Source organism: Fistularia commersonii, chromosome 20 (assembly GCF_037954325.1).
Source record: "Fistularia commersonii isolate RoL2024-O1a breed Wild chromosome 20, RoL_Fcom_v1.0, whole genome shotgun sequence".
Classification (NCBI taxonomy): Eukaryota; Metazoa; Chordata; class Actinopteri; order Syngnathiformes; family Fistulariidae; genus Fistularia; species Fistularia commersonii.
In genome coordinates this window covers 9,873,485-9,992,303 of record NC_141303.1, presented here as the reverse complement: position 1 = coordinate 9,992,303, position 118,819 = coordinate 9,873,485, and the positions used below count along the sequence as shown (strand labels likewise).

Here is a 118,819-nt window from a genome sequence, read left to right as displayed (position 1 = left end):
TGATCTGGCCCTCACAGGAAACACCTGTCTCTTCTTCTGTGGATAAAGAAGGATGACCACCTGTTGGGGTTCGATGTGCCAGGTTAACACAGGGTGAACTCATTCATGAATCTCAATGCCTTCACCATGTCTGACAGATTTTGCTAAGAAGCTTTTATTTTTTCCAACTAATCAAATAAGGGCACAACTGGAAGCTGTCCCTTTAATGACTATCATTTCAAGGTTGAAATTCTCATCCTCCCCACATTTGTGTAGTATCAGTGATTACAGTTACAATACATACATAAAAGAATCACTGATGAACAGTTCTTACTTGAGGGACAAACATTGCAAGTATTGATATTATGTGAACATGTCCAACCAGAATCGCTGGTTTAATCGAACAAATAAAAGCTTCTATTCTGAATTAGAGCTCTGGTCAACAAATTGTGCCATCAGAATTGAAAAAGAAACTTGTGGCGAAGATATAATTGCATATACAAATTATAGATTTATATTTTAGATATTTTCTGGACTTAACAACTCTTTATTGTTTGTCATACTTTAGAAAGACATCATTTATAAACACAAAAAGCCTTAACAATGATTTGCGTTTCAGTATGAGTTGCTGAATATCATATCAGGCAGCAGCTGGTCTTTGGGTAAGAGACCACAAAGACTATGCAACCATGCACAATACAAGACAAACAAAAATAAATTACATTCGAAAGATGGGACAGTCTGACTTAGGATGTTCATAATGGATATGACATTGGGACTAAAGGTGTTTTTGTTAATTCTCTTTTGGTTAAAGGTGCGAGAGCCCGCACCTGGTAAAAGTCACTATATAATAACATTTTTTTTTGTATCTATTGGGACTGCCAATAAAGTCCAGATATTGAAAGTCTATCCACCGTGGGAGCGAAAGGTCTCTGGTAAGTTGTTCCCTTATTCAGTCCACAATGAAATATCTAATCATCTTTGATAGACAGCTGTTTGTCTTTTTTTGCCAGATTCTCCACTTGTTATATTCCATGTTTAAGTTACCTGTAAGGGCATAGGATTGGGAAGCTTTGTTTTCTCTCAAAGTTTGTTTCAGTACATGTAATAGTCTTTTGCCCCTCTCTGAGCAAGAAAGTGGCTTGTCTACAAACATCTGACTGCAATATGTGACTTGACTTTTTTCTTTGGGTGATGGATATTTCTTTCCAAAAAAAAGAATATCCATCTTTATGTCATTTTATATATCAGTGGTAATGTGTTACGTGTTGAATATACAGGATTGGTTGAAATTTCAGAGTGGGGTGCATAAAAATAAAAAATATTGATGGATACTGTGTTGAAACAGTTTACAGCACATCAATGGATGAAAGACTGAAGGCTTTATGTTAAAACTGATTGTCAAGATACAGGGCAACAAAATTGTGATTGTGGATGACACTAAACTATTAAATCCCCTTACATTTGGTTTAAAGTGTCCTCATGGTCTAATCTGTCTTGAGTAAACAAAAATGTACCATTCATACAGCAGACAAACATTTATCCTGCTGTTACCAACATTCTTTAAAAGTTCCAAGATATCACTATTAAAGTAATTTCTTAACAACTCAACAGTTCTATTAATCATTATTTATGTGATTAATGTAAACAGTTTTTTTTAGTTTTAAAGGAATTCTTCCTTGTTCTTTAATTCTTGCTTTTTATTTGTTTTATCTCACCCCCTACCCGAGCCATAACACAGCACCCCCCTTTGATAACCTGGGATTAAAATGGACTCCACAAACCTCATCATCAGCGTGAGGGATAGACATCTGAATATATCATGTTCTGCCTCTGTAAACCCTATTTGAACTCAGTCATTCAGCATAATAATAGTGATCCAAAGGGATGCCCAGGTGACAAAACAATACCAATGTAATAATAAGGATGCTTTTAAATAGTTAGATCACAGGGGACAGCTTCCTGCCTGTTTCTATCATTTAGCTGTCATTAGCTAGGACCAGGATAACAGTCTCTGTCCTGTCCTGTGTGATGTGGTCAGTTCAACCTGTCCCCCAAGAAGTCTCAGGCAACAGGATGTTATTGAGGGAAATTACAGCACAAACAGAGGACAGAAGTGATTGGTGCACAAATGATAGGAAATGTTTGATGTGTTTGTCATCATGTATGAAAAGTCTTGTTGACTGAGCCAGTTTCTGTTAGTATCTGTATGCTGTGACAAGTTTTATGATCATTTAAGGGTAATAATTTATCCTGCGTTGATCATTGACTGAAGAACAACCCTTAGGAATTTTTATTTGAGCATTGCAAACAACTGTCCATGTACCTGGTGGTGACTCAGATTTCTTTCAGTTTTGGAATGAGCGTGATGCCAGTCTATTCAGACAGGCAGTCTACAGGTCTGTCATCGAAAAAAGAAACATAAGAGCTACATTAAGACTAAGTCAATTACTCTAAGGGGAAAGGAAGTCTGTCATTGTGTGTGCTGATCATGTTGAAAAGGAGCAGACGAGCACTCCTGTTAACCAAAGCCATCATGGTGAAAGAACTGAGGATAAAAGCATATATTTGCAAAAAACACAACGTTCAGGTGTGTTGCATGCATCACTGAATATTTATGGGGAAAACAAAATCTGATGTCACTGTATGAAAATAGATCTTAATCTTTCTAATCTCTATCAGTGTACTGGAACTGTTTTTTTTCCTCTGTCAAACTTGTTAGGGCACTCAAACTTTGAACGGTTTGTACTAAAGACAACTCATCTCAGAAAGAAGAAAATAGAAACAGCGTTGGATTCCTCTTATTATCAGACAGAAATTACACATATGCCCCCTATAAATGTGTGCACATCCACCAAACATCTCTTTCACCCCCCTTTGTCCTTTTTGCTATTTGGGTTTGTAGGGGAAAAAAAATAGGAGGTCTGGGGAGCAGGGATAAAACTAAATGTAACGTTTGCGTGCAGACGGATATTACCCTTTTAAAGGCAAAACAAATATGTGTGTGTAAGGTGTGCCCTGTAATTTTACTGTTGACATGTGCACTTACAATGGGGTTCTGGGACCCTGGTAATGACTAGGGCAGGTAACACTGGAGACAGATGGAGGACAGTGCAGTTTGACTGGTCCTGAGAGAGAGTGTGTGTGTCTGTGTGTGATAGTGTAAAACGTGTCAAACACAGACTGAGATGTGCAGACAGACACAGTGGCACCTGATGATGTCACTGATGTTGTCACTGAGCGGCTGTAAAGATCCCCGTTTACAATGGACGCCATTCCAGAGCTGTCGTCTTTAACCACTGAATCACTTTGTACTGCACTCTTATTGTGTCCCTGTGGGTGGAGGGAATTACCGTACTGCACGGCATCCCTTTAAACTACTGTCCATGAGAAGTCTTATCTTGTGTGCCATGGTTTCTTGCAAAGTTAAATGTAGATGTGAGCTTGATACAGGAATGCTCTATTTGTCTGTGAAACATGAAACTACAGCCAGAGGACTTATAGAATAAAGACTGGAGGCAGTGTCAAAAGCTAGCCTCAATCTGTCCCTCAGCCTATCATCAATATTGAAGCTGAATTCCGTGATGAGATCATTTGAAAGTAGATACTGATATTGTTAAGTTTAAGACGGATGTCAGACCCAAACATCTGGTTGCACTTTACCAGTTCAAGTGGGCACATGACATTTACAAGTAAACAGGTATAATAAAAAAATCATTTAAATTATGTTTAAATCTATAGATCACTTTGATGAGCACAATATACTTTTTTTTTTATCCCATCAGGACCTATCTGCTCCCTCACAATAAGGCCTGTCAGTCTTGTGTGCCCAGGCCTAAAATGCTTTTTGACAATCTCTGGCTTAGTGTTTAACGCCACAAAAAGATTCTGGATATAACTGGATCTTGCATTTTTCCTTTCCTGTGAGGGAAAACAACTCACACACACACAGACACAGACACACACACACACACTCACACACACACACACACACACACACACACACACACACACACAATCACATATATATACATACTGAGGGGAGTTGCAATATCTTCACATGCAATTCTCAGAATAAACCCAAAACTGTGTTTCCCCACATGTTCTGTTCTTTTTGAATATTTTAAGAGCCAATAGTGCCAATGTCAATGTTACTTGTACGTGAAGGTGATCATTTTCTTGTCTGATGTATCTTCGGTCATGACTGAGAAACTGATACTGTCTGGCTCTAATCCTGTCATGGTGGTAGAACAGGTTTCACTTGATTTCTTTCCTTGATAAAGGTTTATCAACAGAAAATGATATGTTTGCTTCTTGGGTGTTAATAATTTAAACAACTATCAAGTTGGGAACCAGTCAGTATCAATTACTGCAGTACAAGGCATTGGTGACATGCCCATGCAGCATGACTACACAACTTGGGAAATGTGCCTGTATGAATACATGTGTGTTTACCTACTGGCCAACTCCACAAATATGAGAGCAATAAACAAGCTAAGGACTTCCAGAGGCTAAACAAGCCCATTGTTTCAGGTAGACAGACAGAAAAACACACTGACAAAGTCACATATTCTAATTATTCTAATATCACAAAATGATGATCATTACATTTCAAAGTGTATCATTTTGCTTCATGTGTGAGGCAAAATGCTTTCTCCACATTTTCCTGCCCACATGGAGTGGGCAGGAAACCTTGATTTCACCTTGATTCAATGATCTATTTTTGCACGGGTCCCTTTGGTGTCACCTTCCAACTCTATCTAGGCCCAGGGCAGGCTCATCAGATGTTAGTATTTGTCATATTTTAGTGTTTGTGTTAGTACATGTTGATGGATGTGTTTTTTAACATGTTTCACAACAGGACAAGCGAAGGTGTTATTTTGGATGCTGCTCAACAGAACTTTGCTATCTTGAGATTTCTTTCTTTGGCGATTCAGCCATTGAGAGTTCCTAGTCTCCAATCCCAGTAACTGACACATTATTCTGCAGGGTTCTCCTTACAGCAGGGGGGTCCTGCCCAAAGTGAACTGAGGCATCCCATTCAGATCACCCACTTATCTGTGATCATTTTATTTTAAGGTTATGACCTAATATTCTTCCCTGTTGGGTTGTTCCTGCTCCCCATTATGCTGTCATTTTTATTGGTTCCCAACTTGTAGCTGGATGCATGTTTGTTTTTGTTATCAATGCATGTTTTTTTCCTCAAAACAAAGTATTCAGAATCAAATTTATTTTTTCGGAAAACTGTCTCTGCTAGTGTTTTTTTGACATCTGCATGGTTTTCAGTAGTCAAACCCTTTTTAAATAATTTCATTTACGTGAAATTCCCCAAGCAGGCATTGTCTGATTTTGAACCAAAGACACTGAAATTAAACCTTGCAGTCTTGCCAAATGAGTAATCTTGTTACATGATGAATCACCGACAACACACACATACCTGTGTGTTGGTGAGAGTGTACAAAGACTTTTTGTGCATCCTTCCCCAAATGACACCTCACAGTGGGTCATCCTAAAAGTCTGCCTTAGTAATCAAGAGAAAGACAAAACAATGCGAGGAGTCTTTGGATACAAATAGGTGTGGCTACTGTGGTCTGAAACTTCCTTTGTGGAGCAGCGACCCACCTTTGTCACTCAACCATACCTGTGTTCAGCAGGGATTTTTTTTTCAAAGCTGCTACTACAAATCTAACTCACATTTGTTCATTTAAGAGGAAACTGTTTTGGGTTGCAGATATGATGAATGAAATCATTCTTTTTTTGACAGCCCCTTGAAAACACTATTTTATACCCATTGTCACTGTTGGGAATGGCTGATATATGGGGTTAATACAACTGTCAATTAATATGGGAAATAGAAACCCCTGATCTTAAGCTCCAAAAACCCTAAAAAGATATATTTTTGTTTGAATTTGAATATGATAAATTTCAGGGTCCACTTCTTAGTGGCCCCAAGCTTATAAGTATGTGAAAAGAAGATGGGATTTTTTGTTTTCTTGTGTGTGCTATTTGCAGGCAGTTTCTTTTATTTGTACACAAATGCAAAGTACTCATCAACACAAGCTACAGGCATATTATTTAAAGATATTGTATGTGACTACTGCCTGCATGACTTTTACTTGACAAAATTTCCAATTTGTGTGTATTGTTTGTTATTATCAGTCCCAGATCAGACACAGTTACACACAGAGAAATCAATACAACTCTGTTACAAAACACATTCTCAATATAAAAATCCATTGAAAATCTAAAGATTATCTGACTAGTAATCCAGACGTCTAATGTACAATGACTGACATGGCTGTCAGAATCATACCGGAATAAACACAGGAAATAATTCATGCTACAATGAAGACTTTGTACTGAAGAAACCCTCAATTCTGGAAAAAATGCATGGTGTAACCAAAGTGCCAATTTGGACAAAGGTCTCCTACCTCTCATTTCAGTTCATTTACAACATTTAAGTGAATTTTCCACCGTAACATTCAGTTGATGGATAAATTTGAGACATTTTTAATGCAACATGTTTTTTTCAATTCTGAATTTGTTTTTTGTTGTTATTTTTTACTTATTCAGTTTATATAGTTTATTTCATTTCAAGCTATTAATTTGCTTTATTTGAGAAGTGATATACAATTTTATTCTTATTGTTAGTTAAACTATATTTCTATGTAAAATAGTGAAATAAAAATTCATCAATATTTCAAGTAGAGTTGATTAAACAAATGTGGGACCTTTTTCAGAAATAATATCTGAGAAAAACAAAACAAAACAAAACTAAACAAAACAAGTACATCTTAATACAAGAATTGTCTCTCAAGGATAGTTTGTTTCTTTGGGCCCCAGCAACTTTAATCTGAAAACACAATTTTGCTCCATTAGTAGTCCCTGTACACCCAGGCATTTTTGCTCCCCTGCTTTGCAATCAGTGCCACCTTGGTCACGATCATTGTTGCACTCATTACCAAGGTACTGACATCAATGTTCTGGATTTACTGATTTCAGTGATGGTGTGTTTTTCTTTGTCTATGTGGGTGGTTTTGTGAGGATTTGAAAAGACATCTGCTGGGAGTGCAGTGGCATTCCTCTTACCCCTGAAAATATGATAATAGCCCTTGGCTTGTCAACAGGAGATGATCCATCGGTGGAAGAAAGATGGTCGGTGCGGTGGACTGGGTAGGTGGTGGATTTTCATTCATAGTCACACAGGTAGATGGATGAAAAGGTAGATGGACAACTATTGAGGAAAGACAAGTATGGTTACTACTTCTACTTTCTGCTTGGAATGGATTCATTTAACTGTTATTGGTTAAGGTATTCAGCAAAGCATATTTACCCTGAATTAAGACTTCATGAAATACACTGACTCATAACTAATTTTTCAACTACAACTTACACAGAGTGATGCAATTTTACCAAAATGATAACCTGAACAAAATTGATTGGGGAGGCTGACAAAACTGGCATGACAATAACAGCAGAGCACGGCTGGGAAAATATCAAGATGCCAGGAGTGACTGTAGGGGGCTGCAAAACCAGATAGGAGTGATAGAATGCAGAATATTTCTCCTTGACTCAGCCGTAAAACTTGAAGAAAAACAGAAGTGAGGTTGAGTCAAACATTTCAGCTGTAATGGGTTATAAAACGGGCTCGGTTTCCACCATTTCTGGCAAAGATCACTGTTCTCCTCAGGGTAGACAAAGAAGAAATGGTCGCCCTCAGTTCCAGTGCGAGAAATGACCCTAGGCAGGTACGGACTCAAGCATGGAAATTACAGGGCTAAAGCTCTTGAGACAATTTGCAAACGCCCAGAAGGCAACTCGAGCCTATGAACAAGGTAACAAATGAACAAGTGCCTTCCAGGTATTTTACTGTAAAAATGCAAAAAAACTGGCTGTGTATAAGTTCCTCTGTCTGGTGTTCTAGAGAAACAGTCTATGTATAGCCATGTAATTCACCAAACCATAGATTATTGTCAGTTCCATTTTTATTACTCATGTGCGCAAGTCGCCTCTGAATGATATGTTCCTTCTTGTGTTAACCATTCAGAAAGATCCAAATTTTAGCAGCTGGGCCATTGAAAGTTATTAATGAGCTGTGATGCCAAAGCCTGAGCAGATCAGCATTTCATTTCTTGAGAAGATTTCAGATGTCAGTTCCCCATGCTCCCTTCCACTGAGGTTACTGCTGGTGAAACATGTACCCAATTGTACCCAAGTGTGTCAAAAGTCAACTAGTGATCTTCAAGTATTGGTAAAATCTTGTTTCTGCTGGTTGCATGTCTCCTGAACAGTGGGTAAACGACTGGGGGCTGTGTGGTAATCCTGCTGGAGCCAGTTACTTCCCTCGGTTAATGTTTGGCTTGTATGACAGTATCTCTTTTACTGAAGGCTTGTCCCAACAGGGGATTTGATCTCTGCTCTCCAGTGGGAATGTCAGTGCTGTGACATTTTTACTGACAACTGCAGGGGGGGTCTTAAAAGAGAGATCTTAAATATCAGCAAATACCTGTACATCCAGTAGCCTTATAGTCCATCACAAGATAACCATGATTTGGATTGAAAACCTTCATGGATATGGCCTCTTAATTGGAATCATGAAGTTGAGGGAGATAACCCATCGCTGTATTTCTTCTTTTTTTGTAATTTTGTCAGTGTTTCAACAAAGGTGGAAAAAGGTAAAAGGTCTCACTTTTCTGCACTATCTATCTATCTATCTATTTATCTATCTATCTATCTATCTATCTATCTATCTATCTATCTATCTATCTATCTATCTATCTATCTATCTATCTATCTATCTATCTATCTATCTATCCCTCCTTGAGTGCAATATTAGCAAAAAACTCTTCGAGAGCCACATATGAACAGTTCACGCGATACAAATAAGTATAAGATGTAGTGAAGAAAAGGTTAAGATTGTGTGGTATTAGAGAGGAAGAGGGGGAGCAGGTAAAAGAGCTGAATAGTAGGTGATGAATGAAAAGGCTGAAGGCAAGGAGAAAGAGAGAAACAGTGACAGAGAAGTGGATTTTAAATTACATGGTGGTATATGTCAGCAGCTGTAATTAGTAGCTAAGTCAGGTGTGGTGAGTGGGACAGGATGCATGAAAAGATGGACAAAACACCACATAATCAAAGTCTATGAGCGAGGCTGCTCAGTACAAAGCAATGAGAAATGAAATAAGAAGTGCGAATGAGACTAGATAATGTACTCGGCTGAAGTGAAATAAGCCCAGAGACATGCATGAAAGGCAGTTGTTTGCAGTATGGCGTGTGTCAAGCACGTGTGTGATGAGTCCAAAAATACAGACAATCCTTGGTAACTTGCCAAGTGAAATGTTGCCTTTGGAAGAGCAAGAAGAGACTGGAGTCGAAAGTGGACTGAAGGAAAACTTACAATGCGATGAGAATTTGCACTTTCTCAATCTTATTTGATCTGGATCTCTTGAGCTTTACTATTACCAAATTGTATTTTTTTTTTAAATTATCTATTCGTAATAGTATTCTTTGATTGAGCGATTGCCTATGTCTTGCTTTGCACTTGTGTTTATATTTCCTGATGCGTGTAATTGCCCTTTTACATGATCACTATTTGTCATTGGTTCAGGACAGTTAACTTCTATGTAGACTATCCACTTTTTCTGCTATAGCAGAGCAATATCCCAATTGTGTAACTAAAAAAAGACTTGCTTATCTAATCATATCACACACATTGCAGGGTTCAAAAGGATAGGTGGACACAAGTATTTAAAAAGGGGATGCACATGATAAGACAACATACATTTGAGAAACAAACATGAATCATAATAAAGCCATTATGAAGTGATGATAATGAAATATGGAAGTAGTTGCAACATGAGGGTTTGTTAAGAAAATACCGAGATATCAAGATGATTAAGATGATATAAGTTTACCTCCCATTCTGATGATGGGCCAACATATATCTGGGGGGAAATTAGTGCCATTAAGTAAAAATAGTTCAACAAGGAGACTCAATGGTCATTTATATACAGTTCTTAGAGTTCTAAAAGTTAACACCAATACGTGTAGAATAATTATTTTAAATATACCCATCATTTTAAGAACTGTTGGAATTTTCATAATCCATGATGGTATTTTTTCCTTTTTTGACAATCCAACTGATAAAATGCAGGCATGAGTTCAGTCTACCATTTATTCCTTTTTATATCAAATTATTAAGTACCTTTGTTTTTATATCAAATTTGTTCTGAGTTTATCACCCCTACAAACATACTACCAGAAAAGTGAGTAGCCAGTCTACACAATGTACCAGCTATAATTAACAGAGCCAGCAATTCTCTGTGAACAAATGGGGAAGTAATCGATTTCCAAACTGACATTTTTGAAACCTTGTTTCATTTATGATTTGGAAACATATGCTGAACCTGACCCGCATGATGTCATTTATTGAGAAGGACTTCCTGAGAATCAACTCAAGCACTGACATGATTTCATCTCCTCTGACTTGTGTCTTTGACTTCTGAACACAACATAGGTATGCCTTCCTCCCACCCAGAGATGGATAAGGACACTGTCAGAAAATGAAGATGTATTTGTCTGATCCGGACATAGCTTTGTGACAGCCCCCTTGGAGAAAGCCTCAACCCCCAGGGCAGAAGAGTGACAACACACTCTCCAAGGAGGAGTCAGGGCATGGGGGAGGAGGGGAAGAGAGCATGAGAGGAAAAGGGAGTGTAGCCTTTTTTCATACACCTTCCCCACTCCCATGTAAGAGTCACACATGAGAGTTCAGTCGCATAGTTGGTTACACATAGGTACTCAGGATACTAAGGCTGGCTGAGAGACTGAGTGAGTGAGAGGAGACAGAGGACAAGCACTGGTTTCTATTGCACACTTGAACTTTGTATAAGGCACCGGCAGCCTGCCTTATGTGTGGCTTCTCTCAAGGCTTTCCAGTAAGTTTTTTTTTTTCTAAATTCTGTTTCAACCTTTTCACATTGTACTTTTTCATCCTAATACAAAATTAAGAGTGTTATGGTACCTGTATAGAGAGGAGTATTTTTGTAAATATATTACTTGGATCAACAGTTCTGTTTTCACTATGACATTGACCTGTGAAACGTCATTTCAAGAAGATATAACAAGTGGTTTCAAGACCTAACCCACAGCTGTGAGCGTTTGAATCTGGGGTAGATATTGGAAACATGTTTCTGCTGTGTCACTTGGTTTCATGTTTTCAGAATGAACTGTCACTCTTGTGATCATGTTAATATGTCATCAGTAATGACAGACTTCAAAGAGAAAAAGTAAAAAGTAAATTGAATGTTGCTCAATAATTCCTCTATATTTCTTGCGGACAAAGTTAAACAACAAGTTTTTGTTACAGTTTTAGTTGGGATTTGCCAGAATTTAACAGCCAACCAAAGTTCAAATCATTTTTATTTATATATTATCCCTCTACTACTTTACCAAGAGGCAAGCTTAGTTTCACCTCATCAGTCAGGATATTTCATCCGAGTTGACACTCTTATATCTGACAGCATTCTTTACCTAAGAGGAAAGGACAAAACAAAAGAAAGAGAAAGCCAGGTTAGAATTGTCTCATTCGGTTCAGAGGAAGTCTGGTCGATTCAACAGAATTGTTGGTTTCCTTGCGAAATTGGTGGTGCTCCAGTACTGACGTGCACAGGAACCTCCCTCGTAGCCCAGAGGTTGTGACTTGGATTTTCACAGGATGTGTGGGACAGTGGGGGAAATGGGGCAGCGAGCACAAGGGTTCCACTTTGAAGTTTGTTTGTCCGGTAGTAGCAGTTGATGGGAGGGTTAGATTCTTCACCAGTCCCCCTCTTTGCAAACTAAACCTTGCTGCTTTGTCCTGACAGATCACACAGTCTTGAATATAATTTGAGCGTCATTGAAAATTATACTCCTGCTGGTGTTTGTGGTAGCTTAGAAGGTCAAAGGAAATAGTTGTCTCTCCTGCGGAGCAAAACAGTTGACAATGACATTTCTCAACATTGTATCTCTCTATCTGTCCTGCAGGCCTCCACCTCTCAGTGCAGTACAGTCATGTTAACCTCAGAGGGGTCGCCACAAAGTGCAGGGGTGCTCACTGCAGCAATGGCACAGACATTGGATACAGATATGACGTCATGGAGCGAGTCCGACTTTGAGGAGAAGTGCACTTACATTGTGAATGACCAGCCTCTGGGAGAAATGTCAGAAAGCCATTGCAAGACACAAGCTGAGAGATCCTTACCAAGAAATTTGTCGCTGACGCGCCATCTGAACTCCGGAGAGGTACATAACAAAGCAAGACTCCGGTGTGTCACATGAGCAGAAAGTGATTTATTGATCATTGGAATAGTTGCAAACACCATTTTATATATCAAGGCAGGTAATGACAGAAAAAAAATAATCTAATCTTACTCAAACATGTTCTACAGCTAACTCCATGTGTCACTCCAAGATCCACGCATTCACTTATCCAACATTAGGAGGGAAATGTGTGATAAGATGTCATCTATTTCCAGTCTTTCCTCTCCATTATCTATAGTGAGTCAGATGGTCAGCGCACTGTCAGGGGTCTCTAGTGGCTACTTCAAATTCCCAATCCTTTGTCCTAACATTCACGCTGTTAAGGAAGCCTGAGGCACTGGAACCACACCTTATCAATCATCCATATCAAGTTAGGCCATCACAGTTTAATTTTCTGTCTAGTGGCAGAGGATTTGTGTTTAATTTAATAGAGAATGGTATTAAGATAATAGATAGTGAGGCACACATTCTTCAAATGCATAACAATGTTTATCCTAATGGACTATTCATGGAAAGGAAACATTTGGTATCCTGTTAACATACTCTAAGTCAGAGTAGAGTTTAGTCTAAAGAATGCTACTCAGACAAGATCAGAGGAAGTAGCCGAGGCATCCGAGGCAAAATACCTGTTCTACCACAATGACCTTCAAATGAGGTCTGTCTGATGCCTGGTTAACCACAATGCTGGGAATATTTACCTTCATCTGGGAAACAAGGGCACTCCAAATTCAGCCATCAGTTGAAGGTTTGCATTAAAATAGCCGGTTAATGTAGAGAAAAGCCTGTATTGCGATGGATGTAGTTTTTAGTTCAGCCACAAACACTAAACTTATACTTCTCAATGATGAAAGAGAATAAATTACCATTGCCTTAGGGAACTGAACACAGAGCTCAAGGTGCAGGTGAATTGTTTGGGGAAGCCCGTGACACCTTATCGCCCTCCTCCCGAGACAGAAGGGTGGGTGGTCACCTGTTGGCAGATGAACAATAGTGTCAGTAAAAATGATAATACATGAGAAAAACTTAAAAGTAAATCAGGTGACTGGCTTGAGAAGTATTAAACAAATGGGTTTCAGGGAAGACATTCACTAGCAACCAAAATCCAAATTTTCTCCTCAGGAGATTTGAAATGGCACAACAAGAACTACTCACTTGAATACTCTGCTCCCTTGTTTTGGAACAGACATTCTCATGTAATGATTTTCCACTGAATTGACCTGATCTTTTTAGATAGACACTTCAGATAAGGAGAATTGTATCCAAAGAAATGCTCATTCTTGTTACTTTTAAACTTAGAGCAAACACAGCTGCACGCCTATGGTGTTTAATATTCCCTGTCTTCCTGGTTGTACAGGTGCTTGGTGTTACCAGTAAGGAGCTGATTCCTAAAGGAACACGCTTTGGGCCTTTGGTGGGGGAAAGCTATACAAACGAAACATTGTTGAAAGATGCCAACAGAAAGTACTTTTGGAGGGTAAGTGAAATGCATTTTTGGCTTCTGCTTGTATGCACTTGAATGGGTGTTTACATGTGTGTTTGTCAAAACTGTTCACCATGGGGGTTGCTTTATGGCACAGGTCAGCAGTTGTGGTTTACTTCTGACATTCTCACCGCTCAGTACTTCAGTTTCTGGCAATGCAGATAAACTTGACTTCTAGAAATGTGCATGTACTGAATGTCCTGTGTAGATGTTTGACTGAGGTCACAGACAGCAGGTTTCTGTGACGCAGTGGTTCTCACTCTCTCCGCTACTTTCTGCCAGTAAATTCATCATATGCGCATCTTAGCTTGACTAAGCAAGGAAGTGGGTTTCAGCCTGAGAAATGATACACATCAGCACTACCAGGGCACCCTTCTTTACAAACGTGTACTTACAATGTCATCCTTGAAATTATGCCTCACCAGATTAAACTTGTAATGGCTTGAGGACAGATAATCTGTTATTTGTAAAATTTTGTCTCAACTAAGAGTAAAGAAGAGCAAAAGATTTAAGGTCCCATCAGGAAAGTAAAGGGATGGAGGAACACCTGCCAAAATTAATTAAATGATTATTTCCAAATCTCAGTAGGTACACAGCTGAGAATCCCAGAGCAGTATTGGATAATAGCAAATGGTATACTTTTAAGTACAAAAATCAGGTCATAATGTGAAATTCTTGTCAATTATGTTTTCTGTAATATTTGATGACATGCGCTACATTGACAAACAGCTCCAAGCTTGACTGACAGAATATACAGCATTTACCACAAAAGCTTCAAGTGACATTTCACATACAGAACATTTCATGATGCTGTTTAGTCATCAGTATTTGAATTTCTCATGTTTTTCTCTCACCCTGCAGGTTTTCTCAAAGGGGCATTTACACCACATCCTGGATGGTTTGAATGAAGAGCAGAGCAATTGGATGCGATATGTCAACCCAGCCTGTGGTGTGGAGGAGCAGAATCTTGTTGCATGCCAGAATGGGTTGTACATCTACTTTTACACCATCAAACCGCTACAGCCAGGCCAGGAGCTTTTGGTTTGGTACTGCAATGAATATGCCCAGCGCTGTAACTACCCACCACTGCTACAGCTGGCTATTGATTATACTGGTGAGTATGTGAAATATTCAAATAGGAAGCAAGGATTGATATAGCTGGACTGAGTCTTTGCTTATTCTAGAATAGTTATAAATCAAACAATTGTACATGTTCCATGAGTTGGTGTTTAGGGGTTACCCAGTCACACCCAAAGCTCTTTGTTGAAGCAGCCATGGACCATGAATAAGATGAGACTGATTTCATGACTCTTGGCAATGTTTAAGTTTCCCTTTTCTGTCTCTTCACTGACACACAGCTGTCAGCCCAATCACACACACACACACACACACACACACACACACACACACACACACACACACACACACACACACACACACACACACACACACACACACACACACACGCACACACACACACATAAACAGCGCTAAGTGGCTGCCAACTCCTCATGGTTCATCCGTGATGGGTTAAATGCATGGAAAATAATTTCCTGCAAGGGATTAATAAAGTAAATAAAAATAAATGAAAAATAAAAACACATACACACAAAGCATTTGGAACACATTCAAACACAAAGAGAACAAAAAAATAACTGGGAGACGGCATGCACACACCGCAATACTCATTTACACACATGCTCAAACAAAGAAGACTGTTGGGCTTGCCTTGTTTGTTGACACCGTTTTGGCACGACTCCCATTATTTATTTAGCTTTAAGGAGGAAGAAAAGTAGGAAGCGCTCGAGCAACTACTTGAACTTCCTGACAAGGCAACCTTCTGACAGATTGATATGAGTGGCGACTGTTTGTTTGAAGAGAAAGGGCTTTTAAGAAGAGGGGGAAGGGACACAGAGGAAGTGAGGTTTAGTATGCGGTTATGTTGGATGAAGTTAATTATGTCTAAGAGTAGGTTAAATGTGCATGCATACCTCAGTGTTGTGTCTGCATCTGTCAGCTAGTGTCTCTATTCTAAGGTAGGTCAGTAAAGAACAATGTTACTTAAGAACACCTAGGTCTTTTCACATAATTTCATTAATGTTTTTATGTACAATTGGGTAGGAATATGCATGACTTATAAGTCAGATTATATTAAGTTTCTTTCACTTTCCTTTCTTTCCTTTAACCTTTGACTATTTTTATCTGTGTATACTTTCAGTTTAACATTTTCAACCTTTGTAGGCCACTGAAAATATCTGCACTGTCCTGCCCTACCTGGGTAGTTACAGCATTTGCTTACTGGCTCGCTATTTAATGAAGATATTGCAGATACTGTCCCCACAAAGAAGTGAGCACAAGTCTATTCGTTATTATGATCACTTGCCTTATGTTTTGGTGAAGATTTCATTGTTGGGGCAGTTCTGAATGAGGCAAACTGATTTAAAAAAAATACAACCATTGCAACAGAGTGGATTGAACTTTTTCCCTTGAAACTTTACATTAAGGGTGATTTCACCATGGAGGTCTTGCTCGTACCAATGTAATGAATGTGTCACCCTGCTGCCTATAATCTACTGTGTATTGCTGATTTTAAATGTGTTTTTTTTCCATTATGTTGATCCAATAGAACACAGCCAAGCTGAAGAGAAGAAAACAGGGAAAAGAGGACACAGCGTCACTGAAATCCTCCAGGAGGAGGCCCCCAAAACCCTGAGTAGCTGCACAAGGCACATGGAAAGGCCATCATCTCACAACAATCTTTCTGTTTTTCCACTGTGCCCCCGTGTTGTCTACCCAATGCACCCCCTCTCTGAATCTGTCTATGACCATAAACAAGGATCAATGCCATCTCTATTCTCTGGTAGCCATCCAGCTGCCAATAAGCCAAATTTAGGTAGTCCTGTCCCCTCTAGTGTGCACTTGATCTTACAGCAGAGTCAACACCCTGCTATAGCCAAACTGTACCAGGAGCACTCTGTGCCTAACTGTGTTTATCCTGCTATGGAGCCAAACTCTTATTTTATGCCTCAATACTCACTTGGCCTTAATAGCGTTCTACCTCATCCATACCCACCCCATGGTGAAAGACTCAAATCTTATTTGTCTCTTGCATCTCATGTATTGCCTTTCAGTGGCCACATAAATTGTCTCTATCCTCTTAGCGGACAAAAAGACTCAACACATCCGTCAAATAGCAGACAAAACCTCATTTTTCCAACCAGTGGTGAGCACAAGCACAAGAGCCTCATATCCAAACGGACGAACTACCTCGACTCTCCTCCTAACAAAGAACGCCAAGAACAATCCATACGTTCTACATCCAGTGCCTCATCCATGGTTACCTCACTCTGCAGAGCCCAGCCCTCCCTTGTACGAGGAGGATGCTCTCCACCTGTGGGCAGAGCTGCCTCTGCAGACTGTTTACCTGCAAAACCCACCTCTACCACAGAGACAAATAATGAACATATGATGGAACTCAGGAAATCTAAGCAAGAAGAACAGGCCATCGGCTACAAGACCTTGTCTTACCCCCTTACCAGGCAGAATGGAAAGATCCGATATGAATGCAATGTCTGTGGAAAGGTCTTTGGGCAGCTGTCAAATCTCAAGGTTTGTTACTCTTAGTTATCACCAAGCATCATGTGACTATTTAGGGAATGTTAACATTTCTCTACCACCGTGGGTTCTTAAAATTGTTGCTGTAAAGTAATTTCTTCTGACACACTCTCCTCAGGTCCATCTGCGAGTGCACAGTGGGGAGCGTCCCTTCAGATGCCAGACTTGTAACAAGACCTTCACTCAGTTGGCCCATCTGCAAAAACACTTCTTGGTTCACACTGGAGAGAAGCCTCATGAATGCAAGGTATATAACTGCAGCAATTAAAGAAAATATCGACAGGAGTTTGTTCGGTTAGAGTGAAAACAAATAATTATCATGTTGGATATGGCAACAGTTAAGCTTTGAATAAAGACAAGGGATACAGTGGATCTGTCCAAAGGAATTGAATATGAGTAATAAAAATGATATTGATACCATTATTTTTCCACCTGGATGTATTAAATGCGGGTTAAATTATACTATCAATCGTCATAGAGGACTGAAAATAAAAATAGTTGCTGTTTCAATGCAGGTATGCCATAAGCGCTTCAGCAGCACAAGTAACTTGAAGACCCACCAGCGACTACACTCAGGTGAAAGACCTTACCAGTGCAAGCTCTGCCCGGCCCGGTTCACTCAATTCGTCCACCTGAAGCTCCACAAACGCCTTCATACTGGAGAACATTCTCATCGTTGTCCTTTTTGCCCCTGTGCCTACCTCCATCAGTGCAGTCTCCAGGTGCACCTCCAAGGATTCTGCCCTCGGTCTCCTTCGGCCTCTCACAAATGCTCCCCAGAGGACCTACAAAGAGTCAACTTGGATATAGAGAGGTTTGACGTCAGCGAAGCGGCAGAGCAACTTGAGTCCATCGCTGGAGAGTCCAGAATGGACACAGGAGATGTTATTGACCAAATACAGAAGATGGAAATTCATACCTCTGGCCAACAGGATGGCACCAGGGTGGGGTGTGAGCTGGGCATCTTTAAATTTGCAAAGGGGTCTGATTTTCAGCTGCATTATAGCCCTCTACTTCGGCATCCGACCGGAATAAAGCTGGAGTCAGGCTGCATGTCAGAGCCCAAAGACAGGCTTGCTAATCCAGCCATATAATCCTTACAGGTCAACTCAGCAGCTGTCTGTTACAGCCCCATTTGAAGTAAAGGCCTTATCTCAATCATGAATTGCCTTGTCTATATTGCAAAGACTCCTACATCTGAAGAATCAAGACTCAACAAACATGGCCTGGGACTAGTGACTCTAATGTATACACTTTGTTAATTTATTACATTGCCAATGTTAATCTAAATGCAATCTTCATGCAATTGTGACACCTACTGGTGTGTGTTTTGCATCTCTGAAAAAATGTCTATGGTATAACTAAATGTATGATTCGGTACGAATTGTTTTGCTTTGTTTCCTTTGGTGTGTGAGCGTATCAGTTTTTCGATATAGGCGTGTTACATGTTACCCTGGGATGACGATATAATTTCGGTGAAACAAATGCCAAAGTGCTAGAAAAAGTTTTTGTGCAGCACCGCATCTTTGCATGTTGGGTCAGTGATCCCATGCAATTATTTAGCCTCACTCGGAGAATGACAGGGGGGAAAGAATTAATTATTCTTCCTTGCACTAATGTTCCTCAAATTACATCGTAAAAAGAGTGTCAGTTGACCTATTGTTGCAAGTGGCGCTCCAATGATCTGAGAAGGTGTTAGATGCGGATCAGTGCCGATCGACACATCTTCCCCGCACCGCACATGAAACGAGGGATAAATCTCTCCGCGTAGTTCGGCTCCGAGTCGACGATCGAGAAGAGATCCAGGAGTGGGACGAACAGCCAGGCGGCGGAGAGGTGAGACGCCCCGGGTGGATGGATGGATGGATGGACGGTGCCGAGCTCCGTCACACGCACGGTAACCGATGCCCCTTTAAAGCAGCGCGGTGACGTCAGATATTTTGACAGGGGACAGGCAGCCGGGGGAAGAAAAGAGCGGATGTTCCGAGGGCGAAGGATGCCCGGGATAATGTCGCCGCTTTGTTCCCTCGCCCACCTAGCGATACCATGATAAACGCGTCTGGGGCGGTCGCCCGCAGGATGCCGTCGGCGGCCCGGCGGAGTGAATGCTGGATCGCGGGGTGCCAGGCAGTTCTGTTCGGCGTGTCAGCGCTGCTCATCGTGGCCGAACGGAGCGCCCGTAAGTGTGCTTACGATTCCCAGCGCGATGCTAATTTCGTCTCGATGAGACGCTGCAGGTAAATGTGGTTTTTGCATGGGATGTTGTCGTCGGTTGCGGGATGCTGAAGAAAGAATCGTGGTGTCAGGCTTACGATTCTTTGTGCCGGAGCTGATCCCGACGCAGCCGTTTCTCCGGTTCAGATGCACGCCTCTACACGCACAGTGTGCATGAATAAGGCCACCTTCGTGTGCAAAACTGGGGCCGCTTGTTCTCCAGGGGTCATTCTGTGGGGTCACACAATGACAAAATAAGGAACATCAACTCACCTCTGTTGCTAAAGTCTGTCCTTGATACCTTGAGGTAACGTTATAATGCGAGGCTAGATCTGATGTATACCCTCCCTACATACAACATATAAACTCAGGAAATTGGCTATTACTATCAAATTTATTGATGGGCGACTCTAGAAGTATATAAATATGTGCTTACCTGGAGACTTTTTAAAAGCACTTAAAAGCTCAGGTCTGATGGCTCTCTGACTAAGCAGATCACTGAGCCAAGGGCACCGGCACAGGAAACGGAGACGATGAGGACGGGGTGTGACTTTGTCTTCCTCACTTCTCATCCCCAAGTAACAAAAGACCCACCTTAAACCAAGATTCACGATCATTACAACGCAACACAATTTGACGTCCGTGACAGATCAGGATCAGTGTGGTCGCTATGTTACGAGCCTGTAACTAAAGGCAATGTGTTATTATCTGTATCATCTCAGTTGAGCAACCTGCCCACAAATTAAGGGATTATACACTTGAGTGAGGCCTAATTGTGTTTTGTGTTTTCAAGGACTACAGCTCGTCTGCACAAATCTGCTGTTTCACTTGCTCCAGTTCCTGTAGAAACTGATCATTTTTGGATAAAATGGACTGCACCCTACTTTTTCATTTTAATCAACATGAACATTCACACTGTATATTTGCACCACCTTACATTTTTGTGTATTTTGCTCTCTGTGTCCATGTGTTAGTGATCTACTGCATAGGCTTTTACCTTTGGAATGAGGAGATGCAGTGGGCAGGCCTCACACTGGGACTCTTCCTGCCAGCAACAGCAGTTCAATTGTTAAGTGTGAAATGGTACTATGATGATGGTGACGGGAGACGAAGTTACCTCTCTGTAATACACATACTGCACTTGGGTATTTTCAAAAGGTAAGGCATTATTCACTCCAGATTTAAAGCAGAAAAATGTTACTGAATGCAACCAACATGAAGCCATGACCCAGTAAGAACAAAACAGCCAACCTAATTAGTTAAACCACTCTTTTGATGCACATGCTGGCTCGGGAGGATATACTCACTCGTCATAAAATCACTCATCAGGAGAATACACTGGGGAAAGAGTAGTGGAAAGTGAGAGCAGAAGTCAGCATTTCTGTGGAGCAGTATGGTTTTCATGCCTAGAAAGAGTACTACAGATGCAGCATTTGCTTTAAGAATGCTGGTAGAGTACAGAGAAGTACAGAGAAGGTCAGAGAGAAGTGCATTGTGCCTTTGCCGACCTAGAAAACGCACACAACAGGGTGCCGAGAGGAACTATGGTCTTGTATGAGTCTGAAGTGGTAGAGAAGTATGTTAGACTGGTGCAGGACATATATGCACAATGTGAGACAGTAGTGGTGTGTGCTTTATATGTGACAGAGTTGTTCAAGATGGAGTGTGCATGTTCTCCCCGTGTCTGCGTAGGTTTCCTGCGGGTACTCTGGTTTCCCCTACCACTAAAAACATGTACAATAGGTCAGGATGAATGAGAGTGTGTTTGTGAGCGCAACTGTGGGACAACGGATGCAAATTAGCCCATGGCTACATCCGGAGTGGTGTGTTTACATGCATGTCTCATGTGTGTTCATAAACATGCACTGTCCCAACCAAATAAATAAATAAAAAAAGGGGGGACCAAATCGGGAATCAGCTCTGAGCCCCTTCTTTGCGGATGACATTGTGATCTGTAGTGAAAGCAGGGAACAGGTGGAGGAAAATCTAGAGAGGTGGAGGTGTGTTCTGGAGAGGAGAAGAATGAAGGTCACAGCAGGACAGAATATATGTGTGTGTATGAGAGGGTACCAAATGGAACAATGAGGGAACAGGGAGTAGAGATGAAGAAAGTGGAGGATTTTAAGTACTTAATGTCAACAGTCCAGGGCAATGGAGAGTGTGGAAAGGAGGGGAAAAACATGTAAGGTAGGTTGGAGAAATTTTGAGAGGTGATGTGTGTTAAAAGAATATCAGTCAGAATGAAAGGAAAGGTGTACAAGACTATTGTGACACCAGTGATGCTGAATGGGTCGGAGACAGAGGCATTGGAGAGAAGATACTGTAGGAAGCAGAGCTGGAGCTACCAAGGTTGAAGATGTTAATGTTCTCTCTGGGAGTGATGGGGATGGACAGGATCAGCAAAGGTGTTTATCAGAGGAACAGCACATGTTAGATATTTTGGAGAAGGTCAGAGAATCCAGACTGAGACGGTTTGGTCATGTACAGAGGAGGGAAAGTGAATATATTGGTAGAAGCATGCTGGGGTTGGAACTGCCAGGAAGGAGGTCTGTCGCAAGAACTCCATCAAAGAAAGAGAACATGAATTAAATAGTTTATGTGAGAGGAGAGGATACAGAGAATAGGATTAGATGGATCAGGTTTATTCGCTTATGCGACCCTTGAAGGGAAAAGTCGAAAGTAAAAGAAAAAAAGGCGGATATACACACAATAACGTCCGTGGTGTGTGTCCATGTCTCCTCCCTCTATTAGGTTATGGGACTGCATGCGGTCAGTGTTGCGCATGCAAGGTTCGGGGACCGAGCTAGGAGCTGCAGTCATGCAGCAGGCAGATGTTGCTGCCCTTTGGCTCCTGGAAGCCCTTGTCCTCACGTTGCCTCAGAGCCTGCTACAGGCATATGTGGTGTTTTCCACTGATGTGGGCATCATGTCTCCAGGTATAACTTCTGTTTTTTTTTCATCCATTTACTGATCTGCTGACAGTTCTATAGTATACTCATTGTCCCTGTAATAATAAGTTGTACATCTGATAGATGTAATCCTGTAATTTTTGCTTTGCTTCATCTGCTCTACCTACAGTTGCCTATTGCTGTGGTCTATGTGTGCTGTCTATTTCCTGGTCCCTGGTTCTGTACAGCCGAGCCTGCTGTCTCATTCGGCCAGGTCACCTGGCCATGCCTCCGGCAGCGCTGTTGTGCCAGCTGGTGTGGAGGGTAGGCATGTTGGCTGCCAGGGTCACCTGTCTCATGTTTTTCGCACGGGTCTTTAACTGGTGGGTCTGCGGAGTGGCAGGTAAGCAAATAGCTTGTGTGTTGCTCAGTAGACAAAATAGTTGCTCGGATTCAAACCTACTGTTAGACCATTAGCAAGTCACAAAGTACATGTGAATGCTCCTTTGTGCTGCTTCACAAATGTAATTTTAAATGAAGCAGTAATTCACGTAGACATAGTCTTCCTCAGGGAAATGACAGGGGATGCCTATCTTGACCTGAATCAGACTGCCCTGGGCCTAAGAAAGATCCTTGAAAGATAGATTAAAAATCAAGCTTATACAACTAAAAGTACAATAAAGGAGCGAAAAAGTTACAATGTATTGTTGCAATATATCAAATCTATATAGTTACATGCTCTTTGCAGTGTATCATATTTGTTTGGTATTTACTATTTTAGAAAGGAGTCTTTATAAGTCCATGTGTTAATCCTTAATTCTTTGTCAAGCACTGTTAAAATTGTCACCATTACCGTAATTGTCTTATGTCATTATTCAGTGAAATGGTTTTTTTTAGAGGCCAATTAATCAGGTGTATACATCAGCCAACTCTTATTTTTCTCAGTGCATCAACTGAGATTAAACTGAGGTGTACTTAATGTTATTTGGTCTGATTATTGCATACTATCAAGTCTGACATAATTTTCAGTTCACTTTACCCCTTATAATTATCTATTGATTATTTTTGGCCTTGGGGGCATTAAAAGCTGGGGAAAATAATGTTTCATCATGTTGAATCCCCTACATCTGAGACTACTTTAAAAAGAGATATTGTTTAATATCCCCATTGTCGCAATCAGATACAGATAATTTTGAGCGAGATGCAGCATGTCCTCCATCTCACTTTCCACTTGTCTACTGCATGAAGTTGTCCAATTATATGTAGATCCTGCATTTGTACATCCTGGTCTATTTTTACATCAACCTCTAGGTTTTCACTGGCTCACAGCTTCCCTCTGGCTGGTATCACAGCAACCAGATATCTGCACTGGTCCTTGGTGTTGGCGTGCCTTTAATGGCATCATGGGGCTCGTCCATGTCTTCCTCTTTCTTAACATCAAAGATGGACCCTCACGATTCCGCATGGCCAGTTTTTACGCTGTAAGGAATGATTTACATTGTCATTGATACTTGTGTCCTCATACAGTAAAGTAGAGCTGTCTACCAGTGACTGCTGATATCATCTTTTCTCTCGTCCTCTTCAGTTCATGTTTATAGAAAATGCCACTTTGCTGCTGGCAGCCTCTGACTTCCTTAGTGAAGCATCATGGGACAACATGACCCTTCCAACTACTGTACTATGTAGTTTTCTCCTCGGTGAGTCTTTCTGCCTTTTTCCCTTCTTTATTTTGAAACAGATGTCTCTTGGAATGTTTCTTGTTCAAGTCGGCTAGCCTTTAGATTACGTAATATGAGTAAAAACAATCGATTCTGTTGAACAAATTGCAAAAGAGCAAATAACTAACAACATAGTAACCAACATATCAATGATGATCTATCTCTGTGTGTCAATGGTGAAATTAGGTTTTACAAATATTCATTCAAAAACGATGAATAACAGAATTACATGTTATCTATTTATATATTGCCTTGTCTGAAGCGTTTGCCAAGGTGTACCATCAATACATGTTAAATAATTCTTTTTCTCAGTATCTCTGATTGTATTGTACTGTATGCGCTGTGATTATACGTAGTAGGTTAACCGAAGATTCTAAATTGTCCATATGTGTGATTGAGGAAGGGATTGGTTGTTTCTCCGTGTGGCCCTGGAGACTAACTTGGGACTGGCCGAGGCTGAACCCAGCCTCTTTCCCAATGCCAGTTTTGATTGACTGCAGCCTAGTGTGCAGAATAGGCAATGTAGACAATGAATGGATGGCTCCAAATTTAGTGATCCTTCACACATAACAATAACTACTGAAAAACTAAACAAGCCTCTGGAGATTCATTGCAGAAAACAAGCAACTCTAGACTTAAATCAAAAATAAATTCTTATGAAATTGGGCGAGATACACCCTGTGGCAGTCAATCACATAAAGGGCCACATATAGAGACATACAACCATTCACTCCCTCATTCACACATCAGGGCAATTAAGGGTCCCCAATTGATCTGCTGCATGTTTTTGGACTGTGGGTGGAAACCAGAGAGCCCAGATGAAACTCATGCAGAAACAGGGAGGAAAGGCTTTCAGTTGGATTGAACCAACTGAAGGCTGTGAGGCGAAAGCGCTAACCACTGAGCAATTATCTAAGACACTTTTTTATTCAAGTCATTAAATAGCGTAGGAACTGCATTTGATAAATGTACTAAAACAGTTTCCCTCCTGTCCCATTCTTACCAGGTGCTACTTCTGTGGTCCTCTACTATCGGTTCCTGCATCCCAAGTCGACAGAGATCTCCCAAGGTCTGAACCGCAACCACATGGGCAGCACTTGTATTGAACGTGGAGAGTCATCCTTTTCCCTTGGAGACAAAAGTGTCCCTGTTCCTGCCCTTCAAAACCATGGGAGCTTCTCTCTTTCGGGTGTGGCTGGTTCTCTGCTGGAGCACCCAGGCACTTGCAGAGCCAGGCCCAATTCCTCCTGTACTTGCTATCACCACCACTGGTTTCTCATCCGACTGGCCCTGAAAACAGGTGACCTGGGGAAGATCAACAGAGTGTATGGGTCAGGTGGGGCAGCAGTGATACTGGACATGGAGGAATACAACCAAGAGTTTAAGAGTAATGAAGGCATCACTATCACAGCGGGTGGCAACTCCGAGTGTGTCTCCACCACTGAGTCCCAGAGCAAAGGCCTGGCACCCTTGTCGGATTGTAAAGATGAGTTCCAGAGTGTAAGCGAGCCCACTTCTTTTGAACAAGCAGAAGAGGGTGACAGCTCAGACATGGAAAGTCCTCTGGAGTCTCCTGCATCTGATTTCAAGCGCAGCTCACCAGAGGGCAAGTCTGTGTTTGGAGACAGCCCAGAACCATACTTTTGCCCCACAGAGTCAAGTTCAACCCTATACTTCAGTGCTGATCCTCAGTCTCCCAGCAGTGCCAGTAACCCTCGTTTGGACCGGGACATTGGGGGTCTGGAACAAGGTGTGCGTCTCAATTCCATTCCTAGTGATCCAGCTCTTCACAGGGACGTCCGTGGGTTAATGGGTCGGGTCGGGCCACGCTGCACTTCTACGCCCAAACTGGACTCGGGAGGGCTGGACTCTCCCACCAGTGTCCCGCACCTCACAGGTCCCAGGAGGCAGCTCATTATGTCCCAAAGAGATGAGGATGATAATTTCTAGCTTTCTCATGACAAAATCAGGGAAAGAATATCAACAAACCATCAAACATTAAATGAGCACACCAGCTTTGTTTGGAAGACTTCCTTTTAAGCTGCTCTATCATTTTAGATGAAAAGGCTGGCAGACAATTTGCCTGTATATGTCTGTATATTTAGAAAACTGTCGGGCATACAGTAGTGCAGATGCAATTTGCGGATAAAGTTGAGCTAATCTGTCGCTAGTGCTAATCATATGTTGATTTCCATAAGCAATATGTTGCACAAAAATTGAGCAAAAAAGGGGAGGACACTCTGATTGTCTTTTCATCAAGGAGATATTGCTCTGTGTATGACGCTCAGACACACATTCTACCTGATTATTCTACCTTTGTTATGTCAATGGAAATCATCTCAAACTGCTGGAATCTTGCTGTGTGACAACACAAGTATCTGCCAGATCATAAGTACATATAAAAGAAGTAGTCAAGAGATTTAGCGATAGACATCATCAAATATAATGCAGCTACTTTATGGTCTTACACAACTTCTGGTCTTTCTATTAGAAACCGAAGCTTATGCTATTAATACGAAATGCCAGAAGTACTAAGAATATATATGTGTCCCTCTAGTTATAAACAGAGGAGCAGTGTCTGATCAAAAGCTTTACTATCTCAAGCGTGATCGACTTCTTAAGAGCACAAGGATCTTCCGAAACATATATCAATTACTGATCTATTTTTTTTTCTCTTTAATATTAAAATTCCATTTAGAAAAGAAACAACCGATGCCCCTGAGAATATTTGTATAGTCATGTGAACTAAAAGTACTGGGGGGGGTGAGGCGTAGTGTGTCAAATCTAGCTAAACAGTTTGATGTTTTTAACTTCATTTACTTGTTTACCATTTGGTTTCCAAAATATATTTTATTACTTTATATGATGCTGGAAAAAGAACAATGTCTCAGGCACTGACTTTATAAAGGTTTCAAATATACCTTGTGAAACAAATCAAATGATGACGGTGACATACCTGTTGTGACATTTTGTGTTCTTGATGGTTACTTTTATGGGCAATTCAATTTTTGGTTACTGCTGTTCAGATAATAAGATGAAATCCAGGAACAAAGCTGTGACACAACGCAGAGATTTCTCTTGCACCTCTGAGACTGCCCTATATGACATTCTAACTGTGAAGTGAAAGGCCACTGGTGGCTCAAAATAAGCAATAAATAACCTTAATGCCGGATGATTTGGGGTTACATTTCATGTTTTTTGTAATTTTTTGAACAATATTACAGCGTTTCAACATTTGTACCATTACTAGCTGTGTACTTGAAACTTTGTTAACAGGTAGATCTCATTGTATCGCTCTTACTACGTGGTCTCCACTCACGTATTTATGGAACTCTCGCCCTTTAAGACGACGCGCATGCGCAAATCAAGCTGAAAGTTAACTGAGCTTCGTAGTCAGAAAAATTCAGATTTATGAAATAGCAGGGAAAACACCATTGAACTGACATGGCATTTCGCCGAAGAAACAAGAGTTACCCATTCTTCAGCCAGGAATTTTTGATACAAAACCATGCGGACATCGTCTTCAGTTTGGTGATTTTCATTTTGATTGGCTTGATGTTTGAGGTGAGATGAACTCAGATTCTCTTTTCCTCCCTCGTCTCAGCTGTTGGCAAGCTTGCTGCACCAGTGTAATTAACGTCCTGGGCGAAATTAAATCTACTACAATCGACTTTAGTTCGATTTGCAAGGAAAACCACACATTCTAGATATCACTCTGAACTCTTTTCGCGCTCATTGTGATCGCATCCTATAGTTGTGACGTTAGAAGTTTGGCGAACAATGAATGTAGGTCCCTACGCTGTCAAAGTAGCAAATAAGTTTTGAAAACTGACGGTAATGTGAAGACGAGATAGGAAATCATCGGGTTAGAGTTTCCAGTTCCTGAAAACCTAAGTTACAAAGTAGGGCATTTACTTGATCGGGAAATTCTTTTACCACTGTAAACATACATACAACATTACTAACATGCATGCCACTCAGTTTTACCACAGTCTCGTATTTTAATAGCCGACGTCTTATTCCAACTTCCAGCTGTTCACGGTAACATTTTGATAACAAGATTCGTGGTATTTAACAAAGGAAGACAAATCAAGGGGGAAACAATGCGATGCAGTATTCAAATTAAGAGCGTCGTAGAGGAAATGACCGGACATGTGGAGGGCTAACGTCTTACTTTGAAAATTTGAAGCGGAAGTAGCAGTGCTTGATGCTGCCAGCTTGACTTTGGTAGTTAACTGCCACGTCTCATTCCGAGCCGCTTTGACTTGCTGCCGTGGGCTCGGTGCTGCAAGACTTCCTTGACCTGTGGGGATGCATTTCTGACGAAGAGACAATATTCTAATATTAAAGTAATCTTTTGTTCAGACATTCTAGTAGGATCTCCTACCTGGTACGACACACACTCATAGCCCGCCTCGAGAGTTACACCAGAGAGTTGTGGCACCACAACTCCCAGTTTCGAGAGATGCAATACCACAGCTGTCTAAATTACAATAAATATATAAATAAGAACAAGAAGGGGATTTCCACCACAATTCCAGTTTTGAAAAACTCAGCGTTTGGGGTCTTATCACACGATCGACTGTCTAACCTGCTGTCAAGAAATGACTGGTTACTTTGTTGCACTCTGGTGATTAAAAATTTTAACCAGGGTCTCCAGGAAAATAGCAAGCTCAGTCTGGTTTTTCTCTGAAATTATCCAGATAATTTCAAATGATCGTCACAGCTGTCTGCCTTTTCTTGTACACTTTGGAACTGGAAGGCATTGATTTTGAGGTAATCGTATGTCCAACACAGTCCACAGGGCAATTTCATGCAGACTGTAAGTGTTGTCAAAAGAGGGAAGCCTCAGAGACCAGTGCCAACCTGTCCCTTTGTGCTCAAGACACATCATACATATGAGAAAAATGTATATACTTTTACACCTTTCTGGATCATAGCTCAGTTTACATTAATCTGTCACTCAACGCTGAAGTTTTGATATCTGGATATCTCTATAAGGCCTGTCAAGTAAGACACTATGAAACACTAGGTGCTATATTGTCTAAATCTTCATGCCACAGTTTTGTTGGCTCATCTTCTTCTTGTTCTAAACTATAGAGTACAAGCTCATGAGTATAAACCAGTTTATTCTACTACTACTATACTCTTGTAAAGAAAAGCTAGCGAAAATATCTCTGTTTGATGTAAAAAAGTACAATTTATACTTGAGTGATCAGCCGTGATGTGACATTCTGGCAAAAAAAAAAATGACTGAAAGTGTTTTGATTTACATTTAATCTCCTCATTTTTCAGGCAACAGCCAAAACAGCCATATTGTTCATTCAGCCTCAGTACAATGTCACCACACTATTACCAGGTATGCTGTATTGAGTGGAACTAATTTTGATGATTTAGGGCTCATGCGCATTTTATACTTTCATTTGTTTTTCCTGTTTCTATGTCAACATTGCATTCATATTCAAAAAAGAAAAGAACAAAATCTCAACAGCGTGTTAAACACTCACTTAACACCAAAATTGTTTTTCACTTATCCCATGTTTGCTTAGAGGGAGAGGTGACACTGTACCATTATGGATGGAAGGACTGCGCCACTATTCTTTTCTATTTCTTCATCACTATCATCCTCCATGCAGTAGTACAGGAGTATCTCCTGGATGTAAGTAGCACAGCCCTGTGGAAAAATCTATGAGTGACCAACAGGAGGGGTCAGAGGTGGTTACTTAAGAAATATAATTTGTCTTAGACATCCCCTCATTAGAAGAGTACGATAACATACATACAAAGAAAGACACTTTAAAGTACTGGCGAATAGGACCTGAAATTCATTTCAAAACAAGATTTTTTAAGGTTTTTGCTTTTCGCTTTACACAGCAGGAATTCAGTTCATGTGAGTCTGCAACATAATCTTGCCCCAGTATTATTTGGGCCTTTTATTACAATCAAATACCCCATTGAGCTGATGTTTTTCACAGGCCCAACCTGTATTGAATAAAATGCTTCGTGCAGTCACCGCACCCAGGGGTTTAGATAGGAGAGTGGATCCGTTGATTTTTTTTCTGCTTCAAATTTATTATTATTATTTCCAAAATATGGTCAGTCCTCATATGAACATTAGAGCATTTTATAGTTGCCGGAATGTTTGATGGCTTTTGATGGAGCTTGGCAAGTAGATAACAGAAGGGTATCTATCTGCTTTTACTATAGGAATGGCATATTTGTATTTAGGTAACATTCTAAAACCATCCAATGAAATCTCAAGATGCTGCATTGCAGGAAGACCGTACCTGTACTTTTAGACACTAATAGACATGTTTAAATGCGTTGTGATATCCTATTTATAGCAGAGTAAGTACAGACCACAATTTTGTTTTGTCTGCTATCCTGTTTATCTACCACTGGTCTTAATGAAGTGGAAATGCAATCGAAAATACATTTACGACTACACTACATGCTTTAGAGTTACACAAAGAAAACAAAACAGCTGTATGTTGTTGACTAAATTAGAGAAGATTTACAAGCCATTGTTTGAGGATATGAGTCGTGCTTCATTATGAAGAAATTAGGCCAGTAAAAAGCATAGCAGCTCTATTTTCAAACTTCACCACTGCTGCCATTGTGTCTTGAACCAAATATATCTTCAGAGAAGTGTTATCAACATCACTAAGGAACAGTTTCATCTGTCTTTTCTTGGCATAGCTATTTTTGTTACTGTTACATGTACTTGCGCAAGGCAGTGACACAGTGAACACTCAATGCATCACAACTGTATAATGCATATGATGTGCTTTGTTATTCACGCTGCAGAAAGTGAACCGGCGTCTCCATCTCTCCAAAAGCAAGAACACCAAGTTTAATGAGTCTGGTCAACTATGTGTGTTCCATTTGGTGTCAAGTGTGTGGAGTTTATACATCATCATAACAGTGAGTCACATTTTTACATCATTTTACTCAAGGTGCCTGGTCTATTTCTTAGTGGTATTCAAAAACTGATGTTGAAGGACTTGTAAGTTCCCAGACCTTGATGTTTCGTTTTTTTTAACCCAGGAAGGATATCTCCTGCATCCCAGTAGCCTTTGGGAAAACTATCCCCATGTCCACCTCAGGTATGAATGATGTACATCGAACATTGTAATTGATAAGTTTACTCTTAAAATGAATACAGGCACTATTGGGAAGATGATACAGTGTCATTTATGTACATTTAACAATCTACATATAGATGCATGTTATGCAACTATCCAGCAGGACTCCAGACAATAATTATGTATGTTCACTCTCAATTTATTTTTAGTTAAAAGAAAGGGAAAGATGATGATCCATTGTTTTCCTAAATCAATGTCCTATATGTGAATGTTCTTACAGAGAACACAAATATTCTCAAACAAGAAGTGTGAAAGAGTGCATTTCGACATTTGATTTAAATGGGGACAAAATAGTGGAGGTCAATTCAGCACGCAATACTATCTGTTTGAGGACTAACTTAAGGCTGCATGGATCACTAAATTTAGTGGCAATGAAATGAAAATATTTTTAATGTGTTTTGATTTGTATGGTTTAATTAATTATGCCTCAATATGTTACCATTATGCAATGGCTATAGTGCATACTAATCTGATGTGCACATCCCCACCTGTTGAATTGTCCTATTAGTGATAAGGCTTTGCCTGTCATTACAGGTAGTAAAGTAACCAACACTAGCCACAACATTGGTAACTGTTAACAGGTGCAAATTTGTAATTGGTTATAAATGTGAAAATAGTACATGGAGAGATGGTTTCCATTTTTCTGAATACTACACCTTGCATGCATTTTTTTGGTGGGTGGCACATTTCAAAGACTGTACCTTTGCTCTATTTGCCATACTCTTTGTAAGACACATGCTTGTTTTCTGAGCTTTTGAATGGTGTTTGGGTTCAATGAGCCATACCCACGCAGGAGCCAAGAATTTTCCAAGTTGTTTGCTTGCTTTTTGTTTGTTTTAATGTGTGTTTGTGTGTGTGTGAGAGAGGGCCCAGCAGTTTTCCCTGCTTTTTGGTATGTTCCAATTCCAAACTAAAATGTTTAAATTCTCTTAAATATGACATCGCGTATTTTAGCATTAGAATGATACCGCATAATACAGCATATAATAAGTAAGCGGAGAATGTAACCATTTTCTACTTTGTTTTTTAAACATCCTTGTCTTTTTGCGTCCCAGGTTTCAGGTAAAGTTTTTCTACATCACCCAGCTGGCCTACTGGCTCCATGCTTTGCCGGAGCTTTACTTCCAGAAAGTACGCAAGGTCAGTAATGAGGCCATGGGAAATGGAGGACTTTTAAAGTATCACTAGATAATCCCTACGTAGAAGCAGAATTGGGTGTGTGGGCTGACCAGTGGATGCTTTGCATACTGCACATGACAGTGAGAAAGTACAAAATGTTCATGCCTTGTTTTTTTGTTTGTATTTTAAGTGAAATACATTTTTATGCAACGGTATTTTTCTTTTTCAGGAGGAGATTTCTCGTCAGCTCCAGTATATCAGTCTGTATCTGCTCCATATTTCTGCAGCTTATTTGCTAAAGTGAGGATCCATAATTTTCAAAAAATCAGCAAATTCAAAGACCGTTTTTGGATTTTTTTCATATTGAAGTAAATTAAGCAGTATTTACTGTTTATCACACAAACTCTTCTTTTCTGTGCAGCTTGAATCGTGTGGGTTTGGTGCTTCTCTTCCTCCAGTATGTGTCAGAACTGGGCTTCCATATTGCTAGACTCTTCTACTTCACTGATGAGAGTCACCAGAAAATGCAAGTAAACATGTGTGATCAGGATTTTTTAAAATTGTTTTTTCGCTTTTCCCACACCTACTCATGACTGTAACAGCCTGAGCCATATTCTCTAGTTTGTCCATCTGTCTCTATCCATCCTTTTTAGTTCTTGTGAAATGATAGCTGGAATGCCTTAAGGGAATATCTTCAAAATTGGTAGAGACATCCCTTTGGACAGGAGAATCAACTGGTTATATGTTGGTGGTGGAAGGTTAAGGCTTCTATGATATAAATCCATTCCATCTTAATTAATGTTAGTTCTCAGGACTGCCCGACTGGTAAAACTGGTAAAGTGTCCTCCTGAATCCAAGAATGGACTGATTAGAATTCAGTGGGGAAAGGTCATATCACATTTTGGTGCAGCATGAATAATTCATGTTACATTAGTCGTGGAAATCATCAAACAGATATCTAATAGGGTAAAAAGAGAAAGTGTTGTATCCAAATGGCTAACGGTCAAGACTTCTGTGGCACGCCTGCAAAAAACACCTTTTTGCAGCTACTAAATTCCACTAAAATCTTCTTGTCAGAAAGGGATTTAACCAGCTAATTGATATAGGCAAATACACTCATCCTGGCTCCTTTTCCCTTTGCTTGTTTTTCACGTGATAATCTTCATATTTCTTTAAAAGCAACATTTTCACTGTATGTCGTTCCTCAGGTTTGACCTATGGGCGGTCAGCTTTGTATTTACACGGATGTCTACACTGACCCTCATGTTCCTTGCTGTTGGGTTTGGTTTAGCTCGTGCAGAGAGCCAGGGATTAGACTTGGAGATGGGCAACTTCAACACCTTACTGATAAGGTGAGACAAAAATAATATATATATATATATATATATATAGTACATAATACAATGTCACAAAATGTCACATGTTTAAAATATATGATTTCTGGATACATTTTAACTGGTGTATACGTTCCCTTTTCCAAATTCCACTAATCCTCCTGCCTTTGGCAATTATAGGATGACTGTTCTACTGCTGGTATGTCTGACCCAGTCTTGGCTACTCTGGAAGTTTATCCGTTTCCAGCTGAGGCGCTGGAGAGAGTTCAGACATGAACAGGCTGTTCGCAAGAAGGCTGCTGCAAAACAACCCCTAAGGCCAATGAAGAGAGACTCGCGTTAGTAGAAAATTCCACTCACTTGTTCCATGATATACTGACATCATCTCCTAATTATCCTGCATTTACCATGTCAGTTTGCCAAAGCCAAAGTTCTAATCATACATTTGCTTCTTAAAAGTTGTTTTCTCACATGACGTTCGATTTTCAACATGTCCTGACCCCTCACTTGTCACTCTTCCATAGTTGGGCACTTCGAAAATGGAGTTCTTAAGGCTGAGAATGGAGCATCTCCACGGACCAAAAAACTCAAATCTCCATAACAGACTGACTGACCTGAACAGTAGGCCTTGGCAACGGCGAAGGTTCCTCTTCAGCACAACATGGGAACTGGTGGCCACTGGCTACCAAGCCTCTGTTGGAATATGTCCTAAGATGTTCCAGGGTCTCTGTCGCTACTGACATAGGCTTGAATGCTGGAAAATGAAATCCAAGGAAATCCCTCGAGCCCAACAGACATTTAATCTTCTCATCATATCAGTATTTTTTTATACATTTACACAACCTGCTACTCCACTCTAAGGAGCACCATCATATGCAGAATCATTAAGATGTAAAGTGAACACAATATGTAGCACACATGTTTCTGTGTGTCAACTTTGAATGTGTTGATGCATATCTTCATACAGAAGTACTGTACTGATTGTAGTGTTGTTCGATGTTGCATATGTTTTCGCTCTTTTCTTTGAGCCATCTTTGCTTGTTTTCTTGTCTGGTCCATGAAAGCAGAAAAAATGTTACTGAAAATAAAAGAATGCTAAGAGTTTTTATGATGGCCCTAACAGAAGCCTGTCACCATGTCAGGGAAGAGATTTTGGCCAACAGCAAGCTCCTCTCTGATTCATGTCCTGCATTTGTCACTGGTAACCTCAAGATATGCATCAGCTCTGTTTGTTGCAGATTACAGCATGCCATCCCATGCTTTTTCCTTTGTTTTGGTAATTACTTTATTAAATAATTGAATTTTCAGATATAAGGTGTTGTTTGATCTATTAAGACTGAGGGAATACTGGCAATGACTACTTTGACACTATTTTCGTTTGATACAATAGAAGCACTTTTTTAACCAAAAAAACAAAATCTGTAAATATTGAAAATAAGTATCATATTGTACAGTCTATTGCACAATTGATTTTAGAATTACTTGAAGGTTTTGGATATATGCTTTTTTCTGTCTTCACAGGGGAGATTGTCTGTTATATGTACATTGATCATTAGGCTACAAGATTGATTAAAAAAAATAATAGAATAAAAATCTGCCACCATGCAGCTGTCAAATGACAAAAGTACACAAACTGTATTTTATCCACACAGAAGCAGAGGCATAAATATAAATATACAAATGGAACCATTTCTGGACAAATATTGTGAAACTGCTTGAGTTGACAAGGCAGGCTAGATGGTTTATGAATATGCATGAATGCACCAAATATAAATTTAATATAAAATGTCCCAACTATTCAATTAAAATCAGTTTGGAAAAAAAAAAAAAAACTTAAATCCTGGCACACAACTCCATTCATCTTTAAAAGGTCCAGTTGTTATGGTCCTGCTCAAAGCACGTTTTTCAGGGTGTGAATGGTCGCGAATCATGTCATCATAAGGTTGGCTCGATTAGGTTTCTATCACCTGACAAAGAGAAAATGAATGGATTGTCATTCAGTGTAGTTTTCAAAAATTGATTTTCTGTGGATAGATGATTGCAGTTCTAATAAACTTTTGTTAGTTGATAAAGTTGCTTTCACCAATTTCGTCAATGGGCTGGTTTTCATCTAGTCCAACTCCCATCGCCTTGCGCAGAGAATCCAGAGTCTCAAAGGGGATCTGGCTTGAGATGGACTCCAGGTATTTGAGCACATAGTAGTCAGCATTGGTCAACACAAAGCGATGGCTGAAAACTTAAAATAGATAAACAAAAAGGATACGCTGAAATGAGCATCCAGGTTTGATGATCCACTGACCGCCCGATGGGAGACCAATAATGTAATTAGCTTAAATACTTATGTACGGCATCATCATATAGTGAGCTGCACTTTAGTTGTTTCTCATGAAGAAGATATACAACAGGCTCAAACTGCAACTACTTAACGCTAAATCCATAAATATGAGTCACGGCAATTCAGACAAGTAAACCCCTTACCCTCCACAGTGGATCCAATAGAAAAGTCTGCTGGTGAGTAGAAATCTGGATTCTCCACCTTAGAGCCGGGCTTAGGAACACGTGTCTTAATCAAAAATTTCCCACCAATGATACCAGAATTGCGGGTGGACTTCTCATAAATACTGATGGTGTCATTTGCCAAGTAATAGGACAGAATGAAACGTCGACCTTCATCTGCAGTATTCCGGGAGTCCTGGGAAGTTGATTGGATAAGTTGCATGTTAGTAACTATTTGTCGCTGAGATGGTCATTCAGTGTACTTGCAGCTGACAGGGCCCATCTAAAACATCCGAGAATACTGGAAATGTTTCATGGGGTTCCCGCCTGGTTTTCATCAATCCCATATTCTAGCTGCAGCCCACAGGTAACCATTGTTGCAACACAATTCTCAAGATAAGACTAGATCTCACCAGCCTGGCACTGTAGCGCAACACTTTGTGATTATTTTCCAGCATCTTTATGACATTCTTTTTCGGGGGTTCAGGAATCAGAGACAAACAATTCTGCAAAGAATCTTCCAGTGACCCAAACCCATTATATGGGGGAATCTCCTGAAAATACATGCATGTGATTGACACGTTGTCTAGTGGCCATGAAATTAAGTGTTTCATCTTTTTAAAGGAAAATAAGATCCACAAAAATCATATTTGAGTTCTCATTTTCACAAGTTTTCTCGAAAGGCACTCACCTTCTTCCTGTCTTTAAGTCGGTCTTTCTTCTTTGGCACATTGATGGGATTTGTGTTCATGTCAGGATGGTTCTTCTGGTAATAATTTTTTGTGAACCCATCACAGTCGTACAGTAGGAAGCGACGTCCCAAGAGCTTTATCACCTCACCAACCTGGAAGTCTTTAGGGGAAAAGAATTCTTGCACTTCCTCTGATGAAAGTTCCAGTACACAGCTGGGGAAGGTCTCTGGAATGATGAAAGAAAACTACCATTATACATGTGCAGATTTTTTTATTGCCGTGTATTTGGATCTCTGATTTATGTTAATGTTATAATGCTGTTTTATCATCACGGCGGGATCTATAAAGAAGTCTCCAGCGAGAGTTTGAATGGAATGGAATGTAAAGGTAATCAATCAGAGAATCATTGATTAACTTTACTTTCTTCCAGATGCAGGGGGAAAAAAAAAATCTGATAACCTCCATCTAAAAAAGTATTTTGATCGATATGTAAATAACTGTTTTTTTTGCAGAAAGGTCCTTATGAAGGTGGTGAAAAACAACTAAAAGGCACTATTTAAGATGATCATATAAAACACACTCGAAACAATTACAGTGCTTGGTCTCACCAGTTTCCGGCTTGATTTTTTTTGGTAGTCTTTGTCTTCGCATGAGAACTGGAACAACATCCCTCCCGCTGTTGGGCTCATGGATCTCTCTTATCTCCACTGTGTCATCCACCAGGTAATACTGGATGGAAACCCGCCTGGTGTCCCCATACAAAGAGTCTGTATCATCCCACAAGGCAAAAAAACGTAGGACCTGTCCAAAGGATTGAAAGCAGTCTCAAACCAAAACTAGTAGACACAAATAATCAACAGCAACAATTCTTATAGAAATTTAATCATACTTTTCATCACAATTCACACAATCATTTCAGTTGTTCAGAACAAAGCCGACTGCAGTTTAATGACCATGAAGAAAGATAGTGCTTCATCCATTGTTCGTTTATCATGGTAAAAAAGTTCTGAGAAGAAATGCCGGTGAAGATGTTTTGTGCAGTTAAAACTGCCTGTTATGCCTTATTCTGAGAGTTGAGAAGATTCCACATCTTGGTTAAGTCACATTTAGCTGCAGAATATTAACGCTTGTGTTGTCTTGCGGGTCAAAAGTGACCCATTACCATGTTTAGTTGTAGAAAAAACACCTTAACCTATTTTTTTCCAACTTGAAATTTTATGAATTTTCCTAAAGAGACCCCATAATTAGAAAAAGTGATACTTCTTTTTTCTTTATGTTTCCATGTGGGCTGTACACCACCAGGGTACAAAGATTGTCTTATGGGTCATTTTTGACCCGTAGGACTAGGGGAGTAAACACAATATTAAGATCGCACGAGGGTTAATAAAGGTTTAGAGCTCAGCTACTAAATGAGTATTCAATTAAGAGTCAGTTGTACTTGAAAGATACAGATTGGGAGTAAGAATTTTGTGAATGCTTTTTGAAACATTTTTTTATTATTTGCATTGGAAAGAATGACATTTGTTTTTGCAGTGAAGACAGAATAGAGTAAAAATGATTTTCCGTAAGTGCCCAGGTATAAAATCTAGAATAAAGGGAAAACCTGTATTGGTCAATTTAATTGGACAGTAAAATTACGTCTCTGCTTCTGTGTGCGGTCCTTGAAATAGAAGTACGTAAAGAGCATCCAGTGAAGATAGACTGCTTCTCCCTCACCTTGCCATCCATGTTGAGAAACTGATGCATACGGTCAAATTCAGAGGGTGTCGTGTAGCACGGCTGTGGATTTTCCCGTCGTTTGCTATAAGGATCCACAGGCACTGGCTCAGGCTCTTTCAGAACAATTCCCCCGCTTTCCATAAATCTCTAAATGCGTGAAATACCAGATAGACAGTAGTTTCACACAATGGGCATGGTTGGTAACACACATACAGTAAATGACTAATTCTGTTGTCAAGCAAAGACAGAGACATAAAGCGGGGCTTTTACCTTAGTAAAAGCATCACAGTGTGTAATGTGGTACTTGACCCCATACACCTCCAGGTCCATCCCAAGGTTGAGGTCTTTCCAGTGGTAAAACTCTCCACGCTCATTCTTGGGCAGGCGCTGACGTTTTATTCGCTTCCCCTGTAGTATCCCAGAATTTTCCACCATGGGTTCATAGACTAACATGCTGTCATCCTCAAGGTAGTAGTAAATGACCACGGGGCGCACGCGGTACTCCTCGAGCGGAGAGAACAAGATATGCTCTTCAAAGTACGCATAGAAGCGTAACATCTATAACCAGTGTGGAAAAACAAGGGAAAAAAGAGAATTAATAATACAGAAATATCGCCAAATTAATTCAGTCTCTTTTGACGGAGTACCTTCTTGTCAAGAGCCACATGTGCAGGGATGAAGTTTTCATATGGACTGTCATCAAATGAGCTATAAGCCAAGTCTGCTGCCTCAAAGGAGAAATCGGTGATCTGCTGCTGGTTCAGCTGCTCACTGAAGAGCGTGTCCTCGTCGATGCTGAGCGGTTGGTGTTGGGGCATAGCGTAGCCATTCCTGTAGTCCAAAGTCTGAGGTCTATGAAAGGATGTTTTCTGCACATAAAATCAATCAGGAGAAAGAAACCAGCCATTTAATCACCATAAACATTCATTCATTAATTGCAGTATGAGAATGTTATGTATAAGAGCAATGACCATGTGAACCTGCATGACAAATCATCGCAGCACCTTCACAATACCTCTCTTCAAGTTAGTGATGGATTTATTAAATCGCTACTTGCAGAGATTTGATACTTCAATAACAATGTAAATCAGTTTAAAATGAAAGTGAGTTGATGCAATACTTGGTCACTGCTTTGACAGTAAAGGATATTCAGCAATTCATCTTACTTCACATTCCTAAAACATTCAAGCCAAACTTACCATACACACTTTGTGAAAATGTCTTGAAAATGAATTTTCATTTGCTGGGTATTTTCTTACTGAAGTGTCTGTTGTGCGGATCATTCATCCTTACCGTTACATCCTGGAAGGAGAATCCTGGTAAAAATGGCAACCCATGGCTGTTCCGCCTCTGAGACATTTTAAATTTCTAAACAGATATGCACAATAATCGTTTATTTGGCTCGAGGAGTTAGTATGTCAGCAATCCGTTCAATTTCATTTATAAAGGGGGAATGTGATCTCACACCTGACTTGTAACGACATTACAGGAGACCTTCAGATATTTCAGCTTCCCCTTTCACAGTGTCTCTTGCAGTTTTCCTTGTGACCTCGTGGTTCCTGTGTGCCTCTCCTTGTGACATCGCTGCCTCCGCTCCCCTCTTACTCTTATAGAGTGACATCATGGACAGTGCACAATAGACAAAACAGGTTGCTCATGAGATATCTATTTAAAATGCTTCCTTTGCTCCATTTCAAACCATATTCAGGCCTCAAAGGTTAATCATGAGAACCGATTGTGGAGTAGCAATGATATCACATTAAATTTCAGGTACATTTACTGTTTTTACAGACATTTTTTCCATTGAGGAAAATAATTGGCAATGTGTCAGTTATTGACAGTTGAAGATAATGCACAGCAATAATGACAGTGATGAAACCGAAATTCTACATTTTCCAAATCTCAGCTGAACATTTTCACTCATGACATTTGAACTTTGGCTAAAATGTAAATACATTGGATATTGATTCCCCAAAGGCAGTGAAATGTTATAGTTTGGAAGCAAAAAAGAATGGAACCTGAGACTGAACAAAACTTAATTGACATAAAACTTGAAAAGTTAAAAAAAAAAAAAAAAATGGAGGTTGCTGTGATGTCATCTGCGCCGTATTTTCTATGATGTCACAAAAGGGAGGCTGTGATTGGGCGTCTTCTTCCTCTGTGTGGTTGCCATTTAGTGTCATTTGTGCCACCTTAGAGCTCTATCTTCTATCAGAGCACACTGCTTTCAAAGTCCTCTCAGTATACATTTTCATCCCCAAGCACTTCAAAATTCCTCAATATACTTAACGCTTTTTTTCCACATGCCCTTGTCTGTTCAGCTGTCTCATCATGTCTATCAGCTACGTATTTCCATGAAAGGGATGGTCACACAGACCTATCCGACAACTGGCCAGAGGTAACATTAAAGTTGTCCTGCCCAGTCATCATTTAGGTTTGTAATACACTGAAAAAACTTTCTATTGCGACAGAAGAACTTTGTTGCTCAAAAATAAAACCTTCAACTCCAAACACCCTTTTTTTTCCTCTTAAGAACAGTTTCTATTTGCATTATCAAAAGAACAGCTGTAGATTTCCTGTTGTTTACAATTATGTTTGTCAGATGTTTGTGTGCATGCGTGTTTTTCAGAGTAAAAATGAATATTGACAATTAGATCTTTTGGGAAAAAGTGTTTGCATGTAAACTAATTAAAAACAACAAATTGTCATCTGGAACTATTGGCTGAACAGCATTTCAACATTATCACAAAGTGGTTACCTAGCAATAGCAAACTGGGAAATTGTTGAATTCATGCTCTGCCAGAAGCTTGAAATATTGTAGGAGGAGTTTGTAGACATTGCATTACAGTGTTCTCATTTTGGTTGGTGTGTGTACGCTTTGGTTAAGTGTAGACTAAGGGGAAAGCACTAAAACATTTTTTTCAATGCATTTATTTTCAGTCAGTACAGGAGATGCACTTTTCAAACAGAAAACAAAATTTGTAGTAGTAGTAATAGTAGAATCTACTTTGAAAATTGAATCATCAAACCATAAAATTGCATTTTGGATATTCACTATATTATTCAGTGTTTCGATAAGCCTGAGGGAGAAAGCTTTGATCAGAACTAAATACTTAAGTAACCGAACCCGACCCCCAAACACGCACCTGTAAATGTAATTTCTAATTGTATACTATGTGTTCAATCCACACATCGGCATTAACATTTTTATGCATGAGATACTTATCTAAATGACCAGATGTGTTCTAAATCAGATCGAGAGTACATTGGGCGAATACGAAGTAAAATGTCAAGCTATTCCTTTCTAATTGGTTCTTTAAATTCTAAGATACCCGGCAATCCAATTGTCAAGCGGTCCAAGATTTCATCAATATGGAGGGATATATATTCTTCAGGCATATCGTGATATCGTGAATATGCTTCTGCCCCTTAACTATCACCTGTCAAACACATGAAAAAAAGAACAAATTGACATTGATTTGATTTATTCAGTTACTTTGAAACAGTTACAAGGGCTTTTCTACCGATTATAGAGGCAGGTTTTGCTAACCCATTTCGTCAGTGGGATGGTTTTCCTCTTGTCCTTGTTCCTTGTCTTGTCCCATCGCCTTGCGCAAAGAAACTAGTGTCTCAGAAGGGATCTGGCTTGAGATGGACTCCAGGTATTTCAGCACATAGTAGTCAGCATTGGTCAACACAAAGCGATGGCCAAAAACTAAAAAACAATGGAAGACAAATAATCATGCCAGTGGTTTCAATATTTGTGTATAACGCTGCATCAGGAGCTGAATTTTTGTATTCTTTTATGAAGAAGTTATACAACAGGTAAAATGTCTTAAAGCCTAATAATGAAACAGAATGAGTATAAGCAATTCGGACAAGTAAACCCCTCACCCTCCACAGTGGATCCAATAGAAAAGTCTGCAGGTGAATAGAAATCTGGATTTTCCACAGGAGAGCCAGGTTTAGGGATACGTGTCTTAATCAGAAATTTCCCACCAATGATACCAGAATTTCGAGTGGGCTTTTCAAAAATACTGATAGTGTCATTTGCCAGATAATAGGACATAATGAAACGTCGGCCTGCATCTGCAGTATTCTGGGAGTCCTGGGAAGTTGGATAAGTTGCATGTAAGTAACTTTGTGGCTGAAATGCTTCTTCAGAAAGTCATTACGAACAGTAATTTTTTTGAAAAAAGCTCACAAATGCTTTCATGGGGCTAAAAATATAGCTGTAGCTCTGCATTCAGCAACCACTATTCAAACACATGGTTCCGCCAAACTGAGACCACAAAACACACACATAAATATCTCACAAGCCTGGCACTGTAGCGCAACACTTTGTGGTCGTTTTCCAGCATCTTTATCACGTTCTTTTTCGGGGGCTCAGGAATCAGAGACAAACAATTCTGGAGAGAATCTTCCAGTGACCCAAAGCCGTTATATGGAGGAATCTCCTGAAAATACAGTCAATAAGGATGATGGGCATCAATAATATAACATTATAGAATATAATGAACACACTCACCTTCTTCTTTTCTTTAGGCCTCTCTGTCTTCTTTGGTACTTCAATAGGATTTGTGTTCTTGTCAGGATGATGCGTCTGGTAGTAATTTTTTGTGAATCCATCACAGTCATACAGCAGGAAGCGACGTCCCAGGAGCTTTATCACGTCACCAACCTGGAAGTCTTTGGGTGAGTAAAATTCTTGCACCTCTTCTGATGAAAGCTCCAGCACACAACTAGGGAAGGTTTCTGCAATAAGTAAGAAAACCACTGCTGTAAGGTATTTCATAACTAGAGTTGCACAAAGGGATTAGATTTTTCCCAAGACCATCAAGATGACATGATGATAAGTTTTTGATAAAACACAGGGGATGTACCCCCCCCCCTGCAAAAAAAAGAAATATAAAACAAAATACAAAAATATATAATACATAATAAAGAAATCACAGGAAACAACAGGTTATTCTTCACTGGCATATCCCCTCTAACATAGACCATATTTGTGTCAACATAACCAGCTTAAAGGAGAACATACAAAAAAAAAAAAACCACAGTAAATGACCTCAAATGCAAAGCAATTAGAAGCAAGGGGGACATCTACAAAGCACTGGTACAGATTTTCACTAAATGTATGTCAGTACAGTCACATATTGTTGGATCTCACCACACTCAGGCTTAAATTTCTTAGGAATCTTCCTTCTACGCATCAGCACAGGAGCCACGTCCCACCCGCTGTTTGGCTCCTGGACCTCTGTGATCTCCACTGTGTCATCCACTAAATAATAATGGATAGAAACCCGGCGGGTTGCCCCAAACAGAGGGTCACAATCATCCCAAACGGCAAAGAAACGTAGAACCTAAACAAGAAAGGGTTGAAAGCAGCCCAATATCAAAAATCAGTCTTATTCTGCGCAAACTGTATTACTATTTATTATTTATTAACACATTGTTTTTCATTTATAACCTTGTTTAAAAGTATTCAGAACCTCATAAGTTTAAGTTTAATAAACATGAAGGAATAAGAAGGCTTCTGTTGGTGGTATTCTTTCAATAAAACGGCACTAAGTGTTTGATAAAAACAAACTGTAATATCACAGAAGTTGCAAAGTGTTGGAAGTCATTGGGGAACTCCCCATACACAGTTAAAAGGTGAGAATCTGTGATGCTATTAAGTGAAATAATCACTGTGATGTCAGTGAACTAGCAAGACAGTTGTGTACTAAAAAAAACGTGGCTTGACTAGACTATTTAGCACACAGTCATGGTCCTGTGTAAGCCTGCCCGGATTACTGTATGCTAAAGTTAGCCAGTGAGTTCAGAATGGATGGCATTTCCCTCACCTTGCCGTCCATACTGAGAAACTGATGCATGCTGTCAAATTCAGAGGGTGTCGTGTGGGAAGGCAGGGTGCTTTCTCTTTGTTTACTATAAGGATCCACAGGTACTGGCTCAGGTGCATTTAGAACAATGCCTCTACTTTCCATATATTCCTATAAAATTCAAATGGCAGGGAAACAACAGTTTTCTGAATCACACGTACATGTTATATTTTGTCAGACAACAAAATAGACACATGTTGCAAATTGGAGTTTGTTTTACCTTAGTAAAAGCATCACAGTGAGTGATGTGATACTTGACCCCATACACCTCGAGGTCCATTCCAAGGTTTAAGTCTTTCCAGTGGTAAAACTCTCCACGCTCATTCTTGGGCAGACGCTGGCGTTTTATTCGTTTCCCTTGCAGAATCCCAGAATTTTCCACCATGGGTTCATAGACTAACATGCTATCATCCTCAAGGTAGTAGTAAATGATTACAGGGCGCACGCGGTACTCCTCCTCTAGGTAATACTGAACACGCTCCTCAAAGTATGCATGAAAGCGTAACGTCTTTCAACCAAGACCGTGGAAAAAAACAGCATAAAGGGAATTAATCAGACAACAGAAATATTGACGAATAAGTTTAGTCTTTTTTGACACAGTACCTTCTTGTCAAGAGCCACATGTGTCGGGATGAAATTCTCATTTTGGCTGTCTTTTACAGAGCTAAAAGCCAAGTCTGCGGCCTCAAAGGAAATCTGGGTGATCCGCCGCTGGTTTGGCTGCTCAGTGAGGACAGGGTCCTCTTCAATGCCACAAGATGGGCATTGCGGCATAGCATAGCCATTCCTGTAGTCCAAAGTCTGAGGTCTATGGAAGGATGTTTTCTGCATATGGAAAAAAAAGGAGGAAAAAAAAAACAGTCATATAATTACCATATAAAGCACACATTTAGAAATGATTAGTATTTGTTACATTGGACAGTTACAATGTACAAAAAGACCATGAGCATTAAAATGAACAAGCCTACCTAAAGGAAAGCAAATATATTGAACTTTTATCAAAACAATTGCTTTTGCTGAATAAATAAAAAGCCTTTCCCCCTGGATGCAGACGAATTATTGGTTTTAAACCGCTTAAAGGGTGATGAAATTGAGAACAAGACCCACCCCCTATGCTTTTTTTTTTTTACAGCATAACGGATATTTGGCGAATGACTGCCTGCACATCAGTGCAGGGACTGATTTGAGAAAGTGCCACTCTTGAGCGGAGCGTTAGAAAAACGACACACAATTTAAGAAGCTGTCGGGAAATTTGTTTGCTATTTGTTCGCGGTTCATGTCATTGAAGAAGATTTAGCTTTCTTACCGTTACATCCGAAAAATGATATCCCGGCAAAAAAGGCAGGCCTTGCTTTCCCTTCCGCGACATGCTGACTTCTTACACAGAAGTGTAAGAAATGTTGTTAGTGAGCGTGTCAGCGCGCACAGCTGTATGACGGCAGCAGCTAAGTTTGATTGTATCCATGGAAACGGCTCGACGTTGAAAGCTGCTCTGGAAATAAGTGTAAGTGAAAGGACAACGCAACGTGTTCACGCTTTCCTTGAAGAAACAAGAAAACAAACAAAAAGAAAAAAAACCTTAAAAAAAAGATATTGACATGTGAAATGCGCGACTGGTTTAATTCAATGTCTGCAAAAAAAAACCCCAAAAAAACAAAAAACAATGTCTGCGAAGCGAACATGGGGAAGTACACCACCAAGGGGCGCAATACACCAACAAAAGCAACAAAACTGCACGTATTCCGTTGAAACATGTCCGTTCTCAGGTCATGGTGACCGTCTTGCGCTATTGTGCACTTTAAAAAATATAAATATAAAAATATAGACAAGAGAAAGTACCTTCTCAGGACAGGATACAACATATCTGTGTGACAGGGAATTCAAAACAGTGATTGATGTTTAAAATAAATAAGTGAACGAGTAATTTTTGAACACAATTTATTTCAAACACAGGATTCATATTTGGTCTCACCTTACCAGCTAATGGCACATGTTTATTCCCAATGAACTGTATTTATAAAAATGATATAGATTTGAGAGGCTGCATATTATGTTAATGACCCTAATATGACCTGTATACTCTAAATTAACCAGGAAAAGTTCATTTGTCTTTTAATAAAAACTATAATAATATCTACACTCAAATCCAGGTCAACACACTGGATCAGTTATAGCTTATATTATTAAATCAGCAACATGACGTGAGAGATACAACTTGTATGTCCACTGTAACCCTTTCCTGGAGTGATGGTTCCTTCTTCTGACTGCCAGGAAGTGACTACAACACACATCTGTTTATCACTCATTACTTGAAAAGAAAGGCTAGTTGACACAGGACCTGAAGCTCCCAGTTTTCAATGAAAACAAAACTGCTGACAACCCCATAAAATCCTATTAAATGATACAGAATTTTGTGTGATCTGTTACATCTGGTACAACAGGAAGTGCAAGATTTGACTGTCACATTCAGATTTTACACATAATCCACTTAAGAAAAGCAGAAGGGAGAACACACATGAATAGACGAGACCGTGACACTGTAATCAGTCCATCATTTGACCAGTTAGTCACTGTACACAACTGCATATTTTACATCAGCTTGAAAAGGCACTGTACTGTGAATAATAGCTGTATCAAAAATAATGTTAAATCACTACACCTCTTAGAGGCTCTTTTTAAAGAAATGTCTAATTCTTCTCTTTAAATGCTGACATAGCTATTTAAAAGGGTTTCCTCCCTTCTTAGGAAGTAATATATCAACCTAACACAGAAACACTAGGATTGCATCCCTGAGGCACCAGACAACCTTTGCCAAGTATAAAAATATCTCATAATCAAACCATACATGAGAACGAAAATAAACAACATCAATAAACTATTAAATATTATAAAATAAATTTCATATGGGTTGAGATGAATTACCCCAAATTCAACGTTTGGTTTTATAAAGTTCAAAAGGCAACACGGTTTTTCTCTGTGGAAAGATTGTCCGACACACTCCAGAACACTTCACTCTCCTCATGCTGCCGTTCTGGAGTGTACAATAGGATAATGGAGAATTGCAAGCGTAAAGATCCAGGTGTAACAGCTGCCAGGTTCTCTGTATAAAACAAAGCCATCTGAGACTTTCGCCCTTTAGTCACTGAGTGGTCTTTGCAGTGTGTCTGCACCACAAAAAGCCCTCTGATGGCACTGGCAAGGCAGAGTACTCCTCAACTCTTGCTTCAGGCAGTGAGAGCTATCAAACAGGTGAGCTTATCATGCAAAGCGGAGCTTATTCTTTTTCTGAAAGATTCCTTTACAATAGCCAAAGGAAAAGTCACTGTAGCGATGATGTGAGGTTTTTCTTCTCACATCCGTTGGACCCGCCACTTTTCTCATCTGTGGGAGTCCAAATCAAAGTGTTCCACTGTCGCATGATCACAACACTAGACACTAGTCTCTTGCCTTCTCTGGCACAGGTGTGTCTTAAATTATGTTCAAGTAAGTTCTCCATCAAAAGGCTGTAGCATTCCTCAGTAATATCGATTGAGGCTCCGTGTCCCGGGGATGTCAGGCTGTCCGTTCATCCAGATCTCCCGGATGATTCTCTCCCTCTCCTCAAGCCTCTGGGCTCTTTCCAGCTCTTCCGCTGAAGTGAACACATTCATATTAAGCGTACGTTCGAAGCGCCGGTGCCGCCGCGCTGACAGGTCCGAATTGGTGTCCCAATCTGAGTCTGAGTCGCTGGAATCGGAGGACGAGTCAGTGGGCCGTGTTCGTTTCTTGGCGGGAGGCCGATGGCGAGGCTGACAGTCGGTGCGGCAGGAGATTTGGACCACCAAGGCAAAGAGTGTGAGGAAGAGGCCCAAACACACACCACAGACAAAGAAGAGTGCTGCCCTCTCTGGGTGGTCTTTTGAGGGAGGTGGGAACAAGAACATGAGGGGGGAAAATGCTTAATTTTATTGATTTCTTCCAGAAAGACATAAATCATTTACTAGGCTGTCTGAGGTTTGGGCACTGAAAACCCTGATTGGAAAATGATTTCTATTAACAAGCTTGTTGTCAGACAATGGGTAACCCCCTGTCATGAAAATTGGCAATAGGTCTTCACCTCATATGTCTCTTCTGTCTGCCCTTTGCTTTGTCGTAATAAGACTTTTACGAACCTTCCTCTTACTGTTAAAAAACATATAGAAGATATCGAGGATGACAAAAAAAGTAAAAGTAAAGCAATATTTGATGGCATGAGTCTTCACCCTCCTTAAGTGACTAAAGAGGCAAGTCATTTCGGCATGCAGTCACTGGCTTGAACCTTAAACCTCACTGCATTTTCAAAATTTTACTTGGCAGCAGGAATGAGGAATCCAATGAATGCCCATGTACAATAAATGCAGCATTCTCACATTTTCAATGAAATGTCGATTGTTTCCTGTTATTATACTGATCCTTCTGACCCGAATTGATATAGCTGAATTACTCAACCACTTGAGTTATCTAAAATGCAATATCACCATTATAATGTATATAATCATTTAGGACTTATCTCTTGATGATACCTGTGGGAAAATGAATCTATAAAAGCGTTTTTTGTTACCTGATATGTAGTTGTAGGCTGCCAGTACATTGCTGATCAGGGCCATGTTGGAGCTGGATGAGGAGTTGATGATGGGATTCATGTCCAAGGGCCGTGGTGAACTTCCTCCTCTTTCAGAAGACTTCTCCTCGTTGGGGTTTGTCTCTCTGACCCGCTTCCTATCTGCAAACAAAGACAGAGCGGGGATGATTCTGAAAAGTTTTACAATACATACAACATCAATCCACACAGAATGAAATCCATGGACACTCTGTACATGTAGTCACAGGCATTTCCCGTGCCAGCCAGTAAGCTGTCCATCCTGGTTGGGTCATTTACGGTAAAACTCATACGTTGTTTCTGAGTTATTGTGACTAAAACAGTTAGCGCACTGAGTCATAAATAGAGTCTCAGTGGTTTCCAGATTTTTGGACAAAACATGCATACTGAATAAGGGTGCATGACACATAAAGACACACGCATGGTGAGCGAGTGTGTGATTTACAGGATAACAGTATATCCGCTTCTGTTCGAGTCATTCTGACTCAGGCCGTTAAGGAACAGGGAACCACATGGGAAAAGTTTTGAGTTTGGCTGGTTTAAACAGCAAAAAAAAAATACGGACAAAAATCTTTTTTTTTTTTAGATAGGAGCAAGTGTTTCTTCCTCTGGACTTTTATCACAGCATTGTTGCCTCCATTGTTTGCATGCTGCATTGTTCTGTTGATGAAAGATTATCCTGTGCATGCAAAGAATTACTGAATTATTTGTTCTATTCATAAGCAGAACTCGCTTTTTGGAGGCAATCCATCTTTGTAAACTTGAGGTCATTGTTAATGTGGGTTTTTGTAACAACTGTTGCTTTAGCTTCATCGATCTTTAAAGATTCACATACAGCAAAATGTAATCTAAGAGAAAAATTAACAGGACCGATAAGTACAATGACTTTAGGTGACGTATGTTTGATTCAGTCACAGTTTGTAAGTATGACTTGGTGAGCTGTCACACCCGCAGTCAGCGTTAATTGCAGAGTTTCCAAGGTGTCTCAGACTCTCTTTATCTGATAAATACAGTTTAGGCTAGACTTGCTCACTGAGGAAGTAACTGAACCATCTGAATCCTCTGCTGTTCTGGATTCATCAACTCCCCACTAATTAAATGATTAAAATCCATCACAGCCAGCCACAAAACAGTCAGACAAATAATCAAGAGAGAATCAATATGAGCAGTAGTGACATTGGCTTAAAATAGTTAGATTATATTCATGCAAACTATTGAGACCAAGTAGCACCGAGTAGTGCTGCAAGTATACAAAAAAGCAAAGAACACATGAATATCATACAGAAAATACATCATGGGGAAAAAAAAACCTTGACTCAAGCAGCTAAATCAACTACACATAATAAAAAGTTTTCCCTTAAAGTCTCTAAAAAGGTTTTCCTTTAAAGTCTTGTCTAGATCCCAAATGTCTCATTCACACAAATAAAGCTGATTTTAAGGCCAAAAGAAACATTTCAATTTCACATATTGCTGGCATCTCGCCATCCCTTTAGTGAATGGCCAGAATATTTTACTAAACTGTATCACAATGGAATTGTACTGAATTTCACCAAGGAGCTGAAAAATATGCATTTAATAAAGACTATAGCGTGTTATTTTTATAGCTGGTATTCAGTTGGAAAAGGTACAAATAATGTGAAAGCCAAAATGTTTGTATATAAGGGGAAAAAAATACAATTTTTTCTGGTGTTCAGGTTGGCAGAAAATATATTGTCACTTTTGTGCCCAAGGTATGAAATGAATCCTGAAGGTGATAAGCTGGGAATAAAGACCATGTGGGATGAAACTTCCTGGTCTTGATGCCAGGCCTGTTTCACAAGACAGAGTTACTCCTGCATGATCATGTGTTTTTATATTTCTGCCAAAGCATTTGTAAAATATCAAAGTCCATCGTGTATTAGTAAGGCCTGTGATTATCCCTCCAATCCTCTAACTACACACATTACATACTAAAGATTGACCATCTCTGTTATGTTGAAAATGAAAAAAAAATATGGGGGAAATGTAAAAGTAAGACATGGCTTAGTTAACCGCTATGTCGCTTCCTCGTATTTTTCATCCCCTATCACTTTCACAGAGATGGAAACAGGTCTTTCCAGATGAGCTTTAAGTGGAGTGTTTGAGACCAGTGCTAGGAAGTGAATCCATTTATGTGTCATGGACTGTCAACGCTGCAACACACATCTTCTCTTCTCTCTTTCTCGTAACTCCTCATTTGTTCATCTATTCTCCTACTCAGCATAATACCGGAAGTGGGGCAGAGCAATTAGTGTGCTGAATACAAGCTATCTTTCTTCATGAATAGAACTTTGTTAAAGTTTTCTTCTTCGTCTCCTTGTTTTTATTCTTTCTTTTCACAACGCTTGTTCTGTCTTCTCCCCCCACTGTCTCTCTTTGGGAGTTTTACTGACTGATTTAGATTGTGGTCACAAATTAGTGCAATTCATGATTTTTGGAAAGCAGTGTAGTTTAGGTTTAATGCTATATACTGTATTTTGCAAGCCACTGACTCATATAGAATACATATGGAGGTGATTGAAGCAATGTGACTTTGAATGATACATGCATATGACCAGAATTATTGTGTCTCTGTGAATGACAAGACTCTGAGCTATCTAGTCTTTACTATGCTTCATGGGAGACTGTAGGTGCGTTTGTGTTTTGTATGAGATCAGGCATATTTAAAGGAATCTGCATGAGGTTTCACTCACCTGAACCAGTGTCGGGGCGTTTGACAGATGTCCCTGCAGGAGGGCTGTCTCCCACTATGTTGGGGTCATGGGCGCTGGGTGGTGGGGAATACACTGGGGGTTTGGCTCCCTGCTCCTGGAGTAACTTCTTTGGGACTTCAAAGTGAAGGTGGAGCAAAGAAAGGGAAAAGAGAAGAGGAGAGAAAAAGATGAGAGGGAATTAATCAGTTGTTCTACTTTATGGTTCATTCGGCAATGTTTTGCATTGGTGACTAATCACAACCATTTGGCAATTATTTGTTGAAATCACCTTCAAATAATAGAACAATCTGTCATTCATATATTGAAAATATACACATGAATATATTTTATGATCGGTGTAAATTACACGAAAAGATAATCAAAAATCTGACCGAAAGAAATTGATTTTAAAAGACAAGGTCATGGCGGCTCCCTTTCATGCCCTTAAACTCTCCGTTCCTCAGGTCATGCCCCTCCCAGCTTCATCCCCAAATTTCACAGTGTCCTGTGAGTCAGGGGAGGCTGTTCTCTCCCCCCAACGCAAACCAACAGTGCAGAGGGCTATACATTCCTGCCCTCTCTCATGTGGTTTTGGAGGCCAGGCCAAACTCAGGTCACTGTATTTGGCCTTCCTTTCAGATCAGTGGCGATCCACAGCTCAACAAATTACTTTCTGTTTGTCTGCCATTCTTGCAATTAAAATTGACCATAGACTCATAAATAGACATTGAGGAAATATCATCTAGCTAGTTGGCTCACAACCGGGTCACTATAATATGCCAAGTGATTTGAGGTTGGAATTACCATAAGCGGTAAACTATGTGCCGCTGCTATGATATGAGTGATATGACACAGTCTTGTGGAAGTCAATCGTTCATCCAGACACATTGGCCGAAGTCAGGGATGGATTCATTTGAATCAGATTTTTGTATCTGCTTTCCAAACAGCAGTCCCATCTAATAAAACTTGTTGTGTATTTGACAAGTATATATCGCAATAGTAAGGCCAAATGCAAAACATGTTTGATATAACTGTGAGTGAAATATTTCAGTTGTTCACACAACAGAGCAATCGGCGTTGCATCAATTTAGTGAGTGCACAGAAATAGTAAATAAACTGGTCTTTGTAACACCCTGCTCACCCAGGGTTTAACTTATAGCATTGAGAGTATTCATATGTTCTCAGGATATTTGCCAGCTGGATAAATGTGAAAACTGAAATTTCAATACCTGTTTTTAATTCCCTTGTCTGATGTGGCAAACCAAACCAATCTGTTATTTAAATCAGTTAAAAACCAGAGAATTTGAAACCCAATTTTATCCAGGACTGCCTGGCACAAACTAAATAAACACAGCCCCCTGTATGAGGAGGTGAAAAAGGCAAAGACATTGAGAAACAGTTTGCGTGGCAGTTCCCCCTGTCCTTCCTCATCAGGCTGACACACTAATCATGGGCCTTAAAACTCCCCCACGTCCACGCTACCACTGTCACTATGCCACACCCTGATTATAGCCTTGTGATTTGCCCTAATTGCCTACACATGTGGCCAGGGTCACAGCTGAGAGACACCATGATGTGACACACACGCATACATTGATCATGCCTATATATATGAATATATGAATGCACGGGGCATGCACATGCACACATTTGCAGCTGTTCTTTTTAGGACATTGCTTGTCATCTATTTGTTATGTTCATCCTAATATGAACATCAAACCAGCTCATGCTGAACCATAACCCTAAACTAATGCACACACACACACGCATGTGCAGTCACACACACACTTTCAAGCGTCCCTACAGATTTGCATTCTCACCGTAGATCCATGTGCACGGAGTTTACAACCAAACACATTAATTAAGATGTTATCACTCTTTTGTGCAAAAACACACTTTTATTATGTGCCGAATTTTTCTCCAGATTCCATTCAACATCAGACCATTCATCCTCACAGTCAGTTTTTTTTGTTTGACTGGATGCTCAGTTTGATGGCAAAAGTCAGTACATCATAGTAAATTGACTGCTGCCTGTCTAAAAATAATTGTCAAAAATTTAAAACTTCTTGAAATAAACGGCCGCAAACCGCACTTAAGGAGCCAAGCAGTAAAACTGGTGGAACACAGTGAGAGTAGAGCATGGGAGAGAAACATTCATAAATCACATGCTATAGCCTGCGTTATAATGACAAGGTCACAACAAAAAACATTCTTCACAAATATAACTCAAATACAAGGGATCTGTGCCAGCCTTGTACCTTTTGGCCCTGGAGAACAAAGCTACAAGGTGGGAAAGGCTGCCTGCAACAATGGCTTGTGTTTACATTGGACCAGCTCTGTTTTCACTTGGTTTGCAAGCCAGTTTGTGTGTGTGAGTGTGTGTGTGTGTATTTGTCTGTGTCTGTGGCTCATGTGCTGACCAATGCAGAACACAGTTGGGACAAAGCCCTGTAAGCCAGAGGGGATATAATGAAATATTAAACCACACTAAATCTGAGATGAGATCAGACCTAGGCCAGTAATTTGAACATACTTCAGCCTCTACAAGTAGGAGGGGTGTATTATGGTATTGTTTTAGTGTACTCTTTTATTGCATACTCTTTAATGCTTGGTCTGCTGCAGTTCCCTGAAATTATGGCACTTAAAAGGCAACTCAAACTATACTAGGCTCTTTCTGTGAAGCATAGTCTAAGCTATCTTAATGTGGTGACTCTCAACTAAATTATACCGTATGTTGGCTTCATGGACAGGAGCAAAACTTGACCCAGATCTGTTTACATTTTACTGCATATTCTGGGGGGTGTGTATGCAGCAATAGTCTGCACAAAACATTACCAAATGATTCATTTAGACCTGCATAAATATATATTAAGCCTGCCTTTTACTATAATGGTACGCATCTTTTGAACCTTTGATCGTTTTCAGTAAATGATGTACATGACTTTAGATCATTGGATGCCAAAACATTAACTTTTCCTAAAAAAAGACAGAGGCTTGGAACAGTGCATTCAAACAATGTGCTATTGGTGCTTGTGAGTAAGACACATGTGGTTTCAATCAGCGCACAACCGGTATCTACTTAATCAAACACTGAAGTGCTGCCTTAGGACCACAATTCACACACACACACACACACACACACACACACACACACACACACACACACACACACACACACACACACACACACACACACACACACACACACACACACACACACACATCTCCAAAATAAATTTTGGAGATAATTTATTTACCTGATATTTGTTTTTCGTGTATGTTCTCTTGCTTCCCAACTAGGGACAGGTACATATGTACAATGAGCAGCCCATTCAGACACACACCACAACCCCATCACCATTTTTCAGTTAGTTGGCTGCATTCCTGCAGAAAAACATTCAAGGTGAATAGGGCAGGAGCGGTAGGTGTCAAGACTTCATTGTTCCTCTCCTGCAATTGTCCTTATCTTTTGGACTCCCATCATAACACTCATAAGAACATCCAGCTGAAAGCAGCTGACTGAAAGAAATTGTTTTCATGCAATTGGAAAATCTTACATGATAGATTTGCAATGCATTTTCAATTTACTTACAATACAGTGCATTGTTCGGAGAGTGGCATGTATAAAAGTCTATTGATGTGAAACTTTCTGAGGTCTCGATTTCACCGTTAAAAAAACAGGTAATTAATAAGCTACAGTTACTTCTTCCTTTGATTTAATAGCAAATGTGACGTCAATAGCTATAACAAAGAAAATGAACATACACGAAAAAGCTATGCCAACCAGAAAGTGTGATTTGAATTATTGTGGAACTATGTCACATTTAAACCAAGTAATAAGGTAAAGCAGTTGAGTAGCTTAGCAATTTAAAGTTGCAAAAAAGTTAAAGTGAATTTCAATTTGCTCACATTTTTAGGAAGCAATTGAACTTAGATGAGAATGTTGAACAACACTAGAAAGTTAGAATGGACACAATGAATGGATGTCAAGCAATGTCCTAATAAGGCCAGCTAAGTGTGTATGTGTGTGTGAGTGTGTGAATGTGTGCGTATGAGTGAAAGAGAGAGAGAGAGGGAGAGAGAAGAGGGGGAGATGGAGAGAGAGAGAGAGAGACCATTTGGACCTTCGCCAATTCTGAGATATTAACATCACTGCAAAACTCAATAGCTCCATCAGTCAGTAGTTAATACATATTTGAATGAGTGACAGCATGCATGTTAGAGGTATAGTCAATACATTCATGCACAGGTTTATGGTAATGTTGTCTTCATCAAGGAAAATCTGGTTCAAACTGAGGGACTTCACATTTAACCTACTTCTATAACATAGTGCCCACAGAAGTTTATTGGGTTTTGTGTATTGGGTTTGTGTATTGGGCTTGTATTGGGTTTTGTGTATTTGTTTGCGGGAACTTATATGTGTCAGTGGTTATATTCAAGATATGGAATTGTTGCCTACATTTAATGCAATATTTAACATATCAACATATGTCTCTCTTAAAAAAGTCCATATTTGAGGCAATGGTAAAAACATTTTCTTTATAGATTTAAGAACTCTTCAGGGGGACATTTGAGGAGAAACTCAAGCTCCAAAAGGTAAAATCAACAGGCTGATAAATGAGATGTGGTTGCTTGCTGAATAAGAGCTATTGAAGTGTCCCTCAGTAAAAGCCTCAAACTACAGACAGAGCTCTGTTGGGATATAGTCCAAGGCCACTGGTGGAATAATGGCTATATTAGAAAGTTGACAACAATATTTGTTTGGAGCTACTTTTAATGAGCATGTCTCAGTCATTTTGATAAATCTATGGGAGGAAATTTGAAATCCTCCATATCTTGAAAGGTTTTGTGTTCTGGCTCATACTGTTGGTTAATCAATAGCACTAAAGAGTGTGCATTGTATAGGACAAAACAACTTCGGTGAAAAGAAGAGAATATGAAGTTTTTCACTGTGCTCATGTTGTATTATGAAATATAGTGCATGTGTACTATGGTGGACAACATCCATGCAACCCAGCTATTGCTACATAGTGATACACTCTAAAAGCATCCAAAGTTGGGGTAGTGAGGGTTTTGGGAATATTCCATGATGGAAAGAGTGGAACAGCTCACCCCCCCAACCCCACCCCCTCCTCTAACTGAGCCCCCTGCCCTAATTTCAGCAGTATAGCATAGAATTCTTCCCCCATTTAATTTAATGAATAACACACATCACTCTATTGTTAGACACACAAATGAAGATGGAGAGCACACATTCAGATGCCACAGCATAGGCTTTGATCTCAATCACTCTTATTTCACCATCACTTATACTCAAAGATCCTTGGTGTTTTGACTATTTAAACACTCCTAAAAATACCATGGGCCCACATGGGCTCACAGTTGGAATCATTAACACTGATGCTGAGACAGAAATAGGCGCACTGTTGACTATATGGTGTCATAACAATCATTGAGAAATCACTCTGTTGTATTGCTCCCCTTCAGATCACCATCCAGTAAAATTCTCTAGAGATTCAAGTTCAGTTGCCATGAAAGGATTTTACAAGGAAAACTGTCTTTAGTTGCCAAACATGGACAAAGTCCACTGAATTAGGAGGAGCAGACTGCCCATGAAACATTGCACTTTGTATTTCATTGTCTTGTGCATAATGTCCTGTTGTCCTGTCGCTGTTTACCTCCTGTCTGTACAAGGTGTAACTGTAAACCGGAGTAAATTTTCCTTTCCTCTCTGTATGTGCAAACATACTTAGCCGTTAAAGCTTATTCTGATTCTGTGCAATGCAATAAACCAAGAAGCCGCACTAAGTGGGTCAACGACAACTAAAAACGTGAAGTAAAAACAATATATTTTGACTATATATTATCAAGGGAGGTAAACCACTTACATGAGTTCTGCAGCAGGAGACTACTGAAACTGCCATTTACATGCTTGGAAGTGAAGGGAAAACTTTAAGTAGTCATGACACCAAAAGCCATGTGACAGTAAGTAGGAGTTACTTTTTTTACTATCACTGAACCAACATCATCAAAACCAATATCATATCAGACTGTACTTTTGAGCTACTTAACATTATTATCATTTTCATACCAAACACAGTTTAATCCTGCTAAAAACACACATAAGGCTCCTTTCATATGGGTTTGGCATTCTCCAAGTTCAATATGTCCAAAACCAAAATATTGCTGTAGCATTTGAGCAAAGACTGAACTGCACTTTGACACGACTTGCATTGCAGATACTGCACATATTCATAGTTTAACCATGATATGGTGTATTTGATCTTGAATTTCCCCAACTGGGATCAATTAAGCATTATCTAATGGTATTAAAGTAATAGCATGTAAAAAAAAAGCTGGGCATCTTACTTCTTCATCTGGCAGCACGAGAGATGAGAATTTTGGTTTGTTGGCTTAGGTGTTGTTATTCAACTGCTGTCTGTGGGTTTTGCATGTTTAGTCACTGGAATGACTACTGATTATACCATTTGCCAGAGAAGACCAAAGAAAAACCGGAAACTGAAATTGTGAAAATTTCTGAATTTTAGGAGAAGTGCATGTGATGCTATCCATATAATAGTTGAACAACAGGAAAAATCATTAGCTTCCACAAACAAATAAGTTAAGTGGAAATTATTCAGGAATCCTAAATTACTTATACCCTGTAGCGCATACTGGTACCAAAAAAAAATAAAATAAAAAGAAAGAAATGTTATCCCAAATACAAAAAATTAATTAAGAGCAACTTTGGTTACATATTTAGCTCAAGTGAAATTTTTCTTACTGGTGCAGTTTATCACTATACGATACCACCGACAGTTAACACATCTTCTTAGTGGATTTTTATCAAAATTCAGTGGAATCTAATGTTGTATTAAAGAAGATAACTTTGCTAAAACCTTTGTCCCTCCATACAGACAGGCATGACCTTTCATTCTGAAAGGCTGGTTGTCTGATGCAGCAACTTCAACAATGCCTCTCGAACGCTGTAATGTTTGTATTTCCACGTGTTTATTGGCTAGATGTGGGAGAGACTGGCCCAGTGTTAGAGTCAGCACAGCCTCATCATTATCTAATGTTCCACTGGGTCAACAAGGATGTGGCCAGAGCTGAATCATCAAACCATGCCGCCCGCCTAAACTCACTCCTTCATATCACAGTTATGAGGTAATGGGATGCAGTTATGTTTGGGTGAGAGTGCTGCTGAGGTCATCAAATGACAGTATCTTGTGAAAACAGTCAAGACACTGACGGTCATCTGTTGTTGCTGACTATGGAAGAGAGAGAGAGGGAGGAGATAGTGGTAGTCGATACAAGGGGCACAAGCCTGTTGTAACATGTATCTGAGATGATTTTGACAATTGTGCTATCTTCAGTAGAAGGCAACTGTTCTATGTATGCTATATGTTAGATAATATCAACACATAGCAACATTATAGTTGACTGTGAGCTGAGGGATGAATGACAGTGTGATGAAAGATGAAGTATGATTACCATCAACTGAAAGCAGCACTGATTTGTTTTGTTTTCTCTAATCAAGTTTCCCATCATACAAATTTGTCTTTACCTGATCTTGTTGCGCCTTGTTGATTGAACTCAATGGCATATGTGGTTGGACAAGAAAAGACAAATTACATGCATGGACATATGCTACAAAAGACAGGATAGCAATAACACTGTCCCATTTCCATTACAGAGGCTTTCAAAATGTCCTCAAGAGAACAGGACACATGAGAAGATGTATCTCCAGGAATGAGCACTTTGCCAATGTCACAAGGGCAATGCTAAATCGGTTTTTAACAAGAATAGTAACTGTGGAAACCAGAAAGAGACATGTGCAACACATGCGGTTGAAATCAAATTAAACGTCACTTGATCATTCGCAAACATATAGATGATGTGAAGACTCAATTTTAAAGTCAACTGCAGACTACATAAGAAAAAAAAAATCAACCAAAAGCTTGGAAGTATTGTTTGTTAATTATTTCCTCCTTTATTTAATTTCCACTAAGATATCCCTTGCCCTTATTTTCTGGATGTTAAAATCTACACATGGGTTTAATCAAAATAAACTTGGGCTTGCAGGGAACTTTTTGGACCTTGGGCAACATTCTATGTGTATTTACCATGAGAGTTTGGTTTATTTTAGAAGCCACCAGAAATGATAGGACTGAATTGTAAGCTATTGTTCTACAGAGGACATTCCCATAACAAAATAACACACCAGCAGACATTTCTCATTCAATGCCCTGTGATTTGTTGCAGGCCTTTACACACCATTGCTCCCCTTTATTATCTTGGTAAACCCATACCACCTGCTTGATATAACCCTTGTCTGTCATACATGCATCTGTGCCCTGTCATTGTGAGGTAATTAGAGCCCCAAGTGAAAGTGAACCACAGGGAGCATCTTTCAGACAATAAGTAATACTTGGCTGTTCCATAAACACAGAGCCGATGACTTAAGCATGACCATATTCAAACTGTAGTGTCCATGTCTTTGGGGTCAGGGTGTTAAAGTGTTTACAAGGCAGAAGGCATCAATTTTTCATCCATGTGTTGACATGGGCATGTGAGGAGTCATATTAGTGGTCAGACCTGAGCAGAGATAAAGATGGTCAAGTCTGAGTCTGCCAGCATCAGCCTCTCATCACTCTTATCATCACAAAGACACCTACCGCAAACACAATCCTGCTATCAAGATAATACATTCTACCTGTTGCTTAGTCTGCATTGCTTCATCTCGAAATTAATATGTGAGTGAGTATTGTTTATTTATGTGTTTATTTATTTTTAAATTATTTTATGATGCGCCCAAAACTATCTTGTGGTGTCATTCAAGTGGGTCATCATGTTGTGATGTCCATCTAAGCGACATGCCTATGATATTACTTTTTTCTTTAGCATATTTGTGCATATGGTCTATCAACTGGTAATTGATGAGGTACCTGAAGCTGTTCATACTTCTTTTGTATGGAATTTTAGATGGAAGCTTATTGAGAGAATTGTGTAAAAAGGTTACAAAGAAAATAATGACTGTGGTGCTCGTAACTTGGCTGGAAGTGCTGTAATATAGTGTTTTAGTTTTCTAAAATTAGTAACATATATAAAACTTTGTTGAAATTTACTTGTGTTGTCATTTGAATAACAGGGAAATACTAAAATAAATGAAATAACCATTTCTCCTGATGAACAAAAAATAATCAGTATTCATTAAGATATTACTTGAAAACACTGAAATTGTACAAAAAAAAGTATTAGAAATACCAAAATCTCAAATTCATGTAATACTGTATTTTAGAAGAGTATGTCTGCAAGAAAACTCATGACATTTCTCTACAAAGAACGCAATAGACTGCTTGATGGTTGACATTGAAATTAACATTAACAAGTTTAGCAATTAAATAACCTTGTGTAATACATTATTGTTTTAAATAATGACCAAATTGTAATGAAAAAGCTTTTCTTTGTAGTATTATTGATCAGCTATGATGAACTACATATGAAATATGCAGTATGTCTATATCTAAGATAAGGAAATTTGAAGTAGTTAAAAAAAGTTCATCACATCTCTTTCTGGGAGAATCTGTTCACTGGCTAGTGGACTTGCCTGGCTGTCAACTCTGTCTGAGAAAAAGATCTATGGAGCATATCTTGAGCTGCTGTTCTACGGCCTTGGGAGAGGGTCCGTACCGGTTGACCAAGTCCTGCGAACAGTAGCAGATACCATCTGTACTGGCATCAGCTCCAGTAAGTCTCCACCTCTTTTGTTCGTACTGGAGTGAAGGCTCAACCTCGTCCAAAGGCCCAGGGAGGACTGCTTTCAACAGCAAAAGACAGTTTCTGGTCGACTCAGGAAGACAGGTAAAGTTCCCAGACACAATTACATCAACCATGCTCAGGCCTGACATGGTTTTGATGTCTGAGGCAACCCATTAAGTGGTGTTGCTGGAACAGACTGTCTCCTGGGAAGACAGGATGGAAAAGGTACAAGAGAGAAAGAGGGCCAAATACGGAAGAAGTGTTGGACTGTGTGATGGAGTGTTGGACGCAGAGGTGGAAGGTCCGCTGTGAGCCTGTTGAAGTAATCTGCACGGGCTTTACATGGCATTTATTATACCGGGTTCTGGGACTCTTCTGAATCTGAGGGCAGCAGACACTACGAGCCACCAAGAAGCTGCCGAAAAAGCTTCCAGGTGGGTCTGGATTAAGAGGGGTGACGAGTGGCGCAATTAGCTACTTGGACACAGGCTGGCGCCTGATCATACCCAGCCGGGTCAGATGGAGAGGGTGTCTGATGATAAGACCCGAAACATCCAATGACGCCAGGTCCTTCACTGACGATGTGTCCAGGTTGCACTCCGAGGCGTACAATACACCTTTTCTTTGAAATCCTACAACCTTGAAAAAGTAACAAATAATGCTCTACACTGGGTCATGACAGACAATTGCCATCTCAGTTTCTAGTATTGCTGGACTATTTTCATTCCATCTACCTTGTAAATCTCTCTGGTATTAAACGGCTGTCAGAACCTCAGCTGTAGCTTACAGAATTCACAAATGTAATGTGATCTGCAGTGGCTGTGTCTTTCTACATCGAGGGGTGTATGCGGGGTTGACAAAAGACAGACTCCTACGAGTATATGCACACTACGCTTGGGTCAGCACTTGACACAAACACACAACACAGAACACCTTATTTCCAGCTCATGAATTTTGGCCCAAAAAGGGGAAGACAGGATGTATTGATTGGCAAGGTGGAAACAGGAGAGGCAAAAATGAAGGTTTACAAATGATAGCTGGAAAAAATGAGGGATACCAACATACACATCTGGTAAGCTGACAGAAAATGAGGTTTCAGTAAATTCTAAAGGAAAGTTTTTATATTCAAGGCTTTTAAAATATAATAAATCTGCTCAGTCATGACAAGCTGTTCTTGCTGGCTCTTGCTCTCCTTCCTCACTGTGTTTTTTTTTTTTTATTCCTGAAGAAAGTATTGAATCAACATTCAATATATTCTGTAATATACCTTTAGTGCATTTGCGTTTTTATAAGCTCTTGTATGTGCGCTGCTCCTTTTAAGTTCTCAGACTGTGTTGTTGCCATAATACCACAAATACCAGATCCTCAATAACCGCTTCAAGCATCAACAAATATTTTGGGCATAAGAGTTATCCCACAATCTGCCTGGTTTGGCTGTGGCAACAAGCAGACTGACAAAGACCTGAATCCACAGTGGCCTCACTAAACAATCAGAGCTTGGAGGTCTAGCCTCGCTGCAGTTGATGAATGTCATTACACACAGTGATTAAAAATAAACACATGGGCAACTTGTCCAGCTTCTGAGAGTGGGTCTAAGGATGGAAAGTCCTCATCTGATGGTTAAGCAGGTGAGTGAAACCAGGAGGTTTATGAAAAAATGTACTAGAGACAGAGCAGTGGCGAATTTGAGTGACAGCCACACAAACTGTGTTCAGCGTAATGCATTAAGCAAGTTCAAGGCATGCTGAAGCCATCATTGAAATGAAAAAAAAAACAAAAAAAAAAAAAACGTAAATTTCACTTTCCTTTTTAATTGTTGAGTGTAAAAGAATGATTACAAAGGCAACTCACATTCTATTACTGGTGGAGGAAGGCCAAGATCTGAAAAGAGAAAAGGGCTCCTCAAGGCACAATGACACTTCTGACTGCAATTGAGTTAACAACTGCAACCCTGAGAATATAAACATGTAGTGTGGCATTTAATGAGTTTTTAAGCCTATGCTGAGTGAAATTTACGACATAAACGAACAACAAAGAAACAAAACAGGTGATTACACACAGACCAGAATCTGTGAATGAAAAAAGCTTTTCCATTCCCTCCTCATTGAGGATATTGAACATGTGCTCATCAATTCACTTTGCTCACTGGAAACATCTGAGAGGAGAAATACCTTCTTTTGTATTTTCACTTGCTGATGCATTTGTGAACATTTGCAAGTTTTTGCACATGGTTGTCATATGTGTGTATTACGGAAGCCATGATTACTGCAAGAAAATAATGCATTATCACGTCACATCAGCCACTGAGTACACTCAATATGAATCAATGATACACAAGTCAGAGGTTCCCACACACTTGTGATTATGTCCACCATATCACACTGAAATCACATGAGAGCACATGGGCCCGTTTGTACCAACATAAATGACCAAATGAATTAGTAAAGTAGCTATTCATAAACCCACATCACACACACATATATACACACACACACAGACACACTCACTCACACAGCCAAACTGGGCACCGGTGTCAAATTGCAGGCAGGAAACACATGGCCTGCAGGAAAAAAGAGGCAAAAAAGAAAAATGCCAAAGAAGGCAAAAGAGTGTGCCTCCCTCCCCCTTTCTTGCTCCATCATCTCTTCACCTCTGGTAAAGAGGAAGAGGAACACTGAGACTGTGGTGGTGTTTGGAGGATGGATCAGGGGCTCTGGCTCAAGATCAGAGTGATGGAAGGTCTCTAGGACGTTTTGAAATCACAGCCCTGCATGACTCTTCTGTGCTGGGAAAGGCTGGGATTCAGATCCTTTAAGCCTGTTTCAGACGCTACATCCGAAAGGCTGAAAAATAATTTCAGCATTTGGAGGAACTGCACTGCAATCAAATGCTGCTTTTAATATTAACTCTGCCACAAATGCAAGTGGCCAGTTATACATGGGGGGGAAAATGTGGCCTAGATTATAATTTAAATGTATTTATCTGCACACAAGATCTATCTGCCTGTGTGTGAGGACTTATTAATCCCATGCATGAGTGGGTGAGTGAGTGTAAATGTCAGTGTGATTAGGGATTGAATGGACTTCAACTGACCAGGTTCATAGTCTAAGAGCTCTGTGATTACAATCTTTGAGCAGAGGATTCTTTTCACAGCAGATTCAGCATGTTTCATAGCAGAGCCTGTGAGGGTATTGATTGTGCTTATCATGCAACTGGAGCAAACTGTTTGTGGCAGAAGAAGGGTTATTTACACAAAAGATCCCAAAGAAGATGCTGAAAATGTCTAACTGGAAACAGGATGAGATTTGCGAAATTCTTTGGACAAAGGCCAAGACTAAGAACTGTCAAACTGATTCAGGCATCAACACAGGCCTTGGTAACTCATGACTCAACTGCACTCTGGCAATGGAAGTATAGCTTAACCTGAATCAAAGAAAAGGTAAGTGGACACAAAAGGCACTAAAGAGACAATGCAACTACCAGATGAGTTATCAGAATAAACAGAATGGAACCAACTTCTAAACATAATGCTACTTTGGCTTGTGCAAATCTATCTGGGGCTCTTGTCACTCTGAGAAGACATTTCTGCCAGGTCCTGGCTGCTTCATGTTGAACCCAGAGGCCCCCTTCCTCTCTCACAAAAAGTAAACTGAGTGTTTCCAGGATTTGTGATCACACCAGAGAAAGACAATAACCTTATGCTACACCTGTGAAAGGGAAACGCTACTGAAAATGATATCCACCAAAGTCATGTTGTCAGGCTAAGGATACTGCAGTTTGGATAATGACATACAGATCCCGGTGATTCTATTACATTATGTTATGGTAACACAGTTTTCTGATATGCTTGCTCGTATCAACATGCAAACTATCAAAGAACTGTAAAAAAATAAGAAGACTGATCAATTCAAGTTGGACATCTGCAGAATTCACTTATTGTCAGATAATGCAAATCAAAAATCAAGCTGGTTTCTAAGCCAGGTCTCTGTCACATATATTTATTCATTCTTTTTAATATTAATGAGATCATTTACTTTTGGTGAGGTTTGCTGCTCAGATATCCTTCACCGCTCAGAGTTGGACACCATAACACTGAAAATACCACAGGAAGTCACCTTCCTCTCACACATCCACTGCCTGATGACTGATAACCTATGACCCTGAAATCACCAATCACAGATCAATATTTACTTGAGTTAGGTCACTCTCCTCAGAGGGCACGCTGAGAGGTGAACTGTTGCTGGTTGTTTGAGCTTGCGATCCATCAAGTGTGTGTTTCAGCTCTGGTCAGTTGTTTGGAGAATCTCTGAATTTTATCACAACGATGCTCTCACACTGTTTGACCTCATTTTATGTAAAGACAGTGTCTCTCAGGTTACTGCTCTTTGAAACACAGCAGTTACTCTTCGTTCTGATAATCAACCAGGGGAAGAAATCTTGATGGACCGAGTCAGTCAAACATTTACTACATATAGAAGTTGTAGTCTGAAATAGCATTGCAGCAAACTGGATTGTAGGTTTCTAGTGCATGTATTTGCAGGGACAAATTTGAATCTTAGCTATCTACTTTACTTTTTTTGTTTGAAATACAAAAATGTATTGTGTGAAAATGTTCCATCAGACATAGATAATTGAGGAACACACACATATCTCATCAACCAGCAGGTAACTGCAAACCCATCTGTAGCCCATCATTTAATGCTTCATTCAAAACCCTGCACAATAAAATCTATAGACATGATTAGGCGTGTCAGCTAATTTCTAAAACCTGAGTAACAGCACCAATAAAAAAGATACTGAAGAAATAAAACTAAAAACACATGTTTATAGTATATTTAAATGTACTATATATGGGCTTTAATTAAAATGAATCGTCATTAACTTTATAGCTTGTAATCCCACTGCTTCACAAGTCAACCTTCATAGGACACAGGAGTTTTGGGCTTTTTGAAAATCTCAAGACTTCTAAGAGTCAATAAAGCACAAGCTCTCCATGTCTCTGCTAACCATCTCTGTAAGTGTCAGTTTTAGAGGTTTCCTTCTCTGTGAGACAATAAAATGTAATCTTTTTGAGTTAAATGCTATTGCACAAAAGCATATGTTAAACATTCCAAATGTTTGACATAGAAATGTTGGACATTCCAACAATTTAGAATACATGGTTCAAATAGCCCTAACTCTCTATAGAGATAAATGGTCTCTTAATTCCATCTTTTAGCAAAATCACTTAAATTAAGTATCTCACCCCAGTTCACCCCAGGCAGCATGATTTTTTGGGTTCATGGACATCTTGCTTCTCAGAGCAAATTGGGTTTAATGGGGGCGAAGCAGGGTAAGCAGGTGGAGGAGGGAGAGCCCAACAAGGAGATGACTGTATAAACACACCACATGCTTCTTCATTCAGTTCCTATGAAGAGAGTGCTGGAAGAAATACTTTCATCCACTGATAGTATTTTTGACCCCAAATTCAAAGCTTGCAGCACATAACATTTATGCATGCAAGGCAACACATCATGACTTACAGTAAGTCTACGCAAGCATTTTATAGTAGTGCCATTGCCAACATACTTTTCTTTAACCTATGAAGTGAGAACAGTTTTTGGTTGATGTTATCCAACATGACATGTAGACAAACATGGCCAGACAAGTAAGTTAGCTGACTTCAGAACATACATGGAAGGGTTTAATTCACATAACAACTATGCACCTGAACACTGCCATTTTTCTTATTTCCTCATGGGAAACACACACCAAAGGGGCTTGTTCTGTGACCAGGCAACCAAGGAGAGGAAATTAACTTTCCCAAGTATTAATAGTACTTGAAAGTCATTCAATAATTCCTCTTGAATGCCTTTCAAAGTGCAGAGAAAAAATGTTTCATCGACCTACTTAAATAAAAACTCCTTTCTCTGCATGTCACACTTGGGAACTGGAATCATCATTTAACTCACTGTGCAATAATATGATACTTTTGGTACATATAGTAGATGACAAAGTAGTTTTATAGCAATAGATATTTTACAAGACAAAAAAAACATTTCTAAATTATCCAATCACAAAACTTGAAAATGAGAATTGAATTTTAGTTTTAAAAAAATGGCAATGTAAATGATCTCTTTATTACCTTGTGGCTTCAAAGCACTTAACACTGGATTACATTCACCCATTCTAACATACTCATGCATTGATGGTGGCAGAGCTGTCATGCAAGGTGCCAATCACACCACGGGTGGCAACTAGGGGAGCATTTTGGCATGCAGACGGGAGGAGTCAAGAATAGAATCACCAACCTTCCAGCTGGAAGGATGCCTGCCCTACCAACTGAGCCACAACAACCAGCTTATGTGTAAAACACACACAAGCAATTGCCATACACATGTTAAAGAAAGGAATCTATTGAAAAAAAAGATATTTGGAATAGGTCAATCCACATCATATTTGCAGTATTATGACGTATCTCTGCTTCAGGATTTTCTTCCAACCTAGTGGAGGATTTAAATTTCTGAATAACACAATTGCACATTTCAGTTTAGACACCAATAGGGTTCCAAGGCGGTTAGAATGCCACAAAACCAAACTTGAAGTTCCTAACTCATTGTGACTTCAACTATGCAATCTAACTCGACGACCAAGAAAGCCACTCAGCTTTGAAAATTGTTTTGAAACAGGCCTCAATGTAAGTGAAATGCTCAGCTAGGACTAGGGGGTCCCTGGCAGCAAAGACTTGGAAGAAGATTATATATGACTAATTTAGGCTGGCTGAGGCCACACTACATACACACAAAAGAATAACAGGGTAGTGTTCAGGGCACTTGCTATGAGGATGTATAGCTTTTATTGAGATAATGGTGGCAACCTGAGAGGCAGGAGAATCCCATAGCCCCCCTTGAAACGCTGCTTGTTAGTGCAAATGAACACCAGCAAGGTTTTTGGGGGAATCCACATCTGCTGCGTTGTCTATTCAGAAATCATGTATTTGCCAATGCAGTCCAAAATGAGATCTGGTTTGATTATTATTATTATGTATACTTAGAGAAAGTCTGATTCTGGAAAGAGCAGAATAAAGAAAGGAAGGAAGGAATGGGGGAATACCCCTATAGGAGAGTTGGCGCCATTACAAATCAATGCAGGGTTTTAAAACACACAGAGCAGAGAACATGAGAAGAGAAGGATAAAAATCAAATCATGGAAGGGAGGCTCATCTGTTCTGCGAGAGAACCAGGCCAAGACTTAATGCAGTGCCAGGTTCCATTCGGAATAGACAAAGTAAATAGGACTTGATGAAAAACGGCGAAAAGAGGCAAATGGTTGATGGAAAGAGTGCTCCGAGCAGGAGGAAGATTAACCTAGAATAAGCTATAAAGTTATGCAAAGGAATTGTAAGGAGGGGAAAGAGAAAGAATGGGTATGGGTCTGTGCATCTTGTGGTCTGAGCAGTCAGCCTTATCTAATGGCTGTACACAGATTTATACAGATTACTGCAGCATTGTCAAACAAGACTCCACCGTGTTTGAGAAAGGGCTGCAGTTGAGGAAAAAAGAAAAACAGATTAAGAGAGGAAGAGATAAGAAAAGGCCAACAAAAGAAAGACAAGACCATTAATAGTTCTGTCACAATTTCTCTTAAAAAAATCTCCAACCATCAAGAAAGATTATCTGAGATAATGAACACCAGCCAGTGAACATCCATCTCATGGAAATGTATGTTGAAGCTGGCGCGATTTACTCGAGTTGCTGTTCCTGTGCTCTAAGCCTCTGGCCTACCGGCTCTTCTCGTAACCCAAACCACAGACTAATTCATAAATTACAAACAAAGAGTCCCTTGTGGTTTGGGAGGGACTAGGAATGGTGTTATAGAGGAACAGCTACGTGTCAATTGGGGGAAACCTGGCCGAGAGGGAGAGAAAGGTGTGGATGCACGGACACAAAAACAACCTCACAAGCTTACATTTGCACAAAAAAATAGAATATTGACCAACTAGATAACCATATGCAAATGTTCTGCCCTTACACAAGAGTAAGAAAAACCCATACAACATTGGGGAGCTGTCCAAACACTTTAGTCGCTTAATAAATGAGCATACCAGCACCATTGAGGATGGAGATCTCTCACTGGGCCTCTTAGTCCTGTTTACCAAGGGTCTTCAGACAACAGTTACACCCACAGTTGTCTGGCGCTCAAGCCAAGTTTATTGGGGAAATATTTAAAAAAGTGAGTTGTCAGAGAGGTAAATGCTCCAAAAATAACAGCCAAAACTAAAGTTAGCCAAGGTGTCCAATTGCTTTTTTTTCCGGTCCAATTTTATGTTGTATAACAGTATTATATCAGTTTGATATTTTACTAATAAGCAATCTGTGATTGAAACCAGTTGTACTTATTTGATGAATTCTGTACACAGATGTTACTAACACAGAATAAAAAAACTATGTTTTTGCCTGATCATTTTAACATGATTATTCCTCAACCTATTTTGGTACAGTTAGAGTCAATGGCTTCTGGTGATAGTTGACGGGATTCTGAGGAGAATCTCTGCTGCTGTGGTGTTACCTGAAGTTGAAAATAAAATAGATCAAATGTATTTGGCACATGGTGAATGGAACTCTACAAGTATAGAAAGCTATGCATATTAGAGACATTTGAGCTGACAAAGCTTTCTGAGACTACGATCAGAATGTTTAACCAGATTCTATTTTCCAAGGCTCACAAAGTAGTTATTTATATGAAACTGGGGGCTTTCAATGTATTTTTGTGCAGGTACACAGTTATTACTGTCATTCTGAGTGGTCTCATGCTGGTGTTATCTATTTTCTAATCCAGAAAATGATTTAGGCAAAAAAAACAAAAAAACAATTCTCTATTAGTTCCTTTTAATTCTACTGATAGTTAGAGTAATGGTGATGAACTGTGGTCAAACATATCCAGACAATAACCAAATGGACTGGACCCAAATAACTGAGATATGAGTGATTTATCTTGTCTGATAAGTTTTTTTATGAACCGAGACCAAAAATTTAAAGGGGCAGAAAGTGTAAATGATTGTGGATGATATCAATGTGTTCAGTATCCTCTGACCACCAGAATGTTGGAGAAATGTGACACAACATGCGTCAGCAATGTGTGACGGGCTCACTGAACCTGCTGCTCTTACTGTATTGTGTGCCTGGACGATAATTACAGTGGTGTCCACAGTGAATACCGGCAGCTCATTAGGACTTGAGGCGAGACAAGGCCATTCAGACACTCAGGGGAGTACAGACCTCTGTTATGGCTCTGTAAGACCCTGTATAGAACATTCACATCACATCTGAAAAGATCAAATCATCCTATCAGTCCATGTTGATATTTATAATACAAGATTAACTAAAATTAGTGGCAAAGATACAAACCAGAACATTATTAGAAAATAAGCATTTTGAAATATAATGGCTATGTGCTGTGCTTATGAAGTGACATCCCAACAAACAATAATAAGAAAAAGTAACACATGTGAACACACAATAAAATGAGTTTGAGTGATAGTAACTGGGTATGTGTAAGTGTGTGTGTGTGTGTGTGTGTGTGTGTGTGTGTGTGTGTGTGTGTGTGTGTGTGCAAGTCAGTATTATGCAGTTGCTCCTGTGATACCGCCAATTCCCTGTCACTTTTAATCCAGCGAAGCAACATGGCAAGTCTCACTATCAGCTTGTGAGCCGTTGCGTCATCGTGTTTTTAAGGAATCCCAAGAAATACATACGCACTTGGTGTGCACAATCATTCTGACATCAGGGATCCAGCAATGCTCTCACATCCTCAACATCAATACAGCACAAACATAGCAGGAGGTAAAATAAGATGAGGGATTTAAAGACCACTATATATAAACATACATACACATGCAAAATTGAATAGATGAATGATCTCCACGTGTCCAACAATAAAAAACTCTGATTTCAGCAAAAAGACAACCAAGAGATGACAAGTATCTACACACATCCTACAATATAAGCAAAATCAGCAAGAAAGCAACAGTTTGATATAAGCATGTTCAGATTGAGGACCAGGGGACACTTACAGACACATAACTCAATGAAGAGTCCTCCAGGTTCCGGGCAGTAACTTTCTCTCACAGTGTACGTGGGTGTCTTTCTTGTCAAACACTCCTACTCTCCGTCCCGCCAGGAGATCCGGGACTAGTTAAAAAACAAGCACTCACGTGAATACTCCACCATGGGTCAGACCAGAATGAGAGAGTAGGGCCAAAAAAGGAAAAGATAGAAGGAGGGAGGGTGAGAGGGTGGGAGGGAGGAAACAAATGAATAGCCCCTTTAAGAAGGTATGGTCCTTTACGGTGACTCCCTCTTGTAGTACGAGCAGAGTTTCCTTTGCTTTTCTTCTTCTCATCTGGAGAGAATAACTGGCAAAGAAAAGTGGCCCTCATGCATCTTTTCTTTTAATTTTGCCATTCCTTCCTTTTCTCAGAGAGAGAAAGTTAAAACCAGCTTTAGACAACAGGAATGTGACAGCGGGAGCGAGCGAGAGAGGGATAGAATGAGGTGGTGAGGGAGGGAGTGAAAGCATGTGTGTGTGTGTCTGTGTTTGAGTGTGTGAGAGAGTGTTAGGGAGAGAGAAAGGGTGCAGGAGGGGGTAAGAGAGAGAACGAGGGAGAGAGAGAGAAAGAGAGAGAGAGTGTGAGGCAGCAGGCATAAACAAACTGTCCAATGTCTACCTACAGAGCCCGCTACAAGTAAGCAGTCAGAGAGGTGTACAGACAAGGGAGGAAGAAAGAAGGGTTGCAATGAAAGAGTAAGGAAGGAGAAGAGTGAGTGAGTGAGTGAGTGAGTGAGTGAGAGAGAGAGAGAGAGCTGCTCCAGGAAATGACCTGACAATTTCTCACAGCTGAGCCTCAGAATCTGGTGAATAATAATAAAAACATGGAGCTTCAGAGTGTAGAGTATAGTGAATGTATATGGGTTTGACTAGTACAACTATTAAAGAGAAAGTTTGATTTTTCTATATTTTTTTCTGAAATTGACCCTCTAATTTTGTTTGATATATGTGGGTCAATTCTTTGTACATGGCCACTAAATAGAAACAATTCAACATAATTATCAGTTGACAGGATCATCACCGATACTTACTGATATGATAAAGATTTCAAAATACAGCCAAACTTTGTAAAATAGGAGCAAAACAGATTTGATGCTATGCTGAATTGAGGCATAATTTCTACACTTTTAATTTGTGCTATTTAGGTCAATTTATGAATTTACAGTGCTTCTTCAGAAATTTTAACCTGATGGCAGGCACATATGCACTGGAACTATTTCAACAGCTGAAGGGAGAACTTAAATGGCCAATTGCCTTCAGTTAAAGTGAAGATCTTTATCAATTGATTCTTTTCATCATTTATGGTTCTAAGAGGTGCATTTAATTTTACATTCCAGCAAAAAACACCACCTATAATTTAGTGTGGAAACTACATTTATAAAAATAAACTATACACATAAAAAAACTAAAATATACATTACTGTTAAACTTGGAAGCACAGCCAACCCTCTGCTCCTCTTTACGGACACATTCAAAGTATCATGGCAAAATTATAATTCCATTTAAAGGAGCCCTGGGAATTTCTTCCCCTGAGCCCCACCCCTAAACAGCCCCTCGACACACACACACACACACACACACACACACACACACACACACACACACACACACACACACACACACACACACACACACACACACACACACACACACACACACACACACACACACACACACACACACAACTATGCTGTCTGCTTTCCTCTTTCTCTCCCTCTGTCTTCATCCAAAACAGGAGGGAAACTGAAACCAGCCACAAGCTGAAAAGCATTACCCCCCCCCACTCCCCCAACATTTAACACACTCAACATACAAATAAAAACATGAACGATGGATCACAGAGAGCATAGCTTTGTTTCAGTGTCAATGTGCAGGGACACAAAAGCTGTACAATACACAGTTAACAACTCTGCAATCAAAGCTGGCAGTGAGGTCTCATCCTGAGCTTTGCTTATTTTGCAGTTTCCAGCCCAACAATGATGCAGTTGCTCATTTGGGAAAACAGGCCAAGCACAAACCACAGAACAGGGGGGAGATGTTTGTGTGTTTGTTCATTCAGCTTGTGCGCTCACTGTGTTGTATAATCTTTCAGTACTCGTTTTCTTGTGCGCATACATGTTATGTAAGGAGTTATGTATGTAGATTTGCATGTGTATATTTGTTCAGAAAGTTGTGAATGCATAATGTTGATGCTTCTTTTATTCTACAATAAACAAGCAGGCCAACAGCCGGGCCAAAGCCAAATGCAGAATATTCATCCATTCTTGAAACAATCTCCAATGTTTGGGGTTGGAACAGGGACATATGTGGCTTTAACCAGAGGCAAAGATGGAGACAACCACAAAATAATATTCAGGGAGGACCCCCTTCTCCACTGTCACACAGATGACTGTTAACAAGCTGCATTTTCATGCACATAGTGCTGAATAATATATGAGTGCTATCGTATGAGTCATAGTTTTAAATGTGAAATATAATTTTAATGTGTACATCCAGATCACTTTTCTTTCTTAAACTAATATCGAAATCAAAAGAAATACAAGTATAGGACTTTTAAAACCAAAATAGAGTTTATTGAGTAGTTGATGGGATGTTTTTTTTTTAAGAACAGCTGTCTGAGTCAGAGCTTTCGTGTTAATGCATTTAACTTCATTTAATCACTGATAGCACGATCAAAGCGTTTACTGCTCACTGTATTATCTCCGCATACCTCACTGGTTGGAACTGAGTTAATCATACCCAATGATAATGTCTCTTACAGTCATGCTTCTCTTGTAATCTTTTATTATCTGTGTGCTCTGTTGCCACATACCCATTATGTTTACGAAACAGCCAGTAGACAGAAGAATCATGGTGTCCAGCACTTACATAGTCTAATGCCTATTCTTTCCTTTTCACTTGGCACTAAGTACTATGATAAAAGTCAAAATGAATAGTTCTGACTTCAAACGCTGCATCACTGGCTCATGGAATAATGAAAATGACTGCCTACTACGGACACTCTTAACCCAAATTAGTCATGGATACTGTGGTGTGAGACAATGCTTTCTGTCCCAGTAGGACTTTTTTTGCACAATTATGCAAAATGACTAGGGGTTCAGAGCTAAAAAAAACACAAATGGTCACAATCACCATTTTTTGCTGATAAAACATTGCTTACAAGTACAAACATTTAGTGCATTATCAGCACAAATCACTGATAAAGTCTAGATAAACATTCTCATCATAACTTATTTTGTTTGATTCTTGCTTTTGTCACTTTTGCCACAAGATAGCTACAAACTCGGTTGTCTCAAAAAACCCTTGGTATCAAGATGAAGATATTGTCCCTACACGTAACCTGAAGTAACATTGTGTGTTATAAATCATATACAATTTTGTTTCATCAGAACTATTACTGCATTGAGGGAGAAAAAGTTCCAATGGCACTGAAGATCTACGCTGGTAGAGAATCACATAAAATCCCTAGCGTGTAGTCTTCATCATAAAGGAATTGAAAACAAAAATGTAAAAGCTCTTAAGAGGCAAAAGTAAATAATTATTGCTTCAGACATTTAAACAATTTCCAGTCAAGAACTCGTAAGTTACAGGCAAAATCATGGTTGATAAATGTACAATGACCTTAAAGTGTGATGTTATCAGTTCACTGTAGCTAATATGAAGATGTTTTTGAAAGGAGGTCCTGAAAATTTCGAATTCACAAAGGCCTAAAACAAGGCTGTAAAAACATTTGTTCACTTTTTTCTCGACTCCTTTGCATGCAGCAATTGCTGGAATGCATTACAGGATGTATAAGAAACCCACTGCTTGGGAGACCATGCTTTTCTTTACATGTTCATAACATTGCTGCAGTGATATCAGACTGAACAGGGGTTTTCTTGACAAATTTTTAAATTCCAAAACTTTCTAAGTGTTGTCTGCCTTCTCTAATTATGGTATATTCCAGTTATTTAATTTACACGATCTGTCGCCAATGTGATAACATAGGCACACATTTGTGTAATTTTTATCAAATGAAAATATTTCCAGGATCACTAACTTTTCAACACAAATCTCAACCAGAGCTCCAGGAAACAAATTTTGTGTCATACATCAGCTAACATGCCAAACCAGACTTAGAACAAACAAATAGAACAAGTCAATAAAAAAAAAAAAAAAAAAAAAAAAAAAAATCACACCTATGATGCTTCATTCACATAAAATATTGTCCATTTCGATTTTGAAATGCATAGTGCTAAAACTTTTCATGAAACCAATGTCATGGTCACCATAGCTACATGCTGCTGGCTGCATGATGTGGACAAGCAATTACACTTCGCAGGTGCACTATGTTAACATATGCATCTAAGCTGGGGTCTATTTTTCAGTGCCTCCGTTTATTAAATCTACTGATTATTCAGGTATGGAAACTGTCACAGGTTGCCTTGTTATAGTTTGTAAGTTGGTATTAATAGTAAAGTGTTGTGCGCTTTTGCAGATGCTGTGAAAACCATTTTCTCTTGTATTCCACTACATATTCTGTAAAAATTCAAGATCCCATTACTTTCCACACCAATCCTACATTCTTGCAAGCAGTTTTACCATCATAAAACCCCCAAAACTGTTTGAAGCAGATCAGTCACGCTTGAAGGAACTGTGAAAATAGAAGCGTACCTCTCATGTAGACTGAGATACTAAGCTGTGACTTCAGTTCTACCCTCTAGTCTTTCTGTGCCTAGAGAGTGGGCAATGATGAATGTAATAAAGAAAGAAACAAAATAATGTAGATGAGGGAAAACAACACAGAGGGCAAAGGTGACAGCATAGAGGTAAGCATGAATCCACAGGGACAATGGTATTTGAATAAAAGTGTGAGTGAGAGGGATTGCAGGAACTCGATAGAAAGAAAACAAAAAACAGAATATAACACCTCTACTCCTCTCCCAAACACTTGGCTTAAACTTCATGTCAAGGTAATAAAACTTCTTACAGTCTTCCAGAGACCTTGTGGTAACAGTAGGGGGGGGGATTAAACTAGATTTTAAACATATGACTGAATGTGTTTACACGAGAGCACCTATTGTAACTATTTGCACGCGTATGTGTGTGTGAGTGTGTGTGTGTGTGTGTGTGTGTGTGTGTGTGTGTGTGTGTGTGTGTGTGTGTGTGTGTGTGTGTGTATAGAGTGCATCCTGTCACTTGTCCTTTGAAAGACCCAGCAGATACTAGTTGATGTGAGTCACTGAGACAGTGCGCAGGGCACACATCAGCTGACATGCTGGCAAAGCACAATCCCACAAATCACCCCTGGCATCATCAAATCACCATGGCAACACTGTTTATGCATACACATACTTCAGTAATTAATTTTCTGACCTTTACAGGAATTTCGATGAGACTATATGGTGTAAAATAAAGTTTTTGAGCCAACGGGGAAGGGATGTGTGAGTTAGGGGGTGTTGTACAGACAAGGGGTCCTGACAGAGTTGATGTCATACCCTCACATTCAGTGCCTTTTATGGGTATTCATGGAGCCACAACAACCAAAAATAAAGCAACACACCGATATAACAAAAGCAGAAGACACACACACACACACACGCACACAGGTCAGCTGAGGCCCACACTGTGTGCTTTCTCACAGCAGTATTCCTAAGACTGCCAGCTGCGGCTGTTATTCCAGGGTTTCTGCAGAGTCAGGTTTGTATAGCAAGGCTGGGGCCACTTCATTCCTTTCTGCTTGTCTCCTCACTCACTACAATTACACAGCAAGGATCACGTTTGGGTCAAAGAAACACCTTTTCCAGGTTATTGATTTCTATTCAAGTATGCCAGCAGGGCTAAGCATGTACAATGAGACAAGATTAGCTTGAAGTATTGTTTTAAGGGTTTAAAGTTTGTATTTTCATGATCGAAATCTCAATGTTGACAATCAAATCAAAGACGATCAACACCCTTCTCTTATTTGACTCTAACGTACTTGCAACCACAGGAGTCTCACATAATGTTGACAGCGTGCAAATGTATCCATGACTTTTGGATGTGATTTGTCCAGAGAATAATTAAAAAATAAAAGAGCACTGAATAAAAAGTCGAACAGAACCAAAAGCATGAAGCACTGACATTCATTAAAATAAAGTCCTGACTTCTTCTCAGAAAAATATGGAAATGACTTTAAATGGGGAATTCATCAACACAAGGTCATTTGGCTAGGACTTTGACCACGGTATTTTTCTTTTAGTGATTTTGGAATCAGTGAGGTTTATAAACTAGTCCATATAAATGTTAAAGTAGAGTTTTATTCATAAAAAGTCTGTAACTTTGTCCATTTTTCATTTGTGGTAAATGGATTATTATATTTTAAAAAGTATTTGACTACTTTGGTGATCCACCCTTTGTTTCTTGGATGTATATCCTTTAGCTTGCCGCCTGAGGATGTGCTTTAGGGGAGAATAATGGCGCCCAGTAGCAGCTGCTGCTGGATCTCAACGCCACACTTCTGCACTAATATAAACACCTTCCCTGTCGGCTGCTCTGCTGACATGACATGAATGTTTGTGTGTCTGGCGGTGTTGGGGAGCTGAGGGATGTGTGTGGTGTGCACTGGACATATTTTTTTGCCATGGCCCTCCAAGTGACCCTCCAATTTGCATACCGGCCCAACAGGTCCACCTCAGACACCATAGCCGCCACCCTCCACTACTCCCTGTTGTGAGGACAAAAACCTGTCCCTCAACGTGGACAAGGCCAAGGACATGATAGTGGACTGAGGAAGGAGAGGAGACCTCATCAGCCATTGTTCCTCCAAGGTCTTGACGTCGAGAGGGTGAGCAGCTTCAAATATCTGGGTGTTCACATAAGTGAGGACCTCACTTGGTCCCTCAACACCACGCGGATGGTCAGGAGGGCTCAACAGTGGCTGTACTTCCTGAAGAGGCTGAGGAGGTTTGGCATGTCACCTAAGATCCTCAGCAACTTCTAAAGCTGCATTGTTAGAGTATCCTGACCATCTGCATCACCATGTGGTGCGGCAGCACCACTGCTCTGGACGGCAGATGCCTGCAGTGAGTGGTAAAGACTGCAGAGAGGATCACCAGAACCCAACTGCTTTCTCTGCAGAGCATCTACCACCCCACAGTCCACGGGGGAGCTGCCTCCATCGCCAAGGACCACACCCACCCTCAACATCGACTGTTCACCCTCATACCCTCTGTCTGGACAGGACAGGTACAGGAGTGTGAAATGCAGAACAACATGACTGAAGAACTTGTTCTACCCGGCTACCATCAGGATCCTAAACAGCTGATAATCATTCTTCATTCTGCACTTTAAATGCAGCACTGCACATGGAACTACTGCCACTTAAACTATACTCACTGTTGCACTTGCACTTTGCGAGTTGCACACCAAGCTGCACTCAATGCCAACACCGTTCATATTTATAATAATGTTTACAATACCTATTTGTTTTAAATACAAATTCAAATGCAGGGTGGACAGCAAAGTAAGAATTTCATTGCACAGGGAAACACATTTCCACACTGTGCATATGAAAATATACACTTTGAATCTTAAATCTTGAATTGTCAGATAGATTCCAAGTTGTTACGGATAACCGAACTGGGTGTGATCAACAAACAGCATTTTTAATTGAGACATCACAGCACTGACAGGATCCTGGAATATTTGTCAGGTCTCTTCAGGTTTAAACATTTTAAATATCTCTTCCTAAGAAATCCTCCTCTCCCAATCTCAATCAACGCATTTCTCAAGATAGGAACCCTCCTGTTGGGGGCAGTGTGGTGCAGGGTGTTAGAGTGGTTTTCTGTGAAACCCAATTCCCAGTTCCTCCTAGCCTGGTGAAGTGTTGTTGCACAAGGCACTGCTCTTTAGCTGCCTTCTGCTCATGGTGCATCCATGATGGGTTAAATGCAGTGGTCAAATTCAGCTGATGTTGTACTCTATGTATAAATGTATGTGACAATAAAGGCATTTCTTCCTCTAAAGTATAATTTGTATGATCAAAAGGGGGTAGAATAACTAAAATTTATCACGGGATCGTGGGGGCATGATTTGTTGATCGAAAATGTATTTCCGAAGATAGCAGGGCGAGAATCACTTCCATCCTCAAGCCATAGCTTAACTGTACTGCTGGATATTTCAAATCTCAAACAGGATATTAATGCACTCATTTTATTTTTACTAGCATTCTTTAAGGATCTTATTCCTATTTTGAGGTTTCAAACCTGACTGCAAATGCTTTAGTTGTGTGTTCCCCTGTCTTCCCAAGCTCCAATCCCAAATAACCAGCTAAGTGCTGCAATTAATCCATTTCCTCCACAACATTTTGACCTGTTCATTAGCTTTCTGCAGGCTTTGTCCCCAACACAGTCTGCCGCTCAGAAGAGACTGTGTGGCTGCAGGGCTTGCACCAGGTGATCCGTTATACTGCAGCTCTACGAGGGGAAGTCACAGAGGAAAGTTTAGAAGAGAGGCCTCATCTTGTTATAAAGTCTAAGGATTTGATGTGTCTCAGGGTAAGGACAGAACTGCACTCTGAGGAGGGAGGCCCTCATTTTGGGACTGAAACAGGAAGGAGGGGAGGAAGTGGGTAGATATTTTCTGCTGGGCATGATGTGATCAGCGGGGTTAAATTATAGGTTCAAATTTTAGCTTAAAGTTATCACTAGGCTTTACTGAATAGTGGAACCCACATATAGACAGGACTTCCTCCGCCTGTGTCTTTTCAACTGACTCTGAAGAGTAAGAATCTTGACAAGGCTTTCATCGAAACAAAAAAGATGATAAAAAATGAATAATGATGTATTGCAAATTGTTTGATTTAATTTTATAAATATAATTTTGAATGCCTTTCGTCTGAAACTGAATTTACGACTAATACTATTTATGAAGTAATTGTTACCAGTTAACTCCCGATGATATATCATCACATGTCTCATAAAGAAAGAATAAAGGAAATTAAACCTTGCATGGATTATTTTCATATGCAACAGTTTGTAAAACATTTATTTTTTCCTTCCTTGTTGTTTTAAGAAATACTAGTAACATATTTTTACAGCAGGCAGACCATTTATTATTTGATTGAGAAATCCATTACCATGTTGCAATTTATCTTAATCTAAACTTTATTCACTGGGGTTGCACTGCATTTTATGACACGGATACCAATATATGATACCAAATATGAATTACATGTAGTACCTATGACACTCTCATACAGTATATTATGTAAAACCATACTATTGACTGATAATCCATGAACCTATCTCATTTAACATTAACCTTACTTCTTCCACTTTTTTTGAACTGAAATTATAATAACACTGAAACTCACACAGACACTTAAAATATTCCCATGTGAATGTCCCGGCTGAAATTAACTGCGATGCACAGCTGGTTCCACTTATTTCCATTTGTATGTCTCTTTGGGAGAAACGCTAGGATGCATGTGCATCTTTAAAAGGTAAAGCAAAACAATTTTAAAAAGAAAGACCTTTATTGTCACATTTAGAGCACAACATCAGTGAAAATTTGACCACTGCATTTAAGCCATCACGTATGAACTATGAGCACAAGGGAGCTACTAAACAGTGCCAAGGGAGCAGGTAGGAGTTCAGTGTCTTGCTCAACAACACTTCAACAGGCTAGGAGGAGCCAGGAATTGAACTAGGAATGTTTGGTTCCAAGGATGACCACTCTTACGCTCTGCGCCACACCTTCCAGAAAAGCCCAAAAATCTTAGGAATTCTTTTGAGAAAGACCTCAGATTAGGCTTGTTTAACAATCTCAAGCTGCATTGAAGGGTCAATATTTTACAGATTGAAGAATGAAATAACCTAAAGGAAGAGGGCAGTGACACACATGGCAAATGTTTCCTTTTGAAAAGAATTTAAATGTACAATATCTGCTGATGCAGTCAGTCTCTTGAAGTATTTTCCAACAGACAAACAAACAAACCATAGGGGTGTCCTCCAGGGGGAATGGATGTAAATGAAGCCTGACAGAGGTGGCTGTGTGGAGTGTGTGTGATCTGTATGGGGACTGATGGCAGGTTCCAGGCCATTTGCTGCTCTGTTATTGCTAAGGAGCAAGTCCACCCCAGGGGCTGTGTGAGAAATAGGCTGGAGTTAAGAGGGCTGACAGCTTTATAAATCAAACACCAGCTGAAGCTGATAGCAGTTCTGAGCTATAAGTGCATGTGTTTCCCCCCATGTACTTGTGTGTGTGTGTGTGTGTGTGCGCGCGCGCGCGCACAATTAATCACAAATACAGGTATACACATTTTCCTCACTTAAAATATTTCTTGGTAGATTGCAGACAAATGTAAAATAGTATTTGCTCATAATGGAATCACACACACGCACGCACACGCACATGCACACGCACACGCACACTGTAACTCTCGTTGCATGAACATACTTTGTCTGAAATCATTCTTGAATTAGATTTTTTTGTATTATTAATAGAACCACACACATATGCACTGGAACACACCAAGTCATGCACAGACAGACATCCTCCATTCTTCTAACATATGCAGGGTCAATTCCAAGCTCACCCGCCAACAAAAAAGCATACTCCAAAATGACCACTTTGCTGGCACCTGGAGCAAACAGTGACTTCATGTTTATAGCAGCTACAATTTATTTACCTAAGGATTCAACTCTTGCCACAGCCCAGAAAACCCATCTTCTTGCACCTCACAGCATGCCTTCCTTATCTGTTCAGCAGCTAAACCATCCCATATCCTTCCTGGCTCTACCTTGACTGTCTGCCATTTCCTTATGAATACTCACACTTTTGCCGCTCCACCTTATCACTGACAGATAAGGCAGGTCAGACAGAGATTCATTCCAAAGGCCTTCATAAAATAGGTGAACAGTGTGTGTATTCTTGTCTTCACTGGCTGATCTCAATGAGATGATGAAGATTCAAGAGACAAAACTCTTTAATATGAGATTTAGAAACATTGTATCTGAATGTGACTACGCAGAAAGCTTGACACACTATTAGAAAGGCCAATTGATCGATTCTTGGTGTCTGCGTGTTTTGATGAAGTACAACCATGACCTGTCGGGGTAAGTCTAAGGATGTAAGGGAGCAGAAAACACCTTTCTCCATCATCAGTACAGGCATAAAGTAAAGTCAATTAATCTTTCATCTTCACTAAATTCGGGGCACATTGCTGTAAGAGCTTTGATAGTGTACAGAAAAACAGCTGTTGAATGAAAAATTAACAAGGTGTCATATGAAACAAATACAGCCTTTCTAAAAAGTGTAGATAAGAAAAGTGTTTTTATTTTTTTCAAGGGGGCAATATTTTCATTTTAATTTTAAAGGAAAAATCACAGATGGAATCTGCTCCCTGGAGGAAATATTATACAGTATGCTATCAAAAAATATCAGAAATACTTTCACTGTTTAGTCCTATTTAAAAGATCAACATAACATTGAGAAAGTCTAAGACCATGTTCGCTGAACCTAAAGTGATTTTCCTCTACCTCATCAGTTGGTAAACAATACCTCCTAGTGGCAAGAATATGTAGCCAATCACAGCCAAACAGTAATGGTGCGCCCGACTCACCACAGGTATAGATGACATTGAGGTACTTCCTGGTGCCTGAGTAACAGGGATCCCCAAAGTCCCTGGTGGAAGCTCGAACCAGGCAAGTCTTCTTTCCCTGACAGCGAGCTGTCAGGACCTGTAGAGCTGTGGATGATTGGCAGTCTGAGGGAAAGAGAGTGGGTGATAAAACAAAGCAGTAAATTATAACGTGCACAAGTAATTCTCTTTATCAAATATATGAAAAACAATCATTTCTGGAAAAAAAACAACATTTTTCTTGTCAGTGCAGAGTCTGTAACCCATCAGTGCAAAACTGATGAAATACATAACTGTGGAAGTGCTCATGTAACTGCTCATTTGAAATATAACAATGCAACAAAGTAGGTCTTTCAATTTCAGGAAGCAAACCTCCAAACCGGTCTTTACAGTTGACATTATACAATATTTCTTTAGACACAGTGGCTCTGTGGATGGGAACATGGGAATTTATGACCCCCCTCTAAAAAAGGGAAGAAAAGAAATCCTGGCCTAGTAATCCATGATAATCCAAAACTTCATCATTTACAGTTTCATGAGGAAACAATTTCTTTACGAAGCAACTGTGGATGATTTCTGCAAAGAGAAACTGCTGTTGAGTTTTCCAATTAAATTCCATGCTCTGACAGCAACAAGACAGATATTGTCGTCATATCGTATTCAAGAAAATCCAGATCCCTTTTACGCAGATCAAACTTCAGGAACTCATACAGGAACAAGAGAACTGCAGGAATTGCAGGAGAGCCATTTTATCTTACTCACTTGGTTATTTCAACCTTGGGGCACCAATCCCCTTTTCTCCCACCTTTAACAGTGGAACATTGCATTAACATTGGAAAACTCCACCTTTGTATATTTCTCTTTGTACCCTGATAACACCACCTATCAGCAAAGTCTGTTCTTACCCCAGCTTTTCTGCACTCGCCTCCACTACTGCTGACAAGAGCTTCACTGATTCTATTCAGTGACTCTGCAATTTTCCAAACATCTAGTCTTTGTGTCTTAATGACTGCAGAATAGCAGCACAAAAATTTTATGAGTCTCAGTTTCAGCATCGTCAATTAAATATTTCACAAGTCAGTTGGTTGCCAATTTTAAATGGACGAATTGATGCTATGACCCAAGTAACAAAACACAATGGCCATACAAACTTGATAAAAATCAGTGTGTGTGTTCATTTTGATAATAGTCAAGGTACATTCTACAAACACTTCTTCCCATAATGCTTTTTCAGTGATGGACCTAAAAAGGTCATTAACTAGTGCCCCCCTTTGTTTGGAGGATACCTGAGCTCTCATGTGCATTTGTTTGTGTGGATACCAAATACGGTAATGAATGGTGATGTCATACATCCTCACGAAACACGTACTTGTCCTTCCAGACACTTGGAACTGTTCTTTCCCTGAACAGGTAGACATTTTATTCCCCATTTTTGACACATTTACACTGAAGACAAATTACATGTTCTGAAAGTCTTATGTAAGTCCCAAGACTTTACAATGAGTTCAGGCCATCATTCCCAAGTCTATTCAGGTAAGTCTTAAGCAGATCACAAGTTTAAAAGCATAGGTTTTGAATCCTAAACGATTCCTTGTGTATGTGTATGCTTTTTATAACTTATATTTGCGGCTTGGAGAAAGAAACAAATCTTTCAAGTTATGAGACAAAAGTCTAAGTAAAGTTACAAGTGACTGGAGGGAGATTGTAGTAGACTTCCAGGTCTGCATTGTGAGCAGTCTAGTTGGTGACTTACGAGTCCATGAATAAATGTTAAAAGAAAAGGATTGATGTTTGGCAAAATTATAAATAGAGGACTTTCTTCTCTATTGTTAAGTAATAAAGAATAATAGCATGAAAGTGGGAATACACTGAGTAGTTGAATCCTGAATAAGTACACTTTCTCCCTCAAAATTCTTAGAAACACTGCAGACTGAGGTGTGAGGCTGAATGCATGATCCTCTCACTGTCTTGTGGGAATGTGAATGGGCCTGGGTTCCACATGGATGCCTCTGAGGCTCCCACCATCCACTTAACCCCTAAAAACAACACAAGGGAGTAAGACTTTGAAAATGGACACTGGACTCTCACACGGTCTGCCCTGGTGGGCCCCAGAGAGAAAGGATCACAAAAAAGGTAGGAACCAGGCAGGTTTTACACGTCAACAGTTCACGACAAATTATGGTAAAGGTCAGGGGGTAAATGTCTCAGTCAGGAAGTGAGAGGGCAATCTAGTGGTCATGCAGAGTGGGAATTCTTTGGACAACAAAAATAAATAAAATAAATTCCTCCTTTACTTGATGTCGACAGCTACATTTTCCCGACTGTTGGTCATGATGTTTGAAAATAATCTTACAACAAAAACATATCAGACATGTCGCAGAGTCCGTGTATTGAGCTTCCTAACAATGTGGAACTGGATCAACGTCAAATTGGACAATTTGGACACGGTTCAAAGGGGCAGCTGTACACCCCTGCTGCTGGAGCTTATGGACCTGAATTCCCAACTCGGATGTCGTGAGGTGAAAGCCTCTGGAAAACGGTGTGTTACTGGTAAGATGGTTCCCACACAACACGTGTATTCCCTGAGAGTGATCAGGGATATTTTCAATGAGCTTTATTAGTAAATTTAATACAATCTTCAACTCAAGAACTCAGAGTTCTTGTCTTTTTTCTGAGGAATCTTAGAAAGTTATTAATGATTATGACGAGCCTTTCGGAATAGAAGTACGGCAGTGTTTCAAGACCATTGGTCTCAGAGGAAGAATCTCCACAGTTCTTGGTAGATAATATTATATCGCTCAGCCAATTCTGATGACCAGCATCAGTCCTTTCCTGATAGTGTACATTAATATTAGCATTACTAGCAACAGATATGAAAGCTTTATAGATATAACTTGGGCAACATTTTTTGGGATTGTGTGAAAAGTGTGTGAGTGTGCATGAGTGTGTGAAATATTTTTTTGTCCTTTTTTGTCCAAGTAGATGACATCTTATGACTTAAACCAAGATAGTTGAGTTTTTTTAAAGACAATGATTACTCAATATTACATTTTCCAATATTTTTTCTATGATATTCTCTATGTTAACAACAAATTTCAGCACCGATACAGATACTGCTGCATAGTGACCTCCTGGTCAGTCTAACGTGCTTGAATTTGTTCTCCCGGTCTCATTTCCTTCCCAGAGGACCCGTTTGAGTCCATGTGTAGAGCTACAAACGTTCCTCTGACTGAACGGCTCCTATTAGCTGCAGCTTTGATTCCCTGGCAAAGTCATTAGTCAAACAGGAGGCCCACAGATGAGTGGGTGAAGCAAGAATGGGCTGGAGGTGGGTGGGTGGATGGGTGGGGGGTAAGGAGACTGGAGACTTACAGACAGACACACATGGAGACACACATTTATTCATTATCCACTGGCCGTCCATGCCTTCATGCTCACACCCAGTATACACAAAGAGACACACAAACTACGCGTCTCTAAAATTTAAAAGACCATTCTCTTGGTCTTACCACCTCTGGGTCTCATCAGCAGGTTTAATACAGGGAGACAAACACAGAACAGCCTTCATTCTCACAGACAGATACATAGAAGAGAAAGGGCACTGAGAACCCCTGTTACCTCTAACCTTTACCCTCAACATGCCTGCATCCAGGTTTGGAACAGAGATAACCAAATTGAGGAAAAGGGAGGCGTTTCCTCGACTATTACATACTCACTTGTTCCTACTCATGACTGATCACTGGTAAAGACGGAGGAAATTCAAACAGCTGCTGATAAGATGAATATGGAATCCAAAACCTTATGTGATTTAAAATAATTACAGTAAGTGACTTTGTTTCCCCGGTCTACGTACATGAATGTACATTCCTGATACATGACGTCAGACGTTAAAGCCCATATTTAATTTTTCACTTCAATCTAATGTGGAAAAATTCTCAAGGGCATAATAAATATGACTGTATAATACTGTGGACATGGCTAAGTCAGGTGTTGGAATAATATATGGGAAGGTCCTGTCTTGCATGAAAACACACCTCTGAGCGGCACAGACTCACAAACACCAACACAACAGTCAGAAAGCTCTTTCAGCAGCGTTCCATAACAAGCTGCCAGTATTTCCACCCACACGCACCGTTCCTGGAATTTCCAAGACAATGGCAGGACAAACTTTTCAAAGTACTTACCTTCACTTCTGCTCTGACTCATCTGCATTATAATATGATACCGGGCTTCAGCCAGCCATGAGTCTTTGTGTTGCACAAAAAGCCATGCAAACGTTACATGAGGACGCTGAGAGTGTTTTTCAGTAATGCTGTTATTGAGTTGGAAATCTACCGACAGACACGCACACACGCACGCATGCACGCACACACCCACGCATACACGCATGCATGCATGCATGCATGCACGGATGCACCCACACACACACACACGCACGCACACACACACACACTTTTGAATGAGGCAACTATTTGAATTATCTTGATGTGGTTGAGGTTGGTTTAAAAGTTCAAATACTCAGAACAGTGAATAACAGACTGTTAACCTAGGTACTCCTTTTACAAAAGTACAATACTATTTCCCAACTTACTCACGTAAATGACCAGGAAATTGTAAAACAAAATGTATCAAATGGCAATATAAAGTCATCATAAGGAGCGATGTGATACAGGTTGAGTGGATGTAGTGTATGACATGCAAATAAAGTGTTCTTTCAATAATAAATGGCTAGATAACAAAGGTAGTTTGTAAACAAGGTGTATATTACTGTTAAGGAAACGCGAGCTGGCACTTAATGTAACTGCTAATAATCTGCTTTACTCACCCAATTTCTTTAGAGGAGACCATTAACTGTGTGCTGCTCGCACTAATCCATGGGTGCAGTGTTTATTCTATTTTGAGGATTTAACATACCAAACACAGCAGCTACACAACTGCATGTGTGCATCCTCACAGACAATTCTCACCAGGTGCGTTTGTGAACTTGGAGTAGATTATTCCTAGAGTCAGGGGCATGGGTTACAAAAAGTATCTGAGGGTAAGCATAAACATAATTTATTTAATAATTCCAATCATTGGCGACCAGTCACCCAAAACCCTGAATTAATTTACTATTAAGGAAATCATGCAACTTGTTCATGTCCAAAATGTCAACTCGAGGGATGTTTTCTTCATCGTCTTGAATAAACAGTCACTCCCAAGAAATTAGTGTCTAAAGTCCAAAGACACTCACAGCAGCCTGTGCTTCCTGCTTAATTGAGAGATTAAACATGCAAAAAGGTGAATTTAATCAAATCTGTCCAAAAGAGCACAGTTTTACTATCATGCATTAGCTAAATACACATCAAATTGAACAAGACACACAGACAGATACGTTGAAGAAACTCAAACAACTGGAATTGGCTTCCAACAGCCACTATTTAAATTTGTAGTGCAACTTCTCAGCTCAGCCTTTGAGCGCCGCTATAATAATTTCAGAGAGAGGCCTTTCTGTGCTAAGAGTCTGAAATGTCTTGCAGGAGGCTGTAGCTTGAGGACATAATCCAAAGTGAAAAAACAGTGACCTTCAGAGAAAAAAATAGCATTATGATACCCTGCATGCCAAGCATGGGGGGCAATTTAGATGTCAAGAGGTGTGTGCGATAGTAATGGGGCAGATCAGAGGGGGGGGGGGGACAGAAACAGGCCCTTTTTGTTTTGAGGATACTCCATCACAGGTTGGACCTGTCCATTGCCATCAGTCCCACTCAAATCCTGAGCCAAGGAAAAAATGACATCAAAGAAGCATTTATGTGCATATCACTCTTGAGTGCCATTTTTTCATCTTTACTACCTTTCCAACAAGCTACACCATAAAATGGTCCATGGTAATAAAATGTGTATGCTTTGCGATGGTGTACAAATGAAAATAAATAAATGATTGTCTGTTATTCAGACGTTGACAGCCAACCAGAAAGAAATAGCTGCCAAACAGCCAGGGGAATGATGAATGTCAAACCGCTTTGAGAATGAAACATAAATAAAAAATATATTAAGGTTGATTGCATGGATTTTATTTTAAGTTGTGCGCAGTCAGTATTATGCACACTTTTGTGGTGTGCTGCCACTCCTTACTGACACAGAACACTTATTCCCTGGGCAGGTACAGGCAGTTGTGGGAGTTCAGGTGTTGATCTCCAACTACAGGTAGCACAGATTTTACCATGGTGGCGCAACTTGATAAGTTACCATAACCTGAAAACAGATAGCTAATTCAATAAAAATATTTGGCCTTTTTCTATGATGGCAAATGCATATTTGCATCGATTCCTCAAATCTCTTGAATTTTAAAAAGTATAACTCCTTATATGGAAGCCCTCAGATGATAGTGAAGAGCTGAGACAAACACCAAATACAATCTCTCATAAGAGTTATAATGTGCTCAGCCAGGGAAAAACTGATATAATAAAACTGAAAACTAAGACAGTATAGAAACACCTCTGTTCTGTGTGGAAGAATCTAGATATTTAAACATAAGGTGCAACATGCAAATATTGCAAGAGAGATTAATAAAACCATCTACAGAGAGGTTCCAGTTGGTTAAAGAGATGATCAAAGAATGCTTTTTCAGCATTTACATTAACCAAAATTAGAATTGTACCAACAGAAGTTCCAGGTGCCATCATCATCACAGAAGCAATCTAATTGGAGAGAAGTTTTGAGAGCTGTTTGAAGTTTATGGTGTGGTGGTGGTTAAAATTTGCCAACACTTGCTTTGAAAGCTTAATAGGAAGATGATACACTTGACTGTCAACTAATATGCGTGTACATTCTGAACCTTGTGTCTTGATGACGAGTTAACTAAATGTTTTTATGAACCGTGGCCAACTTCTCCTACTCTTGGTACCATAATGGATGTGAGGGCAGAGAGGGAGGAGGTAAAACATCTAAAGATAATTAACAGTATAAGTCTGTCACTCCTGAAAACATTACTTCCTGCTTCTGGTGACATGGGAGCCACTTCAAAGATGGGGAAATAGGGAAAATCCCTCTCGACGATATGAAGCAGTCTGATGAGATTGTGTGTGTGTGTGTGTGTGTGTGTGTGTGTGTGTGTGTGTGACAGAGCGAGAGAGACCGAAAGAGAGAGAGGGAGAAAAAAGAAAAGAAAGACTACATTGGCAGTTTGATGAGTGAAAAGGAACAAGCTTATATGATGTTAACATACATGGTTAAAGTGTGGTTTGACAGCTAACACCACTTCTCCTCTGCTCTAATCTGGTCTTTGTACAGATGTAACAGTAGAGTCCATTTACCACCAACGCTGAGAATACTCAGCTACTGTATTTAATCCCGAGATTGAAACCAGATACAAGACCAACCCTGTCTCACCCTCAACATACCTGCATGCTGAAGACAATGCTGTCTGCAGGTTTTTTTTTTTATAAGCAGCCCCCCGTGCTCATGTAACACAGTAACAGTTTTACGTACACAATAATTCTAATAGAATCCAACACCTGCTCATGGACAAAAACTTACAAATTACTTAGCTGTTAAGGCTATACAAGTCTCAATTTTTTTTTTGTCCTGAAGAAAGAAAAAATAACGCATGCTAGAACAAATAAATGTGCTGTCTTGCAATGAGGTCAATGCGATAGCTATGGCCAAAATAATACTTGTCATGTATCCAAGCTTAGAGTCATTAACATTCCCCTTAACAAGGGCGAAGGTACATCTGGATATCCCATGCACTCCTGTGCGCGAGCACAGACACACACACACACACACACACACACACATATACACATATACTCTGAGGGAACTCAATACTGTCCCTTTTACAGGCCAAACTGTGCTTTGGATGACAGAGACATCTGATCTACATTCCACCCCAATTCCTCTGGCAATGTGTGTGCCTCAACCTGAGCTTGAGCGAGGGTTTTATCTATCTCAGAATTCATTCAAAACACAATGTGGCAATGGTAATTTCTGATTGTATCCTTTTTTTAAATCATAAACATGAAATGATTATGAACTGTGTCAAGTGATTATGATAAATCATCAGCCAAGCATTGTTGTAGTAATAAAACTTTTGTATAGCCAGTAAAAATATACCCAATACTTACATTTCAAGCACATTACATTTACATTACATTTGACAGAATGTAGAAAAAGCTTTGCAGCATTCATGAGTCTTCACATGTAAATGTCATCAATAGCAACATTTCTGCCTCCTTCAACTTGAGATATAATGACTTTTTTTTCAATGAGACCAGTCATATCAGTTGACTCGGCTCTAATACTACCTGTGCCAGATTAGCATTCAAGCTTTATGCAATAACTATTATGTGCACAATTTTGCTGATATTTTCAGGTATTATACTGCTTTTTCTCTGGTATGACATAATGATGATCAGTTAAGATATTACATTATAAATCCTAAATCAATCTACCAAGCAATCATGCTTTTATTGCATATGACAGTCAATCTATACATGCAACCTGCTATGACTATGTTATAAAAGAGATTTTGAGATATTATTGCCAGAACAAAGAAATTCTACGAGTAGTTACCAGGTTTCTGTATCATTACAAATGAATTCTACACATGCAGAGATGTTAGAGTATGATGGTGCCTCACCTACTGTAGGGGCTCTCCGGTGGCGCAGCGGACACTCCAATGTGCCCTGCTGAGTTCGGCCAAACATTGCGGAGTAAACAGCGATCTGCATACCCTGTTTGCAGCTGAGCCTCATCTTCTCTTCCTCGCAGACCACTTTACTTTTATACTCATCTGTCAAAAGGGTTTGAAGAAATATTTGTAACATTAGCATTTGAAGAAAGCATATTTCTAAAAAAATCAAGATGAAGAACACAGGATAACAAGCAAGAAAGAAAGCAGCTCTGAAATCATCATAGTTGTAAAAGATAACCTCCTGAGATACTTTACACTTTAGCAATGCCACTCATTTGGTCTTTATTTTGTTCTTTTGGTCATCCTTTGTATCAGTTATAAAAACACTCTGCTCCAAGGAATTCAGTGGGTGTCTTCCAAAGCAGGAAAGCAATCAGTCTTACTAAGATTCTCCAAAACCAAGATCAGGGACACATAGAATATATACATATCATATATATTTAGAGTATACAATAAAAGTTAATAGGAAATAACGCCTTGGTTTACCTTTAGAGCATTTTCCAATAGAGTAGACTGAACTACAGTTTGTTAAACTCCTGTTACTGCCAGCTTCTATCTTTTGCTTCTTTCCCTTCTTTCAGAAAATTTCATATCTTTTTTTTATACCTATAAGTTTAATTTAGAAAGCCATAAAACCTTTCTTATTTATTAAATTGTGGCTGTGACTATTTACCTTTCTAACATGGGAAACATTTGATATTGCAAAACACAAGGGAAGCACTCCTCCACAAGCCTGAAAAACAGACAACGGTCCAGGGTGTGAGCACACTGTGGACGTGTAGAGCCATGCAAAGGAATTCCTCACACATATTGAGCCACAGTGACCTGTGACAGCTGGAGCAGCTCCACTGGCCAGCAAATCAAAACACAACAGTGGCCATTTCTTCATCAATGTGGGGAGTGAAACAGGAATTCAAAAAGAACACAGGGTGGAGAAAAGTGGGCAGGGATGGTTTGTTGAACTTCTTGGTGATGGACTCACTCACTCTCTCCCCCTCCCTTCCTTTTCTACACCTCTCCTTTCAGAGGCAGTGACACCTCCCCATTGCACCTCTCTAACAGCCCATGCTGCCTTTCTCTCCTCCCCTGAGAAGTCATTGGTTAAGTGACACTGAACAAAGAGCTGTTGATTGGGCTTGGGCACGGTGGAGAAAGAAAAAAAGTATAAGGCCAGAGGGATCAGTGGATTAATAACCACTTCTGGTCACTCTAGTGTGAACCGTGACACAGCTGGCTTCAGCACAGTACTGAGCCTTGAATGAACAGCAGAATCTGGGTGGGATTACAGCACTGTTGCGGCTCCCTGCTGGAGTGATACTTTTAGCTTCCTGGCTCACACTAAGAGGGATGGAGAGGATAAAGACAGAGGCATGCATTTTTTTTTTTAACACAAGAATATTGATAGTTCTAGGTAGGGCGTAGTAACTGTTGACCATAAGTAATTCTCAAAGGGGTCATAATATTCTGTTTGTGATCTTTTGCCATGGAAATCTATTTGTCTGTTCAGTGATTACACTAAAAGCCTTTAAAGGTTTATGTTGTATGCAACATACAAACTGAGTGGATAATTAACAGATATTGTGCTGTCTGTCTATAGGCCCTGGGGGCGGCTGCCATAGACTTTTCTAGGGACTGGACTGGAAGAATTCAGAGAGAAACTTCAGACTCAGCTTTTGATAAAATCATCCAACATCATTATGTAAGAACATTGAGTAGAATATTTAAGATATTCTTATATCTTTATGATATTTTATTTTACCTATTGTTGATCCTACAACCTGCATACCATCTGAATATGCTTAATAAATGAAAATACAAATGTAAATGGAACTAAGTCATAGTGGTTTAAATGAGTGTGATTTACATATCTGTGTGTGTTTACATTCCCTGCACTGTTACATTGGGTTATAATAGTATGTTTATTATTATGCATTTATCTATCAATGCTCATCTGGATGAGCAGCAAAGTAAGAATTTCACTGTACAGAAAAAACATGTTTTCAGACTGTACACAATAAACACTTTGAATCTTAGATTCAAACCAAAAATTCCACAGAGATTTTTAAGTGCATACTATAAACACCCCATGGTATAGTTTCAGAAAAACATGAGCGGTCCTTGTGGAGAGACAAAACAGGAAAGTGTAGTTGTTATTGGGATAGGAAACGTTGAGGGACTTACTAGGTCTGCATTTGTACCAGACAGTGAGGTATTTACTGCTGCCAGGACACTGGTCAATCCCAAAAACACGGCTGTTGACAAGGACTTGACAGCTCCTTCTGTCTTGGCACTCATCCAGCATTTTCTGAAAAGTTAATTGGGACAGGGTGTAAGAGGGAAAAAAGGGTTTAGAAGGAGAGTAATAAGAATAATAAGCATACGGTGGTGGTACTGGAAGCAGGCAAACCGCAAATCACTTTAAACAGGCTTCTTGTCTAACATGTTAGACAAAGTTGAGTAGGGGCAAAAAAAAAAAACCTCTGTGGAACTCATCTATTCATTTCCTGGCATCTGCCTGCATCTCCAGTTTCATCATCTTTTTAGCCTCTTGGATCCCAGGTGAGCACATTCCAGTCCACTGTTCTATACAAGGAAAACTTTCCGGGGTTTCCCCAAATCTGACATTAAAGAGGGGCATTGACTCAATCACGTCAGGGGCTTCTAAATGTAAGTATGAAAGTGAAAGTAAATCCAGGAAAGACCCTGAAGGCCCCCCGGAGATCGAGGCAGCCAACGGAATGAATAAACAGGACTCAGAGTGGCAAAATTTATAAAAATGTGAAGTCTAATTTCTCTTACAAATATTGATTTGAAAATACATATTAAATATGATATCCCAGTTCCCAGACACAGTATTTGCACTAGATGATACTTAAAGGTTCCATTAAGTTCCAAGAAATTAATGGGACCTTTAAATGAATTATGATTTGAATCTGGATATCAATCAGCACTAATGGAGATATTTTCGCGGTCAAAGTAAATAACAAGAGGTCATGGACAGGTGATACAAGGGGATTCCCAGAGTTGTGCCCACGTGGGTGGCACAGGAGTCAGTCATTCTCCCACTTCAGCACAAAGTCCTCACTGTCCTCACTGTGCACTCATGATTAGGAAGGCAGACGGTGTTCAACACAAAAAAGGCCCAGGAGAAAAGAATAAACCAAACAAGTGAATGAATGCTAGAAAGAACATGTTTGTGTTGGTGGTGCAAAGAAGAGACTTCCAGTAAGACAGCATTCCAATTTTGGAGAGGATGCTGAGGCAAAGAAGCCATGAAATTGCTTTGTGTCATTGGAACATACAAGCCTGCTTCTTCTTTAGAGAGCGTAATTTGCCGGAAAACATCCTCACAAAGCGTTGCATAATCACCAGTCCTCCTCTTCTGAAATTTAACCCTTGACCACATTTACCATATTACAGGACACTTTCTCGCTGGAGGATTTACAGCCCTAAAGAGGGGCTGTGTGTAAGAAGCTGAGAGCCTGGGAGGTGGGGTGGGGGTAGGGTGGCTCAAGGGTTGGGACAGTGTCCAGATTTCAGACAGTGTTAGGAGGGAGGACTGATTAATCCATTTAACAAGTCATTTAACTGTATACAGGTGAACATTTTACAAAAAAAAAAAAAAAATCCTTTTGCTGGTTTGGTTTGTGTTGAGTTATTCACCTGAAATGCCGTGGACACGGTGCAGTGTTGGTCATCCTTCCGTGCGCTGTAATAACTTAGGCGGGCCTGATGGGGCTGAGGACACTGTTGGAAGTCGGAGGACCCTCTGCTTCCATAGAAAGCTGATTGAACGGTGATGGTAGTTCGAGGTGGGCAGCGAACAGACAGCAGGTCTCCGTCACACGCCTGTTCGGTGTAGTTCCTCAACACTTTTGACAAGTAACCTGAGAAACAGGATGACATGATGACTTTAACAGAAGATAGAGATGTAGAACAAACTATGGAACAATCCTTGTTTTGAAATTAAGACAAATGGGAATCATTTACAGCAGCACCTAATGGGAATTAGAAAATATTTTTTTCTTATTTGTATTTTCCACTATTCTGGCATCAATAAAGAATGTAGTTCAGAGAGAATGTGTGATTCAATGATAATAATTGTTACTGTTTAATAATAGAGGGTTTTCATGGATTTTTGCCTAGATTTTATACTAGAAAGACCTGACAGATGGGCTACAAGCATCTCAGAAGCCCCCAAGGCCTTAAATACAGCACCAAAACAGCGTTAAAAATTTGCAGCCTCCAGTCAAGCCTGCAGAACATAAATTTGGATTTGAGCTTTCACATTATATACCAAGACTAATGCTTAACAATATCACACTTTTATACAAAAATAAAACGGAAGCATTCCTATTACTCTAAGAGTATTTTAAGGAACACAGCTCTTGCTACATGTTGGCTGCCAGTCAACCTGTCAGTCATCCAGGAGAACCACACAGTCACAAAGCCACCATTAACATTCCAGACGGCAAGGAAGGAGCACAGATAGAGGATGTAGCCAGCCCCTTGTCAACTAATGGCTTTCTGAATCCATCTTGACAGTTTAGTTGCTCTTACAGGATACTCCTGAGGAAGATTTGTCAGGATTCCATTTATTTAATGATTTACTTAACTCTGAGACAGATTTTGTGAAAACATTTACAAAAACTGTGGCTTTTTTTAAATACTGAGAACAACCTCTCCGAGTGTGTCTAAGCCACCTAGTTGAGTGCTCTACAAGCACATTTACACTGAGTCAACAAACATGGACGATGACACACACCTACAAAGTGGACATAGTGTGATTCAATTATGTCTACGTGGCTAGTGTTTAAATGGGAATTGGAAAAGTCTTCTTGAACACACAAATGCTTACGTGCAAACACACCAATTGTCTCTGGATCACCATGGTCACCATGTAAAGAAGGAAAGGAAACTCAGGCTTTGCAAAGTCAGGTCTAAAGTCAGGTTGTTAAATTCTTGACCAGAAAATCTCCTGCAATTGTTGGGGGTCTTCTTGTTGAGTTCAAATGCATTTTCTCATGAATTTAAAACAAAAAAAGGATCAGAAAATTAATTTAGTTAAGTAAAAAGAAGAATAATGACTAAATCTTGTTGTTAGTTGAGAGACAAATTTGTATAAAAAGTGAATTTCTCCCTAATTTACATTAACATTTTGCTTATTCATTGCTTAAAAATGATGCCATATCTTAACATGTTTGGATGACAAATATTTTTTCCTCTTGGTGTGAGAAGGTGAGAATCTTTTGATTTAGAACATACCACATATTTCACTTTTTCAAAGCTCTTTGAAATTGCTGTTATGACAACACCATTGCAAGTTAGTTTTTGTCTGGGTGAAAGAGTCTCTCACCAACTGCAATAATCTGCCTCCAATATACGCGTCTGCTGGTCTGCTACATTCCCCAGAGGGTGAGAGGGAACATGGCATTTGCCCTGGCAGCAAGACCACCCACCCACACGCACACGCACCCACACACACACACGGCGTGCGAGCACACACACGCATGCAAAATGTCAACGCAAACAACTTGGTTGGAACAAGTCTCATGGCTTGCTCTTTAAGCCCTGGTGTCTGTTTTATTTGTATCACTTTATCAGTGTAGGTTCTTGGCAGAGAACCAGTGTCGTGAGAGAGCAGATGTTCATACAGCTCCCCTGTTAACATGTCATGTGCACTCCAAAGAAATCCATACAAATGGCTGAGATTGTGAAGGGGATGAAAGGAAGAGGACTCTAAATGATTGGAAACCATCTGTGAGACTGATTCAAGTTACCCATTTGAGCACCACTGACACACTGATATGCGTTCCTCGTGCTGAAAAAAGGAACCGCTCTAGAAAAGTGAGTAGATTATCGCACAAAAAACCCAGGTGCTTTCTAAAGATTTCATTTCTCCTTCTTGCAAACCCAACCCTCTTCCCACTGACTCTATCTCTTCTTAGGATTGTCACTATTGTTCCCTACATGGTACCTGTTGACTGAAGCCTCTTCTCAAGGCCAACAAATCAGGTGTGGCTAAGGCACCTGTGTAAACCATGCAACCAATGAGATGTGTCCCTCAGAGGCAAAATGAACAATGCTGACGAATGCCTAGGGGTCTCTACTCCTACCTTCTACTCCCTTTTTCTTTTCACGGGCTCTAGACTCCTTTACTAGCTCTTTGCCCTTTCCCTGAACAAAAGCACTACGCTATTATGTGTGTGTGTGTGGCCATTAAATGACAGGAGGTTGCAGCTAGGATGCTATCGTGCACAAACAGGTCGCCCTAGTTGTGAAATTGACAGAAAGCTAAGCGTGGACTATAAAAATATCACCTGCCTTTTCAATCTGACGTCCAATAAAAAACAGGCATCGATCATAAGATGCTGCTTAGGCTCTGCAGTCGTATTTAGCCTTCTAGCAGAAATCACAATTTCTCAGCCGTTTGTAACGTGTCATGGTTTGACCCTACCATTTGACCCTAAATGGAGGAGGCCAGGTATGAGCAGAGATTAGTGGAGGGCCACTGTGTTGCGTCAACATGACACATAAAGAGGCCAGTTGCAGGAGGATTTCCTCCTTTGGAAACACTGATTAGACAATACCTTGTTACAAATTACATACTACTGCAAACTGCATGCTCTGTGTGATAAAATTTAGAAATATGGATCCAAATTCACAGGAAATCCTCATATTTAAGTGCTCTTCTCCACCTGGAACCCCTCCTTTACTGCTTCCGGCTGTCTTCTGAGGTCAGATCAGTAGGAAGCTGTTATTCATTCTGACATTAACTGGGGGAAAAACCAAGATTTGACTGCAGGTGGAGAGAGCTGTATGTTGTTGAAGTGTTTCCCATTCTTTAAAAAATACAAGCTCTTTTCATTGGCTTCACCAGACAATGAACAAGGCTATGCCACCATTAATAACATGTCAAATTCACGGTCTTCTCATTCAAATTTGATTACTTTATTTCTGAATTAGAAGTAATAATTGAGCACAAGTGACAAATATTTCAAATTGTCACATTATAAAAATATTGCTTTAAGTAATACTGTAAAAATAACCATTTACACAGTTAAATCCATATCAACTCCTCAGAGACAGTTAAAAGTGAAGTCCTAAAAATGGGTCAAGTTGGATTCATTAAGATCTATTTATACCAACAGAAACTAAACACGGAAACTAGAAATGAGATGTTTTTGAAAGTTACAAGGTCAAAGGCTGTTTTCATCTTGCTACATTAAGTATTTAGACATTCACAGATTCTCAAGTTTGTTGGTGTTATTTTAAGCAAATTATAGCTGTCAAACCATCAAATGTTTAAAGAAACAGAGCTGCAGGCCTGCTGGTGGAGAAGGAATTCCCTTTAAGTTGTGATTACTGGGGAGAGCAGAGTTTTCCTTCAAAGACCCAGGGTGCATTTTAGCAACGCTGGGGAAGCGTTGTGGTGGAGATTAAAAAGGGACAAAGTAGACAATCGCAAACAGAGAAAAGATAGTAGCAGAGGAAGTCATATTGTAAAACTAAGCGCAGATTACTTAATACTGTTGATGCATATTTTGAAAACTTTGAGGTGATGATTGTTTTAATGCCAGGATACACACAAATAAAGGAATCTGGACGGCATTCTAGTCTTAGAAATTGTTCTAAGTCCGGGTGTGCTGGATGTGTTAGTTGGGATCCGCAGGCCAAAGCTGGCGGCTTGAGTTCCTATGGTAATTACATCCGTCCACAGACCACGGACGCAGTGGCACTGGAGCATAATATGATAGATAGATAATACAACCCTTGTTTTAAATCATATATGGGCAAAACTTTGCACTTACCTCTTTGGGGACGTGTGTGCTGACATGAAAAAAAAACAAAAATGGTTGGTTGAATAAGTGGAGTCCTCACTGCAATGTCACTTCTGGTTTAAAAAATGCAGCCCATTAATACATTACTTTGCATTCATCTGGTAACAATACATTAGTCTTGCTTGGGTCTCATTTTGGATTAACCTACTTTTTTTTTAATTGCACTATAGGGGAGAGAAAGCCTAAGAAGTTAAATCTTACATTGCCCAGAGTTGGATTACCTTTTAAATCACTTAAGTACTATAAATAGGTAGATCAGTATAAATTCTTTCAAGTACTACATTAAGTATTGACTGAGGTGATATAAGATTATTTGCATGAAATTGAAGAAGCATGCTCTACAATGACATTTTTGAACTGTACAAGAAAAGTGTTATTTTGTTGTGATGAATATTTTACCATTAACACATACTGTAAAAAAGGTATAAAGAATAACTCATATCATCTGATGTAAATCTGAAAAGTCAATTTCATTACATGAAAACTGTATGTATGAGGATACAATGATAATCACTGCTGAGAAAAATGGAGGAAAAAGAATAAAAAAGGTTTCCATTTGCATGAATTTTAAGAGGACTTTTTGGACATTTACATGCAGCATTAGTGTTAGAGTCACTTTCCAATTTTTCAGTGTCATCAATGAAACCATAAAGATTCAAAAGAGGGAAATACCCAAGTATTTAAAAAAAGTAAAACATAAAAAGGCAGCTATTTTCCTTGGCTTGGAATCCAATTGCTGAAAATGTTCGAACAGGATTTATGCTTTGTTGGCGCCACACTAGCACGCCCTGAGGCTGTTATTTCATATCGCCATGTGATGATCTCATTAATTTGATTGGCAGACTGGCAAGCGTAACTGACTTAGTCCCGAAACAGAGACAGTGAGACAATCAAAACAAAACAGCCTGATTGCTGAGACTTTGTTGCTTACCAGCAAGGGCTTTTTTTTATGAGTCCTGCACACAGAGACAAACTTGCCATTTAACAACCACAACTGCTATTGGGTTAGGTCAGAAAGCCCATCTTCATCAGGTTAAAGCTTTTAATACACAGGTTACTGTGTCTATGGGTGGAAGACTGGACAGTGTGAGAACTCAAGAGAGGCTGTGCTGCCTGTCACAGAACATGGCCCTTTGTCTTGAAGGTATCTCTCTCAGTGGGTTGAGGTCTGGTGACAGAGTAAGTAAAAGTGTACCTAAATTTCCTTTAGAAATTCACCATGCACCGTATGGAAATATTAGCATGTTATATCCTTCCTTCCGTTTCAGGTTATTCCTGTAATCTGTGACCAATTTAAATAGATCTTGAAATGGGAATATTACCTCTCTAAAGTTGCAATAGAAAAAATTAAAGAAAAAGGGCTATTTGTGTTGTGTCTAATAATGCGTTTCCTCTTTGAGGCCAAACAGATAAAGAAGGGGATTAAAAAGACAGAACTGGAGGGGAGTCACATGCTAAGTCAGACATGTATCAGGCGGAAAGAGGAATTCATGTTTTTAAGGAAAACTTGAGCACCACATGCCTCTTTCTGAGACAAATCACACTCAAACATAAGATGAAAAATTCACACAAGATGCTTGAGCTTAAATTTAAGCAGGTAGTAGCTCAGGCTAGCAGTCAAAGGTAATGGAAGTAACAAGGCAAAGGTCTGATCTTTAAGGTGTGATGTGCCAGCGAACCTGAATGAACAATGAGAGAATGGGCACCTTGGGGTCTGTTCTCTAAGCTTATCCTGAGGGGGTGATTGGATATGAACCATCTGCCAGGCTCAGAGATGTCCTCTCATTTGGATAGTGGTCACAGAGTCTCTTCTAAATCCTCACAAAAGCCAAACACAAGTCCCACCCATACCCTCCCACGACCCCTCTTAGCACGTGCCTCTATTTATGACCCCAAAGGGCAAAGGGCATGGGGCAAGAGGACAGTTTTACAATGAGTCAATGAGCAAGTGTGTTGTGCGTTTCTTATCATTAATGAAAAAGGGGAAATAGGGATGTAGGGGTGAAAAAGTGAGCGGCTAATCGTTGCTGAAGTTTGCATGGGTGTCCAGACACCCCTAGACACCCTTTAAGTTTGTTCGTGTGTTTGTGTGTGTGTGTGTGTGTGTGTGTGTGTGTGTGTGTGTGTGTGTGTGTGTGAATGAGTGAGTGAGTGCACAGCAGAGAGCAAGACACAGAGAGGGGAAAAGTACCAAAGGACATGATATTTGTTATTTTAATGGTCACTTTTATGGCATGTGAGAGTTGGGGGTTGGCAGACAGTCCTGTCACTGATCACAGCAGAGCAGATACCAGACAGACAAATCAATGCCTCATCTCTATTGTCCAAAGCGGACAACAGATGCAATTTTCTTCAGTCTTCCTCACAACAGTACAGTGGATGGCATTCAGGAGATGAAGCAAAAACCTCAGGCTGAACAGGAGGGGTCAAAGCATGATCTCCCATTCTGTTTAATATTAGTAGCAGCAAATTAAAAGTCACATCATCAATTTTTCTCCTTTCCGCTTTTCCCTTCAGGGGTCGACACAGCGAATCAACCCTCTCCATCCAACCATATTCTCTGCATCCTCCTCTCTCATACCAACTACCTTCATATCCTCTCACTACATCCATAAATCTTCTCTTTGGTCTTCCTCTAGACCAATTCCAGCATCCGTCTACCAATATATTCACTATATTCCTGAAGTAACAGTAACAATCCGTTTTATAGAAAGGCTTTGTTTAATCCAGACTGAGCAAAATGCACAATGTCTTTTAGCTATTCATTCAGACTACAAGAATTTCAAAACAGAAAGTGAGATGAAAACAGAGACACAAAAAAAAGACATCTGTCCAGGTGATAAATGTCAGTTAGCTAAGTTTTCCTTATGACAGTCAGAAAACAAAATACTGGTCAATTTGCAAACACCTGAGCTTCATTCATTAGTGACATATGCTGACGACCCTTACACACACACACACACACACACACACACACACACACACACACACACACACACACACACACACACACACACACACACACACACACACACACACACACACACACACACACACACAGTCAAGTAAGGGAATCGATTTCATTAAATGTCATCTTCTTAAAAGGCACAGGGAACAGGTCTTACCCCAACCTAGATGTCTATTCATTTTTGCCAAAAATAATGTCTGGCCCTGATCACAAAACAGGTCTCTGTTTGAGTGACTGTACATATAGAGCCTATAGAAGTCCTATGACATACAATCATGATTTACTGAAATCGAAATCTTACATTGCCCACGTTCTGATTGAGTATTTCATCCATATCCCAAAGCCCAAGTGACAAAATTCCAACATCAGGCACCAACCAATCTGTGGCTACCCATTCAGTGTCAAATATGAATGCCCTATGGTTAAAAGAATGTAGGCTTTTTGTGCAAAGTTTTTTTTAGCGATCTCACAAAATTGCAATGTTACCATAAGTGCTCTACAACCGCAGGTTATTATTGACTCAGAAAACAAACTAGAAATTACTTCACTCATTTTGCAATGATACATATTTTTAGAACGCTTTGTCTCCTTCCTGCAATTCACAGGGTTCCAGCACGGGTTCCATCATTTACCCAATACCTATACACTATTCCACCCATCATGCGTTAACAGCAAGACAGCATGCCTCTTAATAAGGCTCAAGAATGCACTGCAAAGAAAGGAAAAGTATTTCCTTAAAAAAGGTGGGAGTGGGTGGGAACTGGAAGACTGAGGTTTTGGCGGAATTAACAAGCTTAACACAGGGGCTGTTCTGTGAAAACAAGCAATAGAACAACCCCCAAGTGGCTCAGGGAGAGAAAAGCCATTTGCAGCACATCTACTGCAACTGAAGTGAGACATTTCCTTCCATTAAATACAAAAAAACACAAATCTGCAATGATGATTTAACTAATGTGTAAATTATTTTGTTATAAAATTTAAAACTGCACTCCTATCCCCCCCAAAAGCCTCATTTTTAATAGGAAGACGATAATGTAATATGCCAAATGAGCCAAATCAATATAATTACATTTGCAATTCGATTCAATTGTGCTCATCTGTTTCCTGATGTCTGGTCTAATCTATTCAGTTCAAACCATTTTACAATGCATTCAGAGCATGACAAAAGCTCCTAAATGTTGCATTTAATCAATGACTGTGTACGGGGTAAAATAAGAAAAGTCTCAACGCGTCTGTTGCTCCACCCCACTTACCTGAGCTGATCAGAGGGGCCTGTGAGCAACAGATTAGCAAAGCTTTGGGGAGCGGGCTGCTGTAGCGTGTTGTAATGCAGACTGTCAGTCCAACACAGTTGGGGGGCTAGACAATGCCTCCTTGTTCAGACTGGCCCTCCTGCACCCCACCTCTCTACCGCTCCATCTCCCTCTCTGTCTCCCTTGCTTTCCCTCAAGGGATTTTCATCGAATCATAAAATCTCAAAATGTTCATGCAGTACTTTCACTTGTCTGTGCTGATGGAAAAATTATGCGAAGAGGAACGTGAGGATCGAAGGATGGAGGGAGAATAAAGGATTCCAGATCAACCGAGACATGTCAAATCTTAAACCTCCATAAATCAGCTCCCAGGAAACAGAGCGAAAGACGGAAAAAAAAGAGATGGCATGGGGGGTTGGGAGAGCATCAAAGCATGGTTAACATTCTCCAGAGAAGGTGTTTGTGCAGGGTCTTTGCACGTGTATGTTGAGGGGCTGAACCAAGAGCATAATTCAGCAGCCATCATGGGTGAGGTGGACATGAAGAGATAATTGCAGTTGCATACCCACCTGGCTCTTTCTCAACATGGTCCCTTGGTTCTTCTGGCTGATACACCTTGAGACAGGATTGTGTCACCTCATCTATAACGCCATCAGGTTGGCTTTTTACTGCTCTACACAACTTTGTTCACAAAGCGAATTACATATTTCAGAGCAGGTCTTTACTCAAGGCTTCTTGAAACTAAAATGTGTCCAAAAACGTGGCGAATTTTGGCAGGATACAGAACTGTTGTGTACACAGTGGAAAGAGGGAGGTAGATTGGATTGTTAACTGTAGCTGCATGAAGCAAGGCTCAAGTGTCACTCAAGAATCTTCTTCATTCATTTCTTCAATTTTTCTTGGAGCTTCTTACACCTAGTCATGCAAGAGGGGGCAAGTGCAAACACAAACTCACAATGTCTAAATTTATATCCTCACGGTTATTATAGTTATTGCAGAACAGTTATTACGACAAAACCCTCAAACTAAGCATCTGATTGGGCTGTTTGGGGATTTTAAGGAATTAACAGAAATCTATGCAAAATTATGATTATCATCTTAAGAGCTAACTGTCTGTGCAGTTTTCGGGAGATTATAAGCCTTAATGAACACATCTAACTCATCTCTGCTATGGGCAGACCATGTTCCTTACCATGTCGTTGCCAATTTAGCTCCAGCCTTGTCTGAAAACAGTTTCATGCCAGGATTGATAAAAAGAGAGTGACTACATTCACTCACCCATTTTCTGTTTTTTTTTTTTCTTTTTTTTTTTTTACATTAGTCATTGTTATATTCGAAAAGTAGATTGCTGTGGCAATAACATAACCAGATTTGAAGTCAAATCTTATCATCACAAACATAATTATTTCATGCTACATTATTTCAGTTTGTTGTGTAGACAGAAATAGCCCTAATCATTTTACATGTGTATGAGTAAATTCCTAATGCAGACTTCATTATGAAAGTGAACCTTTTTGCAGATTAAGTCCAAATCCTTCAATAAAATCCTTTGCTGATTGCAAAACAGTTTCAGGCTCTTTGTGAGGCACCAGAGCATTTCTGACATACCATAACTTAATTTAGTGCAACGTTGCTCTGGTAGCTAGATCATTTATTGAGCATTAACTCAGTTAGTTTGAATGGTCTTCCCACACATAATTTGGAAACCTGAAAATTTGATCATTGCATATTAATATGGCTAATATGCCCCGACATGAATTAGTTGTCAGAAAGCTCTGAAGCTCAACCCAATTTCCCAAATGATCTTACTAACCCTCTTCTAGATATTTTTTTTCTTTAGAGCATTGAGGTTCCAGTGTGAGGTGAGATTCCACCCTTTGAAAAGCAGATGTTTCATATTCCTGTCACATGTTCAAAACCTGTGAGATTATATTTGTGATTACAATTATCAAATTAAAATTCCTCTATTTATTTCAGTGTGATGTGGGGAACGATAGTGTGGTTGAAATTAAAGAGGTAACAGATCAACACACATCTCTTACAAGTACTGGTCTGCCAAAAACAATCCAATGCACACCCACAAACACTGTGGTGTTTGTGTCTATATAATTAATTAAGGTGAGGAATCTCGACAGCAAAGGGGGGGGGGGGGGGGGCTTTCTTATTATCCTCTGCATGTACGTGCAAGCGTACACACACACAAACACACTCACAGTCACATTAACATCACTTGAGACTTCCTGTAGACATACAGGAACACAAACCCCATCGACGGTGCAGGACTGTTTATACCATTTTATCTTCATTGCATCTCCGAGCTGTCTGCACCTTTAACTGCTCTGTGTCATATTTCCTTTAACTTATCAAACTGCTGTTTCCTGGTGGGATTTACACTGTTATATTTAAGAAGCACTGCTCACTTAGTGTTTCTAACCTTTGCAGTTCATTTTCAGTACATCCAGCATTTCCATATAACAAAAATATCCACTCAGTTTGATATGACACTTGGTAGAATGCTCATTTGAAAGCTGGAAACAAAGTGTCTAGAGTCGAGATACTTTGTCTAGCTTCTAGACAACTGAATTATCTATAGTTTTTACATTGTGTATTCAATCTCACATAAAGCGTTAAAGGGATTTAATCTTCCTCATTTAGTTCAAATTATAATTAGCATTGGACAGAAGCGTTTTAATAACTTGTCTACCCTCAACATTAAGATTAATTTTGCAAAGTTAAAGAAACTGGTACATTTTGAACTCAAAATATTCATATCAATCAAATCAAAGAATTCCCAATACAATCAAGCAATGGTGACAATTCACTCATTTGGGAACACGATTCAAATGCTGTTTTATAGAGGCATCACCCTTGTGTTCATAAAAAAGACTGCTTTATTCCTAGCCCACGCAATCTGCCTCAGTGTCTGCCTCTGCTACAGTAGACAAAACAAGTGTGAGGTAGGATTTGTTTGGACAGAGCTCACCTGGCACACAGAAACAGTGATCAGGCAACCCTTTGGGAGGAGTAGAGACAAGGATGTGGGGAGGATAAGCAGTGGTGGTGGAAAACTGCAGGGGGACTTACAAACGTGTGTGGGGGAAGGGAAGGGGAGCTGTGGAGAGAGTAGGGGGTCAGTGTGTTACACCCTTATCTTGGCCCACTCAAGACTCAGAGCGGATTAGGATTTGAGGGGGCCTCGAGTAGTACTCAGTAGATGGAGGAGTGTGCTTGCATTTATGTGTGTGGAAAGGTAGGCAGAATAAAGGTTAGTAGTAGCTTAATCCTGGACTTGCACATTGTGAAAGAGCAAAGGTGGATCTCTGTGTCATACAGCCAACAGCACTGGCCCACAGAGAAGCCATCAGCTGATCTGTCACCTATAAAGGATCAAGTTCCTTTGTTGAAAGCTTGCATTTACTAAGTCAAGAAAAAACCCCATTAATTTTAGCTGGAGTCACAAAGGAGGCTTATAAGGCTAAAGAGGCTGAAACCAAAGATCTACTGCTTGTATGCTGGACTCAGGAGGATCTTTACTTTTCTTACTGTCAACATATTTTTAAAAATCAAAACAAATAACGGGTTATCGTGGTAAAACATACTCCCTGTGTATGTAAGGCCTGAAAATGTACTATCGTTAAATGGCAAATGTGGAGGTATATGGAATAGATTTGTGCTAAGCAGGCCTGAGAAGTCATACTGGCTCAGTGCAAGTGTATCTGATTCGTGAGATGCAAAAGTGAAGAGACCACAAGTGATGTCATCGTAGCCTCATAACTTGTTGTGTTGAGAAATTAGCTCAGGGGGTTAACAAAGAGAAAGGCAGAGTCCAGTGATATTAGGAGATATTTTTGCTCTATGTGGTGTGTCATTCGTATAATCATAGAAACAGTAGGATTGTAACAGTGGTCTGAAACAAGACTCACCAGTTAGCCCCTTTCAATAGTTTCTGCTAAACCACTATAAAACTAATCCACCCTTTTGGCGCTATTCTTTTTAACGGTAGAGTGAGCAATGCCAGTTTTATAATATCAAGGATAGTGCCTTGGCACTAAATGTATAAGCAGTAATAAAGTATTAGAGGAGCAGACTTACAATAAATAGTTGAGTTTTTAAACCAGGACCTAAGTTTATTAGCATTGTAGTGCTCAGTCCATTACTCTCACACACTGCCACTACTAATAATATGTTGCTCTTTGGTTAAAAACATTTACAAATGCATTGATAATCCACATTTGTAGAATGGCCGATATGATCAACGATTATAGCTTGATCTGTCCAGTTCTCCATATATAGACTCACAGATAAAACCAGCTCCTTTATAATTTGTTTTTACTCTCCACAGAATAGCCCCATGGGAAATGGAATTACCCAGAGCTGGAATTACCAACATAGCCAGTGAAGTAAAAAATACATGGATTAATTTATTGTACTGGAAAACTCAAGAATGAAATTGTATTATTCAAACTGACCAAACTGATCAAAAGAGTAAACTTCTGATACACAGACACACTCTGATGCCTGATTATGTATTATATATTACAGTTTAAAATACACAATTTTTTGAAACATCAGGATACTCTCAACAGAATTAAAATTCATGGCCTGAAAATTAAGGTTTCATCTCTTTTCTCTCCGTTTTTGTTATTAACGCCAATGTTTGCATGTGTGTGTGTGTGTGGGGGGGGGGGGTGCCACGACAAAGATGGATCCTCTCACCATCACATCCACAGTTCCTGATGACCTCAGTTGACCTCTTGGCCCCACAACAGCCTTATATCCCATTGACTGGGGTTAAATAGGTTTCTCGCAGGAGGGTTTATGGCATGAGAGAAAGGGAATAAGAAAGTCTCATTTAAACTGTCTGGCAGTGTGCTGTGTGATGGAGGTTTACAGCTCAGTGTCGGCAAAAAGAAACCCTGATCTGGAAACTGTTTTGTTTTTTGTTTTAAAGCACACAACATCCCCAGATTTTATATTTATATTATTATTACTCCCACTCCATCAAACCCCTAAAAACAATAGCATTGACCAAAAACATTCACCTAAGACCAATGATGTTTGTCAAACCATTTAACACTAATCGCTCACCTTTCTGTCTCCCAACAGTGAGTTGATAGAATTCTAACATGTACTCCAAGAAAAACTAGACAAATTTAATGATTAGTCTTAAAAAAATATTTCCAACATACTCTAAATACTGTTTATTGTTTCTGGTTCAATGTGCGGTTCAGCTGTTTAGGCACAAATGTTTGATTTTGTGCTGTCTGTCTGTTAAGAAAACCACAAACATAAACAAAGCCAGTCATACCTCATAAGACTTTCAGCTGACTAAACTAAGTTTTGTCTGCGCTGGGTGAGACACTCCTCTGTTGCTTGGATCACTCCACACCGCTAATCAAATGTTCAGGCAGCTGTTTAATACAAGATGATAACAGGGGAGCAAGACTGAATCCAATTACCCATAAACATAGTTTGTTTTGAATTTTGGCAGCGAGATCTGATCCCCTAATGAAATGAACCATGCAAAGTGTGTAACAAGGAAGAGCTCTTGTGAACAAATTAAGTTCTTAATGAGAGAAGCTGGCTTTCTATCGGTGACCCAGCCGACTGACTTACGGGTGTTTGGACCTATACTACTGCTGTCATCTAGCAGCCAGAGAGCATCTGTCAGTCAAAGTACTCCACAGTCTCCGGGGAGACTCCAGCTGGTCAAGAATGTGAGATGTGAAGGATGTCTTTGTCCCTTAGGTATTCTGAGGCAGTCCCCTTTCTCGTTTCATTCACTGGGATGCCTGATCGGTTAATGCTTTTGGTTGGCATGTAGTACAGATCACCCACGGAGCAAACAGAATATATCTGAAGAGTCAAAACCGTACCGGCTTCATAGGGGTAAGACCCCAGCATGTCTTCTCTACTACATACAACATAATAATGGAATAATCGTCTCTGAGCTGTGGTTTTGAAAAACCTACTCCAAATGGTGGAAATCTGTAAATCTGAGAGTCTTAGGAGTTTTTTGTTCCCGCTGAATAAACCACTATTGCGCAGAGAGAACTGTGGTATTGAAAGCAAAGCCAAAACGTGCAAGACAATTAAAAAAAAATCCTTGTTAACAGCTTTCACTACACCATGAGCGTTAGCTGCTCAATAGGCAGTCACATGCACACTCAATCATGCAGACAACATGTTCTGCTCTTTAGCGCCTTTCTCCAGCAGTGTTACAGTCTGCTTATTTCCAACCATTAGAATCATTAGAGGCCAATTAACACTGACACAAAGCTACCTTCCTGGTTTATGGCACTGTAAACAAAACCTACAGGCTTGCCTTGTACTCAATGCAGCTCAGCGGCTTTGAATGCTGCGAAGAAGAACTCATTTATCGGTGCCTCACTTTCATTTTATACTATGTGGCTATTCTTAGAAGACACAGAAAAGCTGCTGATTCTGTCACACCGCATTTAATCTGGGGTCACTAGCAGGCACCAGCATACCGCTTGCTGCACTTTCCAAATGACTGAATGCAATGAGGGGGGAAAACTGCTCTCTGGTCACATTTCTTGTAAATCTGTGGAAAGGGTCAGCACCGTCCAGACAAGAGTTTATATCAAGTAACATATTAACTCAGCAGTATCAAAGCCTGGGAGAGAAGATACAGATGACTTTCTAATGTTATATGTTCCTCATTTACTTTTCCTGATCCCCATAGTTAGGTGACTCCCCGGTGAAGAGAACCTGTTGTTTGAAGGGACTGATTTGGGTCAGTCCTCGCAAATTGTGTCAGTTATGGTTAAAAAATACAAGCACAAAACGGGTCTTTTCCGCATGTTCAAGTCGTGCACTTGGGGTGGGGGCGTTATGAAGACAAGAAAAAGTTGGAGTCTGGCATGCTACAGCACGCCACAGACGCGGGTCGTCCACACACTTGATGCGAAAACAGCACTGGAGAAAAGTTCGTCGTTCCTCTCATGAGTTTACGTCCTGCATTAAAACCGCGAGTTCACGTAAAAACGCGTTTCACCTGTTCAGTGAAAACAGGGAGCGCAAACGCCCTCTGAGCGTAAATCGGCATGGTGTGCGGCTGACACACACACACACACACACACACACACACACACACACACACACACACACACACACACACACACACAAACACACACACTTTTGTTAAAGTAAGGCACGGATAGTATAGATGTAACACAAAAAAACACACACCTGAAATGTCTGAAGAGCCCTTGGTGAGATCGCATACAAGGCTCACACACGTTATCCCCAGCAGGAGCGTATAGGTGACGGCTGACAGAGTCCCATCTAGGAAGAACATCCTTAAAACCTCGAGGTTGAAGGGTCCCTCCGTTGCGTTAGAAAGTCCGAGCGCACCATGGATCTTCACGGCCGTCTTTAGGAGATGCGCGCTCCCATGTCTGCTTTCTCCTCTTGTCCTCCCAGCGGCACTGAGAGACTGAGGTCGAGATTCCCCCAGGCAGCGTTGCGCGCATCTCCGATTGGGTGGTGCTGTTGTGGCGGCGGGGAGCCCACCTGGAACACCGTCACTCCCACGTTCCCTCCAGGACGCTTGTTGTGGTGAAGACTTGTTGAGTGGCTCACTCGCAATATCTGAAATGTCCTCTTCTTCATCACCCTCGTCGATTTGACTGTGGAAACATGATGAGGAACCATAGTTAAGTCATACTCAAAAACAAATAAACAAACGAAAAAACATGACTTTAATTGAAGTTAATAGAGAAAAGGAATGTGAGATTATTGTCATTGGCGCCAATCACCCATCCGTCATTGTAACTTAAATCAAAAGCCTGTTACTGGCGTTTACTTGTTTCAAGCAGAGTGAGTTTCCTTTGCCAAATATAGATTACAGCTAATATGCAATATGGGGCTTGTTTTACAACAGGGAATTGAAGAGTCCTGTTATCGATACAACTAAAAAATGCATAACTATAAATTCATATTTTCTCGAGTAACAGATACAATTTGTAAGGCGTTCATAAATTGATCAACTATGGTTATAGCATATCATATTATGGCATGCATTTTACGGGAGGTGGGAAGTTGCCTTCTTTTACTTCAATACTCTTTTTTTTTATATCCAAAACGGAATAATGAAGGAATGCGTCTTCAAATGCAACATTTTCGCCACCTTTTGGAGAACAGGCTTAACTACAGCTTGAGGTAGCTAGAATGGTCCTCACGCGGCTTCCCTACATTTCCGGATGCGAATTAAGACAAGGTCAATAATGGCAGCTTCTCACAAATGGCTCGAAAAGTGCATCATTTCTCGACGGCTTTCACAAATTATCCAGTTTCAGAATGAACGTAAGTCACCGCACACATCGTGTATCGACTTTTACAACATGTAGCTTTCTACCAGATTGCGAAAACATTGTTTCCACCACGAGCTAGCTGTAAGCTAACCTAGTTGAGGTTGAACGATCTCCAGCCCAGTGACGAGTCCTGTTAATAGACATCAAAATGTAGATTCTGAACGATAGCGATAGCTTTGTTGTATTATTCCTTTCATTGTCTGTGGTGGTTCTCAGTCATCCAGGTCATGGTGAATTCTTGTCGAAATATCCTTGCTTTGGCAACTGGAGTTGAGTTTTCTCACTTGATGACCTATGGATAGTTTCCGAATATAACTGCCAGGGTACCCTTGTAGTACCCAAACGTCATTAGCACTGAAGAAGCCTCTCGGATGAGGAGCGAAAGGTCTTTAAGTGAAGAAACTCAAGTCCAGTTGCCAAAGCAAGAAGATTTTGACAAGAATTCCTTTTCATTGTACTTATTGATGTTTACAGGTTTCCTGTCCACTTCCATCTGTCGTCTGGCCCCGGGGAAGGACGGGGAGCATCCACCTAAATTCACTCCTCCACCTAAACCTGTCATCATAGATAAAAGACAGACCGCGGCGTCTTTGCGACAGTAGGGTTTACATCCAAATGACATAAAAACATCCTTCGCAAACATGGATAGACCCACATTTGAGTTGATGCTCCTTGTCGTCTTGTCATTCTATCGCAGGTTTCTAAGCCCAGAGTTCATCCCTCCTCGGCAAAGAACAAACCCTTTAAAGTTTTACATGGAAAGGAGAGACATGGTGCGCAGGAGGACTGTGATTAATATCCCCGAGTTCTATGTTGGTGAGAAAACCCTTATTTCATTGGATCTGTTTCTGGCAGATATGAAGGTCATCCATTTTATAACCTTCTCCAGTCACTAAGCCTTAGTTTTATCACTTCAGTCGAGGTCATTGCACTGAAATAGAATCTCTGCAGGGTAACCAAGAAGTTCTCATGTTTGTTGCCTTGAAGCCGTAGTTGCACAACTCAGTCATGGTCCTCTTCTTAAGTCCCTTTCTCTAATTCCATCAATATTTTAAGATTTTTATGAAACTAGGGGAGAGTTGTGGGGTGGCGTAATGGCACTGTTCTTAGTGCAAGAGTTCAGGAGGGACCCTGGTTAGAGTTCACAAGGGACCTTTCTGTGTGGAGTTTGGATGTTCTCCCCTTGTCTACATGGGTTTCCTCTGGTTTGAAGTGAACAGAGTGAATGAGAGAGTGAATGGTTGTGTCGGTTGCCTGGCAATACGAATGCCTGGTCATCAAATGAATAAATAGTGGAGAGTTTTTCCATAAGCTGTTCTTTCATTGGCTTGTACCTCATCGTCTACATTTTGATTTTGTGATTTGTTAAAATCTCTTTTCAGGTAGCATACTGGCCGTTACTATGGCTGACCCCAATGCCAGCGGTAAAGCAAATCGCTTTGTCGGCATCTGTATCCAGCGCGGAGGGAACGGTTTGGGAGCCACGTTTGTTCTAAGAAATATAATCAATAATCAAGGTAACTTGATAAAGTCTTTTCTCATTGTTAAAGTAAATTAGATGACTTGTAAGTGTAGCTTATATTGTCTCTTTCCATATACATCGGCAGCTGATTTTAGGTTTTCCTCTATTCTTTTTCTGTATTCTATAAGGTACTTTAGATCAGCTTTTTAGCATGTAAGCAGCCTGGTAAATAAGGCTGCACTGATCTCCTAATTGGGTTCAAACTGAGAATGTGACTAATATTATACTAACAGGGTCATAACTTTGAAAAATTATATGTTTTATAGAGAATGCACATTCCCTCTAGAGATGTGACAATAAGTTATGTATAGTTAGGATTTCAGGGCCAGTGTTTTGTCCTGTCTCGACAGGTGATAAAGTTGCACAGCTGCTTTCATCATGCATTTCTGTATGTGTGTGGGCCAGGTGTTGAGATCTGCTACGAGCTATACAACCCACGCATTCAAGAGATTCAGGTGTTGAAGCTGGAGAAGAGACTGGATGGTAACCTGATGTATCTGAGAGATGCCCTGCCTGAATACAGCACGGTGGATCCAGACATGAAACCTGTTCCCTTCTCCCCAGCTGGGGAGGTACCTGTCAACATGGTGAGGACCTCAAGATAGGACCTTTTTTCCACAAAAACTGAGTCTCAACATCTGGCTTGTCCTGATCAGACTCAAGACAGTTCCCACACTGGGGAAAAACAAAACAAAACTGGAAAATAGCTGATAGATTTTCCAGTGGTGAAAAACACATGGAAAATTGTAGAAAATGCCAAAAGCCTGAAAAAAATTAGTTGTGACAAGTCACCATATCAGTCAAAATAAATTACTGTGTGCACTGTGGAAAATGTTCCGCAATATCAAGTCACTTGTTCACCGCAAGAAAGGTACAAAGCTGAAGCATTTTCTTTAGATATGAGAGTTAGAAAAACACATGAGAAATACAATAAAACTACACAAGCTTCAAATGAGATGAAATAAGAAATTTCCTTCAACATTTTTCTTTAATGTCCTGAATTTAAAATATGTACTCCCAAATGAGGAAGACATCATATATAGGAAATAATAACATATTGTTACAGAATAATTAGAATTAAAAATACCTGAAAGTTAGAGTGGGAGCATACTATTAGTACTATTTGCATGTCTAGGCAATTTTGGGTTTCAAGTAAACCTACATATGTTTGGATTGTTGGAAGAAACCAGAGAACCCTAAGGAAACCCATGCAGACATGGGGATAACATGCAAACCACATAAAAAGGTCCCATTTGAGTATCGAACCAGGGTCCTTCTTGCTGTGAGGTTGAGATGCTAACCCTTGTGCTGCCTTGCTTCTTATAATGTCCTGTAAAATCATGTCTTGCAAAGAGTGAAAGCCTTATACAAACTACTGTTCTGCTCAAACAGGTGGTATTTTGTACAATCGACCTATATATAAGGGTTTGTTGAAATAAGGTTGATTTTGTCGATACTGAGTTTTAAAAGTTTTTGTATATTGTTTCACCAAGTCTCAAAATAGCAGCAGTTTGGTCATTGCCGTTTGCTCAAGGGAGGCACATGAAGCAAGACAAATACAGGAAGTGCTTCAAAAAATTCAATCTGGGTAAAGAGATGCTTCTCTCTTCAACAGCTCAAAGTAAAGATGCGGCCCAGGCCGTGGACGAAACGCTGGGAGCGGCCAAAGTTCAACATCCAGGGAATACGCTTTGACCTGAGCCTTTCTCCTGCCAAGATGGAGGACACCAAGAAGTGGGCACAGCCTTGGTTGGAATACGATATGCTGAGGGAGTACAACACAACTGAACTGGAGGAGCAGATTTTCAAGGAGGTCCAGCAGGATATGACCAAGTCAAAGGGGAGCTGATAAGATGCAAATTACTTTTTCACCTAATGTCATCAAAGCAAACTTCTATGGATGTTTGAAACATGACTGGACTCTGATTAGTTGCCAATGTCCATTTGTGTTTTTTTTGCAACAGCCCCTGTAAAGCCATCAATACCAACACTTTTGGCTTTTTTTTACCCCTGGCGAGCCATATCTTTCTCACTGTGTCCATCTGTCTGTTCCAAAGAAAGCATCATCTTTTCTTAGCCTGCCTCTATCTTGATGCTCAACACACATCCATAAAGTTGTTTATGATATCAATGCAAATAAATCTTCCAAGTTGTCAAAGAAATCGGTTTCTCACCAAGTTTGACTGATTGGTTTGACATAAAAGCTGCCGTGAAATATTGAAGTCTTAACTCTAGGTGGCAATGTTCTCTTATAAATAATGCATCCATCCACAGTTGCATAAGCAAGGCTCTGTCCTGCCATGTGTGGATAATAATGTCTTAAGACGACCTTTCATTGTCGATAAGCAAATTTTTAATTCAATAAATAAATCAGAGTTACTAGCATAAAATCTGAAAAGAAGAATCTTTTTTTCCACTATCAGTGAATGTTCTAGATTTTAGGGCTTTTCGTGTTTTACTCTGTAAAGATTTCCAAATAAATCAGCAAATCTGTTACTCAGAACAGACCCAATTCGTTGGTATTCAGGGAACTTACATCAAGGACACCCAGTAGTTTTACTGTTGTGGATGGAAAATTGTGGTGATGAGATGGTATGCTAGCGCGTCATTTGGGTAGTATAAAAACACTTAGTCTCCCTGTGTTATGTCTGCTCTCTGAATGTGTGTGTGTATAAACACATTCAATGAGTCCCTACACTCTAATTTCTCCATATTACAGGATGAGACGCAGAGAAAATGGCCTCTAATACAGGAGTAACAGATGTTTACTAAGCTCATTATGGACCACACAGCGTCCCTGTATGAGGATCCAGTTGAATGAAGAGAGTGATTACTCCTCCTTAAGAAAATGCCATTTGTTCATTACGCTGGACATTATAATTTTTAGGTCAGAGTTGGATTTAAAATAGTTGTTGCCAAATCTCCACCTGTTGAAGCACTACCTTGATTGGTAATATGTGTTTAAGTTCTACTGCTGACATACCTATTCAGACGAACCCAGCCCCATCTGTTTTTGTGTACAGTAAAGTGAGAGCCTGCCCTGCACATTGTCATTACACTACCCACTGAACCAGCTGGCCCTTTCACCTCCTTATTTTTCACTCCTAGTATTGCTCCTTCAGACTGACTGATGTTCACATGTGGAGGCGTTAAGAGGGATGTTTATCTAACAGCACATTGCCAGGTCTTTATAAGCATTCCACAACAGCATCACTGGACTGGTAAACCAGTTAAAATCACAAAGTTACTCAGTCTGAGTTACTGCTTCAAGGAAACTTCCTGCCTGTGTGTGTTTGTGGCTGTGTGTGCGCACACTAGGGGGTTGTGATCTCAACTGTATGTGCCTCCCATGCCCTTAGGTTGACTTCTCTGCACCTGGAGCGAAGTTAAAGCCTCTTGGCTGGGAAAGGAGATCAAACAGTTGTGTACACATAGACACACACACACACACACATTAATGGAGAATAACTTGTAGACAGGTTATCATATCAGCCTTCACAGAGAGACTCCTAACAGTGCCAACTGTAAATGTCTGAGACTGCCTGTCTGTCAGTCTGCATGTGAAACAAGATATGCTCCATTCATGTCGATTGTGGAATCGGGGCGGGGCATGCAGGTTAGAGGAGCTCATAATCCCACCCCTCAATAACGATCAACTGTAAAGCATGGTGGGCTGATGATAGCTACAGTGGCACACTACTATGAAGGTCAGAGCTGGAATGTAGGGAGGAACACTTCTAATCTGTCTTCCTTCCATTTGTAGTGCTCCCGTGACCTTCACCGCTCTCTCCTAAGGGGGGGGAGGGGGGCAGGTTGATGAATTAGGGTGTGTAGGATCACCCGCTCCTTATGTTTTAGTGGTAATTCCTTCCATTTGGCCAAATGTCTCTACATTTAAGTGGATTGATCTTTAATATCTGTCATTGCTCCTCAATAACAATCTTGGAAAAAAAAAAATGAGTCACTGTGTCTCAGAACTATGTTTGAGGATATGACAAGTGCAACAGAATACTGGACCACCCATAGGCCTCAGGTAAATTACATCCTGTCACTGTGTGTATATGTGTGTTCATATGTTGATATGTGTATGTGCTACTCAGGGGCCACCCGTAGTCATAGGCAAATTACACACTTGAGTTTCACCATATGTTTCCAGTGAAATGACACGACCGTCTGCTCCTCTCCGACTGTCCCATGGGCACGATGGGCTCCTGCTGCCATCACTCTCTCTTTGTTACACACTTGCACAGACGACCTGACAGTGTGGCAGCTGTTAGGAAACATTACATTGTAAGCAGCTGATGCCTGAAGTTGAACAGGCAAATATTAGAGTTACTTTCGTAATGGGGTCCTGTTTGGTGGTGGTGGTGCTTTTGGTGGGGTTGAGGGGGTGAGCTGAGTTGTCCAGGTCAGGTGCTCTTTTCTCAGGTCAGGGAATGGGAAAACATCCTAAAAAGTTACAGATAAAAACATCCATCTTATGCTCACTGACAGTGGCACAATTTTGAACTGTGCTGCCAACAAGAGAAATCGAAGCAGAAGAATATTATCTAACTGAAACAAATGAGCAAAATACTCCAATTTCTTTCATGAGAAGGTAAAGACTTAATAATCATCAATGCTTTCTGATTAATTTCTTTGACAATTGTAAGACTTAATTGTAAAACCCTTTGAGCAACTTTCAATGAAGGAAAAGTGACACAATTCTAAATACTCTCTCTCTCCCTACATATATACATATTTATATACGTATATATATATATATTAATATATGTATATATGTGCATTGACACAAACTGAGTTGTGTGTTGTGCATCCAACATGGAATTCAGGTTTCCAAATGATCAATTCCATTCGACACA

The 118,819-nt window shown here is 40.0% G+C and overlaps 7 protein-coding genes across 10 annotated transcripts; 4 read left to right on the top strand and 3 right to left on the bottom strand.

Annotated features, from left to right (window-relative positions):
* Positions 1-10,738: 10,738 nt before the first annotated feature.
* On the top strand, positions 10,739-19,178 carry prdm1c (PR domain containing 1c, with ZNF domain). Of its 3 annotated transcripts, none has more exons than XM_086167187.1 (8): positions 10,739-10,916; positions 12,004-12,261; positions 13,634-13,753; positions 14,621-14,873; positions 16,386-17,368; positions 17,493-17,621; positions 17,890-17,950; positions 18,085-18,344. In XM_086167187.1, exons 1-8 carry the CDS (start codon positions 10,890-10,892, stop codon positions 18,192-18,194), a joined length of 1,941 nt encoding a protein of 646 aa, XP_086023313.1. In that variant the 5' UTR covers positions 10,739-10,889; the 3' UTR covers positions 18,195-18,344. The 3 variants fall into 3 exon arrangements, with proteins under 3 accessions (XP_086023313.1, XP_086023314.1, XP_086023312.1); XM_086167188.1 differs by having other exon boundaries at positions 18,090-18,322; XM_086167186.1 differs by having other exon boundaries at positions 17,890-19,178.
* Positions 19,179-19,194: 16 nt separating this feature from the next.
* xkr5a (XK related 5a) lies at positions 19,195-27,503 on the top strand. Its single transcript, XM_086167184.1, has 8 exons — positions 19,195-19,210; positions 19,414-19,553; positions 20,563-20,746; positions 22,340-22,524; positions 22,667-22,879; positions 23,788-23,957; positions 24,062-24,173; positions 25,201-27,503. The coding sequence occupies exons 2-8, from the start codon at positions 19,421-19,423 to the stop codon at positions 26,142-26,144; spliced, it is 1,941 nt and encodes a 646-aa protein (XP_086023310.1). The 5' UTR covers positions 19,195-19,210; positions 19,414-19,420; the 3' UTR covers positions 26,145-27,503.
* Positions 27,504-27,546: 43 nt separating this feature from the next.
* On the top strand, positions 27,547-35,099 carry tram2 (translocation associated membrane protein 2). The gene is made up of 11 exons (XM_086167185.1): positions 27,547-27,758; positions 29,490-29,553; positions 29,744-29,853; positions 31,002-31,118; positions 31,242-31,300; positions 32,395-32,479; positions 32,688-32,758; positions 32,880-32,984; positions 33,667-33,810; positions 33,973-34,130; positions 34,317-35,099. Exons 1-11 carry the CDS (start codon positions 27,639-27,641, stop codon positions 34,391-34,393), a joined length of 1,110 nt encoding a protein of 369 aa, XP_086023311.1. The 5' UTR covers positions 27,547-27,638; the 3' UTR covers positions 34,394-35,099.
* A 388-nt stretch (positions 35,100-35,487) lies between these two features.
* On the bottom strand, positions 35,488-40,058 carry LOC147222867 (EF-hand domain-containing protein 1-like). The gene is made up of 10 exons (XM_086167598.1): positions 39,993-40,058; positions 39,347-39,568; positions 38,970-39,257; positions 38,697-38,846; positions 37,589-37,781; positions 36,980-37,206; positions 36,702-36,842; positions 36,271-36,484; positions 35,876-36,028; positions 35,488-35,759 (listed from the first exon to the last, which is right to left on the bottom strand). The coding sequence occupies exons 1-10, from the start codon at positions 40,056-40,058 to the stop codon at positions 35,728-35,730; spliced, it is 1,686 nt and encodes a 561-aa protein (XP_086023724.1). The 3' UTR covers positions 35,488-35,727.
* Positions 40,059-41,619: 1,561 nt separating this feature from the next.
* LOC147222866 (EF-hand domain-containing protein 1-like) lies at positions 41,620-46,068 on the bottom strand. 2 transcript variants are annotated; one of them, XM_086166974.1, is made up of 10 exons: positions 45,891-46,068; positions 45,188-45,409; positions 44,805-45,092; positions 44,546-44,695; positions 43,870-44,062; positions 43,228-43,454; positions 43,016-43,156; positions 42,594-42,807; positions 42,250-42,414; positions 41,620-42,139 (listed from the first exon to the last, which is right to left on the bottom strand). In XM_086166974.1, the coding sequence occupies exons 1-10, from the start codon at positions 45,951-45,953 to the stop codon at positions 42,129-42,131; spliced, it is 1,674 nt and encodes a 557-aa protein (XP_086023100.1). In that variant the 5' UTR covers positions 45,954-46,068; the 3' UTR covers positions 41,620-42,128. The 2 variants fall into 2 exon arrangements, with proteins under 2 accessions (XP_086023100.1, XP_086023101.1); XM_086166975.1 differs by lacking the exon at positions 41,620-42,139 and having other exon boundaries at positions 42,257-42,414; positions 42,594-42,638.
* A 440-nt stretch (positions 46,069-46,508) lies between these two features.
* Positions 46,509-111,693, bottom strand: eva1aa (eva-1 homolog A, regulator of programmed cell death a). Its single transcript, XM_086166976.1, has 8 exons — positions 111,312-111,693; positions 95,701-95,924; positions 94,219-94,342; positions 91,984-92,136; positions 83,346-83,489; positions 51,914-52,048; positions 49,164-49,325; positions 46,509-48,479 (listed from the first exon to the last, which is right to left on the bottom strand). Exons 1-8 carry the CDS (start codon positions 111,418-111,420, stop codon positions 48,100-48,102), a joined length of 1,431 nt encoding a protein of 476 aa, XP_086023102.1. The 5' UTR covers positions 111,421-111,693; the 3' UTR covers positions 46,509-48,099.
* Positions 111,694-112,316: 623 nt separating this feature from the next.
* mrpl19 (mitochondrial ribosomal protein L19) lies at positions 112,317-116,119 on the top strand. The gene is made up of 6 exons (XM_086167148.1): positions 112,317-112,427; positions 112,910-113,033; positions 113,133-113,251; positions 113,818-113,952; positions 114,363-114,544; positions 115,573-116,119. Exons 1-6 carry the CDS (start codon positions 112,325-112,327, stop codon positions 115,804-115,806), a joined length of 897 nt encoding a protein of 298 aa, XP_086023274.1. The 5' UTR covers positions 112,317-112,324; the 3' UTR covers positions 115,807-116,119.
* Positions 116,120-118,819: the final 2,700 nt, after the last annotated feature.

Bases quoted from the DNA above. Each gene is read 5' to 3' on its own strand.
- LOC147222867 (XM_086167598.1), bottom strand. From the start codon at position 40,058: ATGTCTCAGAGGCGGAACAGCCATGGGTTGCCATTTTTACCAGGATTC. The intron at 37,782-38,696 runs GTGAGGGAGAAG...TCCTTTGGACAG, and splicing joins TTCTCAACATGGATGGCAAG to GTCCTACGTTTTTTTGCCTT. The intron at 35,760-35,875 runs GTGAAAGCAACT...TCTCTTTGTCAG, and splicing joins CCAGCCCATTGACGAAATTG to GTGATAGAAACCTAATCGAG.
- tram2 (XM_086167185.1), top strand. From the start codon at position 27,639: ATGGCATTTCGCCGAAGAAACAAGAGTTACCCATTCTTCAGCCAGGAA. The intron at 31,301-32,394 runs GTATGAATGATG...TTTGCGTCCCAG, and splicing joins TATCCCCATGTCCACCTCAG to GTTTCAGGTAAAGTTTTTCT. The intron at 32,985-33,666 runs GCAAGTAAACAT...GTCGTTCCTCAG, and splicing joins GATGAGAGTCACCAGAAAAT to GTTTGACCTATGGGCGGTCA.
- prdm1c (XM_086167186.1), top strand. From the start codon at position 10,890: ATGTGTGGCTTCTCTCAAGGCTTTCCA. The intron at 17,369-17,492 runs GTTTGTTACTCT...CACTCTCCTCAG, and splicing joins GGCAGCTGTCAAATCTCAAG to GTCCATCTGCGAGTGCACAG. The intron at 17,622-17,889 runs GTATATAACTGC...GTTTCAATGCAG, and splicing joins AGAAGCCTCATGAATGCAAG to GTATGCCATAAGCGCTTCAG.
- mrpl19 (XM_086167148.1), top strand. From the start codon at position 112,325: ATGCGAATTAAGACAAGGTCAATAATGGCAGCTTCTCACAAATGGCTC. The intron at 112,428-112,909 runs GTAAGTCACCGC...TGATGTTTACAG, and splicing joins TATCCAGTTTCAGAATGAAC to GTTTCCTGTCCACTTCCATC. The intron at 113,034-113,132 runs GTAGGGTTTACA...ATTCTATCGCAG, and splicing joins ACCGCGGCGTCTTTGCGACA to GTTTCTAAGCCCAGAGTTCA.
- LOC147222866 (XM_086166974.1), bottom strand. From the start codon at position 45,953: ATGTCGCGGAAGGGAAAGCAAGGCCTGCCTTTTTTGCCGGGATATCAT. The intron at 45,093-45,187 runs GTACTGTGTCAA...CTTGGTTGAAAG, and splicing joins ATGTGGCTCTTGACAAGAAG to ACGTTACGCTTTCATGCATA. The intron at 43,455-43,869 runs GTGAGATCCAAC...TACTTATTGCAG, and splicing joins GAAATTTAAGCCTGAGTGTG to AAACCTTCCCTAGTTGTGTG.
- eva1aa (XM_086166976.1), bottom strand. From the start codon at position 111,420: ATGTTCTTCCTAGATGGGACTCTGTCAGCCGTCACCTATACGCTCCTG. The intron at 52,049-83,345 runs GTGAGTCGGGCG...TTCACTTTGAAG, and splicing joins CAATGTCATCTATACCTGTG to TCCCAAAGAAGTTACTCCAG. The intron at 49,326-51,913 runs GTGAGTGAAACC...CTTTGTTTGCAG, and splicing joins ACGCCCCGACACTGGTTCAG to ATAGGAAGCGGGTCAGAGAG.
- xkr5a (XM_086167184.1), top strand. From the start codon at position 19,421: ATGATAAACGCGTCTGGGGCGGTCGCCCGCAGGATGCCGTCGGCGGCC. The intron at 20,747-22,339 runs GTAAGGCATTAT...TCCCTCTATTAG, and splicing joins CACTTGGGTATTTTCAAAAG to GTTATGGGACTGCATGCGGT. The intron at 23,958-24,061 runs GTAAGGAATGAT...CGTCCTCTTCAG, and splicing joins GCATGGCCAGTTTTTACGCT to TTCATGTTTATAGAAAATGC.